The sequence below is a fragment of the Pituophis catenifer genome, unplaced genomic scaffold (genome assembly GCF_029215685.1).
Source record: "Pituophis catenifer annectens isolate HBS135680 unplaced genomic scaffold, rPitCat1.0.hap2 SCAF_1, whole genome shotgun sequence".
Lineage (NCBI taxonomy): Eukaryota > Metazoa > Chordata > Lepidosauria > Squamata > Colubridae > Pituophis > Pituophis catenifer.
This window is the reverse complement of record NW_027256881.1, coordinates 111039367-111183545: the sequence shown is the minus strand read 5'-3', so window position 1 is coordinate 111183545 and position 144179 is coordinate 111039367. Positions and strand designations below refer to the sequence as shown.

The window sequence follows — 144179 nt, the reverse complement described above, 5'->3', positions numbered from 1 at the left end:
CATTTTAATATAAATCAATTAGTTATATAACTACCTTTTTTGTATATTAATCAACATGAACATGAATATTCCAATTATTTCCATGCAATCCAATTTCTTACAAATCAATTAATTATATTTACCAATAATAATAAACCAAATAATTTCCCCCATATATTCCTCCAAACCACAACTTAACCATTTCTGCTTTCAACACAATATACAATTAATAGTATCTCAATTATTACAATTCCCTAGTTAAATAGAGCTTTTTTTCTTTTGTGTTTTAAAATCTCCTTTTTTTCCCTAAATTTCCTGTTGTTTGCACCTACCTTTTTTGGTGAGGAAAAAGAAAAGAAATCTGCCTGCCTAATTTTCCAACGTGCAAAGCCAACAGCCTGCTTTACTTTCTCTTTCGTTTTTCAGTATAGCTAGGGGGGAAAAAATCAGCACTCTTTGCAAGCAAGGAGCAGATCCGTGAGCAAAACAGCTGAGAGCAAATCAGCTGGGGGTCGGGAGCCGATCTAAGCAAGGGCTAATTAGCCTATGCTGAAGCTCCGGGGGCCAATAAAATTACAAAAAAAACACCGAACCCTTTGTTAAATTGCTGGCTCCCCCGCCCCTCGCCCACCACTATTTATTGGCAATAAATAGTGGTGCGGAGGGGCGGGGCAAGCCAGCAATTTAACAAAGGGTTCGGCTGCAGCACTGGCTCTAGGGCGGCCCTTTGAAGCCCCGCGGCAAGAATTTGCAGTTTTTTTTTCCTCTAGCCATCGGAGGCAGCAATAGATGGGGAGTGGGCGGGGTAAGCGAATGGCCGACGATCCAACAGAGCAGAGAGTGAGGGTGAGTGAAGGCATGGAAGCGGCTTTCTCCATCCAGCTCTCTTGCGTCCGGAGCCGGTGGGGAATCACGTGGCAGCCCAGTGGATCCCAGGCAGCAGAACTCAGGCTAGGGAAGGGGTGGGCAATTGTGGCTCTTTTACAACCTGTGGCCTTCAACTCCCAGAATTCCTCAGACAGCCAAGCTGTCTCAGGAATTCTGGAAGTTGAAATCCACAGGTTGTAAAAAAGCCACTATTGCCCACCCCTGGCTACGGTAGGCTGGCGCCGCGCGGGTGGGAGGTGAGGGGCGGGCAAGCCAGCAATTTAACAAAGGGCTCGGGCGAACCCCCTAGAACCCCCAGAATCCCACCACTGTGTAGGCCCCTCTTGATCTTGAGGCCCTAGGCTGAAGCCTAGTTAGCCTATAGGAAAATCCGGCCCTGCTTGCAACACATCTGGGGAGGGCATGGTTTGACTCAGTGGCCCAACCACCTTTTGGCTTCTTCCTTTGCCTTCTTGGTGATTTGGTCCTGTGGAGCCCGACTAGAGACTGCCAACCTGGTCTCATCCATGCTGGTGGCAGGTGGAGCCGGAACAGAGTGCAGGTGTGAAGGGCTACTGAGCCCAGGGAGAAAATGCCATTAGCGACACTCCAGACAAGAAATTTGGGCTCAGGAAGACCTCCCCTTCCTATTATTATCCCTTCTGTTCTCCTAGAGAAACGCACTCTGCACATGACCAGAAACATCATGAAATCACCCTCCTGGCTTTGGAGGGAACATTGCTCCAATGCTCTATCAGCTCCTCTAAAATCTCTCCATAGTGGCTGTAGAGTTCCCACCTTGGCTCTTCCTGGCAGAGAAAGGACTCATGGCTGCCACTACCACCATACCTTAACATTCCTTGACTCTGGTGCTCTGCAAATGTTTGTGTGCCCCAGTGCTCTCTCCGACTGTCTCACACAATATCCAGCGGGGCAGAAGCCCAGGCCCTGCAATTAAACTGGGGGGGGGGCAGCAGTGGTAAAGCTGCCACCCATCCCCAACTACACCCTCACTATCGCCTTGTCTTGCCTCGCCTTGCCCAGCTGGATGGGCAAGGCAATGGTGGCGGCAGTAGGGGATGTGAGAATGAGAAGACTCTGATTGCCACCTCCTCCCCACCCACCGCTCCGCCCACCTGCTCAGCTATCTCTCCTCACTTGCTCACCCCCACACACACCCCTGGCTCTCCCCCTCGCTCACCCACACCCCCCCAGGCACTCACAGCAAGTTGTTCCCGCAACAAATTGTTCATGTTGGGTTGTTCTGCAACAACCTGGCAGCAGTGAGTTGGTAAGGGGACTTGGTGATGGTGAGGGGGCTGCCCCCAGCTGCCCACACCCAGTTGCCTGCATTGAGTTGTTACAGAACCAAATTGCTTGCCTAAAAATTATTGTAATGTCCCATAAGAGAGAAAATACATTAAACCTTTTGGGGTTAGAATTACGGTGATTTCCCACAGAAAAACATGGAGCGCACCTGAAGAAAGAAGTAGAGAAAATAAATAATTGTAATTGTAGATATATCAGGTGTATCATGTCAGATTTCAGTATTTCTTCCTGATTTTATATTTATTATCATGCATTATGAATTTTGATTTTAGTAATATTACAATTATGATGTATTTCCATTTCAGTTTCATGACTAAATTGTTTCTATGCTAGAATGAAAGTAAATTTGAGATTAAGTCATGCTTTCAAATCAGAGCAGGAAAGTATAAAGTAATTCCTACTCTTAAAACTGGCATCAAATGTTTTTTTCTTGAGGTATATGTTAGAATTAAGCAAGTAAAAACAAATGTATATATGTACACACATACACCCCCCACCCCCCATATTTCACAATATTTTTCAGGTCTGGAAAAGATTCAGGGGTTAAAGTAAATGTGCAATATACCATGGATGTCCTTCCGAGGTTTTGGCTGATAATAATACAATGTACAATACAAAAATACATTAGCACTGTTCTTCTTTCTAGCATAATTATATTGAACAGAAAAAAAGAGAAATGTATTTGAAAATGCATTGATATGGATGCTGAACTAAATATGACATTTTAAATTGTCCAGTTTTAACCAAAAGTTGAGGCCCTAAGAATTAAAATACGAAAGGGTGGTTTTATCCTAATTTCTTCCTAATATACTGTAAATATATTTTGCTTCTGCTTGATATTTCTTATTTGGCTCTGCTTGGTATAGATAGGGTGAGAGGTTTTTTTTGTTTTGTTTTTTCAATTTTAAGAGCAATAAATAAGCAACAGAGAAATATAGTAGAAAGTGGAAACTCCTGATTTTGGAATTCAGATGTCCATTGCTTTTCTTTAGTGCCTGAGTGTCTTCAGTGTAAGTTCTCATTTATCTACTGGCAAAGCAGAGAGCCTTGGATCAAGTTAGGACTTTTCTGTTTAGCTGTTTTGCAATAAGCCTCAGAAAACCTAAGTGCCAAACTAATTTCAATTACCTATTTCTTCTTCATTGTAGGAATAATAAAGAATGGAGGTGTGAAGCCTAATATCATCCCTTCTTACACTGAATTAGAATTTTACTTGCGTGCTCCTTCCTTAAGGGAACTCTCTACCTTAAAGGAAAAAGCAGAGAATTGTTTTAAAGCTGCAGCTCTAGCAACTGGGTGTGAAGTAAGACTGCTGGATAACTTTTCCAAAGAATAATATAAACTGATTTTTTAAAAAAACATGGATTATTTGAGTTGAAAGAATAGCAGTGCAATATAAAGTTTGCCTTTTGTATAATTGTGAATTGTTCAAGTACTGATCAAAACTACCATAGTATGTAGGGAAGAGATGGCTAAAAAGTGCTCTGTAACAACTATAATTAATTGTATCTATTGGCAAATTCATAAATTATTAACTCAAACTCAGTTATTTAGCTAGTATCCACAATTTCCATTATTCTACATTCAGATAGTCCTTGACTTAGAACATTTGTTCAGTGATCATTCAAAATTATGATGACACTGAATGATGTGATTGACAACCTGTACCCAAAGTTGTGGCCACTGCAGGGCTTCCATCATCACATGAATAAAATTCAGACGCTTGGCAATCCTTATGACTGACCACCTATCTTGCCACCCCCCTTCTGCCCCACTGGGTCCCTAGGGCCTACTTCCAACTTGGCTGGGTCCCACAGAGCCGTTGCCATTTTGGAAGGAACCACAATTCTCACAATCTGAGAATTTTTATCCCTTTAGGATAAAAAGGGTGGATTAGTCCTAATCAGTTACAAATAATGCAGTAAGTTTTTATATGTTTACTATAGTATAAATCCAATTGTATTAACTATGGTTTAATTTCAAATACCTGTGTAAAAGATTTAAATGTTATTGTTATTTTTAGTATATTAGGGTTGTTTTCTGAATGAAATGTGCCTAGGATTGAATAATAAGCTCTTTATTTTCTATGGCCTGATATTTCCAAATATTTTTTTCTTGTCTAGGTGGAATTACAAGATAGTGAAACTGATTTCTACAATGTGCTTCCTAATAAGACTCTACAAAAAATTTACAAAGAAAATGGCAAGAAGCTTGGCATAGACTTCATTTCTGATGACAATATAAATGAGTTAACAGGTAACAGTTAACATATAACCCCTTTTTTAAAATATAATTTTATTGAAGAATATCTGCCTGAGAGAATTGTCAAAAGAAACCATTTATCTGGCCTGATCACATTTGTCATCTCCTAAATTATGCCAAAGAAAATCTCAATAAGTTTGAAACATTTTGGCATCCATTAAACATGGGTGTGGCTTTATTATGCTTGGAGGATGTATGGTAGCCAGTGACCCAGAAAATACTGTGCCGTTGAGAAGGGGTTTAACTAAATATGTATATATTTTAAAAGCTAATATCCTACAGTTAACAAAGAAGCTGAAAAGATGTTGCATATTTCAGAAATATGAAATATACACCAAGAATTCCCATGAACTTTTTACAAGAAACATAGTCCCAAGACATCAGTATTATCAAAAATCTGTGGGGACCTTTGAAACATGCAATGCATGCAATGAGATCTGACATAACGCTATTCCTAAGCTAGAAAAAATCCATAAGGAATGGGAAAAAAATTAAAAACAAGAATAGATAAAAAGCAAAAAATAGCTGGCTATCCAAAACATTTGGAAGGTTTTTTTTCTGTCAAAGGAAGTGTCACCTAATGTTGATTGACATAATAACCAAACTTAAATTCACTGTTTGCTTATGCTGTATGATAGACTGGCCCTACATTCAGTAATGATGGATAGGAAGTGTCAATTTTTAATAAGGATTCTTGTTTCCTCATTGTTTTTATTTCTCACGTTCTTAAAATGGAGGGACAAAAACTTGGAAATCCTAACATTTGACATATAAAAAAAATCCACCTTAGCACTTAATGTGTGGAAGAGGATCTATATGGGAGCTGAATATTTTTATTTGCTGTACCCTTTAATAATACTTTTATTTGCTAACCCAAACAATAACATTCCACCTTGTAGACTGTTTGGTATATTCCAAAACCTAAAAATGTTTTGGCTCTCTTTAGGTTCTACTGACTTTGGAAATGTTAGTTACGTGGTTCCTGGGATTCACTCCTATTTTTACATTGGTTCTGATGCATTGAACCATACTGAGCAGTATACAACAGCTGCAGGTTAGTAGTTAAAAGTGGGTATATCTTTCACATTAAAAAAAAAAAACACCTATTGAGAATAATGTGGCAAAATGCACATGGAGTCAAGTTTGAGTGATCACATTATTCTGTTGTGGCAGCCAGTGCCTTTTGAGAGTGGTAGAACAGGGCTGATGGTAAGGATGCACATCTCTACCAAGAAAACATGAAAAAAAAAATCATTTTTTTTGGTCTAGGAAACTAACCAGCTATGTTCTCTATTTGTGTAAAAAGCATGGCCTCTTTACAGCTGTTCTCTCCTATGAGGCCAGTATTTCAGGATGTAGAAGGAAGGGATAGAAATAAATGCCTAAAAGGCGAAAAATTTATACGATCTGAAGAGAAACCAGAGTAATATGACATAGAGATAGGCAGCAATGGGTTCAACAAGATATGGATGGGCACGGATAATAAATTATTGGCCAAATTATATAATTATTTGGTGGAGTACGACTTGATAGAGGAGGTGGTTAAGGACCCAATGCTAGCATGGGCGAAAAATATTGGACAAACTATAAATCTGGATGAGTGGGACCAAATTTGGAACAACAATCTCAAAATGATCAGGGCAACAATTTATAAGGAAAACCAATATAAGATGATTTATAGGTGGCACTTAGCACCAGCCAGGATTGCCAAAATTTACCCAAATATGAGTCCAAACTGCTGGAAGTGTGGTCACCAGAAGGTACTTTTTATCACTGTTGGTGGTCCTGTCCACAAGCCAAAGAATTTTGGAGGATGATATGTAAATGGCTGTCGGAAATAATAGGACACACTATTGAGTTAGAACCAAAAATATTTCTCCTGGGAATCTTGAAGACAGAAATTGCAAGAAAGAAGAAGTATCTTATTGTACATATAATAACAGCAGCAAGAATTTCCTTTGCTCAACATTGGAAAGAGAAAAAGTTATCACCCAAAGAGCATGTAATTAGGAAAATAATGGAATGTGCCGAAATGAACAAACTGACGTTAGAAATTAATGATAGAGAGGAAACTGACTACTATAGCGTGTGGGATATGTGGTATGAGTGGTTAGAGAAAAGAAAATCGAAGTGAAGCTCGAAAGAGCTAAAGGTCAATCTGATGATTAATTAAATGGGTATATTGAAATGAGTTGTACTACAGGCAGTACGAAATAAAGTGGAGTAAGGATATAAGTTGATGTAAATAAAATGTAATAATACGTATTAAGGATGATATAAGTAAGAATTCCTACGGGTAGTACTTTGTAAATTAAGATAATCAGGCAATACCATGTAAATAATAAGTAAATATTATGTATATGTATATGTATGTGTTTATCAACACCATGAAACTGGAAAGGTGGAATTGTATTATAATTTTCTAACAATAAAAACTTTATAAAAAAAAAAAAGAAAAGAAATAAATGCCTAATTTTGGTGCTAAATTCATGTATCCAGATTACATTTGCATAAGCATGGAGAGTTATATTCTGTGCATAACAGTGATTAATTTTCTTCTCAGTCTCTTGGCAAAAGATCTGATGGCTTCACAACAGCTGGCTCTAAACTGGACATAAAATGAGTTTGTGGAATTGGTAAACACCAATTCTTTTTGTTTCATCTTGGTTTCTAAATTGAGGAGCAAAGGCAGAACCTGAGAAAGATGCCTTTTGCCAACTAAAGGGTTCAAGTAAATGGATACATTTGTTCCAAATCTGCTGGCCATTCATGCAAGCCAGAGCATCCTGTGAGTGGAGTTCTTCTCTCACAGATACTGGATACAACTCAATGCAAATGTATAAATACAATTTTAGTTGAATAATGTGGATTTTACATTGGTAGATACATCTGCATCTATAAGAGAAGACTGTTCTTTAGTCTCTATTTCCAGCGGAATTGAGATTGCAATCTTTTAAAAAGGAAATTGTTTTAAACATCTCTTCAGATTTGAAATTACACTACATTGTTCCTGTACTTAAATGAAATCTCTATCTTTTGTGGGTTTGATTATCCTAGGATCGGAAGAAGCTCAGTTCTATGCTTTGAGAGCAGCTAAAGCTTTAGCCATGACTGCCTTGGATGTCATTTTCAAGCCAGATGTGTTGGAAAAAATTAGAGAAGATTTCAGATTAACAAAACTGAAAGAAGAAGGTCATCTGAATGTTCCTGGAAATGCAAAAGGACCAGATAATGGTAATGGAGCAGAATGTGCATCACATTGAAGTAATGCAGCATATTACAACATTAAAAAAAACTTTATGGAAAGTCCAGGACTGATCTACTTCTAGGGAATATTTTTAATAATTGGAAAGATATTGAAACCTCCATGTATTTTTTGCAAATAGTATTTTTGTCTAAAATTATGTCATTTGTCTTAATTTCAGACAAAATTACATGGTGTAATTCTAATTGAGCAAAATATGTATATTAGACTTTTGAACTGTTGCAAATGCTAGCATGATTTTTTTTAAAAAAAAAATATTTTATTTCTGTAGCCATTATTCTAATGTCAAGGAAAACAGGGAGCCATGCTGTTTATATGGAGAGCCAGTTTGGAATAGTGATTAAGGTGCTGGCCTAGAAAGCAATATATTGTGAGTTCTGGTCTCACCTTAAGCATGAAAACCAGCTGGGTGACTTTGGGCCAGTCACTTTCTCTCAGCCCAACCCACCTCACAGGGTTGTTGTGGGGAAAATAAGAGGAGTAAGTAATATATGGTATATTCTTTGCCTTGAGTTACTTCTAAAAAAAATGAAGATAAAAATCTAACAAATAAATAAACATAAACATAATCATCAGGAAAATTAATATATTTTGTTAAATTATGTGTAATTGAATTATGACTTTTGCAAAGGGGAATACCAAAGGTTAAGCATTGTTTGAAGGATGTGCTTGTGTTTTTAATATTAGAAATAACTTCTGTTCTCTTAAATACATTCTCATAAATGGAGTTTAGTTTTCAAAATGCAATATTTTTCATTATCTCTCAACTTTCCTGGAAGGCTATTTTTAATCACTAGATATTTCATACCTGAAATACATTCCTATATCCCTGTTCTGCACAATTTTTAAATCAAATGTCTCAGTAGAATGTATAATATTTATTCAAATAATAGAACTGTGTAATGTTTTGGATTCAATTCTATTTTGATGTTTTAGAGTGAAGAGTAGGGTGAAAGTAGCCTCAAAGGGTCAGTTATGTGGACCTAGGAAATGATGTTATCGCTTTAAAGAGTTGTGTGCAGGTGGAACATTTGCATACTTGCATGTTCAAAAAGTGCCTTTTTGAAATCATACGCGAAAAACTACACAGTATAGTTCAGAAGTAACCAAGCATAGCAATTAAACTTGAATCCAAGAGGGAAAAATCTTGTGAAAGTATCTAATTAAACAAGAATGGGTGATTCTCTCTATATTATAGATAAAGGCGCAATATAAAGCAGTATTTTGGGTTTTTGTTTACGTACCTTGCTTTATAAAATATTCAAAAGCAAAAACAACAAAATTTCCTCTATTGCATTTGCTTAATTGTCCATTTAAGTACTGGAAAAATCATTCTTTGAAAATTAATTATTCCAAAATTTATGTTATGGGTGCAGTACAAAGTAAATTAGTAGACTGGAGAATTGATTTATGACTGTTCCTTTGTGTGGAAAATAGCACTTCCTTCTTCATGTAAAGAAACAGAATTTGAGATTAAACTAGAGTAATCTTTAGGCTTCTTTTTTTGCTATAGAACACTTTGAGCCTTTCAAAATCATTTTATATGGGCATCAACCAGTTCCTCTCCTTCAGAAGATCATAATCAGTCCTCTGAAGTATGTTGACTGAGAGCAAATTGAGAATCTGAAATTCAATAGCTGCCATCTTGAAATAATAATTTGCCAAGTAGCTAATAGTATGGATTTGGCCTCTAAAGTATTTGGAATAATGCTACATTTTTTGTATTGATGGTGAGAAGCAAATAAATAGGTGAGAAGTGAGTAACCAAGAAAAAAGAAAATATTGCTATTTTCTATTGCAAGGGGATATCCTATGAAAGAGGAAAATTAATATTCATTGTAAAAGAGCACTTATTATAAAATTCTAGATTTTTTTTAAAAAAAGTATCAAGCATTGATTCTTTATTCTAAGGGATAGTTATTTCTGAATGTAAGGTAATACAGAATCTTGCCCTTACTGACAACATTTTTAGAGTTGATTAGTATTTTTTTCCATTTTACCAATTGGTTAATTCTTCCCATATTATATTAACACTATCGAGAGTTGTTCAAGGTGCTCTAGAATACTATTTTGCCAAACCGCTCCATTAATTAGATTACAAGCATCAGTTGGAAAGTAGTCATGTGGTCTGTTTGTTTTGTATTGATATTGTCAGCCTTTGTATTTGGTATTTGTAATATTTATAATAACCAGTTTAGTGTAGTGGTTAAAGCATCAGGCTAAAAACTGGTTTATTTCCAACTTGGGTATAAAGCCAGCTGGGTGACCTTAATCCAGTCACTTTTTCTTAGCCCTAGGAAAGATAAAATGGCAAAACATTTCTAAACAACCTTGCCAGGAAAACTTTAGGGATTTGTCCTGTCACCAAAAATCAGACATGATTGAATAAGAGGGAAAACTATAATAGTGTTAGATCAAGCCTTACAATGCAGTTCTGTGAATACCTACTCAGAAGGAAATCCTATTCATAGATTTTATATCTACTGTCTGTCTGTCTATCATCTATATCTAAATATCTATATGCATATATAGTATACAAACACTTTCACATTGCACCTACTTATCTAAGCAGTTTTCTCTATAAATATCAAGTGTTTACTCATTTTTCAACTGATCCAATTTATTTTTAACATCTTTGCAACTTAGAATAAATGTATCTCACTCATTTGAATTAACATTCTAAATATTGTAGCAAGTTCAACAACTGTAAATTATATGGATTTATGATTGAAGCAATATGCCTACTTTCTTAGATGTACATATTCATATGCAATGGAGGAAGAGACAGTAGCTAAAAAGCTCTAAAACTATTTGAGAGTTTTGCATGTTGAACACCAAATTGCATGTTAGAAGATTTTACACCTAAACAATAATAATGTAATGTTTGTTGCCTGACAAGATTAGGATATTCTTTAAAATGAGCTGCCTTTTTAAATTTTTCTATTATATCTGACATGCTGGAATTTTTTTTTTTATCTTCTACAGCTGTTCTTGGAAGACAAATCATAAATTATTTGTACAACTGTGATATTGTAGTTGCGTATATAAATGTATTAAAGTTACAGTTCATTGCTTTGTCTAAGTTGGTCAGTCCTACTGTGCACAAAAAATAATTTTATCATGTTATATCTAGCATTTGATTTGACTGAACTACCACTTGAAGTAACTTTGCTTTTTCAGGAAAAAATGTGGCTTTGGAGCAGTGGTGGGATTCAAAAATTTTTACTACTGGTTCTGTTGGCATGGCGTGGCTTGGTGGGCGTGGCGTGGTTTGGTGGGCATGGCAGGGAAGGATACTGTAAAATCTCCATTCCCACTCCACTCCAGGGGAAGGTTACTGCAAAATTCCCATTTCCTCCCAATCAGCTGAGACTCGGGAGGCAGAGTATAGATGGGCATGGGGCCAGTCAGAGATTGTATTTACCGGTTCTCCAAACTACTCAAAATTTCTGCTACCGGTTCTCCAGAACTGGTCAGAACCTGCTGAATACCACCTCTGCTCTGGAGAGATTTTTCTCTCTGTCGCGGAATCCAGTTGTGACAATACTACAGGGAGTAGAGAGCTATCGGACTGGCCAAACCAGGTTTTCCAAAGTTCTTGTCAAGGCTTCCCCTCTCAACCGCAGCATTTTGTTGAACTCCAGAAGGTTTTCTTCAAAGGAGCTAGCCATATTAGCTAAGTTGGGAACATTCCCATGTTTGTGTTGGCTGCTAGCTGCAGTTTGGCAGTGTCTGGCAGTGCACAAATCTTACTTTAAATTGGGTTTCTGAAAAACACTGTCTTAGATAGAACGCAATACAATAATCGTTTATTAAGAAGTTGCTAGGCTGTAAAGTTAATGGGTTTCATTATTCTCAGAATTCCAGATGGAGTGAAGGGAAGTAGAAACCATCATAACAACTCAATATTTGTTTCTTAATATCATTATTTTCCTAAATGGATTTCTTAGCCTGGTCTCTAAGGAAGAGAATTGAAATTCAGAATGGAAAAGAAGTAGTACTGCACACTAGGAACATTTTTTTCCTAGACTATTGATAAGACGGTTAATGAGAACTTAACAATATTTCATCTTCTTGTCCTACCCTTTTCAACTTGTATCAAAATTGCAGAGCTTGATCTGTTTTTTACTGTTTAATAACTGTTTAAATTAATTAAGTAATTAATTCAGATTAATTAATAACACAAAAGTGCTTAAAATTGATTTTGTTATACCCAGAAACATTCCACTGTTAAAAATTAACTTCTGTCACCTGAAAAGAAATAGACATGAGAGAATGCTCTGCAAATGCTACTCCACTATTCATATTTTGTTGAGCAGTAAAGTTAATCAATTGCATAATTTTTACTTTTGCACGTCATAATTATCTGAAACTGCTTACAGCAAATCAGAATGACATAGTAAAAGCATCTATTAGTAGTAGTATAAAATAGGAAGAATGTTTGACTTATAAAAGCCTGTCTCTCTAAGATAGCATAATTTAGTTTTAAACTTCTAAAAGAATATTTATAAATATATACTTATATATATTTATAAATATTCAAATCTTTGTGTACATGTACACATTTTACTTTATTTCTATTTTTCCTCCCCCTCTCATTATGTTTAACCTATATTTTGATTCTGCGCAAAATTATCTTTTACCCCATGGAATTTTCCGGATTTTCTAACCTTTCTACACATGATGGTTTGAAATTAAATCTTGAGACACTCCTCACTGAAGCATGTAGTGAATTCTCAAAAGGTGCTATAGAACCTTCCCATACTACACACATTTGCTCCTATCTGAAAAAAATTTCTTACAGCGAGAAAGAATTTAGCAGCTGTATTTGCTCCATATAACATGTGTGAGAGTTGAACAAATAAGCTGAGTACAAAAAGTATAAAGGGAGGGGAAGAGAAGGCATAGTACATTCCAGAGTGAAGCATTAACTGCGGTGTAGCAAAGGAAGAAAGATTACCCCAAAGGCGCTTTTTCAAAAGGCAACTTGACTTTATTGGGATTTTTTCCCTTGAAAACATCTTGCTTCTTAGCCACGAAACTTCTTCAACTCTCGCTACAGCTGTCAGAATTGAACAAAGTTCTTGGATGAAAAGTGAAAGGTTTTCAAGGGGAAAAAAACCCCAAGAAAATCCAGTTGCCTTTTGGAAAATCAATTTTGGGAGAATCTTGACCTGAATGATTAAGGATCTCCATAAACATGAAGAAAAATTATGTTTCCCAAGGAGTGTAAGGTGATGAGTCTGTATCTCGCAAAGGGTGGAAAGGACAGAGCGAATCAGAGTCCTACAGTATAAGAATTTTGAGCTGTGAGAATGGGAATTTCATTTTAACTTCATGATTATTTTGGAGCAGGCATGAGAGAATAGAATAGAATAGAATAGAAAATAGAATAGGAATAGGAATAGGAATAGAAAAAAGAAAAAAAAGTTGGAAGGGACCTTGTAGGTCATCTAGTCCAACCCCCAAACCCCCCTCCCCGCCCAAGCAGGGAACTACACCATTTCTGACAGATGGCAGCCTGGTGCTGTTACCTGGCAGCTGCATGGGCCTGAGGTGAAGGGAGCAGACAATAGGAATAGAGAAGCATTTGGACGAATGGAAGGGGTGGGTGACGGAGTACATTGACGAATCACTTGGAGGTCCTGAGAGAACTAAGCGGGGAGATCCGGAGCTGGCTTATGAGGAGCACTGAGCCAGTGCTTCTATGCCACCCTGCCCTCGTCCTCCTCTTCAGATCGGTGCAGTGCAGCTACAAGTTAGAAACAGCCTTCCGGGTGGACTGGAAGCAGGACAGGGCGTTTTGCTGTCCTGCCGAAACGAACCAAGCGTCCTCCCTGTCACAAGTAAATGCCTAACATTATGTTCCCATGGCAGGGCAAGGGTTAACATCATCCACCTCACCTAGCCCTTCCCTTGACCCCTCCTTATCTTGACTCCGCCTCCCTGGCATACAAGTCTCTGTCCAGGAGTCCAGGGGCATTCCAGATGTTCACTTGCAAGAGATAAGTAATATGTAAATAAATGCTTTTGATTCAAACTTAACTTGTACTGGAGTTATTGGGCTGGATCCTTGAAAACACTTTACAGATTGGTAGCAGAAGATGGTTAGCCCATAACTCAAAATAATGGCAGAATCAGTAATTTATTCTGAAGCAGAAAACAGAAGAAACACAAGAGCCTACACCAAGCAAATGGCTGAGCTACAGGCAATTGAAGGCGCCACAGCAAAAATCGCAAGAGAAGTGAGAGACCACGAGAGGAAGCAAGCAACTACGAAAGAGAGGAACCGCTAGAGAGAGAGACGAATTCAGGGCGACCATACTGAAGATGATGGAAGTGCCCATCAGCAATGGGGAGCTCATTGCGAAACTCTAAGGCCTCCTAGAAAACCATGGAGCAGCGATGATCACCCAAGAACAAAATCATGAAGCCGCCAGTCTGGTAAAGGAAAGGTATTCCCAAGCAGAAGCACCAGACATGGTCGATTCCATTTTCGCGCCATGCTCCCGGTGGCCATCTTGGGATGACCAACAGCCAATGGGGAGCTGAGATTCAAACCAAACGGCGCGAAACAAGAACCCCAAAACAAATGGGGAACAACCCGAAAACAACCAAGAGGGAAGAATCCAAACCAACGGGAGCTCGCCTACCGAGCTCGAAGTAGAAAAGGCCATTGAGACTTTAGCGGCAGCATTCGGATTCGCATTCAAGCCTCCCGCGCCAGCCGCAAACCACAACAAAACAACAGAGTGGCCATCGAAGTCGAAACATCAACCCACCAATGACCACGAACTGGGGCCCATCGTCGCAGCCACCGCCACATCGCCGAACTTCGGCGTTCCTCGACTTATGACCGCTGTCGCCGTGCCACCGAGTTTCGGAGATCCTTGACCTGCGACCGCCTCATCTCCACAACTGCCGCTCTTCGCCGGGGACCCAGCCACCCAGCAACGATATACGACTTCCAGCGAAGGGTCAAGGTACGCCAGGGATAAGTCCAGCCTCCCACCGGCAGGCCTAGGCCTAGGCCTGGGAGCCACAGTGGCGAGCTCCTCACCCGACGACCTCCGGCGCGAAATGAGCTTCGCGCATGCTCAGTCACTACCTGTAAGAAGAAAAGAGAGGAACATAGAGATAAGTCTGTTCAGAGTTGTAACCAGTATCCCTATACCATATTGTGAGTTACCTCATCTGCAAAACCATGGACAGCAACAGACAGTGAGTAATTTTCCACATAACACAGTGACTTTACCAAATGATTTTCACAAACTGAAACTAGATGGGTCAAATCTTCTGGAGTGGAATCATCAACTCCAGATTGTTTTCTTAAGGGAGAATATGCTGTACTTAATCAATGACCCATCTAGAAAACCTTGGATTTTTGAAGTGGACTGCTTGCACCACAGGGCTTATTACATATTAATAGCAAGTATCTCACCCAGCATCTACCCTAACCTTGGCCACCATTTGACTGTTGTAGAAATATTACAAAAAATATTCAATTTATTTTATAGCAAAAGTGTGTCCACCACCACCAGAATCTTCAGAGAATTCCACTCAGCTAGGCACAAGGCTGGGAATCCCATGGGTGAACATATCTTAAATCTGAATGCTACCAGGGCCGAACTGATACAGAGAGAGGAAGCCATCTCTGAGGAAAGCATGAAAAGTATAATTATTAATTCCCTAGACTCAAGTTGGGACAATTTCATAGTGCAGCTAGATAGCCTCAATCTAGAACACCTCACCCTAGAGACACTCACAAACAGACTCATAGCAGAAGATAGCCTGAGGAGAGATTGCTCCATGTGTCGCAGAGATAGTAGAACAGTAAAAAGGGTTGAATTCCAAACCAGGAACCACAACACCCCAGAGTGCTTCACCTGTGGTTCCAGGAACTATTATAAGAGGGACTGTCCCAGGAACTCAAGAGATAGGGACCACACTCACCGCAGAGACAGGCAAGGCCAGAGACCAGGGTTTTCAGATAGGCATTAACCGGACAACAGGATAGATGCAGGGATTCCCCCAATCCAAGGGACAGAAGGGAGCAAAGAGACAGCTCCAGGGAAAGCCAATCAGGGTCATCGTATGGCCTTGGGGAACACAAGCCCAAACACATACAGCTAGGGGAAAGGAATGTGTGGCTCATAGATTGGAGCCACCAACTACCCTACCCACGATAGAAAAATCCTCACATCATTCACAGAAGAGAAATACTACATCAAGGTAGCAAACCAGGATAAGTTTTAGTGACAGGAAAAGGAGACATGTACATAAATGGGATAGGCAAAATAAAGGGAGTATTACTCATACCTGAGATACCACACAACATATTAGCCATACTCAAACTTAGCAAGGACTTGGATATTGAGACAACTTTCAAGGGAGGAAAGGCATACATGACCAAGGACAATAAAGACATCAGAAAGATCATTATCAATGGGGGGCTAACATACCTTCAACCTGAAGGGGATTGCCATTCAAGCATAAACACTCACCTAGAGAGTAAGGAAAACAAAATAGATACCTCCGAGGAGACAGAGGGGGATGAGACAGAATGCAACACCAAAGACAAATACACTCACGATACAGCATACAAGGGGAAAATGTCCATTGGCAAGCCTATTCATGATGACTTGTCCACTTACTTCACAGGAAGTTGGGTCATGCCAGTTTTCCAGTCATTCAGAAAATGACTGACTGTTCAAATGGTTTGAAAGTAAAAAACTGTAAAAATTACCTAGAGTGTTCCGTGTGTAAATGTTCCAAACTCAAGACCAAACCCAAACCAAAGAAAGCCACTCGCACCACCAATTCAATTTTCCAGTTAGTACACATGGACTTAGTGGGACCCATGAAGCCATCTATAAAATACAAAAAGAGGTTCTTTTTGACTATAGTAGACGATTTCAGTCGTTAAGGGTTTGTGTATACACTCAACCATAAAAATGAGGTATTTCAAAGCTTTAAAGAATTTTACAAAAGGGTGGAAACACAACACAACACAAAAATAAAACAAATAATGATGGACAGGGGGTCTGAGTTCCTATCAAGGGACTTCTCGAATTGGCTAAAGAAACATGGGATATTACATTTTATGTCTTCACCGTTCTCCGCATTCCTGAATGGGGTATGTCCTGAGCGGAACGAAAAAACGGTGTCTTACAGACCATGGTAAGGTGCGTGCTAGAAGACGCAGGGCTAGGGCAATCTTTCTGGGCAGAGGCACTCACGTACTCTAATTACATCCTAAACAGACTGGACTAGCGTAATAGGCAAGACCCCTTATGAGGTCATGTACAACAGGAAACCTCAAATAGCACATCTACACATATTTGGGGTCACAGCAGATGTGCATATCCCAAAGCAGTTGAGGCGCAAGGGAGACAAAGTCTCAAGAAGGTTAAGATTCATGGGGTATGAATCTGGGACAAAAGGGTACAGATTTATTGACAAAGACAATAAATTTATCATATCCAGGACAGCGGTATTCCATGAAAACACTAATTGGTCAAAAATACACCTCAATGAAGTATTCCCAAGGCAGGAAAACACAAACAATACAAGGGATAAGAGTAAGCAAGACACAGTAGAAACCAAAACACATGAGAGACACAAACCTAGACACCAAGAGGTAACTACCAAGGGGTGGAAAGAAGACCACCCCATCATAAAGATAGACGCACTTACAGAAAAGGAAGCCAGGTACATGCACGACACAGAAACACAACCCAACAGACCTGTTAGACATAACAGAAATAAAATCCCAAAAAGGTTTGAGGATTACATCCTATCAATACACACAAACATGACAACACCCAACTCATACGAAGAGGTACTTAGATTGCCACAGGAAGAGAGGATTAGGTGGGAACAAGCCATGGAGAAAGAGATGGCCAGCCTGAGAGAGCTAAATGTGTTTACCCCTTCTAAGGCACCAGCAAACAAAGTACCCATTGGAACAAAGTGGGTCTTTAAAATCAAAGAACTTGAGGACAACAAGACTCTATATAAGGCCAGACTAGTGGCACAGGGGTTTGCGCAGAAATACCCCGAGGACTATACTGATACATATTAACCCATGGTTAGGGCTAAAAGCGTCAAGAGTGCCCTGGTAATAGCATCCATTCTAGACCTCGAAGTTTACCAATTTGACGTACAGACAGCCTATCACCACGCAGAATTAGATAAGGAAATCTTTGTCAAAGCACCCCCGGGGAAAAACACACAAAAAGGAGATACCTGGCTGTTGAACAAAAGTTTATATGGACTGAAGCAGTCTGGTAAGAGGTGGTATGAATGCCTGGAAAAACTCTCAAAGACATGGGTTTCACAGCCACTTCTGCTGACCTCTGCTTCTTCATCAAGAAAGAGGGCACATCTATTGAGTACGTGCTCGTTTATGTAGATGACATTTTATACTGTGGCCAACATAAACAGAAATGCAATGATTTCGCTGGTAAGCTAGGAAAACATTTCACACTAAAAACATTGGGAAAAGTGAACAAGTATCTAGGGGTTCAAATCAACAGAACACAGAAGGGATTCAGAATCTCCCAGAAAGAAAAGATATTGGAACTCCTACACAAATGCAACATGAAGGATGCCAAACCATGCAAAATACCCATGCAGGCCGACTTTCTAAAACATATGAACGAAGAAGGTGAACCATTTAAGGACAATACCCTCTATAGATCTGTCATTGGATCCCTACTATACATAGCTAACTGGACAAGACCAGATATCATCCTAGCAGTCAATCTTCTGTCCAGGCATGTCAGTGAGCCAAAAATATATCACTGGGAGGGGGCAAAAATATAGCATAGATGCCTGTCTATGTTTAGAGCTGGTGAACTCCAAAGAACCTATATTATCGTGTTATGCAGATGCTGACTGGGCAGGTGACACGAAAAACAGGAAAAGTACCTCTGGCTACGTATTCTTCATCAACAACTGCCCGGTGCACTGGTACACCAGAAAACAAAATTTGATGGCTACATCTACAGCAGAGGCAGAGTACATCTGTCTATCAAAGGCAGCCAACAACTTGACATGGTTCGATGACCTGCTTTCTAACATTTGGACTGAACCAACTTATCCAATAATTATACATGAAGATAATAAAGCAGCTATAGACATATCCACGGCGGACACTGTGGGTCAAAGATCAAGACACGTCGATATCAAACATAAGCACGTTAGACAATTAACAAACATTGGTTTTATCAAAGCTACACACTGTGAGACTGTTGAACAAATTGACATCCTGACTAAACTGAACAGAACAGACAACACGCTTACTTAACTTCGAAATTAGGTGTACATATGCAACACACGCACAACTCCAACTGTTAGGCATTTAGAGGGGGATTTGTCACAAGTAAATGCCTAACATTATGTTCCCATGGCAGGCCAAGGGTTAACACCATCCACCTCACTTAGCCCTTCCCTTGACCCCTCCTTCCCTTGACTCCGCCTCCCTGGCATATAAGTCTCTGTCCAGGAGTCCAGGGGCATTCCAGATGTTCACCTGCAAGAGATAAGTAATATGTAAATAAATGCTTTTGATTCAAACTTAACTTGTACTGGAGTTATTGGGCTGGATCCTTGGAAACACTTAACACTCCCCCCATGGTTGAGTTTCCTCTATGTATGTAAAGCGCTCTGCCCGCCACCAGGCATTCCTGTGGGCACAACCTGATCGCCTAAATGGGTGCGCCGTCGTCCTGGGCTTGAAATGGCGCCCCAGAGAGCCTTCTCCAGGCGTCCCGGGGTGTGCCCTGCAGTTCGCCCTTTTCCTTTCATGACACTGACCCATATTCTACTGCTTCAGCGAGAAAATTACTTTTGGGCACATCCTCCTTTCTCATTTTAAAAATAGTCCTAGTCTATCTTACGTATCTTAGAATATCCAACTTGAAATCCAGTAGGATAGGACAGCATTGGGTTTTTAACCACTTACAGGTAAGTGCTAAGAGAAGGCTTTGCCTGCCCCCTGTAGTATTGATGCGCGCCTCTTGCAGTTTAAGCAGGCACCTGCCTCAGTTACACTAGGCCTAGAGGAGAGGTGCTGTCTAAAGCAGGGGTCTCCAACCCTGGCAACTTTAAGACCTGTGGACTTCAACTGCCAGAATTAAGGATTGTGGCAGTTGAAGTCCACAGGTCTTAAAGTTGCCAGGATTGGAGCAGGGGTGAAATGCTCCCGGTTCGGACCAGATTGCCTGATCCGGTAGCGATGACAGCGGGTGGTTCGGAGAACCAGTAGCAAAAATCCCTGCCCGCCCCCCATGCCCAGCTGAGCCGCGCGATCATCAGAGGCTTTTTTTTTTTTACTTTTAAAAGCATTTTTTTTTCAGCCGAAAAAAGTAGTGCGTAAGCCGTAGTGCGGCTCAGCAGGGATCGTCAGAGCCTTTTAAAAGCATTTTTTCTACAACCTCTTCGGCTGAAGAAGTTGTAGAAAAAATGCTTTTAAAAGGCTCTTGACGATCCCAGCTGAGTTGCCTGATTGTCTAAGACTTTTTTTACTTTTAAAAGCAAAAAAAAAAAAATGCTTTTAAAAGAAAACAAAAGCCACTGACGATCAGGCAACTCAGCTAGGATTGCTGGAGCCTTTTAAAAGCATTTTAGAAAACATTTTTTTTACATAGAAAAAATGCTTTTAAAAGTAAAAAAAAAAAAGTTGGCTATGCCCACCCAGTCACATTACCCCCTACCAAGCCACACCGACAGAACTGGTAGTAACAAATTTTACATTTCACCACTGGGTTAGACACCTCTGGTCTAAAGTGAAAAAAGGATAAGATAACAAACTGATAACACTACGCACATACTTTACCCCCCCCCTTTTTTTTTTTTTTGTCCATTCACCAAACAGCATCCATTGTCTGTAAAGCAACCCAAGTAGAAGAAAGGCAGGATGGCGCTTAAGAAAAATTATGCATAAATCCTAGATTTACGACCACAATCGAGCCCAAAATTTCTGTTGCGGGGGCAGTTGTTAAGTGAGTTTTGCCCCATTTTGCAATCTTTCTCACCACAGTTATTAAGTGAATCGTTGCAGTTATTAAGTTAGTGACCTGGTTGTTAAAGGAATCTGGCTTCCCCAATGACTTTGCTTGTCAGAAGGTTACAAAAAATGATTACATATGACCCTGGAACACTGCAACCGTCATAAATATGAACCAGTTGCCAAGCATCCAAATGTTGATCACGTGACCATGGTTGTTAGGGTGTGTGTAAAAAGTATTTGTTGCTTGTGCAACGAGCAGAGCAGAAACACACAGGGAAGGAGATAAACGTGCAGCTCGTGTGAGAAAAATACTTTATATACAAGATAATAAGCAGTCTCGGTGTAAGTAAAACAGTCCAAGGTCATAAACAGTAATATCAGTCCAGTAAGTATCTTCCCTTACCAAAGCAAACAGACTTTAGTAACTCTCGGTATACAGTACCATATAACAATTCAGTCTAACACCAATCAGCAGAAAGACGCAGGAAGCAACAGGAACAGGATCAATCAGGAAACAAAGAACGCTTCTCTGCGCTGCTTATTTATGCACTTTAGCCTAATTACAGGGTTCAGCAAACCCTGATTACGTGGCTCAGTGGTTTCTTAAAGAAACAGATATATAGCCTGACCAACAAGTTAGGAGTAAGCTACAAGCTGAACCTAAAATTATGCATAAGTCCTAGATTTACGACCACAATCGAGCCCAAAATTTCTGTTACAGGGACAGTTGTTAAGTGAGTTTTGCCCCATTTTGCAATCTTTCTCGCCACAGTTATTAAGTGAATCGTTGCAGTTATTAAGTTAGTGACCTGGTTGTTAAAGGAATCTGGCTTCCCCAATGACTTTGCTTGTCAGAAGGTTACAAAAAATGATTACATATGACCCTGGAACACTGCAACCGTCATAAATATGAACCAGTTGCCAAGCATCCAAATGTTGATCACGTGACCATGGTGATGGTGCAACGGTCATCACTCACTATTTTCGATGCTGTTGTAACTTGGATCAGTCGCTAAATGGATGGTTGTAGGTCAAGGACTATCTGTAGTCATCCACCCATTTTGTGTGTTAAATTTCCCAGATGGATGGTGATGGTGATATTGACTACTTGGGGAAAAAATAAGTTGAAACAAGTGTTTTACCTTTTAGCCAGGGGTGAAATCTAGCAGGTTCTGACAGGTTCTGGAGAACCAGTAGCGGAAATTTTGAGCAGTTCAGAGAACCGGCAGTGGAAATTTTGAGCAGTTTGGAGAACCAGCAAATGCTACCTCTGGCTGGCCCCAGAGTGGGGTGGGAATGGAGATTTTGCAATATCCTTCCCCCAGGAGTGGGGAGGGAATGGAGATTTTACAGTATCCTTTCCCTGGAGTGGGGTGGGAATGGAGATTTTGCTGTATCCTTCCCCTGCCACGCCCACCAAGCCAGGCTCACAGAACCGGTAGTTTAAAAAATTGGATTTCACCACTGCTTTTAGCTAATCCTTGGAGAATCAGTGGGAAGTTTTTTTTTTTCTTTCGAAATGTATTTATAATTATTTAACCCCACTGGAATAAATTAAAGTTCTCAGGAATGCTTCTGGACTTGTCCCAAAGTTTAATCTGTGTTCTTGAATGTTCCTCCAATCAGTTTTAAAGATGGAAGGTTGTAGTGATGTGGCTAATTGATTGACTGATTGATTGAGGTATACACACAGTATGTGTGTGTGTGTATATATCTGTTCTGAACCTCTCTATACCTGTAAAGGAATTCAGAGCTGATATAAATAAGAGAGCCATTAAGGGAGAAAGAAAGGAATGAGCCATTAAGGAGGGATGTGGGTAAGACATTCAACAGTCCAGATATAGGGAGAGAAAGAAACTCAAAATAACCCTGTCTTAATTTTGTGTAATATAAAATGAAACAGGGAGAAGCTTTTGAGGCTTTTAAGGCCCTTTACTAATTTCTTAAATCCTTGTGCTAGTTTTTCACCTGATCTCCGTCAAAAGGTTGACAATAACCACAACTGAAAGACCCACAACTCTTTTCTTAGGTCAGCCTTCTAGGTGCTTCCCCAGAAGAAGGTAAACCAGGCAAAACAGTACTGATTAAAACTGGAACGTTTGACAATTATAATATGTTTATGGATTTTCCATTTCAAGAGCGTGTCGTGCTATAGCAGTTCACAGGTAAAGAAACTACATTGTTGTGTTTTTTAGGAAGAAAGACATTATCCAAATGGATACTATGGCAGTTTATCGAATCAAACTAAAAATAAAATCAGGAATAAGTAAATATAATAAATTTTTAAAAAAATTAAAGTGTGAAAGGTATTTTAAAAGCTGAGTGTAGAAAACATGTTTGTCCTAATGAAAACAAAATTAATACTGATAGTTTAAAATACAGCTGTGTTTTGTAAAGGATATAATATGAATTTTCCAAAATTTCTGAATACCAAATAATATGTAAGCATATATTTAATTATCTTTAAAGACAAAATATTTTTTAAGTTATAGCATCTGCTTTTTTATGACCAATAGTTTTGGTGGTTATTGGCCCAGCCTATCTTAGAGGACTGACAGAGTCATTCTACAATGACATCTTAACTCTTAGTTGACTACTTGGTTGGGTGAGGGATACTGTAAATGCTGCTCAAGGCTGTATATTAATTGTGAATTTGAATTGAAACTCCTGTTACGATATATGCACTACTTTGTAAAAAAAAGCTTGACTTAATTTAAGGCTATAGCTATATCCACAGAATGCAAAGAATGTGGCTTTGGTCATTTGAAACTGTTGCAATATTTTCAGGATCAGACTCAATAATATTAGTGAGAGTTAAAGGTTTAAATATACTTCCTTTTATTTACAATAGGCATTCTATATTCACTGAATATTCACAGATAGAAGCGAGGAAAAGGGTGTAGGTGGCTCCTTATATATACAATGGGTGGAGCTATAAGTGGGAGTGGTGAATTATGAATACATTAAGAAGTGAAGAATAAGTTAACCCCTGATACCCCATTCATATACTATTTACACATTAGAGAATAAGGCATTTACATCTGACAAATCCCCCTCTAAATGCCGATTCGTTATACAACACCAATTACATTCAGATTCAGGACAATACAAGACATACAATTTAGATGTTAAATATTTGTGTTGCTTAGAAGGTAAAGGCTTTGTCAATATGTCAGCTAATTGTTCTGAAGTATCACAATGCACTGCTTTAATAAATCCATCCTGAGATAATTGCCTCACATGTTTAAATTTTATATCTATATGCCTGGACCTTTGTCCAATGGCATCAGATCTAGATATTTCAATGGCCGCTTTATTGTCTTCATGCATGACAAAAGGCAAAGCAGTTTTTTTCCAAACATCTGAAATTAAATCATTAAACCATACAAGGTTATTTGCAGCTTTGGATAAACAAACATATTCCGCTTCTGTCGTTGAAGTGGCTACTAGTTCTTGTTTTCCAGTATACCAGTAAACTGGACAGTCATTTAAGAGAAAAATATAACCAGATGTACTTTTTCTGCATGATGTGTCTCCAGCCCAGTCCGCATCTGCATAACATGCAAGCTTTGGTTCTTTATTATCACTAGGTTCTAATACTAAGCAAAAATCTAGTGTACTTTTCAGATATCTTAAAATTCTTTTAACAGCTTCCCAGTGATACATTGTTGGTTTGCTGACGTGTCTGGATAATAAATTGAGTGGTAAGGCGATATCTGGTCTAGTCCAATTAGATATATAAAGAAGTGAACCTATGATTGATCTATAAAACGTGTTATCCTTGAATTCAGGGGAAGATTCATCAGTATTTCTAAGAAAATCAGTTTGCATAGGAGTATCACAGGGTTTGGCATTGTTTAAATTGCATTTATTTAAAAGTTCTATAATCTTATCTCTCTGAGTAAGTTTGAATCCCCTTCTAGTCTTATTAATTTGAACACCAAGATATTTGTTCACTTTACCTAGAGATTTCAACGAGAAATGTTCATTTAACTTATTTACAAAAGTTTCTCTTCTCTCTTTGTGTTTTCCTATATACAAAATGTCATCTACATAAATCAACACAAATTCAATGTAATCATCACCCTTTTTGACAAAGAAACAGTTATCAGCAGTGGTAGCGTTGAAATCCATGGTCTTAAGTACTTTTACTAAACAATCATACCATCTTTTACCAGATTGTTTTAATCCGTATAAACTCTTGTTCAACAGCCAAATTTCATTTTTGTTGGTGTATTGACTGTGAGGTGCTCTTACGTATATTTCCTTATCTAGTTTTGCGTGTAGATACGCAGTCTGTATGTCATATTGAAATACATCAAGATTGAGTGCTGATGCTACCACTAGAGCTGTTTTGACACTCTCTGTTCTTACAGTGGGGGAATACGTGTCAGTATAGTCCTCCGGATATTTCTGTGCATAACCTTGTGCAACTAATCTAGCTTTATATAGAGTATTGCCTCCTTCTAAGTTCTTAATTTTATATATCCACCTGGTACCAATAATTGTTTTATCTTTAGGTGCAATTGCAGGTGTAAATACATTTAATCCTTGTAAACTTTCCATCTCTTTTTTCATAGCTAATTCCCATTTTTCTTTTTCTTCACGAGGGAGTTTTAACACTTCCTCATAAGTATTAGGTGTTATTGGCTCACCATCCATATGCATTATGTAATCTCTGTATTTATTTGGCATTTGATTTCTGTTGTTTCTAATGACTCTTTCAGGTTTGCTATTGTTATCATGCAAATATCTTGCTTCTTTTTTTGTTAGTGTGTCTGTCTTTATTTTGTGTTGGCTATTTGTCCAAGTTTTGGTTTTGCTTTTATGTTTGTTGATATTCTGTTTTTCTATGGTCCCTTTCTCATGAGATTTTGTATCTTTACATTTATTTGGAAATATTTCATTAAGATGTAATTTAGACCAGTTGGCCTGTTCATGGAACACAGCTGTTCTGGAAACTATAAATTTGTTATTATTATCAATGAATCTGTACCCTTTGGTGCCAGTTTCATATCCCATAAATCTGAGTCTTCTGGATACGTTTTCTCCCTTTCTTCTCAACTGCTTAGGTATGTGTACGTCTGCAGTGACTCCAAATATGTGCATGTGTGCTAATTTTGGTTTCCTATTATACATTACTTCATATGGTGTCTTATTTACAATACTGGACCAGGTTCTATTTTGTGTGTAATTTGAATAATGTAAGGCTTCTGACCAAAATTGTTTGCTTAAGCCAGCATCCTCCAATGTGCATCTAATCATGGTTTGTAATGTGGAATTCTTTCTCTCTGCAATCCCGTTCTGAAACGCAGAAAATGGACTAGACGTGTAATGTAGCATTCCTCTATCCTTTAACCATTGGGAGAATTCTTTAGACATGAATTCACATCCCCTATCTGTCATAATTTGTTTTATTTTGATATTGTGTTGTGTTTCTATGCGCTTGTAAAATTCCTTAAATTTTTGAAAGGTTTCATCTTTGTGTTTTAATGTATAAACAAACCCATAACGGCTATAATCGTCTACTATTGTCAGGAAGTAACGTTTTCTATAGGTGATTGATGGAGTTAATGGGCCAACTAAGTCCATGTGTACTAAGTCAAAAATTTTGTTAGTTGATCTAGTAGATTTTCTTGGTCTGGGACTAGTTTTTAGTTTTGTAGATTTACATACTGAGCATTCCAAATAGTTTTCACAATTTTTTATTTTGACACCTTCTGCGTGTTCAGTCATTTTTTGTACTACAGGAAAACTGGCATGTCCTAACTTCCTATGTAAGATGTGAGCACACTCATCATGAATTGGTTTACCTATTTTTGGTTTTTTTTCATTGTGTGCATCTGCGTGATCATGAGATATTTTACATTCATCATTGTCACTGTTGCTAATATTTTCATCATCTGCTTCAATACAATCTTCCATATTTGAATCAATGTTATGCAACCATTTTTCCTTTGTTATCAGATAAGGTAGGCCTCCTTTAATCATCACAGTGCCTATATTTATTTTATTCTTCTCCAAAGTCGCTTTTCCCTTTGAGAAAACTATATTGTCAGAATCTCTACTTAGTTTTATGGCACTTAGTATGTTATGAGGTATTTCAGGTATTAACAATACCCCCTCTATTTTTCCTAGACCAGGCAAGGTTACATTTCCTCTGCCTAATACTTGAACCTTTTCTTGGTTAGCTACCTTTATTACAAATTTATCTTCTGTAAATGAAGACAATATATTTTTGTTATTAGTGGTGTGATTAGTTGCTCCAGAATCAATAAGCCAATTATTGTTCTCATTTTGCTGTATTTTAGTGTTGTCTTGTTTATTTAATCCATTCAGTGAACCAGATTTTCTATCCTTTGAATTATCTCTGCCCCCTCTATTCTCTTTGTAATTTGGTGGGCTTCTATATCTATGTCTATCTATGGAAGACTGTCTATAATTGTATTTGTTCCTATATTCTGACCTATGTCTTTCCTTTGAAATTTTGGGACAATCTCTTCTATTGTGTTCCCTGGATCCACAATTGTGACATTTAAATGTTTCATTATATTTTTCTTGGAAAGCTACTTTCCTGTAAGGTTTGTGTTCTGTGTGATTGCTAGAACGATTTCTTCTTGAATTGTCTTCTGCTATCAATTTATTGGATAGACTTTCTATGGATAAATATCCTAGATTGATAGTGTCTAAATGTGACATAAAACTGTCCCATGATGAATCAAGTGAGTTGATAATAACACTTTTCATTGTTTGGTCTGAAATCACCTCCCCCCTCAAATGCAGCTCAGCTCTTATTTTGTTTAAAGATATTAAATGCTCACTTATGGAAACCCCTGGTTTCACTCTAGATGAAAAGAAATCCTTAGACATTCTTGTGGTGGTAGCCACACTATCGCTGTGAAACAAATTAAACATGCATTGAATAATTTCTGAAACAGTCAGATTAGATTTGATGCTATGATACATTGCAGGAGACACACTAGATATTATTAAGAAAAATGCTCTATGGTGTAAACAATCTATTTTTAAAGTCCAAGGTCTTTTTGGGGGACTAGTGATAAAAAATAGTAAATTTTCCTTCATAAAGACAACCTGGAGCTGTTGATACCATTCTTGCAAATTAATGCCATCAACTCTTAGTTTTGGGAAGTCACTGGGTAAATTTCCGACATTATTTTGTCCATTACTTACGACCTGAGGTAGTCCGTGGTCTCGCAAGTGTAGAAAATTGCAAAACGGCATGGGGATGCTCGCAACGAGTCTGCGTGGTTCTCTCGCCAGTTCATGTCTTCCCGGACTGTCTGCGTAGTTTCGCGCATGCGCGTTGTCCATTTCTTCTTTGGAGTCGTCGTGGAAGGTTCTCTCCATTGCGGCTCGCTCGCTCTGCTCTGCTTCAGACGAGTCGGTCTCTGGTTCGACCTTGGGAGTTCTGACGACGGTGGCTGCTCTTCTTTTTCTTTTGGGGGCGTTGGCACTTGCTTCGGTCTGTGGTGTAGAACGGAATCGACAAGGCTCTCTGGGTTCGGGCGTCGTCGCTTTCGAAGTCATGATGGGAGCGGGCAGGTCTTGAGGTATCGGCTTGCTCGCTCGCTTCTTCGGTGGCTCTTTGGTAATTTTTAGTTTTGGCCCAAATGCAGCAAAAAGTGTTTTCATAGCTGATTTTATTTGGGATTTTGTTGAGTCATCTTCACTTTCTGATTCTGATTCTTCTGAGGAGTTCGAATCTTCTTTTTCATTTTCGTTGTCTGATAACGTTTTTCGCGCCAGAAATTTTGAATTGAGCATTTTGATTGGCTCTGCTTCGCTCACCTTGGAGGCCTGTTGAAACCAAGATGGCTGCCATTCAAAATTTTGCGCGGGATCACTGTTTTTCTTCTTCGTAATGACTTTCTCTGCAGTCATATCACTCACTATTTTTGGGTCTTTAGACTTCTCATTAGTGATGTTTTTCTCTCTCGCTGCTCCGCTGTTCTTCAGCATTTCTTGGAGGTTCGCGATGAGGCTTTCATCATTCTTCTGGCTTTTTAATAGTTTTAATATCTCTGACCTGAGTTCGTTATTCTCTATTTCGATTTCCTCCTGGTCATCATTTTCGTCTATTATTTCTTCGTCTTCAGTGGTGTATTCTTCGGATTCTCTCGAAATTGCGTTTGTGGATTCGTTGATTATTTCTTGTTCTGTTTCCATTTCTTTGCTGTAGGCCCTGGTGTTGGGCCTATCTTTCTTAGACATTTTTAAGTTTTTATTGAGTCAATTAACCATCCTCTGCTACCAGCTTGTTGCAATATTTTCAGGATCAGACTCAATAATATTAGTGAGAGTTAAAGGTTTAAATATACTTCCTTTTATTTACAATAGGCATTCTATATTCACTGAATATTCACAGATAGAAGCGAGGAAAAGGGTGTAGGTGGCTCCTTATATATACAATGGGTGGAGCTATAAGTGGGAGTGGTGAATTATGAATACATTAAGAAGTGAAGAATAAGTTAACCCCTGATACCCCATTCATATACTATTTACACATTAGAGAATAAGGCATTTACATCTGACAGAAACATTGTGATTATTATAATAATTCGCTGTCTTTTTGCTGACACTAGTACTAAGTTAATGGTGCTTCATTTATAATAGTAAGGCAGAAAGATAAACAAATTTGGCTTACTGAGGGAGGTAATTAGTATCATTCATTGCTTGTATAGCCTTTATTTGATTATATCCTCTTTTCATCCAAGAGCTGAAGTCAGTGCTGTCCTATTTCCGTCCAGAACATCTTTAGAGGGAGGGTGGCTGAGAAAGAATGATAAACTAAATAACCTTGGACCTTTTGCTCTTAATCCAGCATCTTAACCACAACACTACACAGGACTGTTCTACTCCAGACATGATTAATTCAGTATTCAGCTTACATATTTTTGTAGCTTCAGAAAGGTTCCTTTGCGGTACTTGAAAATTGAGTATATTGGGCAGATACCGTAAATTAATCTAATCTTGGGCTTCTAGTTGTGTGACCAAAGGGATCTCTCTCAATTTTAAAAAATCTGATTAAAAATGATTTGCAAAACTCCTTAATTTTGTTAAAAGTACCACTTTAGATAAATTCTACTTTAATTTAGAATGCACGCTTTGATTCCGAGACATTTTATCACTGTGCATGGTTCTATTGTAATTTTCTAAGTAGAGTTCTACAGCAGCTGTCCAGATTCTTACAATGTGCTTCAGAAAAAAAAAAAAGCTTGGAAAATAGAGAGCATTAGCATGGAGTTTTCTAGCAAAGCTGTATATGCTGCTTTATTGGTAAGACAGACTTTTGATTGTTAATGTGTGAAAATCATGGGAGTCCTACTCATCCTTTCAATAAAGAGAGTGGACATGTTCAATAGTGTATTTTATTATGCCAGAAGACCAGAGGTTTACGAAGCACTATTTCATAGGCAGTATAGGATAGTCTGTTCTCTTTTGCCAAAGTAAGAAAAAATTCTGAACACAGAAAATGAAATGCCTCTCTGTGTTTGAGGACAAGCTGCTCCATATGTTAAATATATGACATGAGGTAGGCAATCAGCATCTAGAAATGAATTTTGCATATGAAGGGACCTAAGTCCACCATTTTTCACCATATCCCCAAACCAGGGAAACATTTACAGCAGTTATTCCTCTTATTGGTATTCTATATGTGTGTAAGAAAGAGAAAATTCACAAATATATGAAGACGGGCAAGCATCATTCCCTCTGACTTATTAGTCTGCCATTGGCAGGCCAATTCTGAATTCTTTGGAATGCTCTAAATGAAACATTTTTGTACTGTAATACAATACTTTTTCTATGATTCAGGCTCAAATTGGCATACTTGGTTCATATTATGAAGTGAAGTGGAAAAAACTCCAGTGCTGAAAAAAAAAGGGGGGGGGGGAGAAGATGACCAGCAGCAAGATGGATGGACTCAATTATAATGGCGATGAGTCCACTACTAGAAGACCTAAAAGACCAGGTTAGGGACAGATCATCATGGAGAAAAATCTATTTTCCCAACAATGGAGAAATACTGAAAGTGAAATGGTGATTTTTAGGTTTGTTAATTGAAATGGGGTTGAATATGGGATAGAAGGGATCTCTCTAATGCAGGGATGTCAAACTTGTGACAACATGTTGTCACGTGACGTATCACAAAATAGTGGGCGTGGCCAGGGCGTGACACATCCGGTCCACAGGCCACGTGTTTGACACCCCTGCTCTAATGTGATATGAAAAATGGAAGAGGGATAATAACTTTATTTGTAACTGCTACAAAGAAAATCAGAAATTGCTTCTTTGGGTTTTTTTGTCTTTATTGCTTTTTTCACATTTTACCTTTTCCATATATATTTTCATGTTTATCTTTTATCTATGTAAATTTTTTCAATAAAAATTATACATAAAAATATATATGGTTTCTAGGAATTAAAAATTACTTGATGACTCATAATTCACTTATTTGTTTGGAAATAAGAAAGAATGTGTGTTAGCAAAATGCTTTTTTAAATACTATTTTGTTTATTAAAGACTTGAATTGTTTTTTTTCTACAATGGATGAGTGTCTGTGACTTCAGGGAACATCCAATAAACCTATTGCTCAGAAAAATACAATTTCATTGAAGTTAATAGAAACATGTTTTGCTACTAAATCGGCAAAAAATGTTTCTTATTCCAGATGTTGGACTTTGTTTCCCATGGGTTTAAACAGGCTAGGCAATTGACTGATTTGAAACCATTTGTTTTGTTTTTAAAATAAAGTAGTTCCACTGATTTGGGGAATGTTTCCTATGATATTCCTGAAATTAATTCCTATTTTAATATTGGTTCAGTTGCTCTGAACCATACATTCATTCAGCCTGCTTATAAGTAGTGTTAATTCAGTTTCATCTGGGCATCATATTTCTGTTTGTCTGAAAGTCACTAAAGTGCAAAACTATACATATTCACTCTTCATTGGGTAATGAAACATCTGCAAGAAAACAATCAAGCTCAGAGAACAATACAGATTCCACAATTCAACCCTGAGCTACAAATATTCTCTTCTATTAGTATACCTAGTTTATATTTTGATTTATCTTCAGGGTCAGAAGTACATAGCTAGCCCTTGGGGACAATTAAAATGTTATGGCAATGACTGCAGTAAATATAATTTTTGTACCAAGCTTATAGGAACAAAGTTTCAGACAAGCAAAGCTCTTAGTAGAAAAAGATATGTGAGAGAGTAAATTCTGATCTTCACACAAATGTTTTTGGGTTTTTTTTAAACTTACCTGTCAGGTCTATGGGTACAAGTCAGAGTTAAAATAAATGGAAATTTTGCATTTAGATAATTAAAATTCTATGCCAACAACATTATATTTTCAATTAATAATTTTGCATAAATCTGCTAGGTTTCATTATTCTTTACCATCTCTTAAGGATTTTAAGATTTTTACAGGATTGCATCTAATGTAGAAATCTTAAAAGTTTGAATGGAAAGTTAAATCTTCTGGATCTATTTTATTAAATGTCTATGCAGACATGCATAGACATTTTGTGTACATTCATGTCCTTATAATGTTTCTGCCATTTCTACAGGTGAAATTTAAGTCTAAATTGGGAACCATTCACCTGCTTGGTTCTAGCTCTTCCAAAGTGCTAATTACTTTATGATCACAAGTATTGCTGTTAAATATTAACAGGTCTTCTAACAAAAAAGAAAAAAAAAAAAACACCACACACCAAAAACAAAAAACTAAAGTGTTATTTTAAAGTTTCAAAACCCACCTGGATTTGAAACATAAGAACTGTGATATCTGAATAAAAACCTTTATTTATTTGAAAATTGGTTAGAAGAAAATACTAGCTTCGGTTTTAATGCTTACATAAAATTCAATTCATCACCTTAATTTTTAATTAACATGTAAACAATATTTCTTTATATTTAAGGTCATGTGATATATCCAATGGAGAGCTTGGAGATTAAACAGCTGCTTCTTTATTTGGAAACATGTTGTCCAATGCAACAATGTCACTCTGAAAAGAAGGGGAGCTCTCAGCATCATTGATCTCTGCCAACCTTAGTGCTGTTTCCTCCATTGTTGTCCAAAAACCTCATATTCATAGAAGGAACCCTTCTGCTGGAATCAGAATATATAACTCTATTACAGTGTTTTAAATATTCATGACCTATCGTTAAACTGACAAATTTCTTGGAATCAGAAATAGGGAATTATGACATTCCATATGCCAGTGGATCACAGCTCCCAACAATCCTCGAGGAAGTTGGGAAATGTAGTTCAGCATTTATATGGTCACAGGTTCATCACCCTTGCCATAATAGGGCATTGTAGTAAAAAAAAAAAAGGATTCAATTAAGTAGAACAGGTCATCTGTGATACTGCTTACAATAATCCCATAAGATGCATCAGAGTAATCCACAAAACTGATGCTATTTTTTATATATATCTCTGTCTCCTTTAAAATGTCAGATTCGTTGATTTAAACAAAAAAAAAACCCCAAAACCCAACCCATTCAATTTAGGCACCAGCAGTATTGATAATTCATTAAATGGCCTTCATAAAATGTTTTTCTAACATGTCATAATACTTTTAGGTATTCTGTTTTCTTCAAAGTACTGTATCAAAGTATCAAAAATATTTTCTAAGGCAGAAAATTCTAAGCAAAATAAATACAAGCTTAACATTTACACTTCTTTTAAGATTATTAAATCTTGTAGAGAAGCTGTAGAGTATCTACATTTGTAATTAATCTACACTTTTTTAATTTATGATTTTTTAAAAAAAAATATCGATGCTTTTGAACTTTGGTGTTGGAGACGACTTCTGAGAATACCATGAATAGCCAGAAAACAAATTGATCATAGAACAAATCAATGCAAAGTTCCTATTGAAAACAAAAATCGCCAAGCTCACATTTTGAGGTCAATAATTTTGGGAAATGTGGGAAGACAGAGAAAAAGAAGACAATCAGCAGCAAAGTGAATAGACTCAAACTGGCAATGGGTACATTGTTTGAAGATCTGATGGGCCAGATTGGAGATACATCACCCTGGTATCTATATGGTGGTTAAGAATCAATACTGACTTAATGGCACATAATATATTTACAAATGAAAACAAAAATTTAAAATATAGTCCATTTCTGTAGCTGAAATAAAAATGCCATAATTAGAAGTTTCAAAGGAGGACTTTAAAGTATCTTCTTGCCTTCTTTTGTCCTTTAGTAATAATTTAGTACAAGTCTTTTAAAATGCAAACACTGTTCAAAGAATCCCCTTTGCAAAAGGTAGGCTTTTCTCTTCTCTTTGCTATTTCCCATTGAAACCACAAGAAAATGAACAGGAGAGCAATTTAAGTGATATTCATATTAGAGTACCAAACTTTATCAGGAAGAATGAAGAACATTCAGTTCCCACTCTCAAATTTACTTGATAATTCATGCATGATGTTGTTGCAAGCACATAAAAAATAGCTAAAGAAAAAAATAACTATGAAAAAATGGACCAGTATATCAAATTAAATAAAATGTATGATCCTGGAAATATTATTCTGGAATACTTGTCAATGGCATGAGTGTCGATTCTCATGCTGCTGTATCTCTGGATTTTCCTCCTATTTGAATTTCCTTCTGATCCAAGACCCAACTGGACCATCATTCTGTCTTCTTTGCCTCCATTTTCAGACACATATTGCCCTAATTCATTTACTTCTCCATCACTGTAGCTGCCTTCCATCCCTGTCATTTGCTTTGGCTGTGGTATTGCAGAAGCACAAGAAAGCTGCGGAGGAAAGAGAAGGAATGACATTCAAATCGACATAACTACATCCATTGGTTAAGGTCAGTTCCTGCCATAATTATATATGACTTTGTTTTTAAATTTGAATATTTAGATTATTTAAAAATACTTTATGCAACTAAATATCTTACCAAAGTAACAGAATATTTGAAGGTTAGGGTTGAATTGTGGGGTGCTCTCTGAGCATTGTTGTTTTCTTGCAGATGTTTTATTACCCAACTAGGATATATCATCAGTGCTAGAACTCCACTCCCTTCTAGCTGATGATATCTAGTTGGGTAATGTAATGTCTACAAGGAAACAACCAAGCTCAGAGAACAACAAGGATTCACATTAATGTCTCAGTTGTTCCCTCTTAGTTCCTTATGACAGTAACATTTACCTTCTCGCATTGCTTCCGTTCTTTTCTCTCTTGCACCGTGGTCAGGTAATTCACTGCAGCATACTCTAATACTGAGAGGAAGACAAACACAAAACTGACCCAGAGGTAAATGTCCACAGCTTTGATGTAGGAAACTCGAGGCATGGAGGCATTGACACCAGTGATGATGGTAGACATGGTCAGTACCGTCGTGATACCTAAGGACATTACAATTTTCCAATTGAAGATACTCATTTTTAAACAATGCATTTACTTCACCAAAGGGCAAGCTTTTTTTTTTTAAAGAAAAGAATATGTTGATTTAAAGAAGTTGGTCTTATTTATACTGACAGCCTGGCATCTTTATTTGTGTTTCTGCCTTTTTAGGATAAACTAAAAGCCTGTTTGTACACACCCTACTCAGTGGTGGGATTCAGCCAGTTCGCAACAGTTCGGGAGAACCGTTTATTAACTTTCTGAGCAGTTGGCAAACTGGTTGTTGGAAGAAATCATTACGGCAGAGAACCAGTTGTTACTTGAATCCCACCACTGACCCTACCCAGTATTGCCCAGACTGATGCATAGATAGATGCCTTGAGGATAGTTAATTCTGCTTTTGAGCCACAGAACCAGGCTAGGGTTGCCATCCTAGACACATTTGGTGGAGGAAGTAAGATAGTAGAAAACAGCAAGACCTATTTATGAGAAAATAATTGTTGAAATGGGATCTCACATTTGCAGTCTAAAGCAAACTTATCTCTGATAAAACTCATTGGACTTAGTATTGTTTTCAAATAAACAATTGATACAAATGGCTAAATCTACATAGTTTTAGTCCCTGTGATTATCTGTCTGACTATCTATCTATCTATCTATCTATCTATCTATCTATCTATCATCTATCTATCTATCTACAGTATCTATCATCTTTCTTTCTTTCTTTCTTTCTTTCTTTCTTTCTTTCTCTTTCTTTCTTTCTTTCTACCTTCCTTCCTACCTACCTACCTACCTACCTACCTACCTACCTACGTACCTATAATCAGCTCCCACCTGCTTTTTATCCATAGGCTAGCTAAGACTTCCTATGGGGAAGAAGAGAGGAGGTAAAAATACAAGTAGTCCTCGACCTGCAACAATTTATTTAGTGAAAGTTACAACGGCCCTGAAAAATGTGGTTTATGACCAGTGGTGGGATTCAAGTAATTTAACAACCAGTTCTCTGCCCTAATGATTTCTACCAACAACCAGTTTGCCAAACTGCTCAGAAAGTTCACAACCGGTTCTCCCGAAGTGGGGCGAACTGGCTGAATCCCACTACTGCCTATGACCATTTTTCACACTTATGACTTTTGCAGCATCCCCATGGTCAGGTGATCAAAATTTAGATGCTTGGCAACTGGTTCATATTTATGACCGTTGCTGTTTCCCACGGTTATGTTTTTACACCTTTTACATGTTTTACATCTTTTACAACCTTCTGACAAGCAAAGTCAATGGGGGAAGCCACATTCACTTAACAAGTGGGTTGTTAACTTATCAACTGCAGCAATTCACTTAACAACTGGGGCAAGAAAAGTCATAAACTGAAGCAAAACTCCCTTAACAAATTTCCCACTTAACAACAGAAATTTGGGGCTCAATTGCAGTCATAAGTTGAAAACCACCTGTATTACAACTAAGTTTACTTGTCAATACACGCTGTCCTAGGTTGCAGCTGTTCTAAATAAAGCAGAGATGGATTCCATCACTTACCTAAGGGAACTCTTGCAGGCACAGCACGGCGGTCTATCCAAAAAGAAACCCAAGACAACATGACCATCAGAGTGGCAGGGAAATAGGTCTGAAGCAAGAAGAAGAAGATATGTCGTCGTAATGTGAAGTTGATGAAGAGACGGTTATACCAACCTGCAAGAGAAAGAGGGAGAACCAGATCACACTGAAGTCTACCAATGACAACAACCACATAAGCAGCAAGGAATTCTTAGAATATTTACTGTGGATTCAGTTTAGGTGTTTTTTAAACATTGAGCAAAAGAGACTGGTTTACCCAAGTTTAATGAAATAAAATAGTCTGCTGCAAATAGATCTGTTTTTTTTCTTCCTAATTCCTGTAAATATTTTTGTACATCGTGAAAGAGACAAAAAATGTCTCCATGTTCTCTATCTCTGTGAAGCAAATGTTGCAATTTGTTTTTTTTTTATTTATTTATTTATATGCCGCCCTTCTCCGGAGACTCAGGGCGGCTTACAGTGCGTTAAGCAATAGCCTTCATCCTTTTGTATATTTATACAAAGTCAGCTTATTGCCCCCACAAACTGGGTCCTCAATTTACCTACCTTAGAAAGGATGGGAGGCTGAGTCAACCTTGAGCCTGGCAAGATTCGAACTTACTTTAATTGCAGACAGCTGGTGTTAAATTACAGTGCCTTGTCTGCAGAGCTATCCAGGCTCCTGTTTTGACACTTCCTCCTGTCAAAATACCCTCAGTCACACTGGAACAGGTGGAAAGTAACATTTTGGCAAATAGAAATGCCCTACTCCTACTAAGTTCCACTTACAGTTCTATTTGTACAAGAATGACTTCTGTTCCTTCTCTCTAGCCTTTCTACGTGAACATGTTTAGAATTCATAAGACTGAAACATTTTTTCAGACAATAGCAGTAGCACCTAGTCTTATATATCACTTCACAGTGCTTTACTGTACTCTCTAAGTGGTTTACAGAGTCAGCATATTGCCCCTAACAGTCTGGGTCCTCATTTTACCAAGCTTTTATATCTTTCACACACCACTTTTAAGTACTGATGAACAATTATACAGCAGTTCTTGAATGCAACATCATTAATCTTGCCAAGGAAATCTTATATTTGTGAATATTTAAGTTATATAATCTTCTTGGATTATATATTTTAAATCTTCTTTCTTAGTAAAACCTGTAAAATAATGTTATGAAAGTCCTTTTTTGGCCTGATGGACAATTTGGCAAAAATAGATTCTTGGAAATAAAAGAATGGCAACTCTATAATATACTTTCTTTTCAGATAGGCCTAGAACTTTCTCGAGAATTGATATCATATGCGTTTCAAAAAGTTGGCTAATTAGATAGTTAAGGTAGATGTCTTACCTAGAATATTTTCTGATCATAATCCAGTGATTTTAACACTCAAGGGGAAAATCTACAATTTTTAGATGGAGATTAAATGTACTATTAAAAAAAAGAATTGTTTAAGACTGTAAAAAGAAGTTAAATGATTTTTTAAAATAATAATTTGGACAAAGGCATGGATTGAATGACTGTCCTAGATGCCATCAAAGCTGTTATGAGAGAAATCCCTAGAAAAAAAAGAACTTTAAAAAAACAGGAAGATTTACAGAAAGTATCAATAGACACTGTTATTTTATATCACATTAAAATTTTACTTCCACAATTACCTATGCTAATTATAAGAGAAATAGAGACCAAACTAAACTATATGAAATAGAAGAACTTTGAATTTGCAGATAAACTAGGGAAATGGTTGGCATATGAATTGAGAAAGGAGAGAGAAAAGAACACAATATTAAAGATCCAGAAAAGGCAAGATTGTACTAACAGATAATGTGAGTATTCATTATCCATGACTTCTATTTAAATTTATATAACAAACAGGAAGTTTCTCTGGAAAAGATTGATGAATACTTGAAAAAACAGAGTCTACCAAAACTTTCACAATCTCAGTAGCAAATTATGAACAAGCTATAAAAAAAGATTAAAAGTAGGAAAGCACCAGGTCTGGATGGGTTGTGAACTCATATTATAAATGCTTTGAGGATCAACTTTTATACCTCTTAAAAACGTGATGAATTCCATTCTACAAAGGTCTGCTATGCCAGAATCCCGGAAAGAGCCACTATTTATTTATTTATTTTATTTTATTTTATTTTATTTGTATACCGCCCTTCTCCAACAGGAGTCAGGGTGGTGAACAGCCATGGTAAAAACACAACATATAAAATTTAAAAACAATTTAAAAAACATTAAATAATTTTGGCCATCAATTTAAAATAACCCAATTAAAACCAATTATAAATTTAAAACCGCAAGGATGGGGTCAAGCCAGCCCGGCTAGATGGAATAGATGTGTTTTCAGGGCCCGATGAAAAATCCGGAGGTCTGGTATCGTGCGTATCTCTGGGGGTAGATTGTTCCAGAGGGCAGGTGCCGCCACAGAGAAGGCTCTCCCCCTGGGGGTTGCCAGCCGACATTGTCTGCCCGACGGCACCCTGAGGAGGCCCTCTCTGTGTGAGCGAACTGGCTGGTGGGAGGCTATTGGCGGCAGAAGGCGGTCTCGTAAATACCCCGGCCCTAAGCCATGGAGTGCTTTAAAGGTGGTCACCAACACCTTGAAGCGCACCTGGAAGACCACAGGAAGCCAGTGCAGCTCGCACAGGAGAGGTGTCACATGGGAGCACCCCGTCACTCCCATAATCCCCCGCGCGGCCGCATTCTGGACCAACTGGAGCCTCCGGGTGCACCCCAAGGAGAGCCCCATGTAGAGAGCATTGCATATTGCCAATGGAAGCAGAGCATATTGCCAATGGAAGGACAATGTCTCACTTCAGCCAAGAATTATAGACTGATGTAGTTGCTGAATAATGGTTATTAAATATTTGCAACATTATTGGCTGATAAACTATTTTTTTTACAGGATATCATTCATAATGATCAATGTGGGTTTCTATTCAAAAGACAATTAAGAAATCACATGATAAATGTATTGGATGTAAGAGCATTTTCTACAGCAAAATGAGAAGCAAGTGGCCTTGATTCTTGCAGATACAGAGAAAGCTTTTGACAATTTGAATTGGACATTTATGTTTAAAGTTTTGGGAAGTATGGACTTTGGGGAGAATTTTATTCAGGGAATCAAATCAATATATACCTTACAGGAGGCATATATTATTATTAATGTATATTAAACCACGCTTATTTATGGAACAATTATGTTAAGGTATGAAATGATATTAAGAAAGACGTATTGAAGTGGAATAAATGACAATTGTCATTATTGAGCAGAATTTCAGTGTTTAAGATGAATGTTTTACCAAGGATATTGATAAATTCCAGACAATACCAATGCTGACGATTGATATACCATTCAAACTGTGGCAAAAAGATATCTCTAAATTGTACAGCAAGGCAAAAAAACAAGAATCAAATATAGAATTACCTGATTTGAAATTGTATTTTGCTGTTTGTTGTTTGGTATGGATGAAAGATTGGGTGACTGAGGAATAGGAGGTTACTGGAGTTAGAAGGACATGATTTGAAATTTGGTCAGTGGCTAAGATGCTGAGCTTGTCGATCGAAAGGTCGGCAGTTCAGCGGTTCGAATCCCTCGTGCCATGTAACAGCATGAGCTCCAGTTACTTGTCCCAGCTTCTGCCAACCTAGCAGTTCGAAAGCACATAAAAAATGCAAGCAGAAAAATAGGGTCCACCTTTGGTGGGAAGGTAACAGCGTTCCGTGCGCCTTTGGCATTTAGTAATGCCTGCCACATGACCACGGAGACGTCTTCAGACAGCGCTGGCTCTTCGGCTTTGAAACAGAGATGAGCACCACCCCCTCGAGTCAGGAACAACTAGCACATATGTGCGAGGGGAACCTTTACCTTAACCTTTTATGACAAAATTAATATAGATTTTCAAGATAATTTTGTTAGATGTCCCATAATGAGGGTTCGGATGAGGTATAAAATAAGACTGACTCCAAAAACTCCTCTATGTATGTCACCCCAAGAAACCTTTCTTAGAAGAGAAATGGTAGCTACACAAACTTGGTTGACCTATTCTGATTTCTTGACTTATTCTGAAATAGAACCTATGCTAAACTAAATCTTTCCAGAAAAAAAATGGAAAAGAATTGTTATATTTGACAATATTTTGCTTATGCTCACTTTATAGATTTAAACTGGATAAGAATAATTTTATGAATGAATAATCTGTGTTTGAAGTGGATTTATGTACTAACCCTGACCATATTATTGCTAAGATTTATATTATTGAAAATGAAGATAGAAGATAATTACGTCAAAGAATGTAAGATTAAATGAGCAAAAAACTTTGGATATAACATAGTGCTTGATCAATGTGAGAATATGTGGAGTAAGGGATTGAAATTTACATTGAATTATAACTTGAAAGATAATTTTTATAGGATTATGTATCATTGAAATTTAATAACTGATAAATTGTAAAATATGTACAACAGTATGTCAAACATACATCTGCTTGTTTAAGTAGAGGTGGCACTCTTTCTGGGGTGATGGGGGAAAACCTGCAGAGGGTGAAGATCCCAAAGAGAGGTCTGGCCAGATGATGTGGATATTTGTGACAGACAGACTTCTTCCTCCCCTTGCTACAAATCCAACGAACGCCAAGTTACAACACTGCAGATAGAGATGTGCAATTCAAGCCTGAGTTTGGGATTTATCTGCTGAGCTTTTGTAGGAAAGAAAACAAATTAATTCCCATTGTAAAAATATGAAGAAATACGCTTTGTGGTCCAAGCGAACTTACCTGTGCTGCTATAAAAAGCAAGTTTGGTGGTGGTGTGAAACTCTTGTATAAGGAACTGAGATAATGATATTCTATCATCTGTTTTCAAGGACTCGTTCCCATTCTTCCAATACAGCATAAGATCATCTTCAGTATAAGCATCTACAGAGAAAAGAAATATTTATGGCAATGAATCCAGGTAACATACAACACAGAGTTTAGTCCAATCCTCAGCAGCCTGGTACCCATAAAGTAATGTCTTATATTTCAACTCTCAATCTATTTTATACACATCATAATTTAGTTCTTGCTATTACGAACATGCTAGCAGTTCTTCCCAATGCAATTGTAGTCCGATCAATGCTGTTAATATTAATGATGAGGGGCAAGTTTTATCCCTTCAATATCATTGACAGCAGCATAACAAAAAGCGGGAAACATTTCCTAAATGTGAAATTGGACAGCTACCACTTTATGTAGTACTTAATATGAATCATTATATGCATACTTAAGTCTTCTATGTTTAGTTACAAAATATGGATCTGGGGTCCAATATCATTTGTCAGTCAGTTCATAAAAGAACTGTTGTAATCTAATTGTTCCCTCTGTTGTTTTTGACTGTGAGAGATGCAATATCCAGTTTGGTTGCCATGTGTGTAGACTTTTAGCCATTTAGTTAGAGTAGAATGTTGCCCAGTGTATACCATTGTGGAGGTAGTCTACAGTTCATATCTTAGATAATTAGCTTCCTTAGATATCAAATTATAACTTCAAATTATTATGTGGCTCTATGTTGCCATATTATGATTATTTTCTAATAGTCTTACCTTAATTTAATATTTTATCTTGGATATTTTATTGTCCACATACAGGTAGTTACAACAGTTCATTTAGTGACCATTCAAAGTTACAATAGCACTGAAAAAAGTGATTGATGACCACTTTTCACACTTACGACTCTTGCAGCATCCCTATGGTCATGCGATCAATATTCAGACACTTGGCAATTGGCTCATATTTATGACGGTTACAATGTCCCAGGGTCAAGTGATCACCTTTTGTGATCTTCTGACAAGCAAAGTCAGTGGAAAAGTCAGATTCACTTAACAAGTCTGTTACTAACTTAACAAAACTTCAGTGATTCACTTAACAACTGTGGCAAGAAAGGTTGTAAAATGTGGCAAAAGTCACTTAACTGTCTCACTTAGCAACAGAAATTTTGGGCTCAATTATGATCATAGGTTGGGGACTATCTGTATATGCTCTCTCTGTCTCTGTGTCTGTCTCTCTTGATTTATATTTATATATAGTGATTATATGTAGTGATTATATATAGTGATTAATGATGGTTTATTTAAACTTATATTTGTGCCTCTCTGTTTGTTTTATTAGTGTTGCATACCAGTGATTGCATAACCTCTGAAGATGTCATATGCTAAATAAACAAAATAAAAAACTGTATATCTAATTTCAGCACAACACCTTATTGTCACTATGGCCATAACAAATCAGTCAGCAAAGGAATTGTTTTATAATTTCCAGATTATTTGCTAAAATCGTGTTGACTACTGTAATGCTCTCTACATGGGGCTGTCCTTGAGGACTACTCGGAGGCTTCAACTGGTACAGAATGCGGCCGGGCGGGTTGTGATGGGAGAGTCCCGATACTCCATGTTACACCCCTCCTGCGCGACTTGCATTGGTTGCTGGTTGCCCTCCTGGTGAGATTCAAGGTGCTGGTGATGACCTATAAGGCCCTACATGGCTTAGGCCCAGGATATTTGGCGGACCATCTGCTGCCAGCAACAGCTGCCCATCGCCTGGTGCGTTCTCACAGGGAGGGCCTGCTCTGGGTGCCGTTGGCTAGACAGTGTCAGCTGGCGACCCCTAAGGGTAGAGCTTTCTCTGTGGGCGCACCCACCCTCTGGAATCAACTCCCCCTGGGGCTCCGGTTGGCCCCTGACCTTTGCACCGTCCGCCGCAAATTAAAAACATGGTTGTTTACATCGTCCAGCCTGGACTGAGAGGGTTTTTAGAGTTTGGGGGTTTTAATATAACTTATATATGTACATTATGTATTTTATAATTTTAATTGATTATTTTATTATTGTGAGCCACCCTGAGTCTTCGGAGATAGGGCGGCATATAAATTTTATTAATAAATAAATAAATAAATAATAAAATCTGCACTACAGGCTACAGTATTTCCTTTTTTTAAAACAAAATCTTTAAAAAACAGTTGGTCGGTTTTATGTGAAATAACTAAACTCAGTCTAGACCCAGATCCTTATGGACTAAGAAGAAAAAGACTGAATCTGCAAACAACATCAGTTACAGTATTAGAACACCTTCTGGGAAAATAACATGCAAACCTACTTAGAAATCAGTTTTAAGGAATCAATATGTGGTTTTTAAGTACTTTTTTTACTTACAGCTTTCAATTTCCAGGGAACATGTCTGTGTGTCAAGGGGAAAACGACTGAAATCCATGTTACACATTGCTGTTACAGTGACCCTAAGAACACAGTAAGTATATTTAATGAGTTAAAATGAGAAATGGGAGAATAAAAGAGGAATAATGCAGGTTAGATCCACATTCCATTTTTAACAAGTTTTAATGGAGTGCTGCGTAATAAATGCCGTTTTGTTAATGCTTGGTTATAGTAATTTCCAATATTTTCAATAAGATATACACCCAGAACTGCAATAGCCACAGTAGCAGTATAAATATTGAATAAACTCCAATTAAGTCATGGAACGTGCTCCTGAGTAAAGATATGCAGCTGGCAGGGCAGAGGTGTAACATGGCTGTATTGTGGTGTGCTAATATACACAGTGGCACCCCAATCTGGACCAGATGCAGTTTCCAGATGGTCTTCAAAGACAGCCACATTTAGAGCACATTGCAATTATCTGCTTCAGAGGTGTCTAAGGTATGAGTGACCATGAACAATACTTCCAATACAGGAAGCAACTGGCGCACAATGTGAAACTGCAAAAGCCTTCCCAGCCACAACTGCTAATTAGTCTTTATAAAGGAGTCATGAGTCCAAGAGGATCCCCAGACTGCATACCAAATCTGTTCCTAATACTGCAACATCATTCAGAACACCTTTATATGATGGGTTCCTACCGGTTCGCCCTGGTTCGGGCGAATTGGTAGTGGCGGCAGCGGGAGGCTCCAGCTACCCGCTCAGATGTCATCATGGACGCTCTGCGCATGTGCAGAAAGCATGCACGCTCACAGCTCCAAATCAGTAGCGAAGGTAAATGGAACCCACTATTGATTCATAACTAAGGATGGAAAAACATGGGCCCTTGAAGCCCATAGCCACCCAGTCTTGAGAAAGAACATCCACAGCATCACTAGATTGGCCTTAGGGATCTAGAGCTCTGCCTCATCCTATGCCGTCAGGCGATCTGATCTATAGCACTTTCTTTCTTAAAAAAATAATTTCATTAAGAATTATAATTATATAAATAAAAACTAGTGGAAACTACAAAAAATTCAAAGAATAAAAAGAAAAGATAGAGTGCAGGAAGAAATATATATAAAAAATAGGGGGGGGGAAGAATGTAAGGAGAAAACAAATACCTAAAGAACTTCCCCTTCATCACAATAAATATAAATAATTTGACAACTTATTATCTTCCCTTAAGGTATAACACTCTTTATCCAATATTTCATCTCTTACCTATAAACAAATCCTTAAAACCTTGTCATCCAGTCCTGGTCAGCAAAAATCCATTAATGGTTACCAGAAATAACAATATCAATTTTAACCATAATCAAATAAACCACCTTAATATTCCTTCCCTTTATATTTAACAATCTTGATCTTTAGTTCCTTCAAATAATATCCCATAACTTGATTTGATTTCCTTTTTCCTTTGTTCCTTTTTACCAAGTCTTTCAACACTTCAACAGATCTGCTTTGTAAATCCAATATAGGAAAATTATCCAACTCATTCTTCTGGTTTGTTATTTGTATGTCCTTTTTAAGTATTAAAACATCAGACGGTTTCATTCATATAGCTAGTATATCGTCTTTTTCTAGATCATTCTTGTAGCCTGTCATTTTTAAATCCAATTCAAATTTCAGTCTTGTACAGTAGAACTTGTTCCTCTTCCCTAACGTTATTTACACGTACTCTTATATATTCTTAAAATTAACTTCTGAATCCATTGTTCACAAATACCTTTCAGTATGTCACGTTAAAGCATTTTGCTCCATGCTGTGTTAGCAAGTCACATTTGAGTGTTCTTCTCCTTTAATTATAATCTTTAATTCCTTCTGACTCCCTTCAGCATACAACCTTCGAAATCCCACTTATCAGTATTTTTTAATTTGTTAACAACAGCAATTTGAAGGATAATTTTAATAAATTAATTTGATTATAATTTCTTTGATTTTTGTAAGCTACCAACAGTCATTGACAGTCAGTTAGCATACAAGTTGAAATTATGATTATATACACAAGAATGTGAAATCACACTTGCCATTTCTTTAATTGATGTTGGTCTTTGTATACATTGAGTTCTTCCCACAAACCTAGGATGTTGTAATTGTTGTGGCCCCGCCCTCTGAGCCTGTCCCATCGGAGGAAGAAAGCTCCGAGCATGAGGAAGAGGAGTCAGCCAGGCCTCCCTCTCCAGGCCCCTCCCCTCTGGCATTGTCTCAGGTGCCGGCTGAGGGAGAGGAGATTAGCAGGGAGACAGGTGGCTCGGATCAAAGTGACAGAGAAACATCATTCCTGGACGCACGCCTCCGAAGGCGTGATAAACGATTGCAGCAGCTCAGAAGGCGTGCTAGGGATTAGAACTGAGTCACTGGACCACACCCCAGAGACTATATAATAGAGGGTAGTGGTCAGTGATCCTTGTGACGAACAAAACTAACCTTGGATAGTCACTAAAGCCTCGTTCGGAACTGCGGAGAGAAAGATTTATTGTTATCGGACATTTGGAAGCTGAGTATTTGTCTTTCTGTTTTTCTGTGAAAATAAAGGCACTTGGCAGACGGTGTGTCTATCGCTGCCAAGTGGGAGATAAAGAAACTGGGTGCGTTCCAAAGTGTTTCCTTAACCCTCGGCTGGCTGTGTTTGTGTGTGTGTGTGTGGACGGGGACAGATCAGTAATGTATCAGTGCAGTATATGTGCCAATCCAAGCAGTATGGCCTTTTGTAACTGATAGGTGGAAATTTTGTCAATGAGCATATTTTCTAAATGACATCCAAGATATTTTGGTATGGCATCCAGTGTGCCAATAACCATTGGGACCACCACTGCTGGTTTATGCCATAAATGTTGAGCTTCACTTTTCAGAATTGGATAGTTTATGATCTTCTCAGTTCTTTGACATCTATTCTATTATCCTCTGGTATTGCTACATCAATTATCTACATTTTCTTCTTTTCAACCATAGTTAAATCTGGTATGTTATGTGCCAAGACTTTATCAGTTTGTATTCAGAAATCCCACATTATTTTAACTAGCTCATTTTTTAGTTTTTCAACTACATGTTCCCACCAATTTTCTTTACTGGCAGATGATAATTTTAACAGAAGTTCCACTGAATCATTTTGGCAACTGCTGTTATGTCATTGTTGATGATCAATTTGTGTAATCTTCTTGCATGAGCTGAGTATATGATCTACTGTTTCTTCTGCTTCTTTGATCAATTATTATTGTGATTGCATCTTACCTCAAGCTGTAAAGTACTTGCCCATCTGGCTGTACTCGAAGCATGACATTATCTGTTGTTGTGTCATGGATAAAGGAACGCTTTGAATGGACAAAGAACATGTCAGGCACCCAGATCTTTTTCACAAGTCTGCCATCAAAGGTCATACTTTGGTTATTGGTACTTGGAAATGACAATCTTTCATCTTTCCAGTAATGTCTCAGGTAAAGCGTCATGGTGAAATCCTAATTTTAAAAAATGGAAAAGAGACATTTTCACTGCCAATCCTACCTTTTTCCCATAAATATTATTTAATCACATGTGGCAAATACTAAAAATACCAAAAAAAACTAAGTGTTTAAGCATTTAATGGAGTAAACAGAAAAAAAAAGATTTAAAAATTTTCATCTACCTTAAAAATGAGAAAAAATCTCTTAAACTATTTGATTGAATGGTAATTATTTGTAATAAAAAAAAAACATAAAAACCACTAAAACTAAAACAGAAGCCACTTTGATAATGCAAATTTCAACATCTGCATTATGTTACATTAACCCTACAATAAATACATCCCCTGCATGGAAGCAGAAGTAGTGCTCCTAAATGATACTTAGCAGCTCCTATGTTCTTCTACAAGGCTCTGGTGGGAATTCCCCTGTTTATAAATGTGCTCAAAGGACTATAATACTTGTGAATGTTTTCTATTATGTTCAGTTATTTCTGAGCCAAGGTTTATGAGTGGCATTTGAACGGCATTGCAAAAAGCATTAGGTTCAAACAAAACCTAAATTGGCTTCCATTTCATTTATATTTATTGAAAATTAAATATTGTTGATACAATTATTATCCAGTCATGTTTATAATAATTAAACTCTTCTTTGCTATTAATAATTACATGAAACTTTAGGGAGTTGCATAAAGCTTTAGGGTGATCCTGGAGCATCTAGTTGCATACCTCTGGGTCCAATATTGCTAACTTTATATTGAATTTCATGAGCATTTATGAGACTGGGATAAATTTATGATACAGGAGGCCCTGTCTGAATTACTTTTGTAAATACATATGAATGTGCAAAAATAACTCCTTGAATACTCCAGACAATGCTGATCTCAATAAATGTCTTAAGAGTCCAGGGAATCCCGGGGTATATTCATGAACCACTAAATGAATCATATTCCAACTATCCATTTGCATTTTGAATCATAAAATGGATACTTACCATGTCTACCTCTGAAATGCTGTCCAGACTTTCAACTTGTACATCAACTCCAACAGGAATTGAAGGGCCTGGATAAACATAGAGGATATTGATGTCAACCATTAGGATAGATATTCAAAAAGAAAAAAAAGTAGTGCCTATTTTTTTTTTAAATAGAATTTTTAAGGTCTCCCACTCACAGTTTGGGACTCTTGGTGGAAATCATCATTAGTAACCAAAAACAATAACATCAAAAATAGGTATCACAGGAAAGGTAGTTGTTAATTAACTACAACTTGTTCAGCGATCATCTGAAATTCTTTTATTTATTAGATTTTATCTGCCGTTTTTACTTTAGAAATAAATAATACTTTTATTCCTCTTCCTATTTTCTCCACAACAATAGCCCTGTGAGACAGGTTGGGCTGAAAGAGAGTGACTGGCCCAAAATGACCCAGCTGGCTTTCATGCCTAAGACGAGGCTAGAACTCACAGTCTCTTGGCACGCCACAGATCACAACCTAGATACTTGGCAACTGGAACACACTTATGACAGTTGCAGTATTTCATAGTCGGGTGATGGCCATTTGTGATCTCCCCTGCTGATTTCACAAACTCAGTGGGGAAACTGGCAAGGAAAAGTTACAAGATGTTCCTGTAACTCACACTACTGCAGCTTTTCCCCCTGAGAAGTCTGGCTGAGGAGTGCATGCATGTCCTCAGTACAATTTAATATCATCAGCATTCAATAATAGCAAATAGGACTGGAATTGTGGTTGATAAGGAATGTCATAAATAATAGTGTCACATGACCATGTTGCTTGTTGACGGCACGTCTAGTAGTCCCAGTTGCTGTTATTCAGTGAGGACTACATGTGTCCTTAAACGAGGGACCTCATGTGACCAAAACTTCAAACTTACTGCTCGCTTCTCCATAGATTTTGCTTGGGAGGACCAGCAAGAAATTTCATAAATTGCAATCATGACAGCTCACTGTGACGTTGTAATCATTAGCTGGGCACCAAGCACCTGGATCATGAACACATGACCTCAGAATATTGCAATGATCAGAACTTTAAGGACTGGTCATAAGTCCCTCTCATTCAGTGCTGTCATAACTTTGAATAGTCACTGAATGAATAGTCCTAACCTGAGGATTATTAAAAGGTAAAGGTTCCCCTCGCACATATGTGCTAGTTGTTCCCGACTCTAGGGGGCAGTGCTCATCTCCATTTCAAAGCCGAAGAGCCAGCGCTGTCTGAAGACGTCTCTGTGGCCGGCATGATTAAATGCCAGAGGCGCATGGAACGCTTTACCTTCCCACCAAAGGAGGTCCCTATTTTTCTACTTGCATTTTTTACTTGCTTTCGAACTGCTAGGTTGGCAGAAGCTGTGACAAGTAACAGGAGCTCACCCCTTTACGCGGCACTAGGGATTCGAACCGCTGAACTGCCGACCTTTCGATCTACAAGCTCAGCGTCTTAGCTGATTATTATTATAGATTATTAGTACTGTACTAATCATTTTTACCTCCATGCTGGGAAATGGCCTCACCCAATGTCGTCAGGTAGATGTTAAACATTTTCTCAAAATCCCTGCCATACCACCCTCATATTAATAGCACCCAGTTTTTGCAGTTTAACAACAGGCAGAAATTCAATCAGTAAATTTCTGAGTACCAGAATGCAGTGAGCAAAAAAATGAATGCAACATTTATGTCTGTCCTGCAATATTAGCAATCCTTGTACCCTTCAAGACTGTAATTTAAATTTATATCAAGGACACCAGGTTGGAAATGAATGCATTCAGATTACAATCATCTCTTCCAAAAAATGCCTACAATCTGAAAACTGCATCAGGAAAAAACCCCTATCCCCTATTTAAGCAAACACTTACTGTACATTTCACAGGATGTAGTGATTCTTCCTATTCGTTTTTGTACAAAATCAATACAATGTTTTTGCAAGAAGCTATCATACCTCCAAAGCCTGGCCGCATGCTGAAGTCATGGTCATCTATTTTGAGAAGTTGTTCTGACTTTATCAGTGGTGATTTGGTGATATCGGGACTTCGTTTAAGTATAGGGCTATATGGCAGGGAGACAACAAATACAATGCAACAAATTATTTCTTAGTTTGGGAGTTGGACCCCCAAGGAATCAGCACATATCAGAGGGGTAGGAATACATTTTTCATATTTATGCTGATGAACAATATCCATAAATATTCAAAAATGAGGATTTTCTCCAGATTCTATGATAGAGTCCGCAAGTTTACTGAAAAGACTGGGTGTATCAGATAATTCTTGAATATGTGGGAGCCACATGTGGGTAACTGATAAAAATGATAACATGGTAAATGATAGACCAAACAGTAGCACTGGAGAGACAGGAACAAATAACATTACAGTGGCACTTGTAAAGAATTTCTAAGCTAATTTTGCAACAATTTGATTAAGGGGAACTATTAAAGAACTATGCATAATATAAAATCTAGCTGCAGTCCCAAAAGAAAGAAAAGGATTTGAATGCTTTATGAACTCAACAGAGCTGGGAGTATAGTAGCCAAGTACTACAAAAGCCAAGTATCTGAGGGCACTCTAAGTACTTAGAACAGGGTGTTAAACCTGCATTGTCACGGCAGTGTCATGTGATGTATTGCAACTTTCCCCCCCTTCGCTAAACTGGGCATGGGCGTGGCCAGCGCGCGACACATCCCGCCCATGGGCCATGAGTTTGACTTAAAAGATAACAATTGCCTTGAAATTGCTCAGCCATAGTGTCATCTGAAGTACCTGAACAGGTACTCTGGTTACAATCATATTTGAGATGGAGACATGGAACGCTATTTAAACCATAGTAATTATTTGCCATGTTGCACCATATGCAAATCTTGTTAAATCTCTGTTCCTGTTTTGTTTTCTCTAATTTGGCAATGCACAAGGGTACGCCGTAGAAGAACAGGCTGCACACTTAAATAAAGAAAGTGGTTGTCCTAAAGGTGCATTTTTTCAAGAGCCAACTGGAGTCTCTTGCTGTTCTTTGAAGATGTTTCACTTCTCATCCAAGATACTTCTTCAGCTCTGACTGGATGGTGGGGAATGGAAAGATTTATATTCTATCATCCAGTCAGAGCTGAAGAAGCTTCTTGGATGAGAAACGAAACGTCTTCAAAGAAAAACAATAGATTTCAGTTGCCTCTTGAAAAAGCACCTTTTTCATCACCATCATCTGGATGACTGAGAATCTCCATAGACAAAGAAAGTGATTGTTTCCTTCTCTTGGAAACCTCTCCCACACCCTTACAAAACATCTTCTAGGGGTTCTCTACATTGCCCCTTTCTCAGCCTGACTGTAGAAGCAGTTCTGTTAATGGAAGAGCAGGTTGGATTCTAGACTGATGCACCAAATTCTGCAAAGAGCGTAGGAGATTGGAGAGGAGGCCTAGCAGAAATACTTCTATCCCTTGCTGCTTCAAACCCAATAATCCATAAATTATATTGCTTTCTAAGCAGAGCTGTGATGTGAATCAGTCAAACCAAGTACATACATGTGCAAATTGTGCCCAGGAATTCCTGAGTTGTGATCTTGATTCTATCCCTCTGTTTATGCAGCCTAGAACTGTATTGGCTTTTTTGGCAGCTGCAACACACTTCTGGCTCATATTTAAGTGATTGTCCACTAGGACTCCAAGATTCCTCTCACAGTCACCACCAGGGTAGGTTCTACTTATCTTTACTACCGGTTTGCAACGGGGCCCTGTGCCCGCGCGCACTTGCTTCACTCACAGGTGCGCGCTTCTGCACATGTGCAGAACCTTCCTGATGACATTGGGGTCGATGGGCGGAGACTCCCACCGGTTTTACTACCAGTTCTATAGAACCGGTCCGAACCGGGGGCAACCCACCACTGGTCACCACTATTGAGCAAGGTACCACATATACTGTGCATTTTGTTTTTCTTGCCTAACTATAGAATCTTACTTTTTTCACCACTGAATTTCATTTTGTTGAATAGCGCCCAATGTTCAAGTCTGTCAAGATCCTTCTGTATCTTAAGCCTTACAGTCCTTGGCCTAAGGAGCTTTTTTTTAAAAAAAAATTTTTGATTTATATGCCGCCCTTCTCCGGAGACTCAGGGCGGCTTACAATGCGTTAATCAATAGCCTTCATACTTTTGTATATTTTTTTTATACAAAGTCAGCTTATTGCCCCCACAATCTGGGTCCTCATTTTACCTACCTTAGAAAGGATGGAAGGCTGAGTCAACCTTGAGCCTGGTGAGATTTGAACTTGCAGTAATTGCAGGCAGCTGATGTTAATAACTGTTAATAACAGTGTTTTAGTTTGCCGCACCACCAGGCTCTTCCCAATATGTTAGTTCCCCATCTCCTGAATTAGCACAGTTGTGAAATCAATCCATATTTTTAATTTTTATTCTAATAAGGAAAATAGATGATCCATGAAAGGATTAGAAAACTGGGAACCTCCAGATGTTAACAACTAATGTGAGTTGGAGAACAACAACTGTAAGGACACAGAACCTTGGTCTGTGGATATCTTGTTTGAGAATGGCAGACTAGCTCTTAGAGGAAGTATGAAATGGAACTTTCCCATCAGATGCTGCAGGAATATAATTTACCAAGTTTTGAAAGTAGTAAAATAATACATGTACTATTGCCACCTAAAAAAAAAAATCTCATTCCCTCCAATCAAACTGTCAAATCCAGAATTTAAAGTAGCAAAACCATTCTACTAGTTTCTTTTTTATATATGGGGATAAGAAAGGAAAAAAGCTATAAGAATTTCAATTTTCAGTTTATCACTTCAATTTTAGTTGCTTACCTGCCTTGCTTGTGTGTTGCTCCATGTGTTTCTCTTCTCTGTCTTTGTGGCTGGCTATAAAACCAAAAAGAACAACAACAACAACAGTAACACAATTTTTAGAAACTTCCATAAAAAACTTAAATCAACATGTCAAGTCAAGAGACAAAGCAGAGTTTATGAATCAACCGCAGTGTAATCTAAGCCCAAGCAGGGAGAGACTTGGCAGTACCAAGTGTGTACAATATACCAAGCCTCGTAAGATGGAGGTAATGCCCCAAGGTGGTTATTTGGGCATATCCTAAGTCCGTGGTGGCGAACCTATGGCACACGTGACCAAAGTTGCACACCAAGCCACATCGCCTGGTACGCGCTGATTTGCCTGTTTGTCTTCCGGGTTTCTGGGGCACATGTGTGCGTGACAATCAGCTGTCCTTTGCACGTGCGGTAGTGCCAAAAACCGGTGTGCCTATGCAAGCCGGCCAGCTGATTGTCAGGTGCACATGCGTGCCAGAACCCAGAAGTTCAGCTTTCCCAGAGCGTGATCCCTTCATGCGCATGGCAGTGCCAAAAACCAGCCTGTGCATGCACGCCAGCCACCTGATCATCGGGTGTGCATGCACGCTAGAATCCAGAAGTTCGGCTTTTCCAGAGCATGGCCCCGATGAGCATGCATGCACGATGTTTCCGTGGTTCGCCATCACTGTCCTAGGTATAAAGGAGCATTTGTAATATCTTGTTTGTGAATCAAGGATCCAGTTTGGGACTAGATTGTTCCTCTTGTTACATGGACCTGAAAGCCTACTTCAGGATGGCCTTGATCTAGAATCTAGATCTACATCTTTCCTGTTGTTGCTCACCAATCACCTAAAAATGTAGAAAGCATACATATTTTTAGACAATAGAGGACATAAACTCAGAAGTGGTTCCCACTACTCAGACTCAATGTGTGTTTTGCAGAGTAATAATACTGATACTCTGCTTAACTCTGCTTACCCCCATCTCCCCCACAACAAAAGTCATGTTCTAAGTTTCATTATACTATGGCTATTAACTTGATTACAAGTTTTGCAGACCACTTTGAGACATAGTTAACACTGATGCTGAATTCTTGAGAGCATCTATCTATCTATATCATCTATCTATATCATCTATCTATCATCTATCTATCTATCTATCTATCTATCTATCTATCTATCTATCATCTATCTATCTATCTATCTATATCTATATCTTTGTCTATCTATGTCTGTCTGTCTGTCTGTCTATGTCTGTCTGTCTGTCTGTCTGTCTGTCTATCTATCTATCTATCTATCTATCTATCTATCTATCTATCTATCTATCTCTGTCCCTTGTGATATCAATTCCCATACTGTACTTTGAACTTTTCTAGCTTTCCATTGATGGTTCACTATTAATCAGGATTAGATGGCTCAGCTGGTATAGCAAAGATTCTACTCTTGCTAGTAGAAGATGGAGGTGACTTTTGAGGATCCACTTCTTGGATCCTCTAAAAATCTATGTGGGGAATTGAGAGAATCTGCAGAAAATGCCAGCTGCAGAGAGGCAGAGATTTAGTGAAAATTGGATCCCCTTTTCATACTCCTCTGCTCGATAATGGAAGAGAAGATATGAATCTTCTTCATCGCTGGACTGCATATCCCACGTTTCATTATGAAGCCAGCAATATTTGGATTTTCACATTAAATCCACCGCATTGGTTTTAAAACAACAAATAATATTTTATTTTAGTGCCAGCCCCATTCATTTTGATTCCCTGTTTTTACTTTGGAAGGTGGCCTTCAACACATCCCTCAAGGGGTAAAGACCTAAAAAACTTCATTCTCTACATCCCATAGCAAGGGCCATTTCAAGAGGAAAAGGAATTGGTAGCTGTAAAATGCCAAGGATGTTTGGGGGAGGAAGAGGCAGCAAGAAGGAAAAGATCGTAGATATTCATTCTTCCAGTGCTTATGATAGATTATTGAGCTCATTGTATGAAAACCAAAGGGCTTAGACAATAGTAGTTTAGTAGAAATGACAGCTGGATGTGAAGGGGAGGATGAAAACGGATAATAAAATGGGAGAGATATAAATAGATGAAATCTGGGTCATAGTAGGATTCCCATGGCAGCAGAGGAAAGAAGTGTATCTGCTTTGTGGCAGCAGAAAACTCTGTTCTTCCCCTTCCACCCACCCCTCAGTATCCCATCCCATTCCTCAATTCCTTCTCTTTGGCAAACTTGGTCACCCTGCACATATGGAACAAGGAAACAAACTTCAGTCCTTAAATTCTTCTTTCAGCAGCTCTTGTGTCAACCTCTTAACTCACTTTTATAACAGGCTCAAAATTATCCAGTCGAAAGTAGCTCTGATTCTGACTAGGAATTTGAGAAGCTCTGCTCGAAAATGAAGGCTAAAAATTATGTTGGTTATGCTAAATGCCTGAATCTGCTTACATGGGGTATATGTACATGTTTATACCCCATAAGGAATATTTGTAGCTCAGGATTGAAACGAGGAGTCTTTGTTGCTCTCTCAGCTTGGTTGTTTTCTTGCAGACTTTTTATCACCCAAACTAGATAACGTGATCAGTGCTAGTGGGAGTGGGGTTTGCTCTCATTTTATATTCTAGTGACTTGCCCTGTCGGTGTGGGGGGAGTAGTTTTGGAAGTTGTTTGGTTGGGCTGTTTACTATTAGCTTGTTTGAATGTAAAAGGTCACTCCTTGCTAGCACTGATGCTGTTACCTAGTTTGGGTAATGAAACATTTGCAAGAAAACATCCAAACTCAGAGAGCACCAAGGACCCCACATTTTTAGGTATTTTAGAATGCCAGTTGAAGATAAAATTTATGTTATGTAATTTATGAATGCCTGCTGGGACAATAATTTCCACCTATTGAAAATAAAACATGAAACTACTGATACATTCATGAGTTTCTCTGGGCAACAAAATAAAAACATTTTGCCATTGCCTTCTTGGATTTTTCCCTACTTTCCTAATCTAGTCTATCATCCAGAAATATCTTAATTGGCCTCCATTCCAGGTATTAATCAGGCTGAACTTTCTTAACTTCAGAACTCACAGAAGGTCAACAATATGTTGCTCTAAGATCTTGGCTTAATAAGAAACTTACAATTAACTATAATTTCCAGTTTCATCCAGTTTGGAAAACATGGTTCCCAGCATGGGGGAGAGAGATATTCAACCAATCTTAAACCATCATGGTTTGCATTAAAGCTAGCTCATAGTTTTGACTGAAAAGGGCAAATTATGACTAAACTTTCTGATGTGCTTGCTGTTTAAAAGAGTGGATTCAGGACTTGCAAGGTTATCAATAGCTCAGAAGATGAGGAGGAGGAGAAATACATTTACGTATATCCTGCCTTACAGCTGATACAAAATCTCATTAAATCTTAGTATGAAAGTGGTCTTAAGGACAAAAGATAAGCTATTCAGTGCCAGTATGCCATTCCAATGAAGTCCAATTACATGTGAATCCTCTTTTCAAATGCAGCTTGCACAATGCAGATTGAAAGTATGTTCTGCACCAGTAAGAAAGTAAGATTATAAATAAGAAAGAAAAGATTAGCTGAGACAGATAAGGCTCTTTGCCGCCATATTCCAAACTACTTTCATCTTCCCCATGCCTTTTGCTCCCTTTTAATTTGCCGCCTCCCCAACCTTTATAAACAGTGCTAAGAGGCAAACAGCCATTCAGGCATCCTGTGCAGAATGACTGTAAAGAAGAAAACTTTAGAGGCATAGCTGAAGAATCCACCCCTGGCTTAAATGTATTTGTGTCAATGGCTGAAATGAGTCACTGGCCATATGGTCAGAGATCCAGTGTTGGAAAGGAAGCAGTCTCGCAATGATTCTGAACAGGCATTGACCAATGGAGGCTTAGGATCTCAGAAGATTAGGGACCTAAAATATAGAAAAATCTCTGCTTCCTGAGTCCAGACGCCATTTATACATTAGTATACCATACTCTGACCATCAGAGTCAGTATAAAACCACTCTGTATTAATGATTTACACGCAGTGTTTCTCAACCTTGGCAACTTTTAAGACCTGAGGACTTTAACTCCCAGAATTCCTCTGACAGCTTGGCTGGCTGGAGAATTCTGGGAGTTGAAGTCCAGATGTCTTTAAATTGCCAAGCTTGAGAAACACTGATACAGGATCACTGATTGGGTGATGCTATGAAAGCACATATGGGAAAATAAGCTGAGCACAAAACAAGGCCATCTGTCCCAGAACACTGTGTTTCCATAGCATGGGCCAATCCAAACATCCTGGGGTGATTTGTCCATTCTTAGAGGTGAATCTTCTGGAGATGGAGTTGATAGCTACTTTCGGACCCTGGTTTTCAGCCAGCAGACTATTGGCATTTCTACACCCCTGAGAGCTTCATCTTTGCAGAGTGTGCAGTTTTAAATAAAAAATAAATCTTTATTCCCATGATAAAACAATGCTGACAATTAAGGTATCTGTTAAACTATTGCCAGGGCTGGTTTAAAGAATTTGGAGGCCCAATGTAACACGGAGTTTGGAACCCCTCCCCCTCCTAAACCTAGATTGATATTACACAAGAATTCCTGCAAATTGAGATGCTGAAATATTTAAACTGGAATATTCACAGTATCTGAACTAAAACTGAACATGTGTCTTAAAGAAACATAGGTTACACATGTCACCACAGTACAAAATCCATTTTAGGAGAATAGCCTCATTGGCCAACATAGAGCAATATTATTCTGTAAGAAGACTTGGTTCCCTGAAAACCTTCTTAGATTGATAAATATCTTGCCTAATATGGAGCTGTGTTAGCTAATAGATAGGGTGGCCTGCTTGAAAACCTCATTGGCCTCAGGTAAACTCTCTGCTCTCAGGTACATAATGATGGACACAGGAAGGCATGTCTGTACCTTCAGGCACCTATAGCTTGCTTCAACCTACTGCTCCTCAGCCTATAGCTACATACACTGCAGTCCCCTTAAATTGGCCTTGCTATTTCCATGAGCATTTTCACGAACAGCTTAAAAATTAAGTGATAAAGACCTCAAAGGATTTATTTTGCCAGCTTCTTTACTGCGCTCTTCAGTTTAATTTTGCTTTTAAGAACTTGATTTGGCAGACAGTACTCTCCAGACAGATGTGTCCGAACCTGGCATCTCCAAGATATGGCAGATGACACTTCACAGAATTCCTAGCCAGCACCTGGTTGTTGTTTTTTAGTATAATACACTTGGAGATATATTAAGTTGGAAGAGGCTGTTTTAGGACAATGTGAATAGTTTCCAAAGTCAGGAGTTGGAGGGTATATTTCTTTAAAATAACATTTCATGTTGAATTCCACTTCATAAAATAATGTTTCTTCAAGTTTGAGAAGGAATCCCTCTACTGATTCCTATTTTGAATTTTGAATTGACTCAGACAAATAAAAAAACCAGGAATTCAACAACTTGGTGCTTTTTTACATAGCAGGTAGCTTATTCCTTGTTCCCTTTAACTAGAATTCTTCAGGGAGACTGTGTTGGATGCAAAATTCTGAGAGGACAGGAAGGGGAAAGGGGGTTATTTTTCTGAAACTTCCTGAAATTAACTTATCTAAATATTCAAGCAATTAATGCTAATACATTCACTACACTAAACTTCTTTGCACTAAGAAAATTTTGATCTACCTAAATCATTTGGAAGAAAAATACTACATTGGGTAATTCACAATAAATATCTTTTTAATTAAAATAATTTCTAAGTATAATGGACACCTTACAGCACATAAAGATGGTACAAATTCTATAGTTCCACAGAGTTCAGTAGAGTTTGCCTTGTAATGAACACAACCTTATTTACTATATTTCTTAGGTTATAGTTTTTGTTAGAAGTGTTAATATTATGAACCAATGTATAGAAGCATAAATTTGACATACTGAACTCGTGCAAAATGGAACCCCTTAGTTTTTACTAAGATCCTCAACAACAGCATATTGACATTAAAAACTCAAGGAAACTTTATGTCCCTGGTAGAAAAAGAAGCAAATCTAGATCAGGAATATAGAAGTAATTTGTTCAAGTCTTTTAAAATTCAAATTATGTAATAATTTTGATATATTCTATGATAATGAAAATGTTAAATAATTGTAATGAATTTATACACAGAAAATAAAATGTAGAAGATGTCTGGAAGAAACGTATCATGGATGTTTGACACAAGAGACATTTTCACTTGGTGCAAGTGTGAATGGATTGAAAAATATATTCAAAATATTAAACTGAGAGAAAAGAAGGTGCGTTAGTTTCTCATTTAGTCTAATTATTCTAATTGCATCAAATGAAATGGTTGATCGGTTGCTATCAAATAATTTCTCCTGATTTCCTTCCTCATAATGTTCATGTGAAATTAAACTGATTTATATTTATTTAGTGTATTGATTATAAACTCATCACATCAAAAAGGGACATACTTTTACAATAAATAGTTTTAGTACAAATGAGAGATGGATGTTTGGATGTCTTAAATCTGGGCTGTATATTCTCTTGAAAACTGCATCCCTTTTCATCTTTGGGGTTTCACTCACCTGCCCTTTTTATAGACTTCATGGATTTCTTTTCCATTAGCTTTGCATTCTCCAAATAAAACCCATCCACAAAATAGCAAGAAGACGCTTGATTGCATTTTATAAATCGTCAACATGATAGCTGTTGTTCTTGCATCCAGAATTATTCCACAAAATAAACAAAAGAAGAAGAAAAAAGCAAAATGAAGGTTCGTTTTGTCTTTTTAAAACATGATCCGTCTGTTCGTTATTGGAAGGATGTTTATTGGTAGGAGGGGAAAAAAAGGCATCCCACAATGTTTAATCTGGACAGTGGAGAAAGCAATTTGCACTAAATCTATAAATCCTCCTACGTCAGTGGCAGGGATTTTCAAACCATGCAGAATTCCTGAATCTGCAGATAAGAATTCTTTTGCTTGAAAAGGGATGTTAAAAATTGGTCTAAAATGAAGCATTTAAGGTATTTTAGGAAATGGCTTTTAAACATGTCCCCCAGGAGAGTCAGTATTGTACAAAAGGATTTGGCAGAGCTCTTTATCCAGCAAGAGAGGATCCAAGGGCAACAGGGGCACCTGTTGAGATGCCTTTAAATACCAGCACTAATTTTAACAAACAGTCGTTTTGAGTTCTATCCTAGGTCAGTGCCTCATCCTTGTAGCTTGGCATCTAGGCGGTGAGAAATGTTTGATCCCCCAGCTCTGTTTTCTGGTGGCACTTGACACTTGTTTCTGGGTATCCTGTTATTAGTTTTGTGCTAAAGCTGCTTAGAGGCCTGCAGGGGTGTTCAAATACATCCTATGAAAACAGTAAAGCTATATGAAGGCCGGATGCCATCCCCTTCCCAGAGGGGGGATATTAGTAAACTGTTGTAGTAGCTTGCTGCTTTCAGTGGGCCCCATCCCTGAGTGCGCCCCCTTCATTTGCATCACTGCTCTTTTGAACCCAGTCAGGGAAAGAATCAAGTTTCTTCTCAGAACTGACCTGTTTATTCAAAGCTCATGATTAGTCAGTGACTTAGAAGAAGGAAATCAACATGGCCAAGTGAGGTTTGCTATTTGTTAATAGACATTCCTACAGGGAATGGCACCGTGGGCATTTGTCCACTGATATCACAGTCTGATGACAGCCCTGAGATTAGCTGTGCTAGAATGATAAAACACAGCAATTGATTGGCTTAACACTCCATTCTTAAAGAACTCATCGACCTCTCAATAGCCATTTTTGGTCTCTAAAGTCCAAATGGCTTGATATTTGGAATCTTTCTATTGCTTCTTTTACTTTCCTCATCTCTTTCATCTTACTATAGTGGGACAGTACTTACTATCTATACTTACTGTGGGTGTAAAGGGGGAGTTTCCCTTTTCCCCCCACCTTTTTCTTCTGTGTGCTCTGCATGCTGTTTGATTTACCTGGTGATGTTCTTGTGTTCCTGAATAACTTGTCTGCTATGAATATAAATGTAAAATATATCTATTTATATAAAACTACAAGTTTCGTTTAGGTGTCTCCGATTTAGACAGCTGCTACGCAATCCCTTGACAAACGTCCACTACTATTGAACTAGACTGGATTATATCATTATATTTCTACTACATTTCTGCTTTGTAAAGTATTTCCACCACCAGGAGACGGTGGGTTCTAGTCCTACTTAGGCATGAAAGTCAGTTGGGTGACTTTGGACTAATCACTCCCTCAACCCACCTGTTTCTACCCCTTGTGGAACTTCTGTGTCCTTTCAAATCTCAATTACATTCAAATACAACGAAATTGGTTTTAGCCTCACTGGTGCAATCTGTTGTGTATGTATCTATTTTGTGTAGGAAATTCAAATGCAACAATGCTTGTGATTGGTTAACAGGTATTTCCGAACTGTATATAAGGAGGGCTGTTGCCTGTGGTTCTTTGCTGAAGTCTCACCCTGAAGTAAAGAGCTGTTGTCACTAGCTTGCTTGTGCCTCTCGTTATTCCCGCGCTACAACATTGGCGACGAAGGTGGGATTGAGGCCACAAGAAGCAAATCAAAAAGAGCTCTGAGTTTCAGCCAGGGTGACGAGCGGACTAAGGAGACATACTGCGATGTCTGCCTACGTCCCGCCAAAGCCCTTCGACCCGACCCGAGAGAAGTGGGGGTCGTATCTGACCAGGTTCGAGTGTTCCCTGGAAGCAAGTGAAATGCAAGGACTCTCCGCGAATCGTAAAAGAGCCCTTTTCTTGAGCCACTGCAGGCCAGACGTTTTTGAGATGGCCGAGTCCCTCTGCGAGCCAACTCCAGTCCAGATGGTCCCCTGGGATGTCCTACAAGCAAACCTGAGAGCCCACTACGCTCCCATTCCTTTGAAGTTTGTACAACACTACGAGCTCCGGCAACGAGTACAAAGAGAAGGAGAACTGGTCAGCGCATATGTGGCTGCCCTTCGAAAAGCCGCAACGCATTGCGACTACCAGGATTTAGACAACGCGCTCCTCGAACAGTTGATTTGTGGCATGAGAGACACTTGATTACAGAGGCGCTTACTAGCGAAGCCAGATTTGACATTAGCTGGCGCTCTCGATGAAGCCAGAGCACACGAAGCATCCACTAAGGCTTCTGAAGCACTACAACGACCACAGCCAAGCAAAGACGGGCCGAAGTCAGCCCCTGTTCACAGAGAGGAGGCGCGAACCAGTACAGAGGAAGAGTCAGACGAGGACTTCTTCCACACGGATAAGAAAAAGAGCGAGCAAAGTCGCCGCCACGAGAACTGTTCGAGTTGCAGCAGAAATCACGAGAGACAGTCCTGCAAATACAGAGGCGCTATTTGCAGGCGCTGTGAAAAGAAGGGCCATCTGGCTAGAGTCTGTAGAGCTCAATTTCCGCAAAATAACAAGTCACGTGACTATTCCAACCAACCAGAACCTACACGTTCAAACCAGCCAACCAGAGATGGCGGCGCAAGAAAACGGCGCGAGAATCAAAAGCGAGAAACCTACAGCATGAGAATAGGCCAAGCCAGCACATCTGCAGAGGAAAAGGTCTACACGAGAGTAGAAATTGATGGGAGACCATGCGACATGGAAATCGACACCAGGTCTACCCTGTCAATCATGTCCTGGGCTACGCTTAAATCGCTTCTACCGAAGTTCCAGAAAAACCAGCTGTCACGGCAACGAGTTCGCCTCCTCGACTACCAAGGAAACCGAGTTCCTGTGGAAGGCATGGGCACATTCTGGGTCACCTACGGCGAGTTCCAGAAACAGCTTCCCCTGACCATCATCAGCAAGCCACTACCAAGTCTCCTGGGCCTAGCATGGTTTCGAGCCCTCGGCATGGGCTTCACGGGTGTCCACAGCATCAGCGGACCATCGCTTAAAGAAAACCTCCTAGACGAATTCCAGGACGTTTTTGAAGAGACGCTAGGCAAGTACGTGGGGACCCCTATCTCTTTTAATTTAGATCCTAATGTAGCCCAAATTAGGTTAAAGGCAAGACGAGTACCATTTGCCCTAAAACCAAAAATAGATGCAGAACTTGACAAATTAATCAAACAGGGGGTACTAATTCCCGTAGATCACGCTAAGTGGAGAACCCCAATAGTCACGCCAGTAAAGTCAGATGGATCGATCAGAATCTGCGCTGATTATAAATGCACGATCAATAAGGTGTTGCAACAGAGCGCCTATCCTGTTCCGATCATCCACCATCTACTCCCTGGGCCCTGGCAAGATATTCACCAAGTTAGACCTTGCGCAGGCATACCAGCAGCTGCCGGTAGATGATGCTACGGCAGAATCACCAACTATAGTAATGCACAGAGGTGCATTCAAATGCACTAGGCTACAGTTTGGGGTTAGCATTGCCCCAGGGCTCTTCCAGAGCACTGTGGAGTGCCTCCTACAAGGACTTCTGGGGGTTGTCCCCTATTTTGACGATGTCCTCATTAGTGGCCAGAATGAGGCGCAGCTTGGAGACAGAGTTAGACAAGTTCTAACTAGGTTTAGAGAAGCGGGACTTAAACTCAAAAAGTCCAAATGTAAAATTGCGGTACCCTCCGTAGAATTTTTGGGCTACCGAATCGACGGCACAGGCATTCACCCCACAGAAAGCAAAATAAGGGCTATCCAAAATGCACCTACGCCCAAATCAAAGCCCGAACTGCAGGCCTTCCTGGGACTTCTAAACTTTTATAACATGTTCCTCAAAGACAAAGCCACCATTGCGGAACCATTGCATAGACTACTAAGGAAAAACGTTCCCTGGGTGTGGGGCAAAACTGAAGCAGCCGCGTTTAAGGCTGTTAAAAAACTTTTGTCTGAAGACAGCTTCCTTATACAGTATAACTCTGAATTGCCGCTTGTACTTGTCAGCGATGCGTCCCCTTTTGGTGTGGGCGCTGTGTTGAGCCATAGACTACCGAATGGGTTAGAGGCACCCATTGCCTATTACTCTCGCACTCTGTCTAGTGCAGAACGAAATTACAGCCAGCTGGACAGGGAGGCCTTAGCGGCTGTAGCGGGGGTCAAAAAATTTCATGAATATTTGTTTGGCCGGACTTTTGAACTTATCACGGACCATCAGCCATTGTTGGGACTTTTGGCTGGCGACAAACCGACCCCGGCCGCTCTCTAGAATGGTCTATTTTCCTGGCTGCTTACTCGTACAGACTAATCCACCGACCGGGCCGGATTCTGGGCCATGCTGACGCCCTCAGCCGATGCCCCTTGCCTGATCTGTTGGAAAACCGGACTCTGGAAGCCCCGGTATTATTGATCGATGTTGTGTCCCTGGGGCCCCTCTCGTCTGGCTAGGTGGCGAGGGCATCGGCCAACGACTCTATTTTACATACTGTGATGGGCTGGGTCATGCGGGGTTGACCAACTAAGGTGGACGGTGGGGATTTTCAATTGTTCTTCAACAAAAAGAATGAATTGTCTATGTTGGGGGGCTGTTTGCTGTGGGGCGACAGAGTGGTTATCCCCTCTCGTTTAAGGTATCGGGTGCTAGAGTTGCTACACGAAGGGCACCCTGGTATAGTTAGAATGAAGAGTCTGGCTCGGAGTTATGTGTAGTGGTCACATCTCAACCAAGACGTCACTGAGTGGGTGGGGAAATGCAGGCCCTGCCAGGAGTCCTGCCCGGATCCCCCTGTAGCTCCCGTTAGAGAGTGGGAAAAGCCTAAGGGACCATGGGGGAGGATCCATATTGATTTTGCAGGCCCGTTCCACAGCCAGAATTTTCTCATAATTGTAGATGCTTTTTCCAAGTGGCTGGAAATAGTTTTGATACCTTTAACCACTTCCGAGGCCGTAATTAAAGTCCTCGGGAAACTATTCGCGACCCATGGGTTGCCAGACACCCTGGTCTCTGATAACGGGCCTCAATTCAAGGCAACTCAATTTGAAAGCTATCTGGCCAAGTTAGGCATACGACATGCATTATCTGCTCCTTTCCATCTGGCTTCGAATGGCCTTGCAGAGAGATTCATACGAACGACCAAAGAACCACTGTCCCGACTTGATGCGGGAGACTGGCAAGCTAGGATTGATCAATTCTTAGCAATACAACATGCAACCCCGTGCACTGCCACAGGGCACAGCCCAGCAGAGCTCTTAATGGGCCGTAAACTCAGGTGCACTCTCGACCGCTTACACCCAAACTACTCCACAGATAATTTTAAGGGGGAAGAGGGAGGATTAAGACAATTCCAAATCGGAACTCCAGTATTTGCTAGGAATTATGCCAGCGGCCCACTGTGGATCGGGGGAATTATTGTGGGGATCACCGGTCCAAAATCATACACAGTAGACATAGGGCAAGGTAAAATTTGGAGAAGGCACATAGATCAATTGCGTAAACGTTTGAATTGTGAAGCCTGTGAAAACTCCAATATTCTAAAACCTAACTTCCAAAGTTTCCCCGAAACAGCTATCTCAAGCCCGAGTACACCGGAATACTTATCGGGAAAGCCTGAGTTCCAGCGCTGCCCCTGCGAGTCGACACTCCCAGCCGGGGATGGCCACGCCTCTAGAGAAATCCAGGAGGTTCCATTGGCGGAGCCAGGAGAGACGGGAGATCCCTCTGACCAGCTCGACGCCTCTCCAGAAACTGAACTGCGCAGGTCAACCAGAGTAAAGTCACGCCCTGGTCACCTGCGTGATTTTGTATGTAAATATGTAAATAGATAGGATAAGTGCCTTCTGGGAATGGAGGGGTGTTATGTATGTATCTATTTTGTGCGGGAAATTCAAATGCAACAATGCTTGTGATTGGTTAACGGGTATTTCCGAACTGTATATAAGGAGGGCTGTTGCCTGTGGTTCTTTGCTGAAGTCTCACCCTGAAGTAAAGAACTGTTGTCACTAGCTTGCTTGTGCCTCTCGTTATTCCCATGCTACAACACAATCCATGACAAAAAATACAAAAAACATAAATAGTATAAAGAATAATTCCTATGCAAGTAATTAGGTGGGAAAAAAGAAAAAGAAAAAGAAAAACTAGTCATACGTTTCTGCGTGTGCTTGGAGTGATTGTGGTTGTGTTTAAGAGTCTGACAACCCAAGGATAGAAATTATTTTTAAACCTATTTGGCTGACTATGCTTCGATGTCTTCTGCCTGATGGTGGAAGTGCGAAGAGACACTGACCAGGTTGTGAATCATCTCTGAGTATCATCTTTACTCTGCCAAAGTTTTCTGAGGAAACACACAGACACACACACATAAAAAAACCCGTTCAAGTACAGGTATTTTCTTTCAGTGTTCTTTATATTTCAAAAATAAGATTTCCCACACCTACAGCACCTCTTTTCTCCTATTCTCTATTTAGTCTGTTTTTCTTAGACCTACCATATGTGGAAATGTTTTATTTGCACAAATACAGCTATATATATATTTTAAAATGATACCTTATGTGATATTTTTTCTAAAATGAAAGAAGTCAAATTAAAGCTGAAAACTGAGGAAGTGGCTAATGATAGAAAACTAAACATCTAAAACAAAATAAGAAAGCACTCTAAGCAAATTGCTGGTGCAAACCTGGATGTCCTCTTCAGCAGGTGAGAATGCCTTGGTTTCTCCTTGGGATCACAAGAAAAATACTGCAATGTGATCAGTCTTCCAGCCTGGCACAGCTTGGATGCCTTAAAAGAAAACAGAAGAAAGCTTCTCATTGCCCTCACATATTTGGCTAAAATTAAGATCCAGAATGTCCAGGACCTTGGCTTCCTTAAGCCAGAGATAAAGTAAGAGAGAGGCAGGATACAGCTCGTCATGTACATTAAGTCTATGTAAATCCCTAAATGGATGTAATGCTGTCTAAAGAAAAAAGGGATACGCTAGAGCAGTGATGGCTAACCTTTTTGCCATCGCATGCCAGGAGAGGGGGGGGCGGGGGAGGGTCATGCGTGCACGTGCCCACACGCATGTGTGTGCAACCCCCTCCCCCCCCCCGCTCCTGGCACATGATGGCCTGGTAGGCCCATTTTTCTTTCTTACCTGGTTCCAGATCCTCTCTGTGTATCTGGGAATGGCGAAAACAGCCTTTCCCACTCCCTTGGAGGCCCTACGGAGGCTGAAAAAGCCCATTTCCCAATTCCCGGTGGGGCAGGAAGTGACATTTTTTGCTGTCCCCAGCCTCCAGAACCTCTCTAGGAGTCTGTAGGAGCCTCTCTAGGAGTCTCTGGAGGCTGGGGAACAGGAAAAAATGTCACTTCCTGTACCACCGGGAGTGGGGAAATGGGCCCTTTGAGCCTCCATAGGGCGTCCAAGGAAGTGGGAAAGGCTGTTTTCGTCGTTCCCAGATACACAGAGAGGATCTGGAGCCAGGTAAGAAAAAAAAAACGGGCCTTCCCCACCCCACCAGGCCCTCCAGAGGCAGGAAACAGACTGTTTCCCTACTTCTGGTGGGCCCAGAAGGCCCGAAAATCAGCTGGCCGGCACGCGCATGCGCCCCAGAGCTGAGCTGGCGTGCCCACTAATATGGCTCCGTGTGCCACCTGTGGCACGCGTGCCATAGGTTCGCCATCACGGCGCTAGAGTGTAGCCAAGATGCAGCCAACTCCAATGCTGTGCCTCCAGATTGTGCCACCAGCCAAAGTGAGCTAATGCCCCTGGATGATGCTCAAATCTATTTTGTGTAAAAGAATGACCTCCAAACTGAAAGACTAGATTTAATTTGCATCATTTCTCTCACCTAAGTCCAGTGGTGGGATTCAAGTAATTTAACAACCGGTTCTCTGCCCTAATGATTTCTTCTAACAACCAGTTTGCCAAACTGCTCAGAAAGTTAACAACCGGTTCTCCTGAAGTGGTGCGAACTGGCTGAATCCCACCACTGCCTAAGTCTCTTATTCAAACTATTTTTGTTTCATTTGTCATCTTTTTATTTAAGCAGGAAAAGGAGCAGAAAGACACATGTCTGCACCCTCTCAAATGCTCTTCACTTTCTCCTGTGCCTCCATCATTTTGGCTCTTCATAAGTCCAAAGTAATCCTAAACTTTCTTCTTGTCTTCATCATCTCTGTTAGAACCACATAGGTAGATGTGATTACACGGAATACCCATGGTACAGTTGAATAAATGCTTCGAATGAGCAAGTATATTCCTATTCATAGCAATAAATGAACATTTCTATGATGTGGTAAAAGATAAAGGTTCCCCTCGCACATATGTGCTAGTAGTTCCCGACTCTAGGGGGTGGTACTCATCTCCATTTCACAGCCGAAGAGCCAGCACTGTCCAAAGACGTCTCCGTAGTCATGTGGCCAGCATGACTAAATGCCACAGGCGCATGGAACACTGTTTCCTTCCCACCAAAGGTGGACCCTATTTTTCTACTTGCATTTTTTACATGCTTTCGAACTGCTAGGTTGGCAGAAGCTGGGAAAAGTAACGGGAGCTCACCCTGTTACGCGGCACTAGGGATTCAAACCGAACTGCCGACCTTTCGATCGACAAGGCTTTCTTAGCCACTGAGCCACCGCGTCCCTTAAATGATGTGGTAAGTACAGTCTAAATCAGTGGTGTTTGCAGGCTATGATTAAATAAAAGTTAAGATGATGGCCATAATAATGTGATCAAAGTTCCAGAGTCAGTTGTGTCACATATTTTTATAAGAATAAGTAGAGGTTTGATTGTATCACTGTGGCTGTCATCTTGACTTTTTTTTTTAACCATACCTTTTGGTCATCCCTGGCTAAGTGCTGTCAAGCCTGAGTTTTTGGAAAAGGTTTCTGAATGAGCAATTAAAAAAGGTTATTCCCCCTTTACTATTTTATAAACAACTCAAGGCAGCGAACATACATAATGCTCCTTCTTCCTCCTATTTTTTCCCACAACAACCCTGTAGTGGGTTGGGCTGAGAGAATGTCTGGCCCAGAGTCACCCAGCCAACTTTCATGTCTAAGGAGGGACTAAAACTAGAATCTCCTGTTATCTAATCTGTCTTAACCACTAGACCAAACTGACTCTTATTGTTCTTTATGTTATTATATTTTCTTTTAGCTCATAGTCCCCAATGTAATAGCTTGCATAGCCAATTCAGTTTTTGAATTGAAACAGTAAAGCCCCCTTCTTGTTATGAAACTTCTGGGCTGTTTGTTCACGCTAAATTTTAGAGTGGTAAGTGATGAAAGGTTGAAAGTGCTTTCAGGTTTTTGCGATACCTATCTGTTGTGGCCCACCAGCGGCCTGCACAGATTGTGGCTGATCCCGATGACAAGGAGGCTGATGTGGTGTCGCGCCAGCAGCCTGTGCAGCTGGTGCTCGAGTCAGACAGCGAGGAGGCTGAAGAGGATGTGGTGCCAGAGGCAGAGACTCAGCCAGGGCCTTCAGAACCTCCAGAGGCTCCTTCAAGTGAAGATAGTGAAGTGGAGAAGCCTCTTCTCAATGCTCGAGCACGCAGGGCTGCCAAAAGGCAGGAGTGGCTACTTAAGAGGTCTCCTCGAGAGTAAGGCTTGGGGCTAATTGGCCACTCCCTTAGCCTATTTAAGTTCACTCACAGATAGCACACGCTGCTGAAATGTTTAATTTCTATGCAGAGCATTTTGAGAGTGAGTTTCTTGTTATATCTTGGTTTCTGGGCTGGTTGCCAACCCTTGTTGGACTTTGTTAATTCTCTGTAATTCATAGCAGGCTGATAAGGACATTTGCACTGGAAGCCTGCATTTTGGAAGGGGTCCGTTTGTATTAAACTGAGTTTTTGGAGCTTTGTGTGTGTCACACTCCTTGGGATCCGGAGCTGGGGCAGAACACCTACCGTACCGATAATAAAAAATAGAAATACCAAGAATATAAAACCAAATGAAATATAATTTGAAATTTTAATTAAAAAAATAAATAGCAAGAGCCTAAATTTGAGGCTCTGTAAGCAGGACAAAGGGCCATCTGGAAACTGACTGATTGACTCATTATGTGCTATCAAGATGGGGTTAATTCTTATCTACCACACAGATACATTTTGCCCAGGATGATCTCTTCTCAACCAGGTCCTTTAGATGCATCCATTGTGCTGTAATCAAGTCCGACCATCTTGTTGCTAATCATTTTCTTCCATCTTTCCCAGCAGCTCCGGAGAACTAGAACTCTGCTTAATATATCCAAGTTCAGTAATTTCAGCCTGGTCATTGGTGTTTTGAGTAAGAGCTCTAGAGACAGAATACTAAACACTATCAGCCAAGTTGGTGCCCTGAAATGTTTGCTATGAAAACGATTGTCATTGAATGTTGACATGCATGGTTAGTTCAATGAGAAAAGTAAAAGGGTTGCTAATTCATAATGTGGTTTTCTTGTTTCTGTGTCAGCTGCTCCTATCATTATGGCTCAATATTATGTGCCAACAAATCTTTAGGCTTTAATAAATTGGGGGTTTTAAATCCAGGTTTAAGATTATGTTAACCTAGTGTGGATTTCTGTGAGATTGCATGGTCACATGAGCATTCCAAGAAGAATCAGAGAAAAGAACTTGGTGTACAAGTCGCTTGGTACTATTAGAAGCAAGATGTCTTTTTTACAGGTTCAATAAGGCATTAGAGAGATCTCCTGATCACTTCGTTTCCAGTTCACTGCCATCCAGTCTGGGAATTGCTGTCATTCCAGGAAGTAAAGCAAAATGGATTAATTAAAATTTGTACATCTTGAGTTGTGTATTTACCCATCCAGAAATATCATTGGAAACCATTGAAGAGTTAGCAGATTTGGTGGGTTTAATACAGTATCCTCAGTTGCTTTATGATCAGAAGCTGTTATTAGCTGAACTATGCAATACAGGTAGTCCTTGACTTACAACAGTTCATTTAGTGACCATTCAGTTACAACAGCACTAAAGAAAGTGACTTATGACCATTTTTCACACTTGCGACCATTGCAGTTTCCCATGGTCACATGATCAGAATTCAGATGCTTGGCAACTAGTTCATATTTATGACCGTTGCAGTGTCCCAGGACATGTGATCCCTTTTTGTGACCTTCTGAGAAGCAAAATCAATGGGGAATCCAGATTCACTTAATAACCGTGTTACTAACTTAACAAATGCATTGATTCATTTAACTGTGGCAAGAAAAGTTGTAAAATGGGGCCAACTCACTTAACAAATGTTCCACTTAGCAAGGTAAATTTGGGGCTCAATTGTGGTTGTAACTTGAGAACTACCTACAGTTAAGAGGATTACCATGTTTTCCCGAAAATAAGACCCTGTCTTATATTTTTTTGAACCCTGAAATAAGCGCTTGGCCTTATTGCCATGCACTCAATAAGCCTATTCAACTTATTATCAGGGGATGTCTTATTTTGGGGGAAACAGGGTAGTATATCTTGACGGTAAACATCTGGATGCTAGATGGCAGGAAAGAGACAGAAAACACTCACTCTTTGCTGCCATATTAGAGGTGTCTTGTTTTTAACAGCATCTCTAAACCATGGCTTTTAAACCATGGTGGCTGGGAACACTCAACATGCTAAGCCACAACTGCCAGTCTTGCACAGAGGTGGGAGAAATTACTTTAGCTGAAAAATCTCTGATTTAATAATAGCTTTCAATAATAGCTGAAAAATCTTTGAGTGAAGTAGTCTTTTTAAAGCTAAATAAATCAGCTGCAGAGGTCTGAATAACCTTTTATAAGTCATCTTGAGTCTTGCTGGAAGATTGATTTCTGCTGAGAGTACTATAACAAACAATAGGTTTAAAGACTGAAAGGAAAAAAATGTGGATTTATTTCCCCCTTGTGGAATAAACTTGAAATTGCAGGTTTCATACCCAAATTACTCTTAATTTTTTTTTCATGTAATATAAAATGCACATTTAAATTCAGCTGATGCAAAACAGTTGGTGAGGGTTTAATTTGAACAAGGCATTTTGACATGGAACCAGAAGAGCCCAGGCTGACTTTTCTGGATTGAAACATTTTTGGGCTGGATAGTTTCTATCTTCCAGACCAGTGGTGGGTTGCCCCCGGTTCGAACCAGTTCGCAAGAATCAGTAGTAAAACCTGTGGGAGGCTACGCCCACTAACCCGGATGTCATCAGGAAGCTTCTGTGCATGCGCAGAAGCCCATGAGCGAAGCGAGCGTACAAGCATGGTCCCGTTGCGAACCAGTAGTAAAGGTAAGTAGAACCCACCCCTGTTCCAGACATGTTCTAAGTTACACTTCAAAAGTTATTGTTAGATTTTTGTTGAGTTCCTACAACTCTGCTTATAGCTACTCTCCAATATACTTGTTTTTAATGTGCAAAGGATTAGGGGCACAGGATTTGTGGCTTTTAATCAATAATCCTTATTCTACTTTCTTAAGAGACTCAGTTCCAGTACTGCAAAGTTATATCTTGAGACTGCAAGGCTCAGAGTTCTCCAGTCACATTGGAGGGGAAGCAGTGGCTACCTGAAACAATTTTTGAAACCAAGGAATTCAGAATCAAGGTACATTCAACAATGCATGTACTGTTGTGCAAAGAACACAAACCTGATTGGTTTTTTTAATTGTCTTGAAACAAAAACTCAAGTTTTAAGTAAATTTTAAACTACAACATTCAATTGCTGGCCCAAGTTCTGACAGGTTCTGGAGAACTGGTAGTGGAAATTTTGAGTAGTTTGGAGAACTGGCAAATACCAGTCTGGCTGGCCCCAGAGTGGGGTGGGAATGGAGATTTTGCAATACCCTTCCCCCAGGAGTAGGGAGGGAATGGAGATTTTACAGTATCCTTTCCCTGCCACGCCCACCAAGTCACACCCACAGAACCGGTAGTAAAAAAAATTGAATTTCATCACTGCTCCCCCCCAAACTTCACTTTTGCAGCGCATATGATCCCAAGAAGGTGCAGTCAGTTACTGAGGAGGGGGAGCATTTTAAAACTTTTAAACCTTCGGTACACCTGTATTAATTTGCTTATTTATTTACCATTATTACTTTTACAAATATCTCAAGGTGGTGAACATATCCAACATACCTTCCTCCTCCTATTTTCCCCATAACAACAGCCCTGTGAAGTGAGTTGGCTGAGAGAGCATAACTGGCCCAAAGTCACCCAGTGGCTTTCATGGCTAAGGTGGAATTAGAACTCATGGACCCCCCCCCTTTCTAGCTTGGTGCCTTAACCACTAAACCAAACTGGTTCTTTATAGACCTCTTTGGGGGAGAAATCCCTTCTCTCAAAACAAAAATGTGATAACCACCACAAAAACTTCATTTCTCAATTACTTGTTTAAAATATTTGTACTTTAGAGCACAAGTCTGGTTCACAATAAAAACTACACCATTACCTCCGTCTCTTCTTATAAAATTGTATCACTGCAATGCTCCAGTTTCAGAGACTAAGCTGGTACATTTAAGAAGTACATGTTCCCAACTTATGCAATCTGTCCCAGAGCACCATTCATCTCATGGAGGCCACTGAGAATTAATGGGTTGGAAGACATGCAGAGTTCTTCTCCCTATCATACTGTAGCCATCTTTTCTTAGGACTAGTTAGAATTCAGGTTTCCCAGTTGGAGGATTCGACTTTCAAATGGGAATTAACATCGCAACTTCTCAGTCACCACATAGGATGTGCACTGGGAGATGTCATCACAGAAATCGCATTTCCTATAGCGTAAGAGTAATTGTGGAGATCTGTATCCAACAGTGTGGAAAGGGCAGATGGTGGATATATGCTTTTACTTGAATCATCCTTCATTCAGAACTTCTCTCTGCCCTGAGGGGAAACATACCTGTAAAATGAAGGCATCCAATTTCTTGATTATGTTCTTAACCAGTTAATAGTTATATATAGGACAAGGGTACAGGAGGAGGAAAAAGGGACGTGGTGGCTCAGTGGCTAAGACACTGAGCTTGTTGATCAAAAGGTTGGCAGTTCAGCGGTTCGAATCCCTAGTGCCGCGTAACGGGGTGAGTTCCCATTACTTGTCCCAGCTTCTACCAACCTAGCAGTTCATAAGCACGTAAAAAATTCAAGTAGAAAAATAGGGATTTTTGGTGGGAAGGTAACAGCGTTCTGTGCGCCTTTGGAGTTTAGTCATGCTGGCCACATGACCACGGAGATGTCTTCGGACAGCGCTGGCTCTTCGGCTTTGAAACGGAGATGAGCATTGCCCCCTAGAGTCAGGGACAACTAGCACATATATGCGAGGGAAACCTTACCTTACAGAAGGGGGGCCACTTCTCCACACCCTTTTATATCTATGTAATAATTGCGTGATCAGGGAGATTTGAAAAAATGGCAACAGCACCATGGCAGATTGTTCTGAAATCCTCTGAGGGATGTTGTCTCTCTCATGATTTGAAGAAGCAGATTTGAGGAGTGAAACTTACGGTAGATTAATCAGGCAGTATTTGTTGAAAGGATCTCCCCTCTGTTCGTCAAATGCAAGAATTGTCATTTATGTTGCCATGTATGCACAGAAAGAAAGAATAAACTGTGGACTAGACTCTCCATATGTTACAAATTTATTGTTGGCCATTTGTTATTCCATGGCATTTTACCATTGCCATTTCCATTTGCTCCTCTTGTCCATTTGAAGAAGGAACTGAAAATAAACAATGGCTTATTAGTCTGAATCTATTCCCTCCTATTGCTCATAATGGACAGAAAGGACAAGAAAATTTAGATTGATGGGAAATAGCAGAGAGACCCTAAAGGTTCCCTAACCTCATTTCTGCCCTGCCAGCCTGCCAAGGATGGGATATCCTGTGAATTCAGGCTGGAATGTTCTCTCCTGATTCTTCATTTTAAAAAAATCAGACTTGAGTTTCAGATTCATTTTTCTATTGTTCACTGATCTAAATAAGTAAAACATGAGTGATGCAGCTTGAAAATGTAGTTTTGTTACTGCAAAATAAACTATTTATAATGCCTGGTAATCCTACTTTCAAAAAGGATACTAGCATTTTATCAAGTAACTACTGAAAAGATTTATAAAATAGTACATATTCTACATGCAAAGGAGGAAACAGAATTATAAAGAACAAGTAACTATGCTTCTTTATAGACAAATTTTAAACAGCAAGAATAAAAACTTGCTCCAGGAGGTCACAGATGTTATCTGCCTAAGATAAAGGGTAGAAGGCTAAAGGTATCATAAAACTACCAGTCCCATCAATTTCCATATGAGGAAGAGAGAGGACACTTCATTTCAGCAGCAAAATGTCTTGGGCTAGCCCTATGCTGCTTCCAGATACTGAAGCCTAGTGGTTCCTTCAACATCACTGAAAGTGATTACAGAACACCAGACATACAAGTAGTCCTCATTTTGCAACCACAAACTGAGCCTGGCAACAAGGTTGTTCAGCATAGTGGTTGCTAAGTGAAACTGCCACTGTCCTTATGATATTACTTCAACTTTCCTTCACTTTACAAACCTGTGAAGGTCATCAATGTGGGGATTGATTGCAAACTTTTTCATCACTGTGGTAACCATGAATGGTTGCTAAATAAAGCACTTGCTAAATGAGGGCTACCTGTACTTCATTCAGAATACTTGCATGGACCAGTAAATGCAACAGCCCGAGGTGAAGAAAGATATCTAGAATAGTGCAAAGAACTTGCTTCTGAAGGCATTCTTTAGAAGTATATTTAATATTTAAGCACATGTCTTCTTCGTTCTTTTAACTTATCAACTGCTCAGTTTAGTGAAATTTGAGGATAATTTGAGTTGAGGATAATGAAAATCAAATACATTGAATCAAAAATCAATGTATTTTTGAGAAAAATTTGTAAGTGCATGATCCTGATAAGGGCAATCCTTTCCAAGATCCTTGAATGTATCCAGATGCATTCTAACCTGTCAATCTAGCTTGGGGACTGCTTCACAGCGCCTGCTTCTTAACGAAAGAAATTTCATAAGGGGTGCCAACAATCCTTTATGATAAAGATGGACTGCATCATTGTGCTGGCTGACAGATTTATCTTTCTCCAACTGTCTCAATAAAGATCACAGAGCAGATTCCTAGCCATTTTTATAAGTATAGTCTTTATGCCTACTATGATGACACTGCAATGGCTGAGACTAAAGTTCAACAGCTGCGTATTTTCACATATGAAAAGCAAACTTGTCATTTGTGAAGAAAGGACAGAGAGCAGAAAGTATCCAGCTTGAGTCAATCATCTCTAATACCATTGTATAAAATGTTTCTTAGAAAAATATCCAGTGTTTCCATGTGCCACAGCTGATACAGGATGGATCATTTTCTCACTTGGAATCCAAAATTTTATTACCGGAATCTTCTACATATCTCCTGAGTTAATGAGAGCTACAGCATGTTCAGCAGAAGACAGACCAGTATACTATGTTAAAAAATATATAGGTGCCTGGAAATATTAACCTTGAATATTTGTCAATTGCATGAGTGTTCTGGATAATACGTAGGCTAACATGCTCTTTGAGCCCTTTCTTCTTTGATGAGTTAGACTCATTACTCATAGTCAAATGGATCACCATCTTCTCTTGTTTATCCTCCTCAGTTACCTCAGATACTATTTGATTTTTGGGATCTCCTTCTGGGCTACAAGCATCCAACTCACTGTATATGCCATATATTGTCATTCCTTTTGTAGAAATTCCACCCATGCATGGAAACTGGGAAAATAAAACAATAAAGGAGAAGGAAAATGTAACTACAATATGAATCAAACGGAAGACAAAGATTGCACTGCAATTTCATATGAAATTTTGGTACTCTTGTATTTGCAAGTTCTTTTAAACTTTGGTTGAATCCACGATCCACCAAGTGGAATTCATAGAATGAAATGGTCAAATTATTTTTTTCATTATCTCTTTTTCTATCTGCAGCCTGTATCTGTCTCCCAAATCTTCTCCGCAGGTTTAGGAATTGGTTTGTGACAGTAAAGGAGAAATGACAAGAATGGTTACCTTACATCCTTCTTCCACTCAGGACTATTCTGTTAAAGCTAAACAACCAGCAGACTATGCTCTTCTACTCAATAGAAAAATAACCCTAAATATAAATCATGATCTTTTGTTTTTCAAAATTATTACTAAGACAGAATCTCAATATATGGGATTACCATTTTACTATATATGAAATGCCATCAGTGTTAACCAGAAAACTTAAAATTAATTAATAGTTAATAGTCGCATTAAGTGCAAAAAAATTAATCTTGAATTCCTTAAGAAATTTAGACTTGCATTTGAGTTACAATTGTTTTGAGGAAAATACTTGAGATAATATTGATGGTATGTTTCCAAAACAGAACAGAGAAAACTTTGAATGATAGAGACAAAGATTCATATTTCTAAGTATCATATTTATTTGTTCATTGAAGTGATTAAAATGGCTTCATCAGCTCAAATGTCCATATGCGTTTCATTTTATAGACTTCACCAGAAAGCAGTTCTAATGGAAGAGTATCCATCTGGATTGCATGGTAAAAATCATTGTTGTTGGGGCTGTTTCTCCTCTTGAGGATCGGATCTGAGGTTTGAGATTTGTGGAACTTGCCCTTTCACAAATATACCCATTGAGATCTTTTATCTACCATAGGATTCTCAAATGCTTTCTAGTCTGCCATTCCCTGGACAATTAAAATTACCATTTTATTGGGGAAACTGGTTATACATTTAAGAAAAAAAATATTTTAAATATAAATAAACTTGGCTTGTATCAGCTATTATGCAACTTAAAACAATAACATCAACAGCACTAATAGGGTAACATATCATCTCATACAGATGACATCAAGCATCCTGTATAGGTACATTCTGTGCATGGAAATTGGCTTTGTTTTCCTGTCAGTTTAGTCACAGCTTCCTGGCCATCCATCAGCTGTGACTGAAATAAATATAGAGTAAAACTAGGGAAATACCATATTGAATTTCCCCATTCTTAATCTCCAAAACTGTTTCTGCTAAAGTCCCAGACTTAACCAGTTCAATTCTTAGGAGTTTATTTGCCTGTTACTCCTACTGTTATGAAATTCCTACTTTTGTAATATCTACTCATATTTCACAGTTGGATTCCGACAAGCAGAGTCAATGAAGAAGCCAGCTATAAAATCATAAATTGGGCCCTGCTATGTTGAGCTTAATGATGATGGATAATTTTCTTAATGACCATGGTGACAGGGTTCCAAGTAACAGACCCAACGCAATCAAACCTGAGGCCTAGGTGTTCCTCAAGGTACAGACTTATTAGGCATGTCATATTGGCATATCTGGTGAAAACTCAACTCTGAAGGTCCCACGGTTTTCCCACCCAAATTAAGTCATTTCCCCAATCCACATGTCCATTGCACAATCCAATCCGATCACATCCCCAACCCCAGCTGGTTTCAGTCCATGCCTCCCCAGCACCTAGTGAGAACGTCCTTGATTCCCAGGAGAAAGAATTTTATTTTAGCTATAAGTCTCGTCATCTATACATCCACTTCCTGTTCCTACAGCTTCAACCAGCGTAGCTATGGCAGCCCTGAAGATGCTCCCAAAATGGCTTCAGGGTTGACACGTGATGGAAATATAGTTTACAGTAGTGTTGTCTAGCTTAACTACTGTGTTGCTTAACAATGAGATGGCTGGTCCCAACTGTGGCCATTAAGTGAGGACTACCTGTATGTACATCAGAAATTTCTACTATGGATTTCCCCAACAGGGCCAGCTGGGTTGGAGAAGGCTGCTCGAATATAGTCATAAACCCAGGCACTTGGTAAGCATTTCTCACCTTTTCTTGCTCCTTTCGCTCTTGCACTGTTGCCAGGTAATTCACCGCTGCATATTCAATGACCGAGAGGAAGACAAACACAAAACTGACCCAGAGGTAAATGTCCACAGCCTTGATATAGGAAACGCCAGGCATGGAGGCGTTGACACCAGTGATGATGGTAGACATGGTCAGGACTATTGTGATTCCTGAAGAAGCCACATGTAGAAAGATGGCATTAACACAATCAAGCAACAAGCTTATCAATCAAGCCTAATAACCAGATACAGTTAATTTCAAAGTCTTTGTGGAAATGATAGTAAAAATGCAAACCTCTTGAGCTTATACTGAATAACTATCATCAGGCAGTAACTACCATCCCTAGGCATTACCTGTTAAGTATCCAATAACTGAGACTTCTGAGATCCTAGGCTCTGTTGCTTGCCAGATTTTTATTTTTTTTATAAAAAATCTCATCTATTGCTAACAAGGACCATTTGCTTTACAAATGGTTACAAGACAGCAGTCTTTGGCAGAGAAAGGACCAGTCATCCTACTCACTGCGTTTTTTTATTTACCAGCTGAGCTCTCATTTCTGGACTATCAGACTTTCTGTAGCTTGCCAAGAATCCTTATCAGTAAGCTAAACTGTGCATGTCCTCCACCCACATTCCTTCTCATTCTTTTCTTTCTTCTCCTGCCAACAAAGGTCCGGCTGCTGAGAAGTAGCCGGCACGAACTTTATCAAAAATCTAACTATTAGATTAGTAAGATGTTTTATTTTCTTTATAACAAATAAATGAGTTTTCTTAGAAGATATATCTTCGGGTTTTGTTTTCTTAAAGTATGCTGGCAAGGAAAGGTCTCGATCCACTCCTCTTAATCAAGGTGCAATTATCCCAAAGGCAGAATGGGATTAATCAGCGCCCTGACAAACCAGTTGGCACCTTTGAAAGGACATTAAATTTGCATACTTTTATAATCACTTTTAGAAATAGCTTATGTTTTTTCAGCTATTAGAAACCTTTGGATTAATAAATTTGAAAGCCCAGGGGGGTGGGGGTGTTGCCTTAACAAAAAGAAGTTTTAACTACAGGTAGTCCTTCAGGTACAACAGGCTGTTTAACAACTGTTCAAAGTTACAAATGTACTCGCAAAGTGTATTTATAATAGAGGTTCAACATTTCAACCAACAAGAGACCTCTGCAGTTATGTGACCTGGATATAGTGACTCCTGAAGAGGCAGCCATTTTTAGACGTGTGACCTCCCTTTTGGGGATCCAGAAGTTGCCTGCAGTTATGACATGATTTCCAAGGTCCTTGTACTCAAGCACCTTTTTTTCCATCACATGACCAATCAAGATCAGGAACTTTGCAGCCAGCATGCTTCCCCCCCCCTTCTCATTGATACCATGTAGAGGAGTATGTCTCTCATTACTGCTCTTGTTGCTTCTTTTGTTGCTGTTGCCTTGAGGATTGGAGGATGACAGTTGCCTTTGTGAGTACTTTCCTTTTTTCATTATAATACTGTACTTGTTTGTAAATACTTTATAGGGTTTTTTTTCCCCTTCGTTTCTTGAAATTGCTTGCGGAAATACTAGCCAGCATCTACAGAAAGTACATTGAGTAAAGTTTCTTTGCATACTATACTGTATTTGTTTGCATGCATGTGTTTTGAGATTGCTTGCAGAAAGTTTCTTTGCGTTCTACTGTACTGCATTTCCTTGCTTTTGCTTAGAGGCTTAGTGTGTACAGTACTACTGTGAATTGCTTATAGAACAGCTGATGGGTGGGGAGCAATGGTTCCCTCTGGAGGCTCCATGGGAGCCCGGCAAATTTATCCCCCACCCCAATTTAAGTCCAGGCACTTGCATGGAAATGCTGCAGTTTGGAGGCAGAGGGCCAACTCGCCTTGCCAGAAGAGCTGATGGGTGGATGGCAGCAGTTCCTTCTGGATCCTCCACCAGGGAGCCCTGCAAATTCTCAACCTTGTGGGTTCACTTAACAATCGCAGAGGTCATTTTTTTTTTTATTTTTATTTTTTTATTTATATGCCGCCCTTCTCCGGAGACTCAGGGCGGCTTACAATGCTTTAAGCAATAGCCTTCATTCTTTTGTATATTTTATACAAAGTCATCTTATTGCCCCCACAAACTGGGTCTTTGGTTCTTTCACAAAAAGAAGCAAATAACACATCTGATCTTCCTTCACTTAACATCCCGGTTGATTTGCTTAATGAGTGTAGTAAAAAACTGTCATTAAAATAAGTCTGACTCATTTTACAACAGATTTACAAGATTTATGACCTGAATGGACAAGTCCCATTAGGATTGTACCTCAAGGACTATCTGTACAAGCTTAATTTTAAAAAAACAGCAAAAAAAAAAATGATTTTAGAAAGATACAGATGAATAAGGGTCAATATAAATTTCAAATAAGATTTGGGAATTAATTATAATTAATTTTCCTGTTGAAAAATGCTTTTGTTTTGAATTTTTTTAAAAAAAAAACATTTCAAAAATTGGACACTAAAGGGAACTACAGATTTCAGTTAAAAGAGAAGAATACAAACTTGCTAAGTGTTACAGAATGGCATAAAATATTCTAATACTGGAAATATTGGACATTTTTGAAAAATGGAACTAAAAATTAATATTAACAATGACACCAGCCTCCATACTTAGACTGTATCTAAAAGATATTATGAAAGAGAAATAGGTTTTACCTACAAGACAGAATTGAAAGTGGATTTACAAATGACAAATGACAGGCTAGAAAACTATACTGTACTACTGAAAAAGATGTTGCTGTGGACATACAAAGGAAACAGACTGATATTTTAACAATTAAAATTGCACATAAACAACAAGCCAAGAGAATTGACTTGGATATTTTTTTTATATTGGTCTTACAAAAGAGACATGTTAAAGTTTTGAAGGGACAAAGAAAAAATGAAAAGAAAACAAGTTCTATGATGTTATTTGAATGCACTAAAGATTAAGGAATATAACTGGTTTATTTCATCAAGGTTAAAATAGATTATTTATTTCTGGTAATCCTTAATGGACTTCTGCTGACACAAAAACTAAAATAACTATGCTTTATGGATTTGTTTTATAGATAAGAGATGGGATATGGGAAGAAGATATTGTTGTAATTTAAAAGTGAAAATTATTAAAATTGCTTATACTTGTGACTGAAAGTTGGAAATCATTTCTTTATATGTTTTGTTTCTTTTTCTTTACTATATTCTTCAAATTTTATTAATTCCATTTTTTTTTTCCTTGCACCTTTTATTCTATTTTTTTACTCTATTAGTTTTTACTATTGTGATTATAATATTTAATAAAATTATTTTTGGGGAAAAAGGGACACCATGAGAAGATTGATCCCAACTCTGCTCATTTTCTGAGAAGCTTCCCAGGCCTGGAGGTGTTCCTGGGCCTGGAAGTTTATTAAATTTGTTTTTACTTTGGTGCTTTTATATATTGGTTGTTAATTTTGTATGTGCTTTTATTTGTTGCTATTCACTAAGTCACTCTGGTGACCTAGGCAGTCATATAAATCTAATTAATTAACCTAATTAAATCTAACTCAATAAAATAAACATTTTATAGCTAAGACTAATCTATAAAAGATTAATTTCTAAGATATATTTTTATTTCTGTGAAGACAAAGCAAAATATATACCTTTTGCATACCTTGCCCTATTTTACTTTTAGGATAGAAATCTTAGACATAGAAATCAAAACGAATGCATATAAATGAGATATGTTTAAGAAACAGTCATGCCATATCTTATGTATCTAGACAGGAACCCCTCACCTAATGACACTCTTGCAGGCACAGCTCTATGGTCTATCCAGAAGGAAACCCAGGATAACATGACCATCAACGTGGCAGGAAAATATGTTTGGAGCAGAAAGAAGAAAATATGGCGATGTAGAATAAAGTTAATGTAAAGGCGGTTGTACCGACCTATTGAAGAAAAATGTTAAAATGTGAAGTGAGCAGAAACATGAACAGTCAACAGAAAAGGCATCTTATATGCCACACAGATAAAATATAAAGAAAGGGAGGGGAGGGGAGGGAGGAAAAAATAGATAGATTGAAAGAATACAAAAAGAAGAAAATAAAAATGCTGATAGACTCTCTCTCTCTCTCTCTCTCTCTCTCTGTGTGTGTGTGTGTGTGTGTGTGTGTGTGTGTGTGTGTGTGTGACAGAGATATAAAGGGGGGGGAGGGAGAAGGAGAGAATTTAAGTACTGTATTTGTCCTTCTAACAATTATGCTGTTTACAACAGTACAATGATGCTGAAGACACACCACTGAAAAAACAGTAACTTAATCTTATTGTTATAAACCACGTATCTTCCATTAAAAAAGGGAAACAATGCTGAAGTACACAGCCTAGCTGCCCCAGCAAGTTCTTTAATAGTGAAGGTCTGTAGAGATTCTTAGTCATCCAGGTCATGGTTGTCCCAAAGGTGTTTTTTCAGGAGGCAACTGGACTTTCTTGGTTTTTCTTTGAAGATGTTTCGCTTCTTCAACTCTGACAGGATAGATTCTTCCATTCCCCATTATCCTGTCAGAGCAGAAGAAGCTTCTTGGATGAAAAGTGAAACGTCTTCAAAGAAAAAACAATGAAGTCCCGTTCAATAGCGAAGGCATTGATAGTTGTAATTCTGTAGTATCTGGAGAGATGTCTTCTCAAGAAAGTTATTGTCTTTTTGCACTTTTATTCTGAAGCCTGAATTATACAGAAAGTGCATTTGATTTTTAAAAAAATCCTAAATGCTACTTTAACAATAACTACCTCATTTTGTAAATAACATGAGAAAATGTTAGGAAGTCTTATTACCGCTATATTAGATGAGATAGCAAAAAAGCTTTTTAATGTTTGATTAAATATACTTTGTTGATCACTGGTTTACATGAGATGCTTTATTTACATTCACCAAGCAACTGTATGAATAGAGAACACAAGGCCACAGTGATGTGGTTTTTAAAATTCTGTACCGGCATCAAAGATTTAAATATGTACTTAGCAATGAAGCTCACTTTAAAAACTGTGAAAAACTCAGTATCTCAGTTATCTCTAATACTATATGCTGCACAGGATAGTTGGGAGAATTAAAAAGAACAGGAAGTACAGGAGTACAGGAAGACCAAGTGGGCTGCCTGAGTTTGTCAAAGGAAATACAGTTAAAAAATTAATAAAGAATGAAAGAATGGGGTGAAATGTTCTTGTCATACCAGTACTACTATAGAAAGCAAGTCTGGAGGTTGTGTGAAATTTTTGAATCAAGAATTGAGACAAAGAAATCTTTTCATCTGTTTTTAGGGATTCGGTCCCATTTTTCCAATATAACATCAAATCTTCATCTGTATATGCATCTGCAAAGGTAAGATGTAGAAACGGCAAAATAATTATTTTACCAGTCAGCAGCAAAATTATGAAATAGGCCAATTAATCAGAGGCCTATCTTTCATGACTCCCCCAAAACCCATCAGACTACCCCACTGCATACTGATTTTCTAAATTTAGAGGTTGGAAATAAATGAAAACTACATTAAAAGCTTCAAATGGGTTTCATGCAGTTAAGAGAAACAAAAGTAGTTCTCCAAAGAGAAAGTAGTCCAGAAAATCAGAGTCCCATCTATAGTTATTCATCTACTGGACATAATCTCCCCAATGCACTCCCCCTTTTTTTAAAAAAGCACTCTGTGAGTCCCCCATCCACAATCATCTTTTTTTATCTCTCCTTGAACATGAAAAGGCAGAGGAAATAGTGTATTTTAAAGGCAGAAGAATGGATACTGTAGGTTTAGTTTAGTTTAGTTTTATTTTAGTTGGCTCTGCTTTAAAGCAAAGAAGTAACCAACTCAAGCAGAAATAATGGCTATCAGTAAAGTCAACAGATTGTCTGCTGTTTAATTTGTTATCCCTGTAGTTTTACCACCAAAGATAAATAAAAGCTACTGACAGCTTTCAAGCTCCAATGAACACGTCTGTGAATCTAGGGGGAAACGGCTGAAGTCCATATTGCACATTGCTGTCACTGTGATCCTAGAGTAAATAAAAAAATAAGAGTTGATGTCATTACAAAGAAAGAGCTACAGGCATGGGATTAATAGAGTAATATATGAATGAATCCATGTAGAAAAATAAGAGTTGATGTTATCAACAAAGGAGAATAATTGTATAACTTTTATATACTGTTGTTGCTGTCTAGCCCCATCTAGTGGCTGGAGAGACAAATACCAAGTATATTGTTTGAAGCTGACCTCACCCCATTATCCATCAGCCCGCACTCTCAAAGCAAGTGCAAGCTGGGAAGCTAGACTCCATTTCCTTTAGCATTTGGAGAAGGCAGAAACACGAAGAATCCATCTTAATCTGTGGCACACGGTCATCCAAGGACAAACCCATATCCCACACACAGAGCATCACTGGTGAAATTTAAATTGCTTGTATTTATTAATTCTTATGTTCAGCAATAATCTTGTATTTGGTTCTCATTGTATGTATCCCTATTTTCCCCAGTTTCACCATATCCTGTTCTTTCAATAAAGCATTCAGATCTACGCACACAATCTGTTTTATTGAAGGATAGGTGGGTTTAGCTGCATGTCAAGCTGCACACAGACTAACACAGTGTAATGAGGACAGAACAAATATGGTAATATATGAAGCTACATATTCATATTTGAAATCAGCCCATGCAACAAAGATCTGCTTGAATTACAATACTGGAGGAAGAATATGGAGTAGTTCATATAGAAATGTGGGATTACCTCGTGCTATAGAGCACATGGCCATCTGGGAACACCCGCAACATGATGTTGTCAGTGGTGGTATCATGAATGAAGGATCTTTTAGAGTGGACAAAGAAAATGTCTGGCACCCAGATCTTCTTTACCAACCGTCCATCAAAAGTCATGCTCCTGTTCGTACGACTGGGAAAGGAGAGACGCTCATCCTTCCAATAATGTCTCAAATACAGTGTCATTGTAAAGTCCTGAAACAAAGTGTGGGGTGGTGGGAGATATCTTGTGATTATATCTCTTGATCTTATAAAAAACTATATTAATTGATAATTGTGAGTTTTTTAAATTATCAGAAAAAAATCAGAAGAAATTGAACCGTCCCATCACAGTGAAGAAGGCTGTCTCCCAATGGCCATCTGTTGCATCCCAGATGCTCTCCAAATAATAATATTACCTTAGTTCACATATTGCATGGTTGGTTTAATGATGGTTTACTGAATAGGCTATAGTTGCCTGGAAACACATTAAACCATTAGGATGATCTGTCAAGTCCAATCATTATTGCATTTCTTGCACAAATGGTGACTAGTTCCTGGGAGAATCAGTTCAAGAACTTGATTTTTTAAAAAAAATAAAAAAGCAAACCATTGAAGCCAAGAAATAGGTCAAGGTTTCCTGAGAGACCTAATTCCGCATCCTCAGATGCACAGACCATTGTCTTAATTTCAATCTCTCAGTGTTACTTCTTCACACATTAGGCTTTATTCAACTCCAACTAGGCTTAATTTTTAAGAAAATCTGTAACAATCATCCCATTGACAACATCATATTATTTTGATTACTACACCATAAAAAACAGTTAGTGCAATAAATATTTAACATACATATATATGTCTTGGTGTTCTATACCATATAAGGTATATACATAAAGAGGAGACGGTCAAGAACACAAGCCAGACCCAGAAGAAGATGGAGAGACAATATCAAAGCATCAAATAACAATGGTTGAGGCCACCAGAAAAGCAAGAATCAGAACTTTGCATCTCCCTAGATGGAGGAGGAGGAGGAGGGGGGGGGAATAATACATTTTCTTTAATCTGTGGGAAAATTCAAGTCACATCTGGTTTTGGATAAAAAATCTAACATTAAGTAGCGTACCATATTGACTTCTGAAATACTGTCCAAATTTTCAACCTGCACATCCACCCCAACAGGAATAGCTGGACCTACAAGAGAAAGAAACTGAGATGTTGAATATAAGTAGTTCTTGCTTAATGACTGAATGAAACTTCTGAAATAAGTTTTTCTTTTCCTACATCTATTAAACAAAGAACAGCTTCTTTGTAGAGACGTTGAATTATTAATATGTCTTCCCTGCAGGAATGAGGGGGTGGGTGGGTGGAGGTTGGCTGTAAAGATAGAGTTGGCAATGGGAAAAGAGCACTGTTGAAGCAAACAGAGGGCAAGGTCCAACTGAGAGTTGAAAGGGATTAACATTTCCTTGTGAATAAAAGAATGAAAGAAATGTCCATTCCAGAATAGGTGCCTTAAGTTATATTTCAGCTGCATGTAAATGGTTTCCTCTTTAGGATTTGTATTTGTAATATTGAAACATGTTCTTTCTCTTGGATGTACATTTAGGGCTAGTTCTTCGACCATGCACTGCTAAGCCTAGCTATCAGATTTTGCTACATCAATTACAAAGGAGATATCCTATTTTCCCAGAGCAATTGGATCATGAAACTAAAATAGGTGACATCACCCCCTCTTGGGTCGGATGTGATGAAGAGGACTCAGCATACCATAGCAGAGAGCAGGCAACTTGAGGAGAGTGTTAAAAAAACACTAAGCAACTGTAGCTATCAAACAAATCTTATAACAAAATTATTGGACATCCGTTTAGGAATTAAAGCAGTGCTGGATAGGAAGGTTTCTTTTTAAAAAAATAATTTAAGCCTATAGGTCCACAGTGGATTAAATTTAATGAATTAATAATTAGATGCAAATTACTGTGTTTTGTGATTCTAAGGCTCCTTTGGAAGTGGGCAACAATGGGGCATGGAGAAAGATCTGTAAGGATCTTTCACAAAATGAAAGAGCACCAAGAATCTTGTACCATTTTAAATACTAACAAACAAGTATCAGTATTCCTGCATCCAGATGCACAAAGTACTAATACTCCTACCCAAGCTGTGAGAAAGAGCTTCAAGTCAGAGAAGAGAAAGGGAAATATAAATTCCTTGTTTTTCTTAGCAGTACCCTCTGAGAAACATATCCCTACAGAATTCCATGGCATGGAGTGTTGAAGTAGTGTTTCCTCCATGGCACCAGCCTTCTAGTCCTCAACAAAAATAAGATATCCCAGGAACGAGTGAGAGCTAGAGATAACAGACATTGTTGTGGGGTTGTTGTTTTTTGCCACAAAGAGATATGTATGTAGCAGCTTTGTGATACCAATCCTCTCCTAAATATTTGGGTGATCCTGTCATATCTCAAGGGTTAGGAATAAACTATGCATTTTGAAATATACTGCTCAAAAAAATAAAGGAAACACAAGCTGAAGACATCCAAGATCTGAATGAATGAAATAGCCTTATTAAATACTTTGTTCTTTACATAGAGTAGTTTATACACTGCTCAAACAACTAAAGGGAACACAAAACTACTGTATGTAACGAAGAAAGTATTTAATAAGGCTATTTCATTCATTCAGATCTCGGATGTCTTTTGCTTGTGTTCCCTTTATTTTTTTGAGCAGTGTACATATAGCTAATATTCTCTTTCTCACTTCTGTCCTGCTTTAGTCATGAGGTGGGTGAGAGATGCTGTTCCTGCAGCTTCGATCCAGGATAACTCAAGGACAGCAATCGGTGGATTCCAAAGCTTCATCTCGCCTTCTACTCTGTGTTTCATCCTAGCAAATAAAAACCCCAATCATCACTTATTGTGCAGGGGCAGGCTGGGCAACTGTGATGGATGCTTCAGCCAACTTTCAAGCTGAGTGACAGATAGCTATAGAAGGATGCCTCCTCCAACCTGCTCCTGTGCTTGTCTTCTGTCCCATTGACCTGTCAGCTAACCTGTTTTCAGACACGGGTTTAGCACTCTTTCAGAAGAGTGATAAGCACAGTTTCAGAAATAATCCAAGTAATACCTCATCAATGTGGTGAAGGGTCTGAAAGGGACCCTCTTATGTTTCACTCCACTCTTTCACTGCCCACCCCCCCACCCTCCAGCTAACAGGAAAAACTGACAGGCCTCTTGTCAATTTCACCAGAGGTCTCATCTATGCCAAACTGATAACTGCTGCAAAAGAATGAGAAGAGTCTGTGGACACCAGCAGGGAGAAGTACCTGTGGAGTAGGCAAAATAATGGTGCTCCTCAAATGAATTAAAAACAATAGAAATTATTTCCACATGAATCATCTTGTCAGCAATAGTAGTAAAAAATCTAATGCACTTGTTCGGGACAGAACCAGTAATATAAAGCTACCTAGTAAATTCTTTCCCAGTTTAATTGATCTCCCCCCCCTGCCCCCAAGAGACTAGGTAGCAAGCTTCTATTCCTCTATGCCCCACACAATGCCATCTTTGTCTCTTTCCAATCCCAGCCTGGATTTTTTGGGAGCCTTTCTTCTTTTCAGGATGTAATTTCTCCCCAAAAGATGAGAGATTAAGGGCCTAAGAGGCTGATTCCCTCCTATATCTGCTCCTGCCACCTTTTTTTTCACCATTCTCCTTAGGGCTGATTTTTAATTCAGCTGGGCATTGCCTGAGGAAAAAACTTATTTTTTTATTTCTAATTTGCACTTACCTATGATTAGCCACTCAATCAACATAATTTTCTGGTGTCTCATACAACAACATTTTGAGCCACATGAAAATTGATTTGCAGAAAGCTAGAATTGGGTTGGCTAATATGTGTTCAGTAACTTATACACAACCACAGCCAAAATGGCAGGGACAGCATTTGAAAGAGCAGCATTTGTAGGGGAAAACGTATGGGTACTTCCTCCCATCCATTTACTCTCCCTTGCAACAACACCCTGTGTGTATCCACACATATCTTATGAGGAAAATGCAAAGCTGTAGACTTTCTGCTTTCCTCATAACACCAAGCACATTCTATCCTGCATCTACAAAACCAGGTATTTCATAAAGTTCTGAAGTCTCCTAGAGCTCCAAATTATTTCAAACTGTTTCATTAAAGTGATACTTAAAATTGTTACATAAAGCTCTGAAATTTTAGAGGCTCTGATTTACAGAGCTTTCTAGAGAAGTCTTAACAGAGCATCTTCTCAGCGTGCCAAAGTAGGGCATGCAACTACTGTACTCTGATACTACAATCTGTTTCTCCCTTGGATGGTCCTTCCAACAATTTCTTTTACAAACTGAAAAGCGATTCTGGAAGGAGGCTGAGAATTTGCACAGCCGTTTCTTAATTATTTCCCCCGATATCATCTTTCTGAACAAAACTCTTTTCATGCTGCTTTCCTACCTCACAGGGAAAACAACCCAGTGTCTTCAATATCTTTCTCCTGAAAATAGGAAGGCCCTGTAGATACCAATTTTCAATGCAGCCTTTCCTGTAGTACTTAAATAAGTAAATCTAGTCTGACCTAATCTTTTTTTTTCTTGCCAGAAGAAAAACAGGTGATGGAGGACAATGTTTCACACAAACACAGACTGAAAGTCAGGATGGATATGTGAGTCCTGCACAAGCAAATTTGACTGCCCCCAACTTTCCATTCCAAGATTATATGAATCATTCCAATTCCATGGAACTTGTAGTTCAGCTCTTATGGTTGTTCCTGTTTATTTTCAGCCCCAGAGCTTCCCAGCCCAAAGGACCAAAAAATTTCAGCCACATCAAACCTTCAGACCAAAAAAAAAAAAAAAAAAAAAAAAAACCAGGAGGCTGAACTGTACTGAGAGTGCTCAGAAAGTGCCTATTCATCCTTATGTGCTGGGTGTTTAACTGGTATGAGCCCTGGTGGCGCAGCAGACTAAAGCACTGTTATTAACATCAGCTGCCTGCAATCACTGCAATTTCAAATCTCACCAGGCTCAAGGTTGACTCAGCCTTCCATCCTTTCTAAGGTAGGTAAAATGAGGACCCGGATTGTGGGGGCGATAAGCTGACTTTGTATAAATATACAAAAGTATGAAGGCTATTGCTTAACGCATTGTAAGCCGTCCTGAGTCTCTGGAGAAGGGCGGCATATAAATCAAATTAAAAAAAAAAAAAAGATCTGCAAGAGCAAGCCATAGTGTGCAATCACAATAATAACCTCTTCAAGGAAAACAGAGTACAATTCAGAAGCTTTATATTACCTCTTTTCTGTTGCAGAAAACTACCTGGGACTCAATTTTACCTGAGGCACCTAGGTGGGATGTAGGGCAGAGGACCTGCAGTGCCAAACTCCCATGTAGAAAACCAAACCCAAGAAAACCTCCCAAAGCTCTGGAAACAACGGGATAGTTATATACTATATACTGTAGGACACTGTGTTATTCTTTCACCTGTGACAATGTATTAACAACAATAAAATTTAGCAATTAGGTTTGCCCTTGAAGTGGGCCCATTTATATTTTCAGCTGTACATCCAGATTAAAGGCCCAACAGTAGAAGATGTTTGTTCTAAATTGGGGATAGAGGAAATGAATAACAACTCTGCTACAACACATTTAGGCTGTTCTTCCACAGAAAAGATAGCGCTATTTTAAGTATCAGCTAAAGCTGCTTATTCATGGAATCCCAGTTGTTTTTGGTGGAAAAATGAGCTGACCTAGATGAAAATGCTTTGACTCAGAATTTGAGGAAGGGAGTCAAAGAGCAACATTTACATAATGGTTATATGTTAATATTTGTAACAAATAATGCCTGAACATCTGCTAGCAATAGCAAAGTCATTGGCGTGGAGGAATCACTTAGGAGTGGTCAAAACAAGATGTGTCTCCTATTTAGACAGAAAAGGACTTGGTTGAAGGGGAAGAGAGGTTTAGCCACAAGCGAGCAGAAATCTTGAATGCAGGTTCATATGGAATCCATCTTTCCCAAGGAAAAATGGCATTTTGGGAGTGGGGGTGGGGTCAAAGAGCATAAGGATGAGAAAATGTTACAAAAGAGGCTGCAATTTCCTGGGGTTTTTTTTTCTCCCATTCAGCTTTTTTGGGGAGGAGGGTGTTTATCAACTGCGTAATCTATTTTAGCAACCCAAGATTTGGGATCCAGTCAGGGAAATCAAGCCTGGCCTCTAAATTATTGCTCAGCAAAATGCACTGTATTAGGCTTTAATATGGTTAAATATAAGGAACTTAAGGCAACTGCTGTTGGGCTAATAAATATTTTACTTACCTTGAGTTCTGGGAATTATATTATGAAGTCAGTTCAATAGAACAAGTATGTTGTGTGTTTTCTCTATATTTTCAAAATCTATAGTTCCCCAGAATAAAAGTATCATTTAGTAAACCAGATTTCCTGAAGACAGTTGACAATAAGATGGACGTACAATCCTTCCATTTCTTTCTGGAAAATCACTAGTACATTTATACTGTAGTTTTAGCAATGCTCTGAAATCATAATCTCACCATCCAGTTGGGAGGCTTAATTAAAAAAGTAGCTTGAAGTAGCTTGTTTGGAGCTTCTAAGCTGAATCATTCAACTTTACAGAGATGAGTAAACACACATTTCTTACCTCCAAAGGCAGGCCTCATGGAGAAATCATGGTCCTCTACTCTCAGAAGCCTTTTGCTGCTCCCTGGCCAAGTTTTGGTCATGTCATAGTTCTTTTTATATGAGTAACTAGATTGAAAAACAAGAATACCAGCTATAATTTCTGGTAACTGTGAGAAGGACCACTTTAAAAAGCTGAGGGGTAGTTTGCTAATAATAATATACTGAAGTTACATCTTTGCAAAGGGATTCCATGCACTGGAGTGACCATGAAATGATTTAATATTTATTAAATTTATATGCTGCCTGTCTCACTATCCAAAGTTATCATGATGGGAGAGCATGCCAACATATTGAGTCAGATCTAAGTCCCAACATGGTACCTTTGTGCTAAATTGGGAATATAAAGAACTCTCCTGAAGAAGCAGAGAAAACGTAGCATAAGAAAAATCCTTACAATATCATATATCTGGACTTCTAGTTGTCCTGAGCACAAGCGGAAGCGTAGGAATTGAAAACATGAAAACTGAATGCACTGATACTATCAGTTACAGCAGTAGCCTTTCCCTAACCTGGACCTCATCCAGACAACAATGATCCTCATGGTGTTAGGGTTGATGGGTATTATAGACCAACAAATTCCCAGGCACTAGACCAGAGAAAACTATTTTAGTACCTTTTATGCTGACTAACACAACAGCATCTTATCTACGGGCAGTCCTTGACTTACTACCATTCATTTAATGACCGTTTGAAATTACAATGGCACTGAAAAAAGTGACTTATAACCATTTTTCACACTTACGACCGTTGCAGCATCCCCATGGTCACGTGATCAAAATTCAGATGATTCATATTTATGACAGTTGCAGTGTCCCAGGGTCATGTAATCCCATTTTGCGACCTTCTGAGAAGCCAAATCAATGAGGAAGCCAGAATCATTAACAACTGTGGCAAGAAAGGTGGTAAATGGGGCGAAACTCACTTAACAACTGACTGTCTCACTTAGCAACAGAAAAGTTGGGCTCAATTGTGGTTATAAGTCAAAGATACCTGTGATAAGATCTCATGTAGAGAATATATAATCTGATTGTATCTGTAGTTAAAGAAATAAGATCTCATGTAGAGAATATATAATCTGATTGTATCTGTAGTGAAAGAAATAAGATCTCATGTATGAATATATAATCTGATTGTATCTGTAGTTAAGTTTCCCTCTTCAGAATCAACTTTAACGTGTTCATTGAGCTATATCTCCATGCGATTGGTCTGACTGAATAGGTATCCATAAAAATAATCCAAAGGTTAATTCTTTCTATCTATTGTATTATATATTATTAATTGCCTGAATTCATACAAATAAAGACAATCAGCAACAGGTTCTCTAAAAGGTACAGTTAAACATAACTGAATGAAATTTTGGTGGTGTAAACCCAACCATATGAACTTTGAATTCAGCATACTCTGTTTAAATGAATGAGTATTATGGGTAAACAAGGCTGCACTGTACTAGATAGCTAAATAACATGGTGCTTCTAATGCTCCTTCAAATGGGTATTTGACCAAGGATATAAAATCCAAATGACTATTAGATAACAGCAAAGAGATGCAAAAAGCTTACTATCGGCTATCATCTATCACATTGTTTCTCTTTAGTATTCTATTATTTTTTAATTCAATCCATTCTTTTAACCAGGATAAACCAGCCGCTTGATAATAAAGTTCCCATTCTGGGAGTGCTGTTCCTCCTCTGTCTTTTGTGTCCTGTAGTAATTTAAGTTTAATATGTGGGCGCTTCCCCTGCCATATAAATTTGGATGTTATTTTATTCAATATTTCAAAAAAATTTTTTTTTCTAATTTTATTGGTATAACCTGAAATAAAAATAAAAGTTTTGGTAATGGGAAGGATCTCTACCATTAAAATATCACACTGTTTCTCAATTTCAGCAATTTTAAGATGTGTGGACTTCAACTCAAAAGAATTCTCCAGCCAGCAGATCTAGCAATTGGCTGGATCTTCAAAGTCCAAATCTGGTGGCCCTGTTAATATGGAGATAGCTAGGCATTAACAGTTCTTCAGGAAAAGATACTGACTTGCCTCACTCCCAAACTACAGAACAGGGTGGATTTGATTTAAATCAAGTTGATTTAAATCACAATTTAAATCACTAGTAAAAAGGCTTGATTTAAATCAACTCGATTTAAATCATAATTTTTAAAGAGCAACTGTCATCTCTGCTACTCCTTTGACCCACTGTTGACTCACCGATAGTCCCAGTGTTGCAGAATATGCAGCCTCATGCTACATAACTAAGGTCCATTTCATGCTGAATAAACTAAATTATTTATGTATCTTAAATAGAAAACTATCTTACAATAGATTTTTACCCCAAAAGTTTTTTATTAAAATAAATTCAATAAAAATAAAAAAAAATCCGATTTAAATCAAAAAAATCTGATTTTTTTTTTATTTTTTTAAAAAAATCATTGATTTTTATCCACCCTGCTATAGAACACATTGGTAAGCAGGTATCATTGCTAATCTTGCTAAATATCTGATCCTTGGACTGATTTGATATTGGAACGGGTAAAATTATAATAATACGCACTAAATGAAATTACATTCTTCATTTACTGTATGTGTGTATATATACAGATAGTCCTAACTTACAACAATTCGTTTAGTGACTGCTCAAAGTTACAACAGTAAAAAAATGACTTATGGCCATTTTTCACATTAGCAACCGTTGCAGCATCACCATTGTTACGTGATCAAAATTCAGATGCTTGGCAACTGGTTCATATTTATGACCTTTGTAGTGATCCGGGGTCATGTGACCTTCTGACAAGCAAAGTCAATGGGAAAGCCAGATTCATTTAACACCTGTGTTACTAACTTAACTGATTCACTTAACAACTGTGGCAAGAAAGGTCATAAAATGGGACAAAATTCACTTAACTGTCTCACTTAGTAACAGAAATTTTAGGTTCACTTGTGGGTCATAAGTTGAGGACTGCCTGTATATATCACAATTCTCCAAATGTCTGCTCCACTAAAATATGGTCAAAACCTCTGAAGTTTGAGAACAGGATTTGTACTACATACCCTGTTTCCCCGAAAATAAGACATCCCCTGATAATAAGCCCAATCAGGCTTTTGAGCGCATGCACTAAAATAAGCCTCCCCCCGAAAATAAGCCCTCCCCAAAAATATTTAAACGCAGAGCTGGAAATCAGGTAAGATGGCAAGAGGAGCTCCAAGAATATGTGCATTATCTATAAAACTCAAGAGAAAACGTAGTTTGCAGCACCAAATCTGCATACCATTGGGAGAAAAACAGATTTAAGTGTAAAACAATACATAATTGTTTTCATCCAACCAATTTTACTGTTGAAATAGTAGGAAAAGGGTTTACGGAGCCCAATTCCCTGTGAAATAACATTGCCTTATGCATACATTGATTAACAGCTTGATAGCAGATTAAAAACAGATTAACCAGAGTCAACCATCTGGGCATTTCTGATGCCATTTACAAGGCCATCTTCAAGTTGTCTTTTTCCTCCTCCTTCCTTGCACTATCTTCCATCTTCCCACAGAAGAAATCTTTTGGAAAGTTACTTCAAGGTAGGGTAAATCTTACTCTACAGAATAACGTGCTCTACTTGAGCAGCAATTAGAGGAGAGTCTTGCATTTTGACAGCCTCTCCTTTGGGCTTGATCTGTCTACTCAAGACCACAGAAGTCCCAAGTTGAAGAGCCACAAAAAAAGAGGGTAAAACAATTAAAGCTTCCCCCAATTACACAAAACAATATACTAATCACACATACAGTTTGCTCACACACTGCCTGGTGAGGAATATTTGTGTTTCTGTTTAAATTACATCTAGTACATATGATGCAAATGTTATTCAACTTGTCTCCTTTTTAGTATTTTTTCTTTTGATGAGGGAGGGGGTTCATTTCCTCTTTCCTGAGGAATGCAGAAACAGCCAGTTTAGTTCTTCTTTAATTATTTCTCAGTGCATGCACAGATACAGGTAGTCCTCAATTTATGACCACAATTGAGCCCAAAATTTATGTTGCTAAGTGAGAAATTTGTTAAGTGAGTTTTGCCCCATTTTACAACTTTTTTTGCCGCATTTGTTAAGTGAATCATTGAAGTTGTTAAATTAGTAACTCAGTTGTTAAATGAATCTGGTTTCCTCATTGACTTTACTTGTCAGAAAGTTGCAAAAGGTGATCACAGGACCTTGGGACACTGCAACTGTTATAAATGTGAGTCAGTTGTCAAACATCTGAATGTAAATCACATGACCATGGGGATGTTGCAACGGTCGTGTGAAAAATGGTCATAACTCACTTTTTTTCAGTGAACTGTTGTAAATCCTGTACTCTACTTACAACCAGTTACTTAGCGACTATTGGAAACTACAACAGACCCAATCAGGGCAACTTGCAACCCAGATTTGAAATTCCAACATCCCCCCTCCCACTGTAGTCACATGATTGAATTTTGGGCACTTAGCAACCTGCCCCCCATTTACGGCTGGTTGCAATGACCCATGGTCATGTGACTTAAATTCATGATGTTTTTTTTTTTTTTTTTGTCAGAAACCAACATTTACTTCTGCTTTCTGGCAAATCAATCAATCAATCTCATTATGAACAATGGATTCGCTTAATGATTCACTGCATTTGCTTAATTGTGGTGATTCAGTTATTGACCACCACAATAAAGGTCGTGAAATCAGGCTTTGTCACATTGTAACCCACTTAACAGGCACAATTTAGGACTATAAATCCAGGCTCAATTATGATAATAAATTGAAGACTGTCAAAACACTGACTTTTCCCCCAATCTTGGGGACTCTAATTTGGCAAGGATGTTTAGAAACATGCCAATCAAACTAAATCACATATGTGCTATAAGTAAGGCCAACTAACCTCAAGGTACATAGATTGCTCTATGGGTAAATAGGAAAAGCCTGGGAAATTTGCCTTCTCTGCCCAACTGAAATGAGAAAAGCTGCACCTGAAGGACCACTTTGCTCATATTACATATTTTACTAATACATTCTGCATGATATTATGGATAGAATACTAAATATTTATTTATGAATCCTTTGTGCTCTCTAAAATCGTCTGTTTGCAGATGTTTTTTTATCCAACTAGGTAACATCTTCAGCTAGTGCTAAACAAGAGTGGGCTTTACTCTCTATTTACATACAGTAGCTTGTCCTATCAGTATTGGTGAAGGTGTTGTTTACTCATGGTTAGTTTCTTGATTAGGCTGTTGTTTATCTGAGTTGGTAATTCCTTCATTAGGAATTGTTTGCTGCTTGATTGTTTAGTTTCAATCCTGGTGTTAATCCCTGTTTACCTGAGTGCTGATTGCTGGCAAAGAAGTATTCTGGTCTTTTTCTTTCCTTTTTTAGCTTTTTTATTGTCTCGTTTGAATGGTCTGTAAATGATGTTTATGCCTATGTATATATTTGGTGGTTTATTTGTCTGAATGTCAAGCTGAAATTTCCTAGCATTTTTGGATTTACCTTGGTCTAGGATGCTCAGTTTTCCCAGTTGAAAGTATGGTTAACTCTGTCCATATGTTGTGAAATTAAGGAGTGTTTTATCTGGTCTTCTCATTGCTAGTTGGCGTTCATGGATGTGCTCTGTTAATCTTCTGCCTGTCTGTCCTACATAGTGGCTGTTAGAATCCTTACACTGTATGTTGTAGATGATGCCCGTTTTTTTCTTTTTGAGCTACTCAGTCTTTAGGTTTACATAAGATGTTTTGGAAGGCTTTAGTTAGTTTGCGTGCTAACTATGCAGGGCCAAATCCCATATATTTCACCCATTTGTTTTATTAATAAACCAGTAGTCCAGTCATACAAAAGGGTTTTTCCCCCCAAAAAAATCATTGTTAGTGTCTGTCCCTTCCCAAGCATTTGTCCCCATTTTACAGTATACTTGTATTTGCTTCCATGTTAATCTTCATATCATATTTTCCTGAGAAAATGCTATCAGATGAAAGGCCATTGGACTTTTTCAGCAACTGATTATCTAGTTCAGCATTCACACTGGAAAACTGTTTTGTGCAAATCTGGTACATCTTTTTTCCTCCACTGGTCTGGAACTTTACTACTCTTTTACCAAGTCTTAACCTTTTCCCCAAATCCTAATATTGAGCTGTATGTCCAACAGCAGATAAATTCTTCCTCCAAGCCTATATACCTCTGCAATCCTAACTGGCATGGAACAGCAACACGCTCTTGGGGAAGATTTGGAAAAGCTTAAAAGATGAAAAAATAGAAAAGGGAAGAAAAAACTTATAGTTTTGCTAAATAAATCTAGCTTGCACGCCTGAGTTAGCCAAGTAGTCTGAAAAGGAGCAATTCTCACTGGACAGCAGAATTCAAGAGCAAGATGTATTCAGGGTTTGGCAACTATTTTAGGTTATTTTTCCCCTATATAAACATGCTACCTTGACATGAAACCTGATAATTTTAAAGATCTTTCTTGCTATTCCATAGCTGTTTTTCATCATTAATACTCAATTCATTTATAAATAAAATGCCCAGGGATCAATAATAACAGGACAGCTGCAAATTTAATTAGTAATAAAACTTACTCGACTAAACATTATTTCTCTCCAACTAAACATGTTCCAATTACAATTTCTTAAACTGCAACAACTCTTTACAGAATTTTTTTTTCTCAAAGCTTTGGCCCAACAGTGTCCAGATCCGGCAGGATTCTAAGTGGCATCCCAGATGAAGATTGTGTTAAATGCAACTCCTAGAGTTTAGCATCTCTCCAGAAGCTGCCTTCTCTTTTAAATCCTGTGAAAATACGACTTGCTACCTAACAGTATAACAGCATAAAAACAATTCAGGATTTCCTAGGAAATCATTCTTGCGTGTTTTCTGATTGCTTTGAACAGAGTTCCTGTTTCAGCAGCAACCTGGTTTGTGGTCGAACTCCATCTGACTCACAAAGTCAAGAATGAAAACCACATGGATTTCAGAGGCATTTTTAATGCTCGTCGGGACAAGAAATCTTGGAAACCATAAACATTTCTATTTACTGTACTTGTACTTTTAGTACAACGCGCGCTCTTTATAAACTTCTTATGCAGGAACGTATAATAAAACTCGCAAAAACTACACCTCTCCGCAAATACATGCAAGTAGAGGGAAACCAAAGTAGAGGAAAAGGGATACATTGATTTAATCGTAAGGCTCTCCTTACCTTATTTTTTGCACCTGGGCTTCTGCCGTCCATCTCCCCTTTCTGTGCTTCCTACTTTCTCCGAGAAGGACCCCGCAAAAGAGCAGCAATATGAGTTTTGCAAAATACAGCATACTTTGGGAATCAGGGCTCCCTGTTCCTTCCGTCCAGCCGCCTCCTGACGGGTAAAATGCACTCCGGTTTAAACATCGAACTATCTGCATCTCTCAAGCGTTGCATTTGTCCGAGCGACCATTCTTATTAGAAAAGCTGCTTTTTTTTTTCTTCCAGATTTTAAACCAGCTTCCTAAACCGCCTACCTCGCATCCATTCCTCCCCTCCTTGCTCGCCGATTAGCCGTCCCTCGGGAAAGAAAGTAATCCTAGCTGGCCGCGTTCCCACTGAGTTCTACATGGGTGGCCAGCAGCCAATGGAAACGCGGGATGGGATGCCATGCGCCAGGCTTTAGACCAATCAGGCGTACCTCGCGGACGGGGACGCCCTTCTGTCCGGCATCTGTACGCTTTTTTTTTTTAAATTATTATTATTATTAAGGGTTGCCCTGAGTTGAATGTTTGTGCGTTACGTTTCTCCATTGCTGCCTATGGAGAGCAAGCGGTTTCGAACCTGGAGGGGGAGGGGGCGGTGGAAAATAGCTGCTCATTGGGAATTTGGAAATGCCCTACCTAGTTGGTCGTTTCTTTCTAACCCTTTATGTCTGTTTCCTCTTTTTTTTTTCCTTTAGTTTTCCTGATATGGAATGATGGGACCAAACAACATTCCTGGGTCAGCCAGAGACAGTTTTTATTGCGCAAGGTTCAGAGGCAGATTGGTTCTTGCTATCTGAACAAAGAAAGAGCCCTGGTAGGACTGCTTTTATACATATCCAAGACAAAGGACCTTGCTGGCACAGCAGTTTTCCATATATGGTTAACATACATCCATTATACAATAATTGACATTTCCTAATTACTAAATTCCTATATTATTTTCTAGTTCATAAGATTATCGTAGCTAAACGTCCTTTATTAGTTCTGTGATTGCTGATGCATAGATTTATGTCTTCCTTGGTTCCATATGGATGTCCTTACATCCTTGACAACTAGGTCCCTTCAGAAGATATATATATATTATCCAGGATGTCCTTGACAACTAGGTCCCTTCAGAAGATATATATGTTATCCAGGATGTAATTTATCTGACTTAGTGTAATCTTCCAAACAAATATTGTTCTTCCAAACCAGCACATTTCTTTCTTACAATAGAGAGGGTCTTTTAGAGTTCATGGGGCTAAGCACATTTTTCCCTTATAATAATGTGAATAGAGAGGGTCCTTTAGAATCCAGGTAGCTGACTCTGTATGATTCCTATTTTATTTACCTTATTCACATTATTCCAGCCAGCTGGAAACTCCATTGTTACCTTCATTCTCTCTGTTCTGTGTCAGTATCTGTCCCTGGGGCTAAACCTACATGAAAAGCCATGGTTTGTTTGCTCCAACCATTGTTTAAAGTTATCATTCGTAGTTTAAATTACAGGTTAAGACATTAAGCCATAAGCCGTAGTTTACAAATCAGCGGTGTGTAAAAATTGTGTTGGCTTTAGAGAGGATTTCGAGTGCAGCGTTGATCAAGATTTTAAGAAAAGTACTGAATTGATAAAGGCATTGGATACTTTGTCCGCATCCAACCAAGTTCTTTTCCTTGTGGTATAGAATAGAGGGATTACTTGGTGTCCTACTTTTCGTTTTTCAGTGTATAATTTTTATTAAAGTCCAAATTAACATGAAGGAAGAAAAAAAGCAAAGCCAAAAAGTGCAAAAAAAACCCCTTCCTTGAAGAAAATAGGAAAAGAAATTATAAAATAGCTTCCAACATTTTTCATAGCAGCTGTAAGTACAAATATCTTTTAATCCCATCTTAAAGTTGCCATATTTTTTTCTAATCTTTTATCTATTTACCCTAAAAGGAAAAATTCTGGATTCCATTGAGTATTGATCTTTAAAATTCTCTAAGTATCTGAATACAAACTTTTTTTAGCTTTTTTACATGTCCACCAAACATTTTTTAAAAAGCTAAAAGAATTTGGATTCAAATGCATACTTTGATTTAGAGGATTTTAAAGATCAATACTCAATGGAATCCAGAATGTTTTATTTTAAATGCCACCAAAAATAACATGGTGGTTAAGATGCTGGGCTTGTCAGCTGGAAAGCCAGCAAGCCAGTTTGAGAGGAGCTCAGCGTGACAGGGTGAGCTCCTTTCCTTGTCCCAGAGTTTCTGCCAACCTAGCAGTTTGGAAGCATGCAAATGCTAATAGATAGATACCATTTTGGTGGGAAGGTAAATGCTCCATGATGTTTTGCTGGCCACATGATGTGGAAATGTCTTCCGACAGCGCTGGCTCAATGGCTTTGAAATGGAGATGAGCAAAATTCACTATAGTCGGCAATGAATGGCGGAGTAAAATCCACAGGAACTCCTTTACCTTTTTACTACCAAATATAATAAATGTCTCATGTTGTTCATATTTCCAACATACATTTGAAGTGCTTTTATACATTCTAGATAATTTCTCTGGCATCGTGTCAACAAAATATATCATTTTATTAAAAATATATTTGAGACTGTAACACACATTTCAACCCTTTTAGCCACATCTTTTCCCACTGATCTATGTATTATAACCAACATTATTAGCCCATTTAATCATATATTCTGTAACCTGTTCTTCCTGCTTTAAATTTCAACAGAAGTTTGCAATTTCAGCAATTATATGTTCATCATCTGTTCGTTGTATTTCAAGTTCTGACTCACTTTGCCATACCATCTTTATATTCATTTAAAATCTTTCTGATAATTGTAAATGGAAAAATCACTGACAACTAGTTCCTTCTGCTATTGTTTTCTTGATTTGATTTCTTGCTTATCCACAAATGATGTGTTTGTGCATAAGACCTGATCATTGCTATTTGACTAATTGCCAGCGGAAATGGTTAAACAAATTAGAAACTGACTGTATCCTGAGGTGTGAAAAGGAGAGAGCTTTGAAGAAAATATTCAGAAACTGTTACTGTATGTGAACAAAGGGGACAGAGCATTCCTTAAAACCTGGGTAAAGAAATAGTATTAGGAAGAAGCTCAGACTGGCTCCTCCCTGGGATAAAAGATTGAAGGGGGAAACACAACCAGCTTGCAAGGGTTACTAGAGCCCATTTCAATAAAGTAGAGTTCCAGTCTTCCTGTGGAGTCAATTTCCTGATCTGGTCTACTCTGCAGGGCTGACAACACTGCCTTTTAGCTCCTACTTGGAATCAATTGCTTGCAAACTCAATGAATGAAGCAATTAGGCAAGCTCAACTAATAATAAAACTTAATTTTCCCGAAGCATTTCTTAAATAAACTTATGAAATATTCTAACTTTGTTGATGGGTTTTTAAAAAGCATTTTATTTTTTAATGATGGGCACATGAACAATCAATTCAATGCATTATGTATATTTCTCAAATAAGTTATAGTCAATAATGCTTGGGTAAATATTACATAACAATTTGGGGGATTCTCAGCTTTTAAAAAAGCAAAATATACACAACTGAATATTTTAAAAGTAGCCTTCAAAACTTGCAAAAGATTATTCTAGGCTCAGGACAATTAAAAGTAAAAAGTAAAGTATATTCTGGTTCTCCCAACTTTTTTAAAAAAAATGCTCACAATTTACAGCATTTCATTTCCTGGAATTTTTATGTAGGAAATAAATGTGCCTACTATATATTACCAACTTTCCTTTATTTAATAACATTTACTATGCAAACATTTCTGCATTCAATTTAAGGAGCCCTATCATGAATAAACTTTTTTTTTCCTGCTATTTTGAATAATTAGCCATAAATCCATATTGGCATAAAACACAATTTTAGGGCTCTGTCAGTTAAAAGTACCCATCAAAGCTTGTGCACAATGCAGTAAGTCCATTCACCCTTAAATATCCTGCTAATGCAGAATATTCTCAAAAGACATTTTGGGTAATCTGTCAGTTTGTACAGATTATTAATCATTCATACTTTCACCACTATCAAAGTGTATATTCCTTGAAAATATTAATGTACCCCTCAGGTACATTGGCATTCACTTTTAAAATGAGAAAATACAAAAAGTAATCTTATGTAAACAATCCTCATGACATACCAAACATAGAACATTTCAATAACACGTTCAAGTCACTGGTCTTCAAAATAAGAGAATTTCATAATTCAAATACATACTCATTGGCTAGAAATATACGTCTAACGACTAGTACTGCCAATGCTAAAACAAGAAGGAGAATCAGCATATTTGATCCCATGTGGCTTGTGTTGACTCTTGGCTGCTGAACCTGATTGAAGTTGGTTGAACCTGGTGCTCTTCTGTGTTGGTTATGTCTTTGGCGAGGGCTCACTGAAGTATTATTGGATGCAGGTTGAGAATGGAGCTCTTCTTGATTTGAAGTGGCAGAGTTGGTTGGATTTCCAGACTAAAAGTGAGAAAAATGAATTCAGCAAAACAGAACTGAAAATAAAATGTCCTATATAGTAGCATTATTTAGCTAGTATTTAAAATGAGAACAGCAAGCTATCATTTTGCTTGAGTTAGCTATTATATATATAAGTACAATGTTGCCAGTCAGAATCATAATATATTAGTATTAATTGTTCCCAGCAGAACAGGGAATCAATTATTTGAATTCTGAATTTTATGTGTTTTTTATCGTTCTGAACCGCCCTGAGTCCTTTGGGAGAGAGGGCGGCATACAAGTTTAATAAAATAAATAAATAAACAAACAAACAAATAAGTAAATAAATAAATAAATAAAATTTTAACACAAAGATCTTTGGAAATCCATAAAAAAGCAAAGTATGATTGGCAAGGGGTGAGAGCTTTCTAAAGGAGATGCTGATACTGAAGAAGCTCTCTCTGGATCCAGTTAAATTGCATAATTATCTCCCTGCTTCCAACCTTTCCTATTTAAAGACAATTGTTGAGCAGGCATAGAAGCTTCAGCTATACAGTACTCTATATTTGGACCTCTTTTAATCACAGTCCAGCTCCAGAGAATGGCACTGGTTCTGGTGGATGACCCTCATCAAAATATGGATGAATTATACCTCTCCTAATCAAATTTGACTTTCACTGATGTTAAGATACCATGAACTACTTGGACTGCCTACAAGGGTTGATGAATGAGAGATATTGATTTGCTAAGTGGAAATCGAGCACTAATTAATGGAGGGAGAAGAGATTGGCCTAGTGGATGCTCTCTTGTGAATTCCTGCAGGTATCTGTCCACTCTATTGTATTAATATCCACATGAGGATACTGGAAGAGATTATATAAGGCGTCATCAAGTGGGGGGGGAGAGGAGGGAGGGAGAGTGGGGAGAGAGAGGGTTGAGAAAGTGAGAAAGAGATCAACATTTAAAATATTAATGTACTTTGAATAACTGAGGATTGATCATATGTAACTAACAAACTTAGATTTTTGTTTATGGAGGGTGCTTATTCTGAAAAGTCTGGCAAAAAGGTAATAGGAATAAATAATATCACTTAAAACAAGGTAATAGCATTCTGTTTACTTTTTTTTCCCCAACATAAAATAAGGTGATTATTTCTGGTGTTCACAATGGGTCAGTTTGCAAAAAGAAAGTAAAAGAGCAACACATATCAAATCACACATTCAAAAGTAATGAGCCTTGTAGAGGAAAAATAAAGTCAAATGCCATGAAATTGCCATTGCGTATCAAGAAAACTTTATTGGGAAAATCTATATAATATTAGCATGTCTACATCATTTAAAACGCTGAACAATACTCTGTACCCAGGAACAGATGCTTTCATGTGATTTGACATGATTTTTTTTAACCAATCTGTAGCCCATCAACTCTAAAAACCCATACACCCACTCATACAGCTTAACTGGGATTTGTCTACAATTTATCAGTGAATTTAGATTGCATCTACAGCCATAGCAGCAGCTGTTCTGGATCAACAGCAAGTCTCAGTTACTTTCAAAGTGGAAAAATTATATAACCAGCTCTCCTTGGTTGTCATAATTAAAAAAAAACACAATGTGTCATAATTTTAAAAAACACAATAATTTAAAATGGATAAAATTAATCTTCCTTCATGCAGTTACATTTACTAAAGTGGTTGTGAAGAAATGGGAAGCATGTTTAATAATAAATGCCAAAAATCATTAAAGAGCAAAGCAAAATTCGCATTTCTCTTGTACTGTATATCGTTAAAGATTTGGGCTGACAAGAAGTTGGGTCTATGAACAAGTCCTTACTGTAGTGACAAAAACATTTCTCTAGGTATACAGGTAGGTAGTCCTTGGCTTATAACAGTTTGCTTAGTGACCGTTTGAAGTTACAACATCACTGAAAAAAGTGACTTCTGACCATTTTTCACACGTATGACCATCGCAGCATCCCCATAGTCCTATGATTTACATTCGGATGCTTGGCAAGTGGTTCATATTTACGAGGGTTGCAGTGGCCTGGGGTCATGTGATCCTCTTTGCCGACCTTCTGACAAGCAAAGTCAATGGGGAACCTATCACTTAACAATCATGTTACTAAGTTAACAACTGCAGTGCTTCACTTAACAAATGTGGTAAGAAAAGTAATGAAATGGGACAAAACTCACTTAAAAAATTTCTCACTTAGCAACATAAATTTTGGGCTCAGTTGTGGTCGTAAATTGAAGACTACCTGTATTCTAAAAAGGTAAGTCGCTCAAAGGAAAACAGCTTTCTTACCTGATTATAAATAAGCACACTCCAAATGGAAGGTGATAGGGAAGTTGGAAGAAAAAGTAATGGGGAAATACAGCTGATGACAAAGAAGCTGAAGGCAAATATTTACAAACAATACCTTCAGAAGCAAGCTGCAATAAATTCAGTGGCTTGTACTTTTAGATGCCCATAAGAGTCAGAAAAGACCATGGGACGTGCAAAAAAACTCAGTGGTTTTAATCAAGGCTATTGGGAAGGCCAATAATGTCAAAATGGTAGATGCAACAGAAGGCCTCTCTCTTTTTACACGTGTGCAATAGATGTTGAAAAGGGGCAAGAGTTTGATTGTCCAGTCATGCCTGTCATTTCGACATAATTGATCCACTCCCATGGATGCCGCTGCTTTTAATCAAATGTTAACATGTACAGTCTTAGACTTACAACCACAACTGAACCCAAAATTTCTGTCATTGAGTGAGACAGTTGTTAAGGGAATTTTACCCCTTTTCACGACTTTTCTTGTCACAGTTGTTAAGTGAATCACTGCAGTTGTTACGTGAATCTGACTTCCTCATTAAATTTGCTTGACAGGTGGTCACTTTTTGACTCCAGGACACTGCAACTGTCATAAATATGAGTCAGTTACCAAGTATCCGATCACGTGACTTTGGGGATGGTGCAACTGTTATAAGTGTGAAAAACGGTCATAAGTCACTTTTTTCAGAACCATTGTAACTATGAAGGGTCACTAAATGAACTGTTGTAATTTGAGAACTATCTGTATTTAAATAGGTTTCTAGTTGCACCTAAGCAGTATTTACTTGACTTTTCCAAGATTGTGCCTCATTTATAAAGTACCCACCATTTCACTGGTGATGGTATCCTGGAATGCTGGAGTTGAAATTTCTTGTTGATGTTCAGAGGAATTCCCAAGGTGATTAAATTCTGACATATCTAAAGGTTCAGTAACAGATTTTCTAGATGCATTACCTTCAGCCTTAAGCAAAATGAGAAAACACCATAAATTATTACATCAAAGGGACACTGAAATTCTAATCAATTATGGGAACAGATGTTATGTAATACATTTTTCTTGCAAAATTATTGAACGCTTTGTAAGAGGTATATCTCTGCTTAGGCACCTTGTTAAATTTAGGAGAACATGTTATTAAACATGTTCTATCTGGAATAGATGATTGACTGAAATATGACACAGAAAGAAAATCAAGTTGTCCCTTTTTGTTTTTAGTTTATTAAATTCCCGAAGAGCAAAAAAAAAAAAAAAAAAAAAAAGCATATCCATAAAATATAAACGATGCTAGGTGGCAATGAGATGAACTCCAACTGAATGCCAGATCAGTCCACAGAATGGCTTTCCATTCTTATGGGAAGAAAACATTATTCCAGTAACCCTCACCTCTCTGAATTGCTTGCAGCATTATTGACTTTGAGAACCTGCTGTGTTTTCTCTTGTATAATAGCTGCTGGGGATGGAAAGGGGCATGTTCACTTATAAATATAACCAGTTAAAGTAAAGGTAAAGGTGTCCCTGTCCAGTGGTGCCCGACTCTAGACCATGGTGCTCAGCTTCATTTCTTGGCCGAGGGAATCAGCATTGTCTGAAGACATTTTCTGTGGTCATGTGGCTAGTATGACTAAGTGCCAAAAATGCATGGAACACTGTTACCTTCCCACAGAAATGGTACCTATTTATCTACTCACATTTGCATGCTTTCAAACTGCTAGGTGGGAAGTAGGTGGGGCAAGGAACAGGAGCTTACTCCATTGCCCAGCACTCAGGTCTTGAACCCGGGCTGTCAGCTTTCCAGCTGACAAAGCTCAGCATCTTTAACCATTGAGCCATTGCGCCCCATAATGCACCTATTTCCAGAATGCAAACTATCCTCCCCAGTCTTTCTTCATACTACAAAAAGCCCTCTATTATTCCCATTTATCTTTTTTCTTCTAGAAAACTGGATCCGCTTCAAAACTAACCACTCAACTGCGGTCACCCATCATTTTTATTTTCTCAGAAATGTCATAAGGTCTATCTGGGACATGGAGGCTCTGCAGAATATGCATGCACACATGTAATATAGAACCTATCAAGCACCACATGCTTGCATCCCTAAACATCATATGGAGGATTTCAGCTCTACATCCAGAGTGCTGCAAGATTTTTTTAAATAAAATAACAGAATTTCCAGCCACATATAAAGTTCTGGTCTATAGCCATGTTTGCATTATTTTTATTATTTAAAACACAATGGAGATATTGCTTCTGAAGTTACCAAGGGATTTTATGATGGCTATTACTATGCTTAAAGGCACACTGATATTCTACTCAAAAATGTTAACTTTTCTCAAAGTTTTATTTGTTTTTAAAAAAGCAACCAAAGCAACACTTAAAAATCCTGCTTTGCAAGTTAGTCTCACCACAGGATTGTAATTAGTTATTTTTTGTAAAGATTGGCACCCAACCCTTTCAGCAGTATTATAATTGTAAAACAATAGGATGCATCAAATTAAATGCATGAAAAATACTCCAATAACAATGAGAAATGGGTATGATTCCTTATCCTTCTTGAAACCTGCTACAACTTGCTCCTGAGCACTGGAGAATTATTTGGAATAAATTTAGAGAAAAGGGGAATATGAAGAAAAATTAAAATTCTGCTATGGGCGTGGGACCTCATTTATTTCACCAAGCACATTAGATGTATCAATTTTTAAATCAAACATAGCTAAGAAAGAAGGCAGAGTTTGGATTCTGTGAAAAGGAGACAAAACAATGACTTTCAGGAGCCATTTTCCCCTTTAATCCATGTTGCTTTGATTGGTATTATCTGCTGGACAGCACTAATCCCCCACCCTAGGTATTGTCCCACGCACCAACATAATCAAGAGAAAAGAAGAACAAATAGTTATTTTACTTTGAAATTGATTTGCCTGGCAAGTTCCTTGGCTTCTTGGTCAGCCTGGCTTGAGGCACTCCCTGAAGTTAATGGTAAGAGGACTTCTTTCATAAGTGAGCCACATCCTTCACAATAGAAATCTTGAGACCTAGGGAATAATGGCAGACCATATATTAATTTAACAATCAGCAAGCATCAACATAACATATTACATGCAATGCTAAGCCTTGCTTAGCATTAACCTTGGATAAACGACTTATCTGTGAAATGTGTGGAGTGTTCGTGAAGGCTAAATTGGGGATGCAGAAGGGTACACAAGCTGGCAGAAGATCACATCTTTCCCCAGACAACTGCCAGAGTAGTTCTGTTTATACATCTGCTGCATAACTATATGCCCAGATGTTTAAGATTGTAAAAAGAGTAGAAAACAAGCCATCATCTTTAATTCTACTTTTAAAGAGTCATTCAGAATTACATTAGATCCAACAAAATATATTCTAAAGCACAGTAATCCATTTCTAATAAATTTTGCAACCTGCTCAATGTTGAAACACTCTCATTTCCTTCCTTCCTTCCAACCACCAGCCAACATTTTATCTACATACATCAGAATAACTCTTAATCTAGGTTGGTTTTGTGTCCCAGCTAAGTTTTAATTGATTTACAAAGGTGTAAAATAGGAGGGAGATAACCCAGGATGAAGTCATGATTGCTTCAATCAATTGCAGTATTCTAACTGTTCAACAAATCATATAGTAAACAAATCTTGGTTTATTTGAAGTATAAACACAACCTGAATAATGGTATTATTGTCAATTAATTATGACAAACAATAAATTAAAATGGCAATACTATTGCACTGGCTCCCGGTGGTCTTCCGTGTGCACTTCAAGGTCTTGGTTACCACTTTTAAAGCGCTCCATGGCTTAGGACCTGGTTATCTACGGGACCGCCTGCTGCCACCAGTAGCCTCCCACCGGCCGGTACGCTCTCATAGAGAGGGGCTCCTCCGGGTGCCGTCGGCCAAACAATGTTGACTGGCGGCCCCCAGGGGGAGAGCCTTCTCTGTGGGGGCACCTACTATCTGGAACGAGCTCCCCCTGGATCTACGGAGGATTCCGGATCTACGCACCTTCCGCCGCGCTCTCAAGACCTTTTTATTCCATCAGGCTGGCCTGGCCTAATTTTTTTCTTTTTTCCCTTTTTAAAACGCAAATTTTAATTCGTTCTTAATTTATTGGGGCGTTTTAAATCTGTCTTCGGCCAAATGGTTTAATTCGGTTTTATTCAGTTTTAAATTTTGTATTTGTGTTTTTATCCTGTGGCTGTCCACCGCCCTGAATCCTTCGGGAGTAGGGCGGTATATAAATCAAATAAACTAAACTAAACTCAACTCAACTCAACTCAACACAACGCAACGCAACGGGATTTACTTCTGAAACAAGACTGACCAGTTAATGAGTGCATTTGCATGACAAAGTAAGACAGAATACTTCTCCATCAACCTTCTCATCTGGTCCTTCTGCCCACAGAAACAGCTAAACAAATTTATTTTATGACTTGTTTATCTACTTTTTTTCTTCTCCTACCCAGATAGAGTTAGAAGTCATTGCTTGCCCTGACTTGATTAGGAAGAAAAACCAAGGATGTTCCTTCATGTTTCATGGTAAATAAACCACAGAGCACAATTTGTTAGCTGCTCCCATGGTCAAGAAAAGGCAAACAGAAACAGTCAAGCAATGTGTACCAAGGACAGGTTTAGCTATGGGTTTCCCAGAAAATGTAATGCAAACTAGTGTGATATGAATTGTCATTCTTTTCTGAAAGTCCATAGACTGCAGAAATATTTAAAATACATTATTTTCTGTGAAAAAATCCAACCTATTTTATGAATTTTGAATTACATTATATTCAAAATTACATTAAAAAAAATAAAAAACTCTGATATGGAAAAATACTTTGTTGGATAGAACTGGATAGAATGTTACGGAATAAGCAATAAAGTGATATGCAATGTACTTTTGGCTTTAAATTTTTTAGAACCATTGTTTAATAAGCAAACATCATGCAATCACCACACCAATCTGAAGTAAACATTTTCTGCATAAAATTTTGACCCTAGTAAATTTTCCATTCCTGGAAAATGTCTACTCACAGAAAACCACATTTTTTCTGAATCCAGGCTATACTGAACAAAGCTCTTGACTTAAGCACTGTGGACTAAATAAAGAATATTGTGTAATTAACTAGTTCTATTTTATAAAGGAAAAAAATATCACAAAATATTATGATTAAAGAACAAACATGTCTATTTGTCTTCTCAGACAAATAGATTCAGATAGTTTAAAAAAATTAGGACCAGATGGCTATTCATTTTACTACCGTGTTTCCCCAAAAATAAGACCCTGTCTTATATTTTTTTGAACTCTAAAATAAGCGTTTGGCCTTATTTTCAGGGAGGTCTTATTATTTTGGGGTACGTGGAGCAAGATGGGGCTCCTCTTGCCGTCTTACCTGATTTTCACCTCTGGGTTTAAATATTTCTGGGGAGAGCTTATTTTTGGGGAGAGGCTTATTTTAGCGCATGTGCTCAAAAGCCCGATTGGGCTTATTATCAGGGGATGTCTTATTTTCGGGGAAATAGGGTAATTAAATTTTCATTGATGCAGTGTTTTGCCCAGTTAAAGACAAGACAGCTTTAGTAGTATATAGTGTTGTTACTGTCTATATAAGATTCTTGAAAAAGCTAATAATGGAGCCAAAACAGAATCAAATGCCTAATTCCACAGCAACAAAAAATTGAGATTACAAATAGGGAAGAACCTAATGGCAGGATAAATAGATAATGTGATATGTGGTTCTAGAAGCATCAGTAATAGAGCAGGTCTTATCACACATCATTAGAAGCCTCTGGTATTATGATACCATGGGATTAAATGTGACTACAATCTAAGACCTTTACAATTTCTAAGTCCAGAAAAAGAGGAATCTCAGTGGGTATTTGGAATAAAAATCTGCTGAAAAATTTCTAGAAAAAAATAGATGTTCTATCAGAAATTAAAGGGGAAAGGAGATGCTTTCTTTCTATCAGAAATTCTCAAAATGAAAATCATAATTAGTGGTCTATGCAAAAAGGCATCATATGTGCTGCCCCAAAATTTCTTATGCTGTCCCTCACCTGCCCAAAAAGATTTGGATAAATGGTTAAAAACTAGGCAAGCTGAAAGGAGAGGAATCAATCTAGGCTAAAAAAAAAATGATAAGGCTAAGAACATGTGGCTTTTGCTATGCCATTTCCCCCTGCCCTCTCACAGATAACCCACAGCACAATGTTCACAAGCAGTTTTCAAAAGGTGGCACTATCTTGATTTAAAATATACTCTCAGATACTGAAAGGCCTGAAAAATTTCAAAATCCAAGAACATTTTTATTCAGAAATACAACTGAGCACAACTGTTTATTTCACACAAAACTTAACCCATACTTCTTAGCCAATGCTCTTCTTTCTTCAGGTGTGTAATCTAAAGATCCTATGGCTCCTTCTCCTTTTGTTGGCATAAATCCAATAATAGCAAGCAAGGCAGTTCTTACTGTAATAAAAATAACTTTAATTAGCAATTATATAGACATACACATACTCAGAGAGAGAGAGAGAGGAGGAAGAGAGAGAGAGAAACAGAGAAGGAGACAAAATGAATTTTAAAATCTGCTGTACTGAGGTACTATGGTCTTTTTAACAGCAGAGATTTGCTTCTTTATCAAACTTTCCTCACTGCCAATAACAGTTGATACTTACTGCTCCAAGATGGTTGCCATGTTTCAGGATGATGTCCTGAGATGCTTAAACAAATTTTCTTTCCCACTTCAAATCTACCATTGGCCTTAAAAAGACAAAAAAATCATTTCATCAAACTTCTTTTTTTAAAAAAAAAAAAAACTAAGATTTAACATTACTCACTGTGTGGCATAAGGATTTGAGGTGTGTCATGGTTGTGGTTTTGCTGAAGTGAGCCAGATATGGAATGATAGAAAAGCGGGAAAAAAGCAGCTCAGTTGTGGCCTTAAAAGGCAGCTGTGTTGTCACAATCTTGATGAGCTGACCTGGCTGCTATCAAGGGCTGGTGTGGAAAAGTTTTGAGCGAGCAGTCCCATTGGCAGAGTGAAGGAGAAAGCTAAAACTGCTTTTCCAGCATACATGAATAAAAAACTACTTATGATTTCCTAAATAATTGATCTGTTTATTATTTTAATCTGTTTATCATTTTAATATAGTAAAGCTCTCAATACCAATAAAAAGGAGACAACTGGGATATTCCCAAATACCACTTGCTGCTGATAATCCTTTCCAAAAATTTTAAATTTATTTTTCCTTTGCATGCGAAAGCAACCGTGCCCCATCCATTCTTCAAACATTTCCAATTCTTCCTGCATAAAAGAGCAGATAACTGCTAACATGACCCTGTATTTCATGGTGATTTTACGACTGAAAGATTTTATAGGTGTGTCATTGTTGTGAACCATGCCTGATGCAGTGGATATCATACAAGGGAGGGGAAAAAGTGGGCCTGGTGGCTCAGCAGACTAAAAGCATTGTGATTAACACCAGCTGTCTGCAATTACTGCAAGTTCGAATCTCACCAGGCTCAAGGTTGACTCAGCCTTCCATCCTTTCTAAGGTAGGTAAAATGAGGACCCAGATTGTGGGGCCAATAAGCTGACTTTGTATAAATATATAAAAGTATGAAGGCTATTGCTTAACGCATTGTAAGCCGCCCTGAGTCTCCGGAGAAGGGCGACATATAAATTAAAGCAAAAAAATATAAAATAAAAAATGATTATAGCTTAATCCTAAAAATCCAGTGTAATTTAATGGCTGTGTGTTGACAGTGAAAGGTTAGAAAAAACAATTACTTAATTTTTTTTCTTAAAATTATTTTACAAAGTAAGTAATTGAGACTTTTAACAATGATCTAATAATCTAACAAAGCATTTGTAGTTTTCTAGCTGACACCTGAAATTTGTTACCGTTAAGAGAATAATACTTGGTGGTTTCATAGGATATTCTGGTGGTAGCACTATTCTTCCATGATAAACTCCTCCATCAAACTCTGAATCTGGAGGACCTCTTACAGTGAAATGCCACTCAAAAAGATTGTCCTACAAAAGAAAAAATGGAAATATAAACAGCCAATCACTCTCACTGAAAAATACATTAAATTAAATTTGAAGTAACATTTCCCTGACTGCCATCATTATGGTCCAATAGGCCATAACTGGCATATTAAAGTTTATTTCCTTGAATCAACAATCTGACTTACCACCCCAACTTAATAGTCCCACTCAGTTGCTAAACAAGTCACCGCAGATTGTTAAGCAAGACATGATCATGTCTTCCAATTTTATTGCCAGTTTCTCTGTTGACTCTTGCTTGTTGGAAGCCAGTTATAAGGCATGAAAATTGCAATCACATGACCATGAGATGCTATGATGGATGAAAATAGGATGACGGTCATAAAACTACATTTTCAGCTCTGACATAACTTCAAATGATTGTTAAACAGGGCAGTTGTTCAATGAGGTCTATCTGTACCATTGTTTTCTAGTTCTACCTCTTTAAGGGTCATACTCAAAATTGGTTGGGGCAGCAAAGCTATCAATAGTTACCAATAAAAGTGAATATTGTACATCTCATAGGTGAGGTCAGGATTTCCCCCTGTGCTGGGCAGAACATTGAGTGTTTTATTTTTTTTTAAACTACCATAAGCCTTTCTTAGGGCATATATCTGTTTACTTTCCATCAGAAATGGTTAGCAGCCGTGCTGATTTTTGACAATTATGATTGAAGATGATGGGGAGAGGGCACTAAAAAGAGGTTCAGAGGCAGAACATCCATGCTTGCTTCCTTTTAATTCTCTAAATTTAATTTCTCCAAATCCCTTAGCCATGAATTTCATACAAAATGGGCATCCACTAACCTCTAAAGGCTGGGCATGATAATGATCTGTTGCCTCTTTCAGTTCAGCAGCTTCTTTCATTAAACGTTTTACAGCTGAAAAAAAAAAATAGTATATGACTATGTGAAGTATTACCGTATTAATACTATTGGCTAAGCACATCAAAACTTATTCCCAACACTTAATGATAAAGGAAGTTCCAAAATGTACATTTGTCTTTCAAATGTCATGTTTAGAAAGAGAACATCTGAAAACAAATGTAATTTGGAAGTTTTTGTTTCAGTAATTAGATTCAGACTAATCTACAAAGGAAACATTTTGATGTTTCCAAGTTTGCTATTTTTAATTGTTGTAAATGAAAAAGGAAGGGAAGGAGAGAGGTGAATCACATATTCAGCATGAAGTAATGGAATAAAACTGATGTTCTGTCACATGAATTAGAATCCCAAGCACTCCTTGTATTACTAAGAAAAAGACGCACAAAGGAATTATCAAACTTTTCTTTTTGGGAAATGATACATACAACAACTAAACTGAATGTAATTGCTTCCCAATCTTTGGGGACAGGGTTTATGGAGAAGTCTTTGAGAAATGCTGGGGTGAATCTGGAAAGAAAAGCTAAGCTTAATGAATCCTCACCATAACAATGCAAATATATTTTTGTTAGTTCTATTTAGATCTTGGCTCAAATACTTCTCAGGTACAATTGAAGTTCACTGGGGTCAGTTATTAATCAAAGAAATTGACACAATATTTGAAAAGGCATACGGGAGTTTTGTCTTAGGAAGTGCCCATGACTGACTAAACCATTCTAGGTTCAAACTAAGCAGATCAGATTTAGTTAATACTTGAATGAGGACTATAGGCTAAACTGGGAAATCACAAAAATATTCCAGAATATTCCAGAAGAAGGTAATAACAAACCATACTGTTGCCAAAAAACCTGCACAGATGCGTTTAGACCAGGAATCAAAACCAATCTAAAGGAGACTGTCTTTTCAAGGAACTCCAAGTAATCAGAATTAAAATACAGGTCATCCTTGATTTACAATTGAACCCAAAGTTTTGGTTGCTAAGGAAGACAGTTGTTAAATGAAGTGCCTCATTTATATGACTTTTTTGCCACCAGTAAGCAAGTCACTGCTGTTATTAAGTGAATCATGTGGTTGTTAAATGAATCTGGCTTACCCCCACTGATTTTGCTTGTAGGAAGCCAACTGGGAAGGTTACAAATGATGGTCACATGACCCTGGGCTACTGCAACTGTCATAAATACATGCCAGTTGCCAAACACTTAAATTTTAATTATGTGGATGCTGCAATGGTCATATATGTGAAAACCGGTCATATGGTACTTTTTTCAGGACCATTATAACTTTGAATGGTCATTAAACAAATGGTTGCAGGTAGAGGACTAATTGTACTTTTAATAAAAACAGCTTGCTATTACCGGTAGTTATTCCTGCAAGGGTAAAAGGAATTTTTGAGTGAGCTTGCTTTTCACATTATATAAATTATGCAAATCATAAAAATCATAATGCCTTGTCCTCAGATGAGAGATTGCCACCTGCTGGATTAAAACACTTTGTTCTTCATCTAGATTATGAAACAGAACATTAACAGACATTAATAGACAGTCAAAAATTATACTAAATAGAAGACATAGGCTTTTAAAATAAACCTGAAGACTTTGCATTTTCAACTCTTGGCAACGATTTGTGTAAAAGTTTCTCAAGAATTACCCTTATCAAGGCAATTCGAACTCTAGGAGCAAGTACTGTACCATTACAAATATACCCATTATTTGTAATAGTATGGTACAGTAAAAATAATTTTAAAATTCCCACAATAAACATTAACAATGCCACATATTGCAAAAAAAACCCAAAAAAAACCCCCTTAACTTCAAATTTAATACTATACTTATTTATCCATGTATACCATATATAAACATGCAAATTATAAATTGACATATATAAATTTAATAAGGTAAAAATCAATGGGCCTTATTTTGGTCATATCAAAATTTATATAGCCTACAAGAAATAAAGTAATATTTTTATGGTTTTTAGCGTGTGTTCAAGTCAGGTTTTTACTTTGGGCAACTATCTGAATAAGTTCCTGAAGTTTTCTTGGCAAACTTTTTTCACCTACTGGTGTGTGTGTGAAAGAGAGAATGGGAAGGTGGGGGTGGAGAGAGAGAAACAGAAACAGAAACAAGGGCCCAAAGTCACTCTCTTGGTTTCCTGCCAAAGGCAGGGCGAGAACTCAGTCTCTGGGTTTCTAATCTGATATCTTACTACTACACCACTAAAACATAATGCAAGCTCTAGTCTCAAAAATCCATATGCATAGACCAGGAAAAATTGTACCTAAAATCTCAAATGCATGAAACTTTTTAACCGAGAAAATTACTTGGATTTGGAATGACATTCAGGCAGCTGCATATTCAGAAGCACTAGTTAATCAGGACACAAGTTAGGTTTGATTACACTTATTTTTCATTTACTTAACATTAACCATAGTAATATATTTTTCCTATTCATGTATTTAATAATCTTCCCTTCCAAGCACATCAAAATATATAATTTGGTTCCCATTTTCAGGGATTCTAGGGATATCACCTTTGCTGTTGGTCAAACCTAGAGTTGAATTGGTATCCCCCCCAATTTTTAGGAGAATCAGTAGATTTGATTAATCAACATTCACTGGCATCCGCAAGGTCCTGCTACTTTCATCTTTTTATTGTGGCCTTATGGTGCAAGCTTGAGTCTTTATGGTGTGCACAAGACAAGGCACACAAAATGGTGGGACTTCAGTTGCAATGTTGGAAACCCCTTTTCTCCCCCATGACTATGCCATGGTAAACATTCAACATAGAAGGCTCTGCAGTGTTAACTTAATCCTAAAGAAACATGCAGCAGGAGAAAAAGGTTATTTCAGGAGAATTAAAAAAGAAATCAGAGGGAAGGTGGAAGACAAGAGCAATAAAGCCGAGGTGTGTACAACAGGTCTAATGATGTTTAATGGCTGTGGTCTCTATGACATTTCTTCATCATCTAATTCATTTCTGAATTTTGGTTTTCCAAATTGCTACCAAGTGCCTTTCTTGTCCACCTTCTCTAGTCTTTTAATTTTCTACATATTATTTTAGGTTTATTTTAATAATATATTTTTATTTATTAAAAAGTTGTATTAATGGATCATCACATTTTATTGAGGATTTCTTTCCCTTGTAACTGTACAAGATAAACTGGTTTTGGTTAGTGTATATCTAAAAGCTTCGGCATAACAACCACAAACCTGATTTGGTATTTACACAATGAAAGTCCCCCCCCCCCACTTTCAGGACAGGGTTAAAATGTGGCATGAGAAACACCTGTTCAAAGTTCCCTGAATACAAAGAACTAATGACACTGTTCTTTGGATCTTAGCCGTATTGACTCTAAACATTTACTTAAGTGAGGCAATAAATGGTAATGCAACATAGACCAGATTAAGAAATAGATGCTATAGCCCAATTTTTTTTAAAAAAAAAAGATTTTATTTTTTCATTTTTTATTTTGTCACACTCTTGCAAGTCTGAATGTATTTCCCCTCCTCCATCTTTTATATTCATATGAATTAGGGGAGTGCTTTTCTAAGATGGTTTTGTAACTCTCCATCCTTATCTGGGTTTTTGCAATGTTTACCTACTTGCTGCCTTGATAATGGAGCTTCTCATCAAGACCATCCTTTTACTTTCTACATCAGGTGTCCAACCCATGGGCTGCATGCAGTCCTGGGCAGCCGATAATGCAGCTCCACAAGATCGTAAACTTTTAACATTATGTGATTTATATATATTAATTTTACTATTTATATTTTATATGTGGCCCAAGACAATTCCTCTTTACTTAATGCGGCCCAGGCAAACCAAAAGGTTAAGACACTCATGTTCTACATTATCACCATATCTTGTGACAATGACTTCCACAAGTTAATGCGCTGTGTGAAAAAGTATATTCGTCTGTTTTAAATTTTCCAGGCAACTTCACTGGATGATCAGGGTTTCGAGAAAGAGAGAAAAATGTTTCCCTGTCCAATTTCCTCATGCCTTCATACATCTCTATCATGTCCCTCTAGTCACTTTCTTTCAAAACTAGAGAGTCCCAAATGTTCTAGCTTTTTCTTCTAAACAAAATGCTCAAGCTGATATTTTGACACCCTCTTTTGCCCTTTTTCTAATTCCGTTACAAATGTGGTGGCCAGTATTGTACGTAGTATTCTAGATACGAAATTCCATAAATTTGTAGAAGAACATTACAAAGGTTTTAGTTTTATTTTCAATCTTTTTCATAAAGGCCTAAAATAGAATTTCCCCTTTTTCATCACCGTTGTGCATTCAGCTATGCACTGTGACCTTCTTTCTCAAACAAATGCCCATTAAAAAAAAGGTAGCAAAACATGTTTTGCTCTTGTTTAATGTAAACAGCCTGTTGTCGTATCTACTCGTTCTCAAACAAAAGACATGGAAACCAAGCTCAAAAGACAAAAGATCTCTAGCCTGCTGCATCACTCAGAAGAAAGAAGCACAATGATTTTAACTTTAATTTCAGTATAATAGGTAGCACATCTGATATACAGCAATCACTGACATTCTCTTGGTGTGGCTTCATATATTTTCTATAATAAATCTTTTATCCGTTTGGAAATCTCTTGATGTTTTTGCCTTATCAATCAAGACAGGCCTGATAGAAGCAATTCTGCATTATATAGTAAGAAAATAAATTTTCTTGCACTTCCATCACTCTTATCTGTACTTTAGTGTAAGTGCAAATAAGTAGTTTATATACTTTCCTGTTTTTTTTTTAAAAAAAAACAGGTTTGATCTGTTTGTATCTGTGTAACATAACTTATTATTTATATCACACCTTTATTATTTAATAACTTAAGATGCAAGCATATCTACGGTAGCACTCCTTCCTCCTTGTATTTTTCCCAGAAGAACCACCCTGTGAGGTGGGTTGGGCTGAGAGGGGCATGGGCCCAAAGTCACCCAACTGGCTTTCATGCCTGGTTTCTAGGCTAGAGCCTTAACCACTAGACCAGGGGTGTCAGATGCATCACATGCTGGCCCCACCTGCCCACTGCAGGACTGGGAAAAACATCGCAAAACGTCATGTGACGGCAATGTGATGCGGTGAGTTTGACACTCGTGCACTAGTCCAAACTGGCTCTATTACTATAGCTAACTGAGTTACCTTTCCTTTTTAACATTACACTTGTGGGAGTGTGGACTTCCTTCACTTTTATGGATAGTGCGTAACACTGTGAGGGCTAATCAAATTCTACCTTTCCAACTTGGCTAGATGTATAACAATTAGTGGAGGTTATTCCTATGCACAATTAATATCTGATGCTATTATCAGACAGGCATACTACAGTGCACCTTTAACATGGGTAGCTCTTGTTGGAAAATGATAGTAGGCAGCGATATTATGGTAACTTTCATTCTTGATAACAGCATCTTGGCTTTACATATTTTTCTCCTTTTCTTTTAAGACTATTTTTGCTTTTCTACTCAGAGCAGATGGAATATTTTTCTGTGAATGCATAGTCATATGGTAACATTTATTCTGAAGAGGACAGAGAGGCATGAAAAGCAATGGTCACTCTTCTAGCAAATAAAATCTGAACACATATTCTCCTGAGACAATTCTTAATCTGCCAGATCTGATTTCTATCTGTCCTATCACGACAGTTTTTGTTGCAGAGAAGTGATGTCATTGTTGCATATTATATTTTATAGAAGAGTTCAAAAAAGGAAACTGAATAGCTGAAATATTCATAAGTTCTGGATGTACCATCTGTCCTTGTGTCTTCAGGGTACTAAAAAGGAGAGGGAGCAGGGAAGAAGGGGAAGAGAAGACAGATAACACTAAAGTCAAAGTACATTTAAATAATCTCTTACACAATATCAATTGGACTTCCCTGAAATAAAATACTTAGTAGGAAGATATCCTAAACATGACACTGCAATTCTTCAAGTCAACAATGAAAAACACCACCATAATCATCCAGAAATTTTACATCTCCATGAAACCTTTCTTCCGGCTGGCTTATTTTTTGACAACACTGTATGAAACCTTTAAGTCTGCTGGCTTATCTTTTGACAACACTGGGATGACTTATTAAAAAAAAAAAAAACCCAACCCTGAATCAATTGTACATGCCCCATCGAATATAAGCCTATCCACTCAATTAATATCCTCTACATTTGGCAGTGGAATTGATAGTGCAATATTGTGTAATCATGCCTTTATTTTTAAAGGTTCTCTAAAATATGTCTTTTAAGATATGGTGTGTGTGTGTGTGTGTGTGTGTGTGTGTGAGAGAGAGAGAGAGAGAGAGGGAGGGAGAGAATGAATATTATATACATATTCATGACAGCAATAACAGAAGTTAGATACAAGAACGAAACTAAGAGTCCTTGTGCCGCTCCCCCTCCCATCATCCGCCCGATGGGTTTCGGGGTTCTCAGGCTCTTCTCCCTGCCTCTTTAGGGAATTCGGCAGCCAGAGACAGAAATACAAACCGAAATTTCCTCCCTTGGGTGGAGGAAAGGTCCTGATGGGGGGAAAAGCCGGAGCAGCGCCCACCGGAGCTCAGAAGAGGGGGCCCCCCTTCAAGTACCAAACGGGAGCGATGCGAAAGGCGAGACGGAGCCCCCCGCCCCCCGCCCCGCCGGCTCCGGCCTAGCCGTGCACCAAAGCCTCGGGCTCGCGTTGGCGGTGCTTTCCCCCGCCCCAGGCGCTGTCAGCCACCAAAGCTCCCTTCCGCAAAAGACTTCCGCGCTCCCCCGGCTTCACTTGCCCGCCTTCGCTTCCCCCTTCCCCTCTTCGGCGACTCACCGGGGCTTTTGAGATTGTAGCGAGCCTCCATGACGGAGCCTGCCTTGGGATGCCTTCCTCCTCCGCCGGGCCGGGCGGAGCGCAGCGCAGCGCAGAAGTCCGGCCACGTAAGGCGCTTCACAGTGACAACAACGCCGCCGGCAGCAGCGGCGTCTAGGCGAGAGGAGGGAAGTGACCAGGCTCCCTCCCCACTCCCTCCCTCGCTTCTTCCCGGCGGTCTCGTAAGCTTTGCTGCCGCCCGGAACTTCCCCTGACGTGGCTGCACTGCAGCCCTTAATGGCTCTCTTCTCTATTTGGTTTCCATGTAACTAATTTAAAGAAACAGAATACTGTAGCCTCTCTCAGCTAGGTTATTTTGCTTAGGTCCTGTTGCTTCCTTCATACAGAACCCAAAACAGGAGCATCCCATAGGTGCTTTTTCAGGAGGCAACTGGACTTTCCTGTTTTTTCTTTGAAGACGTTTCGCTTCTCATCCAAGAAGCTTCTTCAGCTCTGACAGGATAGTGGGGAATGGAAGGATTTATATTCCTTGCAGACAGCTTGACCAGCTGCATCCTTTTAGAGGGTCCTTAAAGTATTTGGAGGTTTAGCTGTGTCCTCAGGCTCAGGGTCATCTGAGTAGTGCTCCTGGTTCCTGTAGTCTGAGGACACCGATAAACTTTCAAATGCTAAAACAGTGGTTCTCAACCTGTGGGTTGCGACCCCTTTGGGGGTCGAATGACCCTTTCACGAGGGTCGCCTAAGACCATCGGAAAACACATATTTTCAATGGTTTTAGGAATAATTTTATGGTTGGGGGTCACCACAACATAAGGAACTGTATAAAAGGGTCGTGGCATTAGGAAGGTTGAGAACCACTGCTCTAAAAGGATGCAAATGACCAGCTGTCTGCAAGGAATATAAATCTTTCCATTCCCCACTATCCTGTGACAGAGCTGAAAAAGCTTCTTGGATGAGAAGTGAAACGTCTTCAAAGAAAAAACAAGGAAGTCCAGTTGCCTCCTGAAAAAGCACCTTTGGGACAACCATGACCTGGATGACTAAGAATCTCTACAAAACAGTACATGGTCGAGTACATACAGGTATGTACTCGACCATAATGTGTTTGCTTTTGTTAAGTACCACAATTGCAGTTTGCAAACCATGACTTATTACTAAGTGTCATGCGTGAACCCAAGCGCAATTCTTTTTAGACGTACTGCATGTAGCAGGTCACACGGTGCTTTGCTCCAGCTTTTTTAGTTAGAATTTCTGATGTCACATAATACCAACACTATCAGAGTTATGTTGCTTGCCAGTTGGCTTCCAGGTTGGTTACCCTCTTTAAAATCCAACATAGTATGGTCCCCAATTTGGATCCGAGCCTGGTGCCGAGGCCGATGAAGGACACCAGACGAGGTGAAGGTTTCATTTCCTTTTTATTGGAGCGCTCCAAACCGCCCTGAGTCTCCAGAGAAAGGCGGCATATAAATTGAATAAATAAATAAATAAATAAATAAATAATAAAAGGGGTCCCAAAATGCTAAGAACCCAGGACAAAGGATTAAGAAAGCTTTATACGTTTCTGCTAAAGCAGAAGGTGGGACAAGTGGGGATAATAAGAAATATCATCTAATAAAACATTTTAGTAATGAACTAACAATTTGTACTATTGGTCTAGCCGTGCCTATTGCTAACTCTTGCCTAATGAATGCTTCAGGAGTTATCTAATACACATTCTATTTGCTCCTGGCTATCTCTATTCCTAACTTTTAGCTGAGCTAGGCAAGATGTCTCTTTGTTACCATTCTATCAGTCTTCTAGAATTGCTACAAGTGTTACATGTGCATATTCTCTGTGAATAAGCATTCTTTGTTCTTGCCAGACAGACCACAATTACAGGCTTCCTGGGTCTCCTTTCAAGTGTATGCCATAACCTTGCTTTGTTTTAGCAGCCAGCCCATCAATAGCTTGGACCCTGCATCCTTTTATTCCATCCTGAAACTGAAGGCTCAAGGTGTGCCCGCAGAGTGCTTACTGAGAGTCCCTATCTTTTGTGAACTGTCAGGAAGACATACGACCAATTTTTTTTTCCTTAGAAGCTCCCCTTTTGTGGAATATTCACTAGATATAAGGCTGGCATATTCCTAGTATTTAAGAAGCTGTTGGAATTTTGGCAATGGAAAGGTTGCATTTGTCATGAGCAATAGCACCATTCGTCTGATTGCATGAAATGCAATTATGGATTAGGATTTCTTGAATTTGCTATAATATTGTACATTGCAGACACTGAGGGTACAGCTATACACCACTTGGAATCATATGGTTGAAGTAGAATAAAAGCTCCTCAACCAACCATAGAAGTAAATCCAGACTCATGGAGAACAGTTGACAGAAAAATGGCCTGTTATTCCCCCACCCTCACTTTGTATAGATTCTCTTCTGAATATGAATGAAGCCAGGCACTGCTAGAAGTAGAGAAAAAGCTCTCCCCTCTGGCAATGTTAGAATTGTAACTGTTGAATTGTGGACTACTTGATTCTAATCAATTAAGTAGATTCATTTTGGGTTGTGCAAATTGTGTAGCAGTTCTCTGCTCATATCATTGGAGTTTAGATCACTAAATGCTGCCTGAATGCCCCCAGATATCATTCGAGTACTGTACTCTTTTCTTGGCTGAACTGAATTTGAATGATAGAATGGCAGATAGATTGCTGACTTCCTCATTCCAAAAAGCCTAGCCCTAGCTTGTGTAGTACTGACCTTCAGATACATATCCATGAGTTAGGCTTGTCATTGAATTGAGAAAATTTATTTCAGATGAGCAGATCTTGAGATACTTGCTTTGTTCAACACAGATAATATTACAATTCTTAGGCAATTTGTAGCTCTATTTTTTTGTATGAATACGAGTTTGTCTGTACACTAATATACACACGTACATATGCATAGGCACATGCTACCAGAGGAAAAATACCTTTATATAATTCAAATGGGTTAATCATTCAAATCAGAATTTAAAAAGTAGAAGATTATGGGGGGGATCTTTACAAAAAGTGAGACTTGAATAACTAATGACCTAACTTTGTATCTTTCTCTGAAATTTTACTGTTAAGGTACTTTTTTTACTATATTAGCAGTCTCTAGTGGGTCACTTTCAATGATTGTAACATAATAATGAAAAAAAATGATTGTAAAATTGAATATTGCATGTACATCTCAATTTATAACCATGAGCATTTCAAATACTATACTAACATTTTAAATCCATTCTTTGGAAAAACTAGAAACAATTTTACAAGAGCAAGAGAGAAAATGGCATACATCTTGAATAATCTCTTGCTTTTCAAAAGCTTTGGCTCCAGATGGATGATTTCCTTTAAGTTTCTTTTTCATTTTTAATTTCATTAACTGGAAAGAACAAGCTATCCTTAATTGCCCAATCATGTTTCTGGTGTGAAGAAAACCAGAAGAAATTGATATACTTTTCAAACAAACAAAATGTCTGTTGTATATATTGATAAGCAAAACTAGAGAGAATCCTATGATAGTAGGCATTGTTATTTTTTAACTCAAAACAAGTATGTCTTCAGATCCTTATAACGTTATAATATACTACTGTTTACCAGAATTCTAGCAAGCATATGCAAAATCCATCAGTTCAAAATATTCAGTGTCTCTTTGAACTATGCCATTCAAGGAATGAATAGGTAGTTTCCAGAAGTAAATCATCCACACTGAAAATGGTTTCAGGTGTTCCAGCCAAGATGTTTCATATGAAACATCCTTTCTGGAATACTGCAAACAGCTTCTGGAATTCTCAGAAATGTTCCAAGAAAAAGTCAACTCTCCAATCTTTCAATGCTGGTTATTACCAATTAGTATTTCTACAAATTACTGGTGTTTTCTAGCACACCAATCTTGCAATTAAAGGCAGGATCCCTCTAGAACAGGGGTGTCAGACTCGATTCCATTGAGGGCTGCATCAGGGTCGTGTTTGACCTTGGGGGCCAGGGTGGGCGTGGCCAGAGTGGATGTGGTTAGGTCAACATCACTTGTGGGTGGCCCGAGCACTCTGCCAGCAAAAACAGGCTCCCGAGCTCTGTGTTTGGCTGTGACGGCCTCCTGAAACACTCTCCAAGCAAAAACAGAGCTCTGGAGGGCTGCCTGCAGCCTTTCCAAGCTCAGTTTTCACTAGGCAGAGGCACCAGAGGCCATCCTTTGCTATTTCTAGGGCGGCCCTGCGGGCCAGATCTAAGCACCCTGTAGGCCGGCTCCAGCTCCTGGGCCTTGAGTTTGACACCCCTGCTCTAGAATCTAGATTTCCTGCCTTGTTAGTATACACTTTATAGTATATGATGTAACTCTCAGGAGTAAACAATGTCACTCAATCTCAGATTTAAAAAGGACTGGACATTTCTCTTTTGGAATCATTAAGTTACTTTTATGTAGAGACAATATAAAGAATAAAGAGGACTCCCCCCCCCCCCCCGAATTTATGGAATGATTGGGGAGATACTCAATTTCAAAGATTTTTTTTTTTTAAAAAAAAATTAGTGTACCAGTAAGGACACAAATGTTTTTATTGCTATTGTACTGTACTTTTAATTTCCAACTTACAAGATGGAAAATAGATATTCACAATGTTAAAAAGTCTCATCTTACCACATTTTCTTGATTGTTCATTTGTGTGCAGCATGTAGGCGTACTATGATATATATTCTACTCAAGACTATACATAAAAAGTAACATTTTGTTTATCAAAAGTCCATTTTCATCATGAAATCAGGCAAAAGTGCAAAACAGGTCTGTCCTTAACATGAACACAGAATATGATTTACAGTGTTTTGAGGAGTGGCTAGTGTGGAAAATTCCAACTGAAGAGTACACCAGTCCCATTTGCCTGCTGGTTCTCAAAACTGATAACATTACAGCAAATAATAGGCCTCAGGTGCTACCAGTGGACATTAAGAGTTCAATTACAGTGGCATTCTAGGTGTGCCATTATGTGTGGCCCTTTTATTCTTCTGTACTTGGTTCTGATTCTTTTGAGTTTTGACTACTTTCATTCTCACTTCAAACACTTCATGTATGGCCTTGCGGAAGCAGTGGAAATTGTAGTCTATTAGTCCTAAGGAAAAAAGAAAACACATGTGAATCGGTATGTCCAGTCTGAAAATCAAGAGGAGGTGTGCTGAATGTCTCACCTCCTCCAAAGTTTCATGAGTTGTAGAGCCACAGAGCAGCTTTTTCAATGCTAGTCCTCAAACTTTGGAATACCCTCGTCACAAAAACATGTCTGGCTCTTTCCCTCCTTGCATTTCCTAAGGGTTTGAAAATTATCTTGTTCAGGTGTGCTTTTTAGCTTGGACAACGGAGCAACTATTTTTGTTTATTATGTTATTATATTCTATTGTTTTTGTTTTGCTCTTTTGAGCTCCTGCCCAAAGTCATTATTATTTACAATATTAGTAATTTCCTTGAAGTAAAACATGAAAAACAAAATTATTTTCCATAGTGCAACCACCAATTCCCACCTTCTTTTTTCCCTATTCAGGTTGCTCAATTAAAAAAACGTTTAAAACTTGAAAGTTCACAACAAACTTACCCATTAGATCTAATTTAGTATTATTTAAATGGGTTTTAGCTTAGTTTTAATCACCAGCCAGTACTATCATTATTTATTTATCAAAAGAAAAAAAATTATCCTGGGCCCATGATTTAAAGTATGCATGATGCATATAGAGAAAGAGAAGGGGATTTTTTAAAATTGAGAAAGTATTTTCCTGAAGCTTTGGGGGAAGGAAACAACAAAGAAAAAGAAAAAAAAACCTTTGGACAGGATCCCAAAAGGTACTTTAGGCATATCCAGTGGTATTTTTCCCTTGGCAATTTTCCCAAAATTGACTCCTGTGCAATTTTGAAACTTCTTGTAAGTACAGTATAACAGTTTGCTGAAACCTGTATTATGATTCCCTGTTCTAAAATAAGTATGCATTAATGTAATTTTCTGTTCACTGGCCAATAAAAAGGAGCAAACTGTTTGTTTGTTTGTTTACTTATTAATCACAAATTCTATCTCACAAATCCTCCACAAGCTCAAAGCAATGGATGTTGCACTCCCTTTTCCAATTTTCCCCATAACAGTAAGTACACTGGTCTGAAAATGTGTAAGAGGCCCAAAGTCACCAATTAGTTTCCATGACTGTGAGTGGACCTAAAGCTGGTTTTCCCCTATCCCAGCTAACACCTTAAACCTTAAACTGAATCACACTGCCACTCTCCACAGATCGCTTAACTATGTTTATACATCCTAACAGCTTTACAAAGAGGAATGTAAATGACATTTTATTAACTATTATGCTGACATATAAGTCACATCGGTGATGGGAAGAAAGAAGGAAGGAAAAGAAAATATAAGAAAGGATATCACCTGATTTCATTTAGAACATTTTTGATTTCTTGTGTTCATTTGGAAATCTTTAATATGTAGTTAAGTTTAACAATTTAGCTGCTTTGCAGTGACTACATATAGTAAAACATTTAACAAATTGTTTTATTATAGGAAATGTTCATTAAATCTAAATTTAAATCATTTGCCTTACCTCTGTTTATGAATCTACATAATTAGAAGCTCGCTACATTTGTTTTTATCCTGTTGTTGTTGTTGTTGTTGTTGTTGTTGTTGTTGTTGTTGTTATTATTATTATTATTATTATTATTTGAACTTATATGCTGCCCTATCTCCGAAAAGACTCAGGGCAGCTCACAACAATAAAAACACACAAAGTTCATTTTTTAAAAAAAATACCCAATATAACTATAAGAACCATTAAAATCCTCTCTAAAACCTCTTCAGTCCAAGCCGGCCAGGCGGAATAGCCATGTTTTAAGGCCATGGCGGAAAGAATGAAGGTCAGGGGCCACCCGGAGCCCCAGGGGGAGCTGATTCCACAGGGTAGGTGTGCCCACAGAGAAGGCCCGCTCCCTAGGGGTCGCCAACCGACATTGCCTGGCTGACGGCACCCCAAGGAGGCCCTCCCTGTGGGAACGCACCGGGCGATTTTAGCTACATAGCAAAATACACTGCCACAATCTAGTCATTCTAACATAGAATGCTGAAATTCATTCCATTCTTCAACCTATTCCCAATAGTATCTCAATGCTTACATTTACATTTACAGTTACACATTTTTGGTATTTTGATTTTGATACGATGCTGGCTGGAAGCATACTAGCTGGGGAGTTCAGGGAGTTGAAGTCCACGTATCTTAAAATTGCCAAGGTTGAGAAACATTGTGTTCAACTGTAGGATCAATACAGGGAAACATTTTCTTACAAAGGAAAACAAGATTGTAGATAGGTTTAGGCAAAAATTGAATACCTTTTCTCTCAAAGCTTTCTTCTCTGACAAAGCAGACTAGTGCAAGGAACTTTGTCACTTCTTTTAGGTAAAGGACTGTGGCATTGTTCAATTTTATAATTGCTGTTGATTCTTTATCATAAGGTGTTCCAGCACCATCTTTTTTGAGCCTTAATAGCAAAGGATTGTGAAAGAAGAAAGTTGGGAAAATACACCATTAATTTGTTATGATCTAGAGGCTGTATTCTTCTTATAGTATTATTTAAATATAAATTACGTATTATGTGCTTAGAGTATAGCCAAATATAATCTACTGAATTATAAAACAGATGTGATAGTATTGGTGAAGGTACCACAGTAAATTAAAAGAATTCATATTAAATATAACAATGGAACCTATATGATACATAAAAGCATTACTAACGTAGTGCTGTAATGTTAATTTTTTAAAATCCACAAAAAAAATCTTAATATTAATACTGACCATAAGCTAAGAAGTGAAAATATACATTATACGAAATAAGAAAACATTAATCTACAATAATAAATAGACAGTATATAAAATGGGAACAGTTCTCATTTAATCTATTTATAGATTGACTATAATTAAAACATAACATATATGAATACATTTTAAAAGTTGGGGGAAGAACAAAGAAACATTCCAACAGAAATGTACTGGATGAAGAGATGGCAGTTCAACAGCTGCCTGTTGAGTGGGACCTTTCAAATACTACAGGGAACAACCTTTTAGACTTCATTGCAGAGATAGCTTACTTGCAACAAACCACAATCTGCACATGCAGATTTTCTTGGATGATTTTAGTAATCATCGAAATCTATAGTGGCATAAAGAGAATGGACGTTGTCTTACCTGAACGTCCTTTTTCGGAACGCTGCGTATACACTCCAGCATAGGGTTAAATCCTCATTTCTGCCAGCAACTGAGAGAACCTTTATTTAAATAACTTCCTACTCTGTGCTCTCACCACGCCCCTTTTGCACACAGTTCCCCAGTCTTGAACGAAGACACAGCGTGTTAAACACAACAAGTTTATTAAACCAACCAGAAACAAAACACACAAACCAACAAAAGAAACCAAATGGGTGGGAAATGGAGTGTATACGCAGCGTTCCGAAAAAGGACGTTCAGGTAAGACAACGTCCATTTTCCAGAACGCTGCTACTACACTCCAGCATAGGGACATACCCAAGCCTAATTCCCAGGGCCGGGCAAACCACCACTCCCCTCAGAGGAGCCAGAAACCACAGTTTGCAGCACTCTCCGACCAAAAGACGCCTCCGCCGAAGCGTAAGCATCAATGCGATAGTGCCGAATGAACGGCGACAAGGAAGTCCATGTGGCTGCTCTGCAAATGTCTAACACCGATGCCTGGGTAGCCCAGGCCGCCGAGGTGGCAGCACTCCGGGTCGAATGAGACTGAATTCTCGCAGGCACAGGGCGCGCCTGCCTCTCGTAAGCCGAGGAGATGCAGGCCTTAATCCAACGACCAATAGTGGCCGACGACACCTTCTTCCCCATCGAAGCTGGATGAAACGAAACAAACAATGCCTCCGTCTTACGAAAAGACTCCGTTCTGCGAATGTAGCGCCTTAGAGCCCTGCGCACATCCAGCGTGTGCCAAAGAACCTCACGGTGATGCCTGGGCGATGGACAGAAGTCCGGAAGAATCAGTTCCTGCGAGCGGTGAAACCAAGAGTTAACCTTGGGGGTAAAAGCAGGATCCAGTCGAAGCACAACAGTGTTAGCCTGGAAAATGCACAAATCCTTCCGTACGGATAAGGCCGACAGCTCCGATATGCGCCGTGCCGACGTAATAGCTATCAAGAAAGCCACTTTGAACGATAGAAATTTCAAAGAAATAGAACCCAGCGGCTCAAACGGTGAAACAGTAAGGGCCTGTAAAACCAGCGCCAAATCCCAAGAGGGATAACGGTGAACGGTGGGCGGCCGCAGGTTTGTAGCTCCATGAAGAAACCCCCTCACCCACGGGTGATGGGACAGGGATGTGTATGGAGGAAAGGAAAGCACCGTGGCCAGGGCCGCCACCTGACGTCGAAGGGTAGCCGGAGCCAGGCCTTTGCGCAACCCCGCTTGCAGGAAACCCAAAACATCCTGGATAGTCGCGGACGTCGGATCCACATGGGCCCCCGCGCACCAGCAGCAAAAGGCCCTCCACGAGGCTTCATAAATCCTTGTTGTAGAAGGCCTACGGGCCGCCTGAATCGTCCCAATCACCTCGTCTGGCAAACGGCCCTTCCTCAGGATAACGCGTTCAAATGCCAAACGGCCAACTGGAACCGCTGGGGCTCGGGGTGTCGAATGGCCCCTTGACGCAAGACAATCCGATGAGGAGGGATTCGCCACGGCGCCGACGTCGAAAGTTCCACGAGGTCCGCGAACCACTGTCTGCGCGGCCAGTACGGCGCCACCAGCAGCACCTCCGCCCTCTCCACCAGCAACTTCCGGATCACTCGCTGAATCAATGGCACTGGCGGGAAGGCGTACAGAAGGCCGGCCGGCCAACTGCATCTCAATGCATCTGTGCCCTCTGCGAGCGGCGTCGGAAATCGCGAGATGAACCTTGGGAGTTGCGCGTTGGCCGGGCTGGCGAAGAGGTCCACCACCGGCTGCCCGAAGCGAAGTGATGCTTCCTGAAACAGACTGGGAAGCAGCTGCCACTCGGCCTGATCGATCACTTCTCTGCTGAGTGAGAGAAAGACTGGGGAACTGTGTGCAAAAGGGGCGTGGTGAGAGCACAGAGTAGGAAGTTATTTAAATAAAGGTTCTCTCAGTTGCTGGCAGAAATGAGGATTTAACCCTATGCTGGAGTGTAGTAGCAGCGTTCTGGAAAAAAGGTCTTCCTTTATTAAAAATTATTTAGACTTTGTATTTCACAAAACCAAACAAAAATACTAAATTTGGCTGAATGGCTAATTAAGAATCAATCAAATTGCTTTGTTAGATGTTCTATTCTTACTGCACCAGTTAGCACCATTGCAACTGCTGAAGTATGTGTAAAGGAAGCCACAAACAGAATGCCCTACTGCAAAATAAGTATGAAGTTAACAGGAATAATTTTTTTAGAAATTCCGTTTCAACATCAAATAATCTATTAATTTATAAAGAGGTTTTCTGAAAACATGACTTACCACAATATTGTTCCTCAATTTCTCTTGTATAACCAAATAAAGCATGATACTGTATATATAACCTCTACCTAAAAAAATCAAGTATCATATCTACCCCCCCCAAAAAAATATCCTGAATTTAAAGTCTCTCCTTAAAAAAAAAAATTAAGCAATCCTCTTTCGCTTCATTACCAGATTCTCATCACATCTAAAACTATTATTCCATTTTAAGGATAAACTATTGGGAAATAAACTAGCCTTATTCTCGTATCCTCTTCTTTACTAATTTTTCTCCACGTCGCCCCAACTCTTTCTATTCCAGGCAGGAATTTCATCATAGGATCACCCTGATATTTATATATGTTTGTGTGTCTATATGTACATGTACTTAAACACAAAATTTAACTGCTTGATTCTCATTGGTATTTTCAAGAAAACTTGGACTATTTTTCCCAACTTTGACAAAGACCAAATTGCATATCATTTTATATGCAAATGTTAGGTTTTTCATTACAAATGCATTGCCATGTGATGATTATACAGTACATTAACTGCAAACAAGCACAAATTAGCAAAAATACTCCAACTTACCCATAGATGGAGGAGATGTCAATGACAACATCTATCATATCACAGCTGAGCTCATAAGTTTGCATGTCCACGGGGGTACTATCAGTAGCAATATAAATTTTACTTACTACATCAAAGAGAAATGCTTTCTCAATTCCAGAATTCTACAAGGGAACATGGATTTTGTTACAAGGAACCTAATATATAATGCATACTATACTGTACATAATGCACATACACAATTATATACACAAACACAACAATCCATCCATCATCCATCCATCCATCCATGTCTGTCTATCAATCATCTTCTCTACCACACTCTCTCTACATTATTATAATACCATATAATATAGCTGTCCAGAGATGCTGAGAGTCAGGATATAAATTTAAAGAATAATTATGAAATAATACATGGCACAATAGAAATAACTGTCCTACAACTCTAGGATTATCTGGGCTGTTTTCTGTCAATATTCAGTTGTAATACTGAGATGGCACTAGTTGCTCTTCTTGATGACCTTTGGTGGGATCAGAATGGGAGTCATACACCATCTTGGCCTTCTTTCATCTCTTAGCAACCTTTGATACCATTGATCATGGTAACGTTCTGGATTGGATTAGGGGACTGACAGTACATGGCATGGTGTTCCCATGGTACTTTGTCCAGGGCTGGCAATAGTTAGTGTTAGAGAAAGATTGGCCCCAGAGCCCCTGCTTTGAGGGTTCCTCTGGGCTTTAATCTCTTACCACTTCTATTTTGAATCTATATGAAGCTGCTGGAGAGATTATCTGGCAGCACAACTCTGTGACCTGTGTAGTTCAATTACACTTCTCTCCCCCAGGCAAACCGAGTAATGCAATCGAGATTCTTTCCTGACATCTGGAAGCTGTGGGGACTGAGTGAGGGAAGGAACAGGCTTCAGCTGAACTCTGGCAAGACTAAGTAGTAGTGGGTTTTGAGATCCTTCCACTTCTGAAGATTTTCCATCCCTATCTTGGAATGTACTTTTGGTGTTTCATACAGAATCTCATAATGGCTTAAATAATAGCAATATTTTTCAAAACATTAAAAAAAATAAAATGTCCTTTTGCAATAAACATGAAAAACATAGGAAATACATGCACATGCAAACATATTACCGAGACAAAAATGTTAAGCAGATTTTCCAAAGTTGGGAGCTGTGGAATTAATTTCTGAACCACTTTGCTGAATGCTTCAAATATAGAATGATCGTATATACTTGTCAAATAAAAGCTGAAAAATAAAAATAATCAACATGTTCATTTGAAATAAACACTTGTGAACAGAGTTTAATAAAAATAGAAAAAGATGCTGAAAAAATAACTTAATATTCTATTTTATGGCTGATTTTATAAGCCATACAGAATATATTGATGGAAAGCAAAGCAGTAACAGAATGAAGGGCAAAAAAACAGAGCATTGGATTAAAAATATCTCTTGAAATTGGGACTTGATCTCACAATTTTCAAGGAATTTATTTTCACCAGATAGTGGACTAATGGTAACATGATTCATGTACTGCCTAATTGGGTGTATAGAAGTGCTGTTTTTAATGAAGTACAGATACAGGTAAGTCTTTGACTTACGACTGGTCATTTAATGACTGTTCGGAGTTACAATCTACCTGAAAAAGAGGATTTATGACCCAGGTTCAAATTTCTGATGGTTGGGCTCTCCCTAACATGACTGCACTTGGCAACATGGCTGCATATATGGCTGTTTGCACATCCTGCGGTCATGTGACCTTGGCCTTATGATGATTTTCCCCAAAACTTATCTTCAGTTTTGGGCCAAACCACACAATAGCGAACAATGGGTTCACTTAACAATCACGGCATTTACACTTACAACCACATTCACATAACAACCACAACAAAAAAGTCAACCATTATGACATATAACTGTAATAAGCACGATCCATTACGGTCGTATGTCAAGGACTACTTGGAGTCCTTTGTTAACAGCAAGTGGGACTGGTAACTCATTCGCTAACCAATGCAGTTGTAAAGCGCAATGTCACATGACCCTGCTGATTTATGACAGCAGTTCAGAACATCGGTAAGTGGGATATTACAGGATTGCCATTTGCAACATCCTGCTGGCTTCCCCATTGACTTTGCTTGTTGGAAGCTGACAGTCAAGGTCGCAAATGACGATCAGGTGACTGCGGGACACTGCGACCATTGTAAATGCAAGCTGATTGCCAAGCATCCAAACTGCAATCACATGACACTGCAACACCTGCAACCTTTGAGGACTGGTCTTAAGTTTCCTCATTCAGTACTGTCAAAACTTCGGTTGCCGAATGAATGGTTGACTATACATAAAGTTCATTACCACACAAAGTCAATTAAAATGTTCTGGTGTGGTGGCTCAGTGGTTAAGATGCTGGGCTTCTGATGGAAAGCCGGCAGCCTGGGTTCAAGTGCAATGTGGCGGGGTGAACTCCCATCCTCGTCCCAGCTCCTGCCAACCTAGCAGTTTGAAAGCATGCAAATGCAAGTAGATAAATAGGTACCACTTCAGTGGGAAGGTAACAGCACTCCATGCTAGCCATATGACCATGGAAATGTCTTCGCACAGCGCTGGCTCAGTACTTGAAACAGATATGAGCACCACCCCCTAAAGTCGGCAATGACTAGTGGAGTAAAATCCACAGGAACTCCTTTACCTTTACATACATACATTCTCAATATATTTTTCTCCAAGTCAGGACCATCAACAACTTTGAGGCTAGCAAAATGCATCACCCTAGCACAGCCTTCCCCAAAATGGTGCTCATTAGAAGTATACAACTGGGAATCAATACTATATTGACTGAGAATGAGTGGAATAACTTGCCTCTGTTAATTTAAAAAGTTAATTTTAATGATTTAAGCATGGCTACACTAGCAAACATTTATTCTATTTGGTCATGAAATACTGTAAAACTAAGCTTACTAAAACTTTTCCCAAGTTTGACACTACAGTGCTTCTTTTAATATTACTTGCAGTTTCCTTTTTCTCCCCAGCAAACTCCAGCCATTACACTGCTTTTCTCACCTCAAGTGGATTTTTTCTAGTCCAGCATCTGCAAGGTCATCATTAGCCCGCTGATGAATGTCTCTTTGTGTTTCAATCTTGTGATCATCAGACAAACCATCTACTTTATGAATAAATATTTCAAAGTTTATATCTGGATTTACTTTATATGCTCTTGTCACAGTAAGGTGCAATCTAGCTAATGCTTCCATGTAGTCATCCTAAAAAAAGAATTGGATAAAACACATGACTGAATTCTTTTTACTCAAGAAGCATTATATGAAACTCCCATTCCATTAAAATAGTATTTCATTAATAAAGTAAAAGACGGAATCCCAAAGGTGCTTTTTCAAGAGGCAAGTGGACTTTATGGTTTTTCTTTGAAGACATTTCGCTTCTCATCCAAGAAGTTTCTTCAGTTCTGCTCAGCTCAGAGCTGAAGAAACTTCTTGGATGAGAAGCAAAAGTCTTCAAAAAAAAAAAAAAACCCATAAAGCCCACTTGCCTCTTGAAAAAGCACCTTTGGGACAACAATGACCTGGATGACTAAGAATCTCCATAGACATTTTGAAGAATGAATATTTCAACTAGTTATTAATCATTAACTCTCTTCTATTTAAAGACTAAAAGCACTTTAAGGCTACTTAATCCAGGATTCTATTCCCACAGTGGCCAACACTCATGCTGTTATTCCTTGCAGCTGTTGCTAAGATATTTCACATTTGACATTGGGGATAATACATAGATATCATCACTAATAATCACCAAAAGCTTTAACCTTCCTCATTTCTCTCATTTAAGCAGTTCCTTAACATGACATGTTGATTTCTCATTATATACTGTATATATTTGTTACACTTATATCACACCTTTCCTCAAAATACTTGAGCTGATATACTTCACTCTCCTTTCTGTTTTTTCTCCACAAAAACAATCTGTAAAGTTGGGCACGCAGATGCACAGGGTGAGAGTGGATGAGGAGCTGAGAGTAGATTTGAATTTGGATGACCTTAGGCACTCTACCACAAACATAATCCATAATTATGGATTATATGTACATGTAGTCCTCAGTTTACAGCCACATTTGGGATCAGAATTCTGTTTGCTAAGCAAGGTAGTTGTGAGTCACACCTGATTTTATGAACATTTGTCAAGTAAATCACTGCAGTTGTTAAGTGAGTTGTGTGGTTATTAAGTGAACCCAGCTTCCGCCATTGACTTTGTTTGTCGGAAGCCAGTAGGAAGGTCGCAAATTGTGATCACATGTTCCTGGGACACTGCAACCATCTTAAATACATGCCGGTTGCCACATGCCTGAATTTGATCATGGGGATGCTGCGATGGACAATGCGAGGACTGGTCATAAGACACATCTTTTCAGTGTCATTGTTTAGCAGCGGAAATTCTGTTCCAATTGTGGTTATAAGCTAAGGCTAGCTGTAATCATTTCTATATTTATTGCAGGAAATAGGTAATTTTAGAAACTGCAGAAAGTTGAAGGATTGCAAATATGGAAACAGAAGTGCAAGCAATCAAAGGTATTTGTGCAGTAGTTTCTAAATAAAAACAGAATGTACTGCAAAATCCAAATGAGTCCCTTTTATGATAAAAGGCTTATTGCTCACACAAGGCTGAGAATTCTGGTTTCTATACAATTGTACCAGTTAAGGAGATCTCACACTGCATTTCCCAGTTCCAATAACATTTAGGAAAAAGGTTTAAAAAGGTGGATTGTGCTGCAGTGAGAATCCAGGATGTGGAAAAAGTGTCTTGTTGTAAAAGGAAACTTTGCTTGCAGTTCTCTAGAGCAGAGGTCTTCAAACTTGGCAGCTTTAAGACTTGTGGACTTCAACTCCCACAATTCTCCAGCCAGCTATGCTCTAGAGCTATGCTGGCTGGAGAATGCTGGGAGTTGAAGTCCACAAGTCTTAAAGCTGCCAAGTTTGAAGACCTCTGCTCTAGAGAGTCACATTCTACTTAACTTTCCATCTATTCTATTCTATTCTTCTACTCTCAGGTGGTGTTCATTTGTGCAAATTCAAGGTTTGAGAATGATTTTAAAAAGTCAAATTGGTCAGATATCATCTTCTTCTTCTTACCTGAGAATCAATCACAAATATCAATGCTCCAGTGCCACGAAAAATCATTTCGTAGTCAAAAGTGGGATCAAAAAAATCAATTTGGCCGGGAAAGTCCCATATCTGAAAGTTAACAAAGGAACTGTTGGAAACATCTTCACGGCAGATCTTGTTAGTACTTTCCAAGAAAAGAGTTTCATTTGGTGACATTTTATGAAAAACAACTTTCTGAATGGAAGATTTTCCACTTCTTCTCAGTCCCATGAGCAGGATTCTTGGCTTAACTTCAGTACTAAAAGGATCATTGAAATCTAGAACCAAATAAAAACATTTTTTTTAGTTTATACTGTACCTAATGTACAAAACTATATTTTATATCCAAACCTGAATGCAATTTAAATGTACTATTTTAACTCTTCTTTGCAACTTAAGGATTCTTTTCTTTTCTGGTGCCAGAAAGGGCAGCTTAATTTGAAATGATCAATATTTATCTTTAAATAGTATTTTTCCACCTATTTTTCTCTCTCCCCGCTAGTTTGAAAAAACTTACATCTCTCACAAAATAAGCCAAAGTGTGGAAATAAATGCAGATTACAGTCAGAACTCCATATGGCACATGCCTTACCATGTTCCTATCTCATAGTCAAGCAAACTTTAATAATGAGCTGAAAGATTTACATACACACACACATATTTGTCCCACCTTGTTCTTTTTAAATGTACAACTCATGGAAGCGAACTTGTCAATGCTCCCTTTAGAAACTTTAGATAACACTGAATCACAGGAATACATCTGATGAAGAACCTGGAAAAGTATACCCATTTCTGTGGCATGTACACTTGAAATATTTATGTTCAAGGGCTTCTCAAAACACTATTATTAAAAACAATTTTTGCTTGAGTATCAACTGCACGTCAGCTATGTTACTTAATACAGCCTCTCTGAAACAAAGAGGAAAAAGTCTATGCATTCAAATGAGAACACACAAACCATAATATTTAGGCCTATACTGCACAAAACCTAACATTCGAAACAGCTCTACCCATTCTTAGCAAAGGCAAAGAGAATATAGCCTAAAAGGAAAATATTCCATGTGTTCCTGAAAGTGTTATAAAAACTATTTTCTGTTTAAGCCCAAAGGTTTAGCTCTGTTGATCCATTTACAAAAAGAAATTTCCCTGTAAAAGTACCTATATAAGTGTATGTTGAGTACCATCATTCCAATGCACTGGTTTTATTAAAACAAGAAAACAAAACCAATGGGACAACTGTCTGGAGTACAGCCTTGCAATATGGAGACTGACATTCACAGCTGCAGAGAGACTCTGAACCCTTCTATGGCTCTTGCCTTTTATGGATCTGAAATGGGCCTTCCTTAAAAAAAAACTTCATGTCTTTGTGATACATGCACTCTGTCTGCACATTGAATACCTGCACCACTATACAATTTTAAACGTTTGCTTAAATATTTTTTTTCTCCAAGTTGTGCTTAAGCTCTCAATCCCTTAGCGAAGTTTTTTTCTTCATTTTTGTATATGGCACAAACAAGAAAAATCCATGTTATAAACTGAATGATCACCAATCTATCAATTCCATATTAGTGCTAGGACTTCTCATTATTGTTGTTGTCAGTCACATGCACATTTCTTTCCCTCTTCCCTCCCCCTTCTCTTCCTGTTCTTTCCCACAAAACACAGCTACAACTGACAATACATGTGATCTATATTATGTTCTCTCTTCAAACCCTCTGTCAATGTTCTCTCAAAGCAATTGGAAACAGAAAACCTAGCCATGTAATCTTTGAAAGATCTCACCTTTCAGAGCATTAGCTGCCTATAGTATTCATCTTTATATGTATTTTGGGAGCACAAGTGTTTTAAATTTCTTTTTTAAATGAAAGATGGGGTCATGTGTAAATACATCTTTTTAACTGTAAAATGTATATTTAAACAAATATATAGATATGTTGTAGAAATGTAAAAGGCCATTTTTGGCCAATCACCTTGGGGATTTGGGTATTTGTGTTGTGCATGAAAATACACAGTTAGCTGCCTATTTAGACTTAAGTCCTCTGCAATAGTGTGCAAGGTAGGGAGGTAGGTAGGGAGGTAGGGAACAAGAATTTATTTTTATTATTTTACACCTGTCTCACTATTAACTACTTTTCCAGCTGGTAATTGAATCAAAGTGTTTGAGCTGCCCTTGAAAAATTACCAAATCCTAGTTCACTAGGGCAAATGCACACATTCTCAGCCCCCAGGCTTAGTGTTCCACCTACAATATTAACCAAAATTCCAAGATTTTTGTAAAATGTAGCTTGCTAATGTTTGCAAAGTATCTCGGCTCTGATGTTCTGCAAGAAATAGGAATAAAAGCACATTTTCAAAAAAAAAAAAAAAAAAATCCAGTCCCAATATCAGGATCTATTAAAAATTTAGAACATATCCTAAGAGGTCAGGTCAGATTTCTCTGTAGATCATCACAATGCATGACACAAATATATATTTCAATCTAGCACACTCACATATTGGTAGCAAATCTTGCCTGCTGTCCAACACATCTTAGTCTTAGCATCATTCTATTCTCATATTAAAGGCCAATGGTATCCCAGCTCAAAGTCAAACTCTATTCAGTTATTAATTTCTCCAATTCTCTAAAACCTGTACCAACCTGCTCCTAAATGATCTCTATTTCATTTATTCCAAGTTTTTCACCTTCTTCCCTCACTTAATACTAATGTTTGTTTTTGGTCATACATACATTTAAATTTCGCTTTACAGCATTCTCATTCAATTAACTGGGCCTGGTGGCTCAGCAGACTGATAGCATTGTGATTAACACTAGCTGTCTGCAAGTTACTGTAAGTTACAGTAAGTTCGAATCTCACCAGGCTCAAGGTTGACTCAGCCTTCCATCCTTTCTAAGGTAGGTAAATTGAGGACTCAGTTTGTGGGGGCAATAAACTGACTTTGTATAAATATACAAAAGTATGAAGGCTATTGCTTAATGCATTGTAAGCCGCCCTGAGTCTCCGGAGAAGGGCGGCATATAAATCAAATTAAAAAAATAAACAAATTACTTCTCTATCCCCAAAATTCAGTCTCCTTGCTCCCAAACCTCAGTTCCTCATCAAAACTTTCCTTTCTCCACCAGTGTTGCCAGAGTTTATGGTCATGAGAAAAATATTAGGATTCTTACTTAGTAGCAGAATTATTAAGGGGAAATCTTTAAATTTCTGCAGTCCAGATTTGGCAGCCCTGGCAAAACAATACTGTGTGTGGCCAGCAAAGCTGAAGATAGAGGGCCAAGAAAATGAATGGCCAAGAAGCAATTTCCTTTTCCATTTCTTCTTAAAATCCCAAACTATGAACACTTGTGTGTTTTACTGCATCTCCTATCCCTTCTCTTCTCTACAGCAGTAACAGGAAAGAAAAGGAGCAGCTTGGATTGTGGGAAATATTTCTAAGCAGCAGAGATGGAAAAACTGAGTTTCTTCTTGTCTTTGTCCAAGAATACAGGTGACCCCTCCCCAAACATTTCCTTTAAACTATGTTAGATATAAGAAATGATTCCACTATACTACCAAAGTTGCATACTTTCCCTTAAAGGAGGGTGAAACCAGAACCTATTTTGATCAAAAGGATCTGGAATTTAAAAGAATCCTTGCACATCCTAAATATCAGGGCAATTTTTTCCCTCTGTAAAACCACACCAACTTCCAATTTGCCAAAAAAAAAAAAAAAAAGGCCTTATCCATTCTGGTACTAAAAAAAGGTAGCAGCTTTTTTCTTCTTCCTTCCATCCTTGCTATAAGAGGAAAGGCTGCCTTTAAGGCTAAGGCTTAAAAGGATTGTGGTAGGGAAAACTAGGCAGAGCAAGTTCCTGAAGGAAAGATGAATAGTACCAATTTAATTTTTAAAACAAGTATCTTGCACACCGCTTTCGCCCTTTTGCCAGTTCCGATCGTTAAGACATTATCTCCCTCGCTGCCTGTGGCGAAATAAGATTTAAGGACTAGCCTTTTCTGACTCTTGAATACTGGAATCAACAGCGGGGATGAAAGGGAACCATCTTTGCTTTTCTCCCTCCCCACAAGCCAGCTGATTCCCCGTTGCTGCCCCCCCCCACCCCTTTCCGCCTGCGTTCACACGGCACACCGAACTGTAGAGGAGTAGCGAGTTACGCAGACCATTGAATAAACTGACCCAACCGCGATTCAGTTTAACCACGAGTAAACGTGTGCCAAAGAGCGTGGGTGGTGGTGGTAAATGTTAGGGTGCAGTTTCCACCCACCACGGAACCAAACGTTTGGAAGCTGGGAGGAGCCCAAGTTTAACTCCCAGCCGCCCCCCCCCAGCTTTCCTCGATCCCCGCTGCCCCATCCTCTTCTCTCGGGGCGCGCTCTCCAAAGGACGCAGCTCCCGGGTGCCGCCGCCTGGGCTTCTGCCCTCCTCTCCCCCCCCCCCCAAACAAAAGGCCTGGCAGCAAAGTCGCCAACCAACAAGGCTGCTCGCTCTTCCTTCGTCCTCCCTCGGTTTCAACCGCAGGAACTACTTACACGCCCCGTCCCCGCTTTTCTCGGGGTCGCCATCCGAGAAAGACTCACTCTCATCCCCATAGTCGGCTAGCCCGACAATCTCGTCCTCTTCTTCCTCCTCTTCTTCTTCTTCTTCCTCCTCCTCCTCCTCCTCTTCCTCGTCTTTTTCCTCCGCGTCTTTTTCCACCGCTCCTTCGTTCTCCTGCTGCTGCTGCTCCTTCAACTTCCCCGGCACCTCGCTCATCCTGATCCCTCCTCGGCTTCGTCCTCGCCAAGCACCGCTTTCCCCGCCGCGTCGCCCCTCCAGGTTGCCTCTCGTGGGTGGGTGGGGGATTCGAGCCTAAATTATTTCCTTCCTTCCTTCCTTCTTCGACCCTTTTTATTTTTCCCCCTTTCCTCCTCGTCGCAGTTGTCAAAGGAAAGTCAGCCGAGGCCCTGCAGTCCCTCCCAGAGGAGAGAAAACTGCGTGACCCAAGTCACCTGACAGACACACGCATATACACACACACACTCGCTCATGGAGTAACATAATAGTTAGGCGCACAGAAGTGAGAACTGCAAGGGAGGGGTTGCTGTCCAGGAGCGCGAACCCTTGTTTGTTGTTGTTGCAGCAAGCGCTTGGGGGGAAATCGGTAGGTAAATATAAAAGGCTGCTCGGGTTCGACAACGCCGGGAAATGGCCTCTCCTACCTTCCCTCGAGTATGAGCATGTAGTAGTTTTATAACGGTTAACAGTGGATGAAAGGGGGAAAAAAAACTCTGCTTATGCTCAAAGGCAGCATAAAGTAAAAAGATTCGCTGCAGGAGGATTTTTCTCGACAGCTGAGGCACTAGGACAAGTTGCCCGATTGCTTAATAAAAGGCAAACGCATGGAGCACTTACAGAGTGTATCCTTTTATTATTTTATTGGCTTCCAAAGAGACCAGAGGAAGAATAAGAGCCAGTATCTGCAATGCACAATGCTGTGTGTGCATGTGTGAAGCCTTGATAGTAAAACCTACTAGTGAGTGAGTAAGCATGTAGTCATACTACAAATGCCAGTGTTGCATAGAATCAGCTTAGCCAGGGTTCTGTTTTTTTTAAAGGACGATTTCACATGGGGTGAGGTTATGAATTTGCTTCCGTTTATGCTCTCCCGTTGTGTTTGTGTGCCCTGCGCAACACGGACCAACTGCTATTATGTAGTACTATTCTCATCTGAATCACATGACAGCAATAGAAGAGGGAGCTGACCAGCTGCTTCACCCATAGGGATGCGATTGGTTTTTGTTTTTCCTCCACAGTTTCCGGTCTGATCGGCTCGGTTTTTGAACTCCGCCTTTCTTTTCTCGCCTTTTCTCCCCAGTCCCAAACGTCGTCCTGTTCAGTTACGATTTTGGATAGTTCTGCTACTGAGAGACAGACAATTCCAAGTTCCTGTACCCAGTTTCTTT

The 144179-nt window shown here is 38.6% G+C and overlaps 5 protein-coding genes across 9 annotated transcripts in view; 1 reads left to right on the top strand and 4 right to left on the bottom strand.

Annotated features, from left to right (window-relative positions):
• The window catches only part of PM20D2 (peptidase M20 domain containing 2), a 23917-nt gene extending 13133 nt beyond the window's left edge, over positions 1-10784 (top strand). Inside the window, exons 4-7 of the mRNA XM_070932857.1 lie at positions 3324-3478; positions 4299-4431; positions 5384-5491; positions 7495-10784. Coding sequence (XP_070788958.1) covers positions 3324-3478; positions 4299-4431; positions 5384-5491; positions 7495-7700 — 602 coding nt within the window. The 3' untranslated portion in view covers positions 7701-10784. The remainder of the gene's footprint in view (positions 1-3323; positions 3479-4298; positions 4432-5383; positions 5492-7494) is intronic.
• Positions 10785-34222: 23438 nt separating this feature from the next.
• LOC139324288 (gamma-aminobutyric acid receptor subunit rho-1-like) lies at positions 34223-59833 on the bottom strand. 2 transcript variants are annotated; one of them, XM_070954012.1, is made up of 10 exons: positions 59718-59833; positions 53154-53207; positions 50291-50397; positions 48333-48400; positions 47134-47357; positions 43861-43943; positions 41450-41590; positions 36645-36797; positions 34914-35110; positions 34223-34513 (listed from the first exon to the last, which is right to left on the bottom strand). In XM_070954012.1, exons 1-10 carry the CDS (start codon positions 59831-59833, stop codon positions 34223-34225), a joined length of 1434 nt encoding a protein of 477 aa, XP_070810113.1. The 2 variants fall into 2 exon arrangements, with proteins under 2 accessions (XP_070810113.1, XP_070810121.1); XM_070954020.1 differs by lacking the exon at positions 53154-53207.
• A 15924-nt stretch (positions 59834-75757) lies between these two features.
• On the bottom strand, positions 75758-99839 carry LOC139324278 (gamma-aminobutyric acid receptor subunit rho-2-like). The gene is made up of 9 exons (XM_070954001.1): positions 99511-99839; positions 92282-92388; positions 86742-86809; positions 85611-85834; positions 84800-84882; positions 84069-84209; positions 82638-82790; positions 78834-79021; positions 75758-76735 (listed from the first exon to the last, which is right to left on the bottom strand). The coding sequence occupies exons 1-9, from the start codon at positions 99711-99713 to the stop codon at positions 76421-76423; spliced, it is 1482 nt and encodes a 493-aa protein (XP_070810102.1). The 5' UTR covers positions 99714-99839; the 3' UTR covers positions 75758-76420.
• Positions 99840-102898: 3059 nt separating this feature from the next.
• UBE2J1 (ubiquitin conjugating enzyme E2 J1) lies at positions 102899-122203 on the bottom strand. Of its 3 annotated transcripts, XM_070932855.1 has the most exons (9): positions 122019-122203; positions 120972-120996; positions 115147-115220; positions 114197-114328; positions 112968-113052; positions 112656-112761; positions 109190-109319; positions 107119-107253; positions 102899-103998 (listed from the first exon to the last, which is right to left on the bottom strand). In XM_070932855.1, the coding sequence occupies exons 3-9, from the start codon at positions 115204-115206 to the stop codon at positions 103732-103734; spliced, it is 915 nt and encodes a 304-aa protein (XP_070788956.1). In that variant the 5' UTR covers positions 115207-115220; positions 120972-120996; positions 122019-122203; the 3' UTR covers positions 102899-103731. The 3 variants fall into 3 exon arrangements, with proteins under 3 accessions (XP_070788956.1, XP_070788955.1, XP_070788957.1); XM_070932854.1 differs by lacking the exon at positions 120972-120996; XM_070932856.1 differs by lacking the exons at positions 120972-120996; positions 122019-122203 and adding an exon at positions 116576-116786.
• A 4353-nt stretch (positions 122204-126556) lies between these two features.
• RRAGD (Ras related GTP binding D) lies at positions 126557-143250 on the bottom strand. Of its 2 annotated transcripts, none has more exons than XM_070932852.1 (7): positions 142767-143250; positions 138229-138518; positions 136151-136350; positions 134227-134341; positions 133105-133247; positions 129382-129530; positions 126557-127128 (listed from the first exon to the last, which is right to left on the bottom strand). In XM_070932852.1, the coding sequence occupies exons 1-7, from the start codon at positions 142987-142989 to the stop codon at positions 126977-126979; spliced, it is 1272 nt and encodes a 423-aa protein (XP_070788953.1). In that variant the 5' UTR covers positions 142990-143250; the 3' UTR covers positions 126557-126976. The 2 variants fall into 2 exon arrangements, with proteins under 2 accessions (XP_070788953.1, XP_070788954.1); XM_070932853.1 differs by having other exon boundaries at positions 142815-143250.
• Positions 143251-144179: the final 929 nt, after the last annotated feature.

Bases quoted from the DNA above. Each gene is read 5' to 3' on its own strand.
- UBE2J1 (XM_070932854.1), bottom strand. From the start codon at position 122,049: ATGGAGGCTCGCTACAATCTCAAAAGCCCCG. The intron at 114,329-115,146 runs GTTAGTGGATGC...TTTCTTTTGTAG, and splicing joins ATCATGCCCAGCCTTTAGAG to GACAATCTTTTTGAGTGGCA. The intron at 112,762-112,967 runs GTAAGTATCAAC...TTTTTATTACAG, and splicing joins ATGGCAACCATCTTGGAGCA to TAAGAACTGCCTTGCTTGCT.
- LOC139324288 (XM_070954012.1), bottom strand. From the start codon at position 59,833: ATGTTGACGATTTATAAAATGCAATCAAGCGTCTTCTTGCTATTTTGT. The intron at 47,358-48,332 runs GTAAGTATCCAT...TTTTAAAATTAG, and splicing joins GCATTTCAGAGGTAGACATG to GATTTCACCATGACGCTTTA. The intron at 41,591-43,860 runs GTAAGTAAAAAA...TTTTCTCTGTAG, and splicing joins TTCCCTGGAAATTGAAAGCT to ATGCTTATACTGAAGATGAT.
- RRAGD (XM_070932852.1), bottom strand. From the start codon at position 142,989: ATGAGCGAGGTGCCGGGGAAGTTGAAGGAGCAGCAGCAGCAGGAGAAC. The intron at 136,351-138,228 runs GTAAGAAGAAGA...TTCTTTTTTTAG, and splicing joins TATTTGTGATTGATTCTCAG to GATGACTACATGGAAGCATT. The intron at 127,129-129,381 runs GTATTCAATTTT...TTTTTTCCTTAG, and splicing joins AGAAAGCTTTGAGAGAAAAG to GACTAATAGACTACAATTTC.
- LOC139324278 (XM_070954001.1), bottom strand. From the start codon at position 99,713: ATGCAGATAGTTCGATGTTTAAACCGGAGTGCATTTTACCCGTCAGGA. The intron at 92,389-99,510 runs GTAAGGAGAGCC...TTTTCAATCTAG, and splicing joins GCCCAGGTGCAAAAAATAAG to TTACTCATATAAAAAGAACT. The intron at 79,022-82,637 runs GTGAGGGGTTCC...TGGCTTCTTCAG, and splicing joins GCCTGCAAGAGTGTCATTAG to GAATCACAATAGTCCTGACC.